At 32.0% G+C, this 118,267-nt stretch overlaps 2 protein-coding genes across 2 annotated transcripts; both read right to left on the bottom strand.

The window, feature by feature from the left end:
• Nucleotides 1-6,515: 6,515 nt before the first annotated feature.
• On the bottom strand, nt 6,516-21,986 carry LOC134725667 (zinc transporter ZIP11-like). Its single transcript, XM_063589680.1, has 10 exons — nt 21,850-21,986; nt 17,912-17,950; nt 17,336-17,503; nt 14,294-14,396; nt 12,829-13,005; nt 11,608-11,677; nt 10,281-10,379; nt 9,296-9,454; nt 7,857-7,961; nt 6,516-6,610 (listed from the first exon to the last, which is right to left on the bottom strand). Exons 1-9 carry the CDS (start codon nt 21,955-21,957, stop codon nt 7,883-7,885), a joined length of 1,002 nt encoding a protein of 333 aa, XP_063445750.1. The 5' UTR covers nt 21,958-21,986; the 3' UTR covers nt 6,516-6,610; nt 7,857-7,882.
• Nucleotides 21,987-24,244: 2,258 nt separating this feature from the next.
• On the bottom strand, nt 24,245-117,359 carry LOC134725666 (DNA-dependent protein kinase catalytic subunit-like). Its single transcript, XM_063589679.1, has 94 exons — nt 117,215-117,359; nt 115,033-115,109; nt 113,933-114,025; nt 113,643-113,717; nt 112,935-113,046; nt 108,525-108,637; nt 107,850-107,949; nt 107,165-107,313; nt 106,314-106,466; nt 106,042-106,137; nt 105,491-105,573; nt 105,022-105,106; nt 104,234-104,402; nt 103,472-103,623; nt 101,750-101,890; nt 100,546-100,661; nt 100,124-100,207; nt 99,334-99,409; nt 97,622-97,726; nt 96,919-97,038; nt 96,500-96,656; nt 95,785-95,897; nt 94,951-95,143; nt 94,357-94,568; nt 93,757-93,864; nt 91,838-91,936; nt 90,256-90,383; nt 89,835-89,929; nt 88,975-89,077; nt 88,473-88,597; nt 87,560-87,629; nt 85,424-85,617; nt 84,935-85,079; nt 84,381-84,459; nt 84,030-84,152; nt 82,121-82,215; nt 79,998-80,166; nt 79,526-79,633; nt 78,697-78,944; nt 78,250-78,385; nt 77,762-77,851; nt 76,804-76,868; nt 76,355-76,457; nt 75,922-76,049; nt 75,312-75,516; nt 74,898-75,079; nt 73,988-74,156; nt 73,738-73,803; nt 73,158-73,346; nt 72,182-72,259; nt 70,441-70,575; nt 69,988-70,104; nt 69,417-69,560; nt 68,604-68,755; nt 67,647-67,766; nt 65,548-65,781; nt 65,022-65,171; nt 64,517-64,690; nt 64,137-64,226; nt 62,631-62,841; nt 62,279-62,438; nt 61,613-61,831; nt 61,105-61,223; nt 60,833-60,964; nt 60,293-60,472; nt 59,728-59,815; nt 58,698-58,821; nt 57,339-57,477; nt 56,530-56,604; nt 55,934-56,035; nt 55,171-55,299; nt 54,690-54,788; nt 53,916-54,024; nt 53,337-53,448; nt 52,028-52,211; nt 51,476-51,611; nt 50,441-50,625; nt 49,132-49,285; nt 48,364-48,530; nt 47,751-47,873; nt 46,789-46,877; nt 46,038-46,122; nt 45,386-45,589; nt 43,065-43,133; nt 42,770-42,932; nt 42,175-42,242; nt 40,024-40,244; nt 32,186-32,278; nt 31,470-31,625; nt 30,398-30,599; nt 29,618-29,806; nt 28,481-28,529; nt 27,543-27,642; nt 24,245-25,753 (listed from the first exon to the last, which is right to left on the bottom strand). Exons 1-94 carry the CDS (start codon nt 117,357-117,359, stop codon nt 25,537-25,539), a joined length of 12,387 nt encoding a protein of 4,128 aa, XP_063445749.1. The 3' UTR covers nt 24,245-25,536.
• Nucleotides 117,360-118,267: the final 908 nt, after the last annotated feature.

Genomic DNA, 118,267 nt, shown 5'->3' with positions numbered 1-118,267 from the left:
TATTGTTTTTAATGCTGCATTTCATATATTTTCAAATAAGGAAATGATTTGTAGTTTAAAGTAAACTACTGATATAATATTAAAATTTTTGAGTTGACATGTTTTCTTAAACTTTTGATATTTAACTTTTAATTATGGATTTCATAACCAGATTTCTGCATATGCTGTCAAAACATCATGTATGTCATAGATACATAAAAAACAAGTAAATGCATTTTTGTTTCAATAGTAGCTTTAGAAATCAGTAACTGTGTCATGTTTATAGTTACTTTTCCAATTATATTTTGTTAATTGTTATAACTTAAAAAGTATTAGATTCTTGGGATCTCATTTATTTGGAAAAAAACTTTCTACACAAATTTCACAAATTAGTGCTAGAATTGTCTCCCCTTATAACTATCTGTGATATTGTTTTTAATATGTGCAGGTATTATACATTTTAGTTTATTGTTACTTCAGGGTTTAAATGTTTTATTCTTGTACAGTGTAAATATCGTGTGAATCTTTTTAATTGCTTTGTATTGTTACTCTGTTGCATGCTATTTTCTGTGAACAGTTCTGTATTGATTGATAAGTCCACTGTCCTTGCTTATACAAGTCTTATCTTAATATCTGGTTATATATATGTAAACAGTTTTGAAAAAAAAAAAACTGAATTAAAAAAAACACCTTGATAAAAGTGTAAATTTCACTTGCTTTCTTTTGTAGTTGAACAGTTTTCCATATGTTTAATTTATTGCAACGCACTAGTTAATGCAATAGGATTCCAGTTTTTTTCCTCTTTAATTTTTAACCAGTAAGTGTACGATAGATTAAACTAATCAGCAAAACATTATCTATTTCTGCAAGTGCTCATGGTGAAACTCACCAACAGTGGCAATTATATTTGTTTCATTCCAGTAATTGTGGTCTAATGTGCACATTGTTTTAAGGTATAAAAAAAAGTATTTTAAACATTCCCTTGATCAGGAAAAAACTATTTTATAAAAGATAATCCATGTGAAAGTACTTGGTGAGGAATAACCTCAGAACAAAGAATCTCTCAACTACAAATGTAGTAGATTTACAAAAATGTCTAATTCAGCATAATGTATAGCATGTCATATACAAATTACAAACTTTCAAACAAGAAGACAAAGTTATTCAATTTCAGTTAATTTGCTTCCTTAACTTTATGCAAAAATTGCATCAAGACTTGAAAAACGTTGTAAACAAGTCTTCTAAAACTGGATGTGGGTGTTTTCTGATGAATTTTTATTAGTTTTTAGATCGTTCAATTTTAGAGCAAAATATTAAATTGTTAATATTTTATTTTGGAGACGCATAAAATCATGCCATCAAGAGCAAAAATTGCAAAATTTATTCATAAAAATTACTCAAAAGCAATATGTTCATTAGAAATTATATATTGTCAGTAGGAACAAAGATGTGTAAGGTTTTTGTCACTGATCTTTCTTTTAACCTAAAATGAGTAATCAAGTGTTAGTAATTCCTATATATAAATAGGAATAATTTCCAGTATTCGCTTTCATTTGATTCTGCTGGCAGCTATAGCTTCAGTTATTCTTCTTGCATTTACATGTATACTTGGGTAGATAACATTTTGCTGAATTGTGTAAAAATGTCTTATGATAAAAGTGCATTAATATTGTTATTGGAAAATTGTGATATTTTAATGTTGAAGTTACTTGGTATGTAGTTAGAAAAAGACTTATTGTTAAATGGTACATTGTGAAGTTCATTTAACCTGTATTGTGTATAAGCCAAGTTTGTGAGTAGTTACTGTTTAGTATATATATCAATCAGGGAATGAAACAAATGTTTTAAAGTTTAGTTGAATATTGTAGTTATTTAGACCATGTAAAAGGACATTTGAATAAGAACTGGAATTGTTCTTATATTGAAAGACACCGGTTTATTTGGGAGTCCATCAGTTTTGGACAATGTTGTATAATTTATACTACGGTAATAATATTTTAGGTACATGCTGAATCTATTATTGTTTTATCAAAGCAAACTTTGTTTTTTGTCCCTTGACTAAGATCACAGTCCTTGAAAAGTTTTAGACTTTCAGAAGAAAAAAAATGGTGTTTCAGATTAGTTTCAAAAATTTACATACATATAGATATATATATTTAATGCTTGAGAATTCTACATTTGTACTTTGATATGAGAATGTCAAGTATTTGATGAAAAAATAATATTTTTACAATCCGTCCCATTAATAATATTGAATTATAACAAGTTGTCATTTTATTTTGTTTGTAAATCAAAGGTGCTTGTTTTATGCTTTAACTCTTGAAGCAGAAATAAATGTTACACTATGAGAGTTATTTAATTCATTAACAAAGTATTGATCTGGAATCTTTATCTTTGAATGAATGAAATCAATACCCACCCTTTGAAAATCATACTGTATGATGCCTACATCATGGATCTTGTATCTATTGTTAAGGTAAAGATTGCAATCAAATTGCTTATGCATCTTACTCACTGGCTTGATAGTTATATTTTCAAAGGCTCATCACTACTTTTGAAAGTTCAAACAACATAATGCAATTAGGTGAACTTTCTATAGATCTCATCTATGGGCATGTCAAGCAATTTATGAATAATATATATTCTTAATATATTCAAGTTTCAAATGTTGTTTAAACTTTCCTGAATTTGTAAAATTTGAAGTAGAAAAAACAACTGCAATACAAACAAAACCTTAACTTGATTGGAATTTTCATGGTTGATGTTTATTTCCCCGATACCATAATCATTTGATCATTTACATTTTGTGTATGGAATGATTGCATGGTGGTCATCTTGTCTGTCAGGGTTCATCTAGCAATAGACAGACTATATTTGGTGTATGGTATGATGGTATTGTTTTAATGTCCTACTGTTTTCGTAGGGTTCATCTCCCCTTGAACTAATTTCATGGATCAAAGATAGTTAAATTTATATAATACTAGAAGAAAAATGTTGCAGGGTTTCAACATATTTTTAACCATTATTAGTAAAACACTTGAAACATTTCAGTGTGTCTTCATGTCTGAGTATTATCTTTAAAACAATAATAGATGTACATATTTGGTTCATCCAAAATTATCAGCAAGACCGACACTTTCTCCATCTAAAATGGTCAGCTGGACAGGTATTGGCTCAAAGTACACATTCAACACAAATAATTAATGCCAAGAGGGTGATTAAGTGTTCAATCTTGCAGGAAACAGCTTAAAAACAGAAACACATTTTACAACAAACTATTGGGCTAGAGAGCAACATCAAAATCTAAACATCAACTTGGATGAAAGAGCACTTAAAACAAATGACAACAAAAATAATTTTCTACATTATTTTCCAAATTGAAGATCTGGTATGATGGCATAATATCATAATACCTAAAACAAATTTAACAACATCCAAACACTATTACAAATGGCATATTGAATGTGTACTGATTAATACTTTAGTCTGGAAGAACATGACTTATTTATTCGTTGTACATGTAATCGGCTTTGTACTAGCTTTCAGTATCTATTCAGGTGTTTTGTGTTTTATTTTAATGTAAGAGGTATTTAATGAGCCTGCAACAAAAGCAGAAAGCTCAATATAGGGATAGTGATCAGGCGTCTGCTTTAGCTAACTTCTTAAAAGCTTAATATTTTAGAAGGTGGAAAACCTGAATGCTTCATACTTTGTATGTAGAGGGGCCTTATTTTACGAAGTTTCCGTCTGTCACATGTGACATGTCCATTATCCTTGACCTCATTTTCGTGGTTCAATGACTGCTTGGAAATTTATTTTTATTTTTCTAATGTTAATTTCTTTCTTATGAGTTAAAGGATAACTTTATTTGGTATATGTGTACCTTGCAAGGTCCTCATGCTGGTCCAACAGTTTTCACTTGACCTCGACCTCAATTCATGGATCAGTGAACAAGGTTAAGTTTTACTGGTCAAGTCCATATCTAATATACTATAAGCAATTAGACTAGTATATTAAGTGTGTGGAAGGACTGTAAGGTGTAGGTGTCATCTGACCTTGACCTCATTTTCAGGGTTCAGTGGTCATAGTAAAATGGGGAATGTGTCAAAGAGACAACAACCCGACCAAATAAAAAAACATCAGCAGAAGGTCACCAACAGGTCTTCAATGTAGCGAGAAATTCCTGCACCCAGAGGCGTCCTTCAGCTGGCCCCTAAACAAATATACACTAGTTCAGTGATAATGAACGCCAAACTAATTTCCAAATTGTACACAAGAAACTAAAATTGAAATAATACAAGACTAACAAAGGCCAGAGGCTCCTGACTTGGGACAGGCGCAAAATGCGCTGGGGTTAAACATGTTTGTGAGATCTCAAACCCCCCCCCCCCCCCCTATACCTCTAACCAATGTAGAAAAGTAAACGCATAACAATACGCACATTAAAATTCAGTTCAAGAGAAGTCCAAGTCGGATGTCAGAAGATGTAACCAAAGAAAATAAACAAAATGACAATAATGCATAAATGACAACAAACTACTAGCAGTTAACTGACATGCCAGCTCCAAACTTCAATTAAACTGACTGAAAGATTATGATTTCATCATATGAACATCAGGCACAATCCTTCCCATTAGGGGTTTAGTATCATAACATATATGAGAAGAACATAACCCGTGTCATGCCAACAACTGTTTTTAGAATAAATGTGTTTAATCCAAAGTTTTGTGTTTTTGTATACTTTTGTCAAAAAAGCGAGACATGGTGATCCTGCATTCTGCCATCAGCAGCATCCACAAATATTCACTCTAGTCAAAGTTTTCAAATATTAATAACTTCTTGAAATATCCTGGATTTGTACCAAACTTGGACAGAAGCTTGTTTATGATCAAAAGCTAGTATCTTGAAGGAAATTAAAAAATGTTGTACCTGTTTAGTCGTAAAATAGACTGTTAAAAATTACATACAGTCTGCAGTTAAAGTTTTTGAAACATTTATTATATTCATAAACTATCCTGGATTTTTACCAAACTTCGACAGAAGCTTATTACATTTAAAAGATAGTTTCAAAAGGATTATTTTAATTAATTTTTTTCCTCATTTTTGTTGAGCCTGCGATAAACAGCAAAAGTAAGACGACACTGGGTTCCGCAGAACCCTTACAATATTTTTTTATGTTGTATGCAATAGGTCTACTATATTTGGTGTATGGAATGATTGTAAGGTGTAAATAAATATAGGAAGATGTGGTACGTGTTCCAATGAGACAACTTTCCATCTAAATAACAATTTATAAGAATAAACCATTATAGGTCAAGGTACGGCCTTCAACACAGTGCCCTTGCACAAGAAACAGCAAGCTATAAAGGGCCCCAAAAATGACTGGTGGAAATATTTTATGATGTACATTTCTTAAACTATAAACCATAGGTAAACTTTATTTGGTATATGGAAGGATAGTAAGCTGTACATGTCTCTATGGAATTGTTCATCTGACCAAGACCTCTTTTTATGGTTCACTGGTCAATGTTTAGTGTTCTTGATTAAGTCTGTTTCTTAGAAATTATGAGCAATAGGTCAACTATATTTAGTGTATTGAATGATTGTAAGGTGTACATGTATTTATTATTTGGTTTATATGACCATCACCTCATTTTCTTGAATCTTGAAGTTTATGTTATAGTTGTAGTAAAGCTTTCTCTTTAGTAATATCAACATAATATCAATGGTTAGTAAAGAAGGCAAGACATTTCAGTGTGTGCACTCTTGTTGAGGTAGCCATTTGTTATCATGTTGTGCTGTTACAAAAAGTTAAGTGATGTTTTAGAGGTCACAAACATGATTAACCCTGTCACATTCTTTATGTGTCTGTCCCAAGTCAGATTAACAGATATTAACCATTTAATACACACATTCTGAACACTAGGGTACTAAACAAATAGATGTAGTCTCATCATGTAGATGAATAACATCAGTATAAACTTAAGCTTTGAAGCTACAGAATTTTGATGTAATAATTTTAAGATTGCTTAACATGCTTCCAAGGGGTCACTAAATAGACCACTTTCGAGTTCATCCGTCACCGGAAAAAACTCGTCAATTATACGCGCCTTTATCACCGTCATCTGTGCGTTTAGGGGCGTCGTCACTTCCTTACAATGTTGAGCGAGTGGTTGGAAAATTATAATTCTATATTGTACGAATTATTCGGCAAATTGAATTCTGAAAATAGACAATCAACACTGCTGTCATTAGGGAATTGTCAGTAAGTACCTACAGAGCAACCATTATTTCTAGTTTATCCTGCACAAAAACGATCACTTAGACGCTTGATGAACGTAAATAGTGCAGGGATACAGGCGAGCCCCTCTATCTGGTAAATGACGTCATAAAGGCGTGCATAATTGACGAGTTTTTGCCGGTGACGGATGAACTCGAAAGTGGTCTATTGGAAGGTAGGTAATTTATAAAAAAATATCCAACACTTATTACTTGGTACAGTTGCCACTTAATATACATGTAAATCATGTAAAATATAAATATTAATATTTTTATTGAGCATAAAATATAAAGTTCTATATCATTATATGAATGGAGTCCATCACCGATCTTCAATGATGTAGCTAAAATTCTGAAAAGAAAGAAGAATGATTAAAAGTTTAAACTAGAAAATAATAATTTATAGATTAATTTGTCATCACAAAGAATTTATATCATCTTCATATTCTGAAATAAACATTTGACACTTTGTACATGTTTAAAAGTGTATACATTATCGTGCAGTAATCTCTGTAAGTAAAAATGCTACACATACATGTATCATATTCTCTATTTCATCAAGTTGTAAATCAATAAAATCTAATTTCATATTTTTTCTTATTAAATTTTCCGAAACTGTCAAATAACATGAAATTTAGGAGATTAGTGTATTGTATTTTAAGCTTGGCCTTCGTAAAACTTAGATTTTACTGTCGTAAATTGAGTTTACCTAGCAACGCAGAGCAGAGATGGGTAAACAGATATTTGCGACAGTAAAATCAAGTTTTATTGTCAACAGACAAACATGAATACTAAACATATCTTTTACTTTTTGTATGCTTCAGAATGGTTTTAATATAGACAAAAAGAAGATTTTGAGGCTAAAAATGTGAATATCTTGTTTAATTTTTGTGAAATTACATATCTCAAAAAAAATCAAAATTCAAAATGGTGGCTTTCTTTGTAATGGACTGGTAGAACGTGGAATCTAACCCCTCAAAATATTTATCAAGGTTCAATGAAAATTATTGTTACAAACTGATTGCATTAGAATTAAACTTTGACAGCTGTAAAAATTTGCAAATAAGGAGATGTGGGGTTAATGTGCAATGAGACATCAACCCAACGATGAAAAGTGCATATATGAAACCCTTCAGTAGTGGTAATTTTTTCTTTCTTTGTCCAACAGGTATTTATATGTAGGCTGTAGACCTTTACTTTTCTCTGTTGAATTCATTTGCAACAATTCAATGGGCACAGCAATTGGAAGTTAAGATGGTATTGATAAGTATCAATCAATCAGGACCTTATGTTAACCTTTTAGGTATCTGTTTGTTATATAAAAAATATAATGAAAGATGTGGTAGGTGAAACTTGGTATAGATATGTCTCAATTGACGCAATTTGATCAAGAGTTACTTCCCTTTTTCACCATGGCACAAATTCAATCATCTATCAGACAAATTTATCTGTTGAACTTTCTTAATTCATTTTGTTGGGCAAGCCTATAGGGGCATAATAATCACAATTTAATCAAATTTATGTTTATGACATGGCATCCCTATGTATTTTAATCAGGTAAATCAATGAGCCATCAATACTTTACCCTTTGAACTTACCAATTAATTTTCCTATGATTACTAAGTTATCCTAGACCAACATCTAAGGACATCATCACAACAAAACCTACAACTGCACCCCAAGAAGCCACTTTTCCATTTCCACTGAAAGTAAATAAATTAAATGCATAACATTTAATTCATAATTTACTTTTAACAGCTATAGGTTAAAAACTGTTGGTATCCTTGTGATTTTGTTCAATCTTTATGGATTATGGAATACTTGCAGTTTTGTGGACACTTGATGTTTTTTGCTCTAACATTCTAAATACACCATTCCAAATAACCATGATTGCTTTGGCATTTTACCATTGGATAAAAATTATAATGTTAACAACCATGAAATCATTTACAATTTATTTATAGCATGGGAGATAATTCACCATAATTCTTTTGAAACTTAACCATTGCAGGACATTAACTATGTAACTAATTATGAAATAATTTACATTTAACCATGGGAGGTAATTCACCATAATTGTTTTGACATTTAACCATTGGATAAAATTATCATGTTAACAACCATGGTATAATTTACACTTTAGCATGGGAGATAACTGACCAGGATTGTTTTCACATTTAAATATTGATAAGGTGATTGGAGAACATTAAACATGTTAATAATTTTGAAATAATTTACACCTAACCATGGGAGATAATTCAACATAATTGTTTTGATGTCATTGAACAAAAAATTATCATGTTCATAATAAAGAAATAATTTACTCTGAACCATGGGAGATAATTCACCATGATCATTTTGACATGATCATGGAAAAGCATACAGCATTATAAAGAGGGTTTCCCCTGGCAGTCACCATTTTCGCAATTTGCGAAAAAAGATAATTGTGGCGATTAAAATTCGTCATTGGCGAAAGAATTTGGCGAAAGAAATATATATAACGATTTATTTCCAGCCATCTTGTTTATTTACTTTTTTCGGGATTCTCTGACTTTAACGATCAGACAATGCTCGGAATTCACCTTGAACTCGTTAAGATTTTGACAGAAAATCAATAATCAGCTGATTGCATTCATAGCTATCGACATCAAAGGACTAATTAATAAAGGTGTTGATTGTATTTTATAGCAAAATGATATGGTTAAATGGCTTCTGTCACATGTCATAAACAGGATTTATTTACCAATTGCTGGAAAAAAGGAAAATTTTAAAAGAAAAATATGTTTGTTACTTGGCCAAAAAATAATAAAGTGGCGAAAAATAAATTGTTTTATAAGAGGTGGCAAAAAAAATAATTGACCCAGGGAAAACCCTGATTATAAAAGTACATAACTGCATGTATTCAAAATAACAAAGGGGTGACTTATTTCAATATGTAACCATAGATACAAGAAGTTGAGGAATATTTATCCCATGGCTTATTATGTATGAGAATTTATAAGATAAAATTGATGACAACAACAAAAAATAAACTGACCATGTTTGTGCTTCTGGGATTATATCATCTACAACCACATATATCATTGCACCTGCTGCAAAAGCTAAAGCATACGGTAATAAAGGCTGTGCTATAACAACAGCTACAGCACCAAATAAACCAGCTATAGGTTCCACCATTCCACTTAGCTGACCATACCTGCAAACATTTGAAAAATGTAAAAAAATCAATTTTCTGTCATTTTTCATATAAAATATACAGTATAGAAATTTCCCTCAATAAACTAAATATAAGCCAATACAACTTGCCTGCAATGATGAGTCAGAGTCCTTGATTTGACTTTGACTTTAAATTATTTTTAAATGTGTTAAAATATGTCACCTTGCAGGAGATAAAACCTTGGCTGGGTCTTAATATTTGCTGCTTATCTGCTAAGCACACAGCTTTAAGGAGTAAGAGCAAAGACTGGTCAACTTATCAGAATAATGTGTCAGGGTAGGGTGACATGTGTTTCTGTGGTCTTAACCATGTGAACTAGCATGTTAAAAATCAGACTCAAAGTGTAGCCTAGTAGAAAGCAGGCTTAATAATCATATCGCAATTCACACATTTTTGTCCTGAATATAAACTTAGGACGTTCGTTAAACAGCCATTCATCAAAATCATCTTCAAGTTGATAATGTTATTTTCTTTTCAGGACACAAAGTGCCCTTCATAAATAAACTCTCATTCAAATCACTTTTTCAAATTCCAGTGTAAAGTATGATAATAATTAATTTGTGAGTTTCAACCTTTCACATAAATTTCATTAAAATCTATAGAGAAATGCAAGCATGGCTAATGTCTTTTGATAGTTTGTGTTATTGTTTTTTTCTTTCTCATTGATGTTCACACATCACTTCTGTTCATACATATAATGTGGTAAAGATAAAAACACAGAAGAACCCTAGAATTGGCATAACCAGTGTTCACAGTACTAAGATGCAAATAAAAATTTATAAGATAACATAACTAAAATATTTACCAAAAACTTTTTAAAGTTGACATACCAGCACCACGTAATGGTAAACTAACTGCTAATCCTTCAGGAAAATTTTGTATACCTATACCTATTGCTAAATTTCTACAGAAAAAAAAATAATCAAGGTCATATCTGTTGAAATTATGAATGTATTATGTTATATCTTCCAATAAAAAAAGTATCAATTCCTCAAGCAATTCCATAACAGCAGGTTTAACAAATTAAGGAGTTGATGACACAATACCATATTCAGGGTAACCTGCCAAATCTGTCAACCAAGTATTCCAACATCCAACATTTTTTTATTTTAGTATCTTGTGTATAATTGGGAGTTTAGTATAACGTCCATTATCACTGTTCTAGTATACATTTTTTTTAGGGGCCAGCTGAAGGACACCTACAGGTGCGGGAGTTCTCTTTCGACTGTTGTTTGCTCTATGGTTGTTGTCTTTTTCCTTTCTCAATTTTATATTACCTTCTATAAGCATTAAGGGCATACGATACAGTTTTGATCCTGTATTTACAAGTTCATGAAAATTTGCATATAGGCTATTTTTTACCTGATTAAATCAAATATGTAATAAAAAATATACCTTCATGTGCTACTTTTTGCGTAAAATGAGGTTGAAATTTTGTATGTTTGCTCGAAATTCAGATTTGTGGCTGTAATTTCTTTTTCGAAAGAAAGACGTAACTTTTTTGTTATAAAAGATAAAAACAAATTGTTTTTTGTTTAATAATCGGTAATTTCTGTATTTTATAAATATCTTTAAAAAATATGCATTTTTTTATTCAGAAATGACTCACATTTATCAAATGTTCATGAATTGAGGAAAAAACGTAATTTTTTACTGCATGTTTATCACAATTAAAAAAAATCCTCTATTTACAGTAGTATAAAATTTGGGTCAAATAATCTCCCTGCAAAATGAAACCAAATGCCGTTTTGAAAAATAGGGGTCCATGAACTCGTTTTCAAATTAAATCAGTTTGAATGATAAAAATCAGTCGAAAAATGCATCTTTTCCCGATATGTCACAGTTTGACGTCGCGAAAATAACAAATTACGTTAGCAACGTCATTACCTTCCCTGTAACTGTATCGTATGCCCTTAAATCGATGAGACATATGTATCCTATGTGGCAAAAATTTTGAACACTCTGATACAAGTTAGTTTACCCATGTGAATATGAGATAAAGAATCTTAACACATGTGACTTGATAATAAATCTACTATTGAATTTTTATTTTTTTTTATATGTTTTGGATATATTTGCCTGCAACAACTCAATCCTTCCCTACCTTTTTTTTTACTGATTTTGAAACGTACCTTGCTTTTTCAAATGTTGCTGCAGGAGTTCTTCCCACTGCACCAAACCCAACACCAACCGCTAAACCCTCTGAAAAATCAAGTATTCATCTATATGACTAATTTAATAGGTCTCTTAAAGGTGAGTCAATATAGATATTAAAATTGTCAACCTTAAATTGTTCAATAGCAAGACTATGTCTCAAAATAGTGATAGATAGACGTATTGTCAAGCAGATAAAACATGTATAGTTTTTTCCCAAGTTAATTTCTCTTTATGATAAAGAACTTCAAACATCAAAGTAATCTTAAACTAAAGGATTATATGAGTTCTCTCTTGTATTAATTGAATATGTTTTGCTTGTTTCCTGTACAATTTTTAAATGTACAAAATGTATGTGACTGTAGTACATGGTTAGGCAGGTACAAACTGTAAAATGTTTTTCTTATTAGAATATTGAAACAAATATATATTCTGCTGTCATTCTGAAATCTCTTGCTAATACTCAGATTTCATGAAGGCTCTGCATTACATTTTGAAGGCAATACATTTCAAACTTAAATTAAACAGTTGCAGCGAAAATGTAAAATCTAGTTTCCTATATAAAAGGGGGAGGACAGGGGGTACCCTTCTCCCTTCTCCCAACCCTCTTCTCCTTTCTCCTACCCCTCTTCTCCTATTTTTTTTTATTTACCAGAAAAAAGAGAGATATTTTATTTTTTCATATTTTATTTTTTCTCCAACTTTTTCTCCTTTCTCCCAGCCTTCCTCTCCTTTCCCCTTTCTCCCAACCCCTTTCTCCCTGTCTCCCTTACCCCTGTCCTCCCCCTCATATAAAATGTTCAAAACATGAGTGTTAAATAATAAATGGAATGTTCTTATGAAAGTTTGCTCTACCTGTAATGTTATGTACTGTTATAGCAATGATAAGTAGTAATACCTGGAATGTTATGTACTGTTATAGCAATGATAAGTAGTAATACCTGGAATGTTATGTACTGTCATAGCAATGATAAGTAGTAATACCTGGAATGTTATGTACTGTTATAGCAATGATACGTAGTAATACCTGGAATGTTATGTACTGTTATAGCAATGATAAGTAGTAATACCTGGAATGTTATGTACTGTTATAGCAATGATAAGTAGTAATACCTGGAATGTTATGTACTGTTATAGCAATGATAAGTAGTAATACCTGGAATGTTATGTACTGTTATAGCAATGATAAGTAGTAATACCTGGAATGTTATGTACTGTTATAGCAATGATAAGTAGTAATATTCTTTTCCATCTTGTGTCTTGAGATGATAATGCGTCATTATTGATAACATTATTTTGGTCCTCGGTAGATATTAATCCTCCTTGTACTGGTTTCCTTCGTTGTGGACCTGTACTATATTCAGATCTAGAATAATCTGCAACAAAATGATCATGTACTATATTCAGATCTAGAATAATCTGCAACAAAATGATCATAAATGAATATCAGGTGAGATTCTTCACATGACCATGTACAGTAAAACTTTTGTGAAAATGATTTAAAATATAAACACTTTTCCAAATTACTAATGGTAAATGAATTACACCAGGTAATGAATGGCAAGAAAATGTATACCCTATAGATTTTTTGACACTAAAAGTTGAAAAATGAAGACCTTAATGATTGACAATCCGGCTCATTTCGACCAAAATAATTGAAATTGGGCAACTTCGTAGTTCACTACATATTCAGGTAAAGCAGCATAGACCCATACTTTTTTCAAATTTCTGTATAACAATCAATTGATTAATTTATTGTACAGATTATATGTGGCATAGGTTCAAATTTACTTCATGTGGAAGATAAATTTGTTCACTGCTTATACATTGTAATCTATAATGAGTCCTGCAATGTGACTCAAAAGTATACAGAATATAAACTGTGAAGTTTGTCTATACAAGTCAATATTCAGAATGAAACAACTAATCTCTGTAAGGATCTGAAAACTCTGATGGGATCTTAGTTCAGGTACCTTAACTTAATGAATAACAGTACTGTAGTTAAAAAGTTGCCACTGTCAATTGTCGATTTGACGTCTCAAATACAGTTTCACTGGTGATGCGCAGCAGAGACAGTAAAACAGACATTTTAGACCGTCAAATCAGAATTGATGGGGGCAACTCTTCAACTATAGTACTGTTAAATATTCCGATTCTAATGCATCACAAAAAGAAATAATAGGTTAGAGCTGAAAAAAATGTATAAATTTTATATACCAAAAAAATCTGCAAATCTTCATGATTTTGGCGCAAAGATGTCATAGCTAAACGTGACGTCATACAAATAAAAACTTACAAACAGGAGGTTTTTACCTTTCCTCTTTGATTTAAATGCAGATAAAATCACATTAAAACGGCAAATTCGAAGTTAGTGTTCTCTTATTTTCCATAGTAATGTAGAAATCGAACATTTGTTGATCCTATCAATTCAAAATGGCAGATGCCTCCTTAGTAACACCTGATCAACTGTGGATTTTATAGTTCTTTTAGTCAATGAAGAAAATTGTTACATAAAAATTGCATTAGAATACATCATTTTTGATCACATTGCATTTTACTGCTAAATAGATATTGAATACATGACTGTTCTTGTTTTGATGCTAATAACTTAAATACATACTATATGACTGTTCTTGTTTTATTGCAAATAACTTAAATACGTACTATATGACTGTTCTTGAGATACAAGATTTATCTGTACATCCTCATCTTTGTGTTGTTTATACTCAGATTCTAATGACATGATTATATTGTTTCCACCACCTCCCTGAAAGATAAAATATTCCATCAACTTACGTACAACAAATGCATATACGTAATACTCTTTAAAATTTAAAATCCCACTTATGTGTTTCATTGTACTGTTTACCTTAATGCATTTTTAAAAACCATTCAATATCAAAATAAAAAGATGTATGATTGTCAATGAGACAACTCTCCACAATAAACCAAATGACATAGAAGTTAACCACTATAGGTCACCCTAAGGCCTTCAACAATGAGCAATCAAAGAGCTGATAGCTCTGAAGTGGAAGAAGGTGAATAAAAAGAAACTTGAATTACCATAAAAGCAGCCGCACTTACCCAGGCTGCTTTGTTCCATTATTGTTAAAATGTATTTTTTTCTTCAAACAAGAAAAGGTCATAAGTACATGGATTTCCCATCCGTACAATCTCTTTCTATGTTCAGTTGACTATGAAAATTAGGTAAAATCTTTAATTTGGCAGTAAAATTAAGAAGATCATATCAAGAGGAACACATGTGTACTAAGTTTCAAGTTGATTGGATTTCAACTTCATCAAAAACTACCTCGACCATAAACTTTATAACCAGAAGCAGGACGGATGGACAGACTAGAAAACATATTGCCCATAAATGGAGCATAAAAATAGTAAGACTTGTTACATACCCGCCAACTTTTGAAAGTTCCCATATGGGTTATTACTGCACAACAACAATTTTAAAGGTTACAATTTTTAGCGACGTATTTTGCAAGATCTGGATTGTCTAGAAAAAGTGTCATATTTGTATGATGAGCTTACATGCCTTTTCCTTAAGTCTGTTTGCATGATTCTAGTTATATATTAAATCGGTAGAAAAAATATACATGAAGCTAGCAGACCAGGGTTTATTTTCCAGATTAAGAATATTAGATGCTTGTTGAAATTTCCAATTTTGAATAATGCACAAAGATGGACCTTTAACAGGTTGGGAACAACACTCCAAATGAGGGTAACCTAACTGGAAGATCATCACAACCCACTGTAAAAAATGAGCACAAAAAAGTCATTTATATTCATATTATTTGATGAAACTTTCCCCCAAGAACTATGCATCTATTAAGTTCTGAATGGTCAAAACATCATGTTTTTTTATCGACATCAATTTTGTCGTAAATGTAACCAAATGATGTAGAAATTGTGTTTTTTCTTCAAATTTCCATCAAATTGTAATGTTTATAGTTCCCTTATTGCCTCTCTATTTGAATAAAATAAAATAATAATAAGAATCTGTTTCTTGTTTTGTTTTGTTTTTGACAAATGATTGTTCACTGCTTGCAAATGAATCATTATATTTATATATCTTATCTGTATATATTTTTGTTCATGTCTCCATCTCCTTATCATTTGTAAATGTTTAGACAAATAAGAAAGAAATAAGCTCCACATGTATATTTGCAACATCGTAAATTAATTAAAAAAAATAACATACACTAACACTAGTACTGCATGGATTTTAAGCATTATGAAAGTCATATTAGTAGAAAGCTTAAAAAGACTTAAAAACCGTGTAAAATGTCTTGCTATTTCTTAGCTTACACAATAAAATCTAATATAAACTAATATTTCCAAATCTAAATTTCATTATTTTACTAGAATTAATCTACCTACTAGACCTTTTATTAGTCTTTAGTTGCACATATTGTATGATGATTTCTAATAAATAAGAAACAAATTTATCATATAAACTTCAATTGAAAGGAGGTCTAGATTGCTAAAATAATTTATAAATTTTGATTTTTTTATTTGTCCAAAATCATTTAAATTCATTTAATTAACATCATTTTATGATTATTTGATTAAAATATTGATCATTTATAGTCTTTTTACAATTTACATTTTTAAAAGCAAAATAACTGAAAACAGGCTAAAACAAAGGGAAGTAACAAAAAAGTATTTCAATATTCCCAATACACATCGTTTTGATAACACAACGGCAGTTAGCCGGAGGTAAACATCGTTGATTACCAGTATGTTTGACACCCAAGCTGTCAAGTGAAGCCATATAATTATACATCTTCTTTGATGTTCAGGTAAAATTTAACACAGGTGTCAATTACACCCGTACAGTAGTAAGAAATGATTAAATTTGGCGTCTGAAAATTTTCATTCATGAAATATTTCATACACGGGAGTTTTTTCTCCTAAACGGGAGGAGACCCCTGGAAACGGGAGTTTTGTTCTCCCGCCGGGAGGTTCACATGTATGTTACGAAGGGCATCTAATTCACATGACACAGGAAAACCATAAATGAAGACAACACTTTATATATCCTTTTTATTTTTATAAAAACAAAATCTTCTTGTCTGCAGGATTGCAAATTTGTAGCTTTAAGGGCGAACTTGTAAACAGGGCGAGTTGTCCCGATACCAAATTCACGCATGCGTAATACAAATATCTACAGTTAAAACATCCTGTTACAAGTAAACAAATAACGTTCATGTGGATGAGATGAAATCTAATAAATTACATAAATAAAAGGGTCATATTTACGATAGTGATTGTTTTACAATCATAATTTACAAATTAAATGATTCAGATGCCTAATCATGTGTAAAAATCGGTGTCAGGAATCTAAGTTGTTTTGAAATTGTAATATACGAAATGAATGCGGCATACAGAGACTCAATGCCAAGGGTCGGCCCCTTAAGTCTTCAGAAGACTTGACGTCTTCTTCCACTAAAAACAAATATATTGTGTACAACATAGTCAGCTACAAAAGGCCCAAAATTTATCATTAACCTTGATGAACTTTTGTAAACCATTAAACATTTCCTTCAAAACTGGTAAAAGTTTAAAGGGACTTAGCATCACTAGTTAGGTGTGTGTGTAACTTCAACATGACACACAAAAACAAGTTAAAATCTTGACTAACTGCTTATATTTACTAATTAAACTCATTTCTCTTTTGTGGGAACTACTTACAATATATGGTATTAATACATCAGCACCATAAACAAAGACTGCTCCCAGAATAAAGCCTACAGCTACTGGTATAAATGCCCACTCTCCATTACTACCATATAACCCGGACAATTCTGCCATTTCTATTGCTGGAGCCAGTAAGGACCAATAAGAGGCTGCTGTCATCACCTATTTATATCATACAATGTAGTTAATTCAAATAATTATTTGTAGCAGTATAAATTTGTAGTAATTTGTAAAACAATAAATTCATAAAAAAAAAGTTCCTGCTGAGGGTTGGAGGTTCTCTCTGAGTACTCAGACTTCCTTCACAAATAAAAGTTGGCTGCCAAGATATAGCCCAGCAGTCATTTGTCCAATATTTGGACATTCATTGATTGACCAAAACAAGATTCAATAATAGTACTGAATGTTGTCATGCCAATCCACCAGACCTCAGGTAAAAAAAGCAATAAAAGCTTTGTTCCTTTATTTTTTGTAAGGTACTCCTTTGTAAGGTGTATGTAGGTATGTTGTGACTATAAATTTATTTCCCAAAGAGTGAACCATAATCTATTTTATGAGAATTTAACTTACCCCAGCTGCAAATCCTAAACTAGCATCCAACACTTTTCTCTGTAAAAAAAAGTTGATATTATTTTTTCTTTATCATATATTTAAATTAGCAGCAGAATAAAGGTGTTTGCCAGATTCATTTTTGTACGTATGTACATTTTTGTAAAACTTATTTATCCTCGTCTCATGGGTTTTCATACTATTAAGAATACATTTTGATTGCATTGTGACATCACAATTTCCATTGAAAAAGCATGCATAGATTTTGCGACCCCTATTGTTAATTTTCCATTTTTAGATGGTGATGTTCCAGCTCCAGCACCATCTTACGATGATTATATTTCACAGCTAGTTCACTACGCTCCTGTCTGTTATGACGTTTTTGATTTTAACGAACACAATCTATGTATTACTTGTAAGTTATCAAACCAGCGATATCGTTACCATAAATTACTTAAAACCTTTACTAAATTTTTCCATAGATGTAAAGATTTGGTTATGAAGTTTGGTTGAACCTGTAGAAAACTTATTTCAAACAGGATAGCACATCCTCATTTTTACGGAAATGTTGTTAACCAAGCCTGGAAATTTAGAAATGATCCTTGTAAACTTATATACATGTATATAATTATGGCTCCTTTAAATAAACTTATTTTAAAAGGTTACCAATTCAACACTGAAATAAGATCATTGAATATTGTTTTTATTGGTATAAATATTGATTTTGTTATCAGTAAATTAAAAGCAAACTAAATATTACCAGTATGTGATATACATGTACACATTCATGTTATCTACAATCAGTCGATACCTGTTACTGGCATGGCACAAGGTCATGTTTTTCTCTGACTGTTTATGATGTCTTTACACTAAATCCATTGGATGTTGGATGTGTACAGTTTGATAGTTAAGTCTTAGATGCATGATTTTTTTATTAGTTGTTGGTGGCTTTGAACTACATGTAGCTGTCAGATAACTGCAAGTACTCTCAGATCTGATCTGGTCCAGTGGATCTAGTGTCATTTGGTACCTGGCCTAGTCCACTTGTGTTTTTGTCCATCTGATGAGCAATGAGTTAAGCCTTTTTCAACTGATTTTTATAGTTCGTTCTTATGCTGTACTGTTATACCATTGCCCCAGGTTAGGATCCCACTAGCATGTTTAACCCAGCCACATTATTAATGTATGTGCCCGTCCCAAGTCAAGAGCCTGTAATTCAGTGATTGTCGTTTGTTTTTGTGTTACATATTTGTTTTTCTTTCATTTTTTTATTCAAGTAAGGCTGTTTGGTTTCTCATTTGAATTGTTTTAGATTGTCATATTGGGGCCTTTCATAGCTGACTATGCGTTATGGGCTTTGCTCATTGTTGAAGGTTGTATGGTGACCTATAGTTGTTAATGTCTGTGTCATTTTGGTCTCTTGTGGACAGTTGTCACAAATCTTCTTTTTTATATAGTTTGAATTCATATGACATACGAAAACATATGATCTGACAATAAATTAAAGATAAACTGAACATATTTTTAGGGGCCAGCTGAAGGACACCTACGGGTGTGGGAATTCTTGCTACATTGAAGACCCATTGGTTGCCTTCGGCTGTTGTCTGCTCTATGGTCGGGTGGTTGTCGCTTTGACATATTCACCATTTCCTTTCTCAATTTTATTATTGAATCAAAAACCCACCAAAAAACAACAAAACAACAAAGGCTTACAAGTCACAGAACACTTAAAAGAAAGAGCCTTAAAAGTTAAAGAAAACCAAAGATCAAGAAAATTGAACAAGAGGCTCTAAAGAGTCTGTGTCGCTCACCTTGGCCTATATGAATATTAAACAAAGGACACAGATGGATTCATGACAAAATGGTGTTTTGGTGGTGGTGATGTGTTTGTACATCTTACTTTACTGAACATTCTTGCTGCTTTAATTATTTCTATCTATGATGAACTTGGCCCAGTAGTTTCAGTCTGAAAAACTTTTCAGAGGAGAAGATTTTTGTAAAAGATAACGAAGATTTATGAAAAATGGTTAAAAATTGATTATAAAGGGCAATAACTCCTAAAGGGGTCAACTGACCATTTTGGTTAGATGACTTATTTGTAAATCTTACTTTGCTGAACATTATTGCTATATACAGTTTATCTCTATCTATAATAGTATTCAAGATAATAACCAAAAATAGCAAAATTTTGTTAAAATTACCAATTCAGGGGCAGCAATCCAACAACAGGTTGTCCGATTCATCTGAAAATTTAAGGGCAGATATATCTTGACCTGATAAACAATTTTACTACGTCAGATTTGCTCTAAATGCTTTGGTTTTTGAGTTATAAGCCAAAAACTGCATTTTATCAGAGGAGAAGATTTTTGTAAAAGCTAACCACGGCGGACACCAAGTGAGGAGAAAAGCTCACAGGTGACCTAAAAAAGGGTGTGATCTTGCTTGATAAGTCTTAGACCTTTGGCATTTCAACAGTGTAGATGTAGATGTAGATCTAAGTTGCTCCAAAAGTGTAAAAAGATCCTGGTCCAAATTAAAGAATAAAAAGTTTTCAATGGTAAGGGGGTCCTAATGGGTGGTTCTGATCCTGGATCTGGCTTACTGTTTTGTAAAATTCCTGTATCCCGCTTACACTTTGTACATAGAACAGGCTATTATTTGAACTTGGAATTATTTTTAATTATGGAATTGGCTTGATTTCTTATTATTGAAATTTTTAATAAATTCCATTTTTATTCTGTACTGAAATGTTCTGTGCTGCGCACAACACTTTCTATTACAAAGAAAATAGTATATTTTCAATAGAATGTCTTGTGCCGTGCACAACACTATCTAACCAAAATACATTGTATGGAAAGTGTTATTAACCACTCAAAAGATTACAATACCAAATAAACATGGAATTTATTAAAAAATTTAAACACAAGAAATTATGCAAATTCCATAATTGAAAATAATTCTTAGTTCAAATAATAGCCTTTTATAAGCAATTCTCATTATTTTGTCATTTCCTGGGTCCCGCCAGACTTGGTTTCAGTTTTCACGACACAATATTTGACATTCACGTGTCACGCTTACATAAATATTGGCAATCCCTCTGGCAATGAAAAATTATTGTATGCAATTATTGACGTAAAAATAATCATCCATCTTCCATGGATTTTAAGGTTCATGTGGACCCTATGGCTAAAATGGCCGTATTTTCACCTCAAAATTTACTCTTGTGTACAGACAAACCTGCGCACCTGTAAAAAAATTCAGGCATAGCATGCCCTAGATAAATGAATTTTAAGTATGTTTTATGTTTTAGAAAAATAAAGACTTACCAGGATTTTGTCGTGCACTTTTTTTCATTCCTCCAGAAGGTGCCAAAATAAACTAAGTTGGGAAACAGGTTTGAGAACTTCCCCACAGGTAAAAATTAAAGTGAGCATTTTAAATTGACATGGACGTCATTAGATGGACAATAGATACCTTACAATAATTGGTTATTTAAACTGTGTACCTGAGTGGACCATATCAAGGTAAACTCAACTGTTTGTTAATTTTATCTTCTGCAGAGACTAAAAAAGTGTACGGCAAAATCCAGTTAAGTTATGAATTTTTTAAATCATACAATGCATTTGAATTCTATTTATCTAGGGCATGCTATGCCTTAAAACTTTTCCAGAAGCACAGGTTTGCCTGTACTCAGAGAAAATTTTGAGGTGAAAATATGGCCATTTTAGCCATAGGGTCCACATAAACCTTAAATGTATGTTTTTCTGGTCAAAGAACTAAGTTGCCCACCAAAGTATGACCTTCTGATAAAGTGTCAAGTGACAAGAAAGTAATATCGCTACTAAGAAACTTTTGATGTTATCTGTTGTTATTTATAAATGATGTGGCAACACCTGTTGTTGTCATATTTTGTTTTGATGTCTGGGTTGTTTTAAGAGATCAAAGTAGAAAAAACTTACCTGACTGCTATTGAAAATAAAAACTAAAGCAGCCCCAAGAGCTGTTAATCCCCATGTAAATAGGGTTCCGAGAAAAGTTTGAAAAATTGCATTTTGTCCAGCAATCATGTTTACATGTATGTTACTTTTAAACCTCTTTCACTTGAAGAGCTTTAAAATGAATTATCTAAATACCAATCAAAATTTTTATTTTACCAGAACACGAAAACGACCCAACGGTATTTTTTTTTTCCTTTTAAACTACTTAAATTTTAGTCATGTTTTTCTAAATTCTATTAAGTACATTGGTTTGAGAGATATTTTTTTAGTATCAAGATGGGTTTATTTATTGTTTTCCTAAGCATAAGTTCAAAATTCTGAAAGCGCTCTCCCCCATCATAAAGCATTGAATTAATTTTGCATTTACCGTTATATTAAGTTTCAAATAAGATACAACTATAAGACTGACAACCAGTGGCAGATCCAGAAATTTTCATAAGTGGGGGCCCACTGACTAACCTAAGAGGGGGCCCTCTCCAGTCACGCTTCAGTGATTCCCTATATAAGCAACCAATTTTTTTTCCCAAAAGGGGGGGGGGGGGGGAGCTTGGCTCCCTCCCCTAAATCCGCCTCTGACAACTGTATTTAGTACTATGAGATTTTGTATTAAAACTGTTGGACAAAATAGATATTAGTTAATGAGACAATTCAGTTATTATTTAATGAGACAATTCAGTTTATAATTTTTTATTATTTCACTGTATGTACATATTGATAGCTAAATCAATATTTGATTGGTTGAAACTATCCCACCTGTCATTGATCAAAAATTCATATTCCCTTCTGAGCATCATATACCCCTCTGTAGATCAGGACCTCACTGTATGACATTACATGTGGTTCATGAACATCCCTCATATAGTTAGTATATTAGTCCCAGATTTATTCCAGCGTAAAAACCAAAAGACTATTAATTTAATTTTGATCCGTACTCTGTATCAATGTTTATTCATGTTTAGTTATTCAAACAAGTACAACTGAGGGAGAGTGGCCATCTCATTAGATTTTAATTTCCAAAATATTTGGTGCAGTAAACAATCAAACTTTTCACCAATTTGCTCAACATGTGTTGGAAATGACGAAGCATACATTTTGTTACGTGGTGATGGAAGACACATGACAGATTTGTCTGAACACCATATCCCATAACTGGCCTATTATATAATTGCTTTATGAACAGCCATGTTCTAATTCCAATAGAACATGGGGTGCATGTGCATAACATCAAAATCATAATTGAAATTTCAATCAATTTTGGGGAGGTGTCTTCTAACATATAAAATAAAATTCAAATACCACTATGACTGGTTTAAACCCATCATAAATTTCAATGTATCAAGTCTATCAGAACTACATATGTGTTTTTTGTCATAGTTTGTGACTTTGTATGTCTTGTTTTTTCTTCTTCACATGAGTCAGGTGGTTGGTGTAGTCTGTAATACTGAGCAATGTTTTTCAGAGTTTATTGTTATCACTTTTTATAACTATTAAATGCAACGATACAGACCCCAGGTGAAAAGTTTTCAAAGTTCCTCTGATTTTGTTGTACTCTATAAGAAAACTGTAGCATTTACAATCCAGAGAATCTAAAGAACATGTGTCACTCACCTAGGTCAATGGGCATCTTCAACAATAGACATTTTCTAACTTTGAAGACTAGAATAGAATTCATGTCAAAAATTCTTTTTTTATTGATTTGTTAATAGATGATAATAAAAATGTTTTTTACAGTTTCTTTCTATCTTCTTTTGTTTTTGTCCAAAAAAAATGTCAACAAATACGTCATTTAATTGTTTACATTCCGATAGTTTGCTAAAAAATAAATCCTTTTCAAGTTATTACCTTCACTGGAAAAGTTTGTCAATTATAAGTTTAACGTAAAAAAACAGATGGAGGGGACAGACATAATCTCTCTGCACTATTTAAGTTCTTCAAGTGTTCTTGATTATCATTATGCAGGGTAAACTAGAAATAATGTTTGTTCTGTAGGTACTCACATTTCATCAATTATAAGAATTTAATTTGCCAAATCACTGGTGCAATAAAAAACAAATTTTTTTTACAGATCGCTCTACATGAAAATGGAAGTTGCAATGCCCCCAAATGCATGACATGATGACACTGTTGAAGGATTTTTGTCTTCATTGGTGTTAAAATATCTCTTAAATATCATCAACCAAAACTACTAAAGTAACTCACAGTTTTTCAAACCTGGAATTAAACATACTCCTAATAGAAAGGTTCATTTGAAATCTAAATGCTAGCACCACATCAGCAATTAATGTATCTTGACAGATATAGCTTATACTAGCTCTCGGAGCTTAAAGTGGTAATGTCTTATATATAACTAACCAGCTGGGAGTTTCAACTATTTTATTAAAATTCTTTATGACAAAACACTACAATCTGTAATATAAACTTTAACAAAAAAACGTGTAAAGCAATTCATTATAGTTGTAAAATTATACAATAGCACTACATAATGACTTTGATCACATTAAAAAAAATCAAATCAAAATTAAAGAGTAATTCTCAGGTCTTTCTTGGTTTAGTGACAAACAGGTATTGCTCATTAACTATGTAAAACATATGGCAAACTTTTAAAGAAACTGTGTGGCACAAAATGTAACTATATAAAAATACATGATTATCTATTTAATCAATACAACAAAAATCTGTCACAACAAAGATAAGTCCTTCCAAAAATTGATAATATAATATGTACCAATCTTTATCATTCTTATTCAGATTAACTATTGAATTTCAATAACACAGTATGAATACCAATGTAAAAGTTAACTATATAATTCAGTTTTAAGTTTAGATAATAATACTTGCTGGCTTTATGCAAAAATACATGATTCTCTTAATTTCTTCCTCATAGAGGTTTTTAAATTATTTTTATGCATAATGAAGAATCCCTCATCTAAATGTTATTTTGTTAAAGCTAAGTAATCATTTATTTAAGATTGGTATCTTCTATTGTTTATTGTTAGATTTTTGTTAAAAAAAACATAGCACAGGAATCAGTGTGAGACTTCACATTTTGACAAATAAAATGTTAACATTTAATGCATAGTTCATTGTCAAAAATATCTCACATGATTGTTTAAATGATCAAATACTACACTTATCAGAAAGAAGTCAATATAATACAATGTATTCATAAAATAGTGTGAACTATCTACAGTATATAGACATTCTATATAAATACATGATTTTACAAAAAATGTAATTCAGAATATGAGGAAAATTCCAAGCTAAAAAAAAAACCAGTATTAACAGTACTAGTCTAGAACAAATGAACTGAAAAAAATATTTATTTTTATAACAAAATAAAGGGTATACACATGTTCTGCTTTAGCTGAATTGATTATGATTGAATACTAGGTTTAAAATCTGCCTTCATGTATTACAAAATTCTAATAATGAAACTGAAACATGAGGTAGGTCAAATGTGTCAGACAGACATGTAGCCTTTCAAGACAGTTGATTTTATTCTTTGCATTTTCTGATGAATGACTATATGATTAATAAAGCAGTCTTTTCATTAAAGGGGGATTTCCCTTATGTCACAACAATAATACATCAAATACAGTTTTATACACAATATAACAATTTCACTAACAAGTTTGAAGGTCAGAACTATCACATCCAAGGTTCCCAGCCAGCGTAAGTTCTACCTAGGATATTTGGATCAGTAGCTTGGTCTATCAGTGCTGCCACCTGTTGTTCTACAGATAATCCCTGATCAGGTAACTGGGATCGGATATTGTCCTTTGGATCACCAAGAGCTACATTCTCAAATGCTTTTAACGCCTTTGAAAAATGCCCATGTCTCTTTTCTCCAAGTTTTAATTCATCTCTGAAAAAATAACAAAATTTTGTTTTAAAGGAAATTAAATCCTTGATAAGTTAAACTAGAGGCTCTAAAGAGCCTGTGTCGCTCACCTTGGTTTATGTGAATATTAAACATTGGACACAGATGGATTCATGCCAAAATTGTGTTTTGGTGATGGTGATGTGCTTGTAGATCTTACTTTACTAAACATTCTTGCTACCTACAATTAACTCTATCTATAACAGTAGTTTCTGTGAAAAATGTTAGTGAAAATCTACAAATGTTATGAAAATTGTTAAAAATTGACTATGAAGGGCAATAACTCCTTAGGGGGTCAATTGACTATTTTGGTCATGGTGACTTATTTTTAGTTCTACCTTTGCTGTACATTATTGCTGTTAACAGTTTATCTCTATCTATAATAATATTCAAGATAATAACCAAAAACAGCAAAAATTTCCTTAAAATTACCAATTCAGGGGCAGCAACCTAACAACGGAATGTCTGATTCATCTGAAAATTTCAGGGCAGATAGATCTTAACCTGATAAACAATTTTACCTCTTGTCAGATTTGCTCTAAATGCTTTGGTTTTTGAGTTATAAGCCACAAAAACTGCATTCTACCCCATATGTTCTATTTTTAGCGGTGGTGGCCATCTTGGTTGGTTGGCCAGGTCACCGGACACAATTTTTAAACTAGATACCCCAATGATGATTGTGGTCAAGTTTGGTTAAATTTGGCCCAGTAGTTTCAGGAGAAGATTTTTGTAAAAGTTAACGCAGGACGACGACGACGACGACGGACGCCAAGTGATGAGAAAAGCTCACTTGGCCCTGTGGGCCAGGTGAGCTAAAAAAGTTCACAATATGATGAATAGTTAAGGTAAGCATCTCATAAGGAACATTCATGCCATGTTTGGTTTCATTCCATTCAGTGGTTCTCTAAAAGAAGACATTTGTATATATTTCGCATAGGGTCCTATGTTAAACTAAGTCCCCCGCTGGCGGCCATCATGGATAATGGATGGGCTACAAAGTAACAACACTTGGTCAGCACCTCATAACGATCATTCATGCCATATTTGGTTTCATTCCATTCAGTGGTTCTCTAAGAGAAGTCATTTGTATGCTTTTTCCATTGGGTCCTATGTTAAACTAAGTCCCCCGCCAGCAGCCATCTTAGATGTTGGATCAGCTACGAAGTAACTATACTTGATCAGCACTCATGAGGAACATTCATGCCATGTTTAGTTTTATTCCATCCAGTGGTTCTCTAAAAGAAGTCATTTGTATGCATTTCCCGTAGGTTCCTATGTTAAACAAAGTCACCCGCTGGCGGCCATCTTGGATGATGGATCGGCTACAAAGTAACAACACTTGGTCAGCACCTCATAAGGAACATTCATGCCATGTTTGGTTTCATTTCATTCAGCGGTTCTCTAGAAGAAGTTTAAAGTGTAAAAAGTTAACAAAGAAGACGACGGACGACAGACGCCAAGTGGTGAGAAAAGCTCACTCGGCCCTTTGGGCCAGGTGAGCTAAAAAGAGTATATACATATCAATCCATTTTTCAATTTGAAATAAGTGTGTTGAATCTGGTGTGTTTTAGAATGAGATTTTCATATAACCACTCAGTTTAAAGCCTAAATATCACACACAACCTTATTTCAATAGGTTGTTATTTTCTCTCATTCAAGACTCTATTTCTGATTGACTAGCTCTGTCTTTTGCTCTTATATTATGTATAAGAATAAATGACCTACTTAGAAGCTCACTCATAAAAAAAGTTATGTTAGGGGAGATAATACAAACCTTGTTATTATTCTTGGGTTATGTCCCTTCATTTTCCGAAGTGCATATTGGACTTTTTGTTTTGGGAACCAAGATGTATCTTCTTCAGTTTCTTCAATAGCTGAAATTTAAAAAAAAATGACAGAAATACAAAAACAGGTTGCCTTTACTGGTCTTACACCAAAGTTAAATAATTAAACATAAAGCAACATCTTTCTACATAACTTGAACAAAAGATGGACCATTATAATAATTAAAGTCTGCAGTCATCATGACCCTTCAAATCTTAAAAATAAGTGCCCAACAAATTAAAAGATGCATGAAATTACAAAATTGACAAATGCAATGAGTTCTTTCAAATTCTACAAACATAAACTGAAAATTTCCACAATCAAAGCAAACCACATTTAATGTATTGGGATGAAATATAGGGGTATCCATTTTGGTGAGCAGTAAAAACAGTTACAATCCAGAAATGTAAATTAAGTTTGTGAATGATACCTCATTCTATAAAAACTTGTAATACAGCTACCCACATGTTTGGTCCAATCCTCAGAGTAGAATCAAATAAGTGATCAAAAACACACCAGAAAAGATATGCTTGTAGTTAGTGTTACAAAATGTGCAAGTGGAGGTACCATGACTATTGATGTACACATATTATTTCTTCATTTACTGTGGATTCGTTTATTTTTGTGGGTATCATTTTTTGTGTATTGAGGAAAATTTTTGTGGTTATTTGATTATTGGGTTTTGCCTCTCACTTCATACAAAGCCTATATAAAATTTGTTATTCGTTGAACATTTGAATTTGTAGTTTACCTATACCTACGAAACCCACCAAAAATTTATATACAATGGATAAGAATGAATTCACAGTATACGCCATTCCTATAAATACCTATTTTCAAGGGTGTATTCAATAATATTGTTCATGCTATGGAAATAAACTGAATTACCTTCAATGGAATCTTCACCCATGGCCTGTTTTTGTTTCTCTGCATTTATCTGTAAAAGTGAAATGAAATTCCAATATGACGTGCTTCTTTCCCATTGTGAATAAATCCATCATCTAAATCCAATAAAATTTGTTTGTACATGCATATATTGACTACTGCAGAATAACAAATTTTATCAAATTGGCATGCATTTAATATATTTCATTAATTCAAAACACTTCCAAACTCTTAAATGATGCTTATGTTTTTACCAATTCATTTATTATAAGTGTAATGTGTTGCATTTCAAAATTGACGTATCTGACCTAGATACGACAACCGTTCACGCTGGCTGTTCAAACTCCTCCCCCTGAAAAATCACAGTGCAAGTCGATTGCTTCTTTACCAAAAAAAAAAAGTAGGTTCATGGAAGAGCCTACACAAACACTATACACTTATACAAATCAGACACAGAAATTAACTTAATTGTCCTAATATGAAATGAAATAAGTGATGCAAGCTATACTTTATTGTAGTTTTAACATGGGTAGGCATTATATTCGTGTTATTTTAGCCCTCACTATCACTGGGGCAAAATTTATCACTAATATAATATATAGTATAGCTTGCATCAATTGTCCTTAACTAAGTTACTGCAGTTTCACATTTATTGTATTTCTATCAAATATATACCAGTTGTATTCCTTTCTAATAAGAGAAACAATAGGGTTTTTTCTAATGCCTAGCTTGCATTACCAGTATTAATACAAATTTTACATTAAAAAATATCAGTAATTAACCTCTAATATTAAGATAATGAATATATTTTTGACTGTGTTTTTGTTTTTTTTGGGTGATACATTATCTTTCTTCTATTTCAATTACTTTCTTGACAATGGATTTCTTCTTCTAATTTTAGGTAAAGGGTATCTAAAAGCTTTAAAAGTGTTCTGTTGTAGTGATATATTTCTGGAATGATTATATGGGATATCACATAGACAAGTTCATACATTATGAATTGAGTTCAATCTAGAAAGGTTTGTACTGCTCAGTATTGAAGTTCTCTGTGTGGGCTTCTGTACATTACGGTTTTAATACCAGTTTCATTTTGTAACCATAAAACATGATTTCTTGAAAAATCATTCACATAACACATACCTGCCAATCAAGTGATGGTTCTTTAATGAATATATCCATAGTATTGAGTAATAGATCATAGTCTTCTCGTAAAGCTCTAAGTGTATGTATCATTGTACTCTCCATAAGTCCTTTCTCTTGTAAAGGCATCATCAGGTTACAGATTTGTCTGGTTAGACGGAATGGCATTAGTTCTGGGATTGGTAGGAACTGAAATATTAAAACATTAATTACAGGTAGGAATTGAAATATAAAGCAGTAATCCCAAACAAATGAATCTTATGATAAATATATATATAATTTAAAAAGTCTAGTATTCCAAAAATAATTTACTTGCATAAAGGCTGTCAGAAATGCTATATATTTTATTAGCTGACTATCTTCAAAATTAAATTAGCCTTGTATGAACAATCTTTATAGATATTATATTGTAAACCAATTTATTTTGTCAGTAGAAAAATAATGCAAACATAAATCGTCTTGAATATGTAAAACTTGACTCTTTCCTTATTAAACTTTATCAAGTAAATTTGCAAATCGCGAAATTAAATAGCCACCAAGTGGTCTAGAAAGAGTAAAGTGCGAAATAAAGTTTCTGCCAAAAATAAGTTGGTTTACAGTATTGTCATGACAAAACAATACACCATATATCAAATCAATATTTTCAAGCAAGAGGAAAAAAGTGTGATAAACTGATTTGCTGGACTAACAAATGGACGGACGGACAGAGTGCAAACCTAATGTCCCCTTTGGCTTTGTCGGTAGGGAACTGAAAAAGCTGTACACAAAAATATTTCTTACCTGTGTAGCAGAACCAAAAGCATGTCCAAAATCAATGCCCACCATCTGTCCAGTACTAAGGTCAATCATACTATTAGACAAGTGACGATCTCCAATGCCTAGGATATACTGACAGATAGACATCACTGCATAAGATACAGCACAATTTACACGTAATACATGGAAGGCTTCTGGAGAAGTGCTCATTTGTCGGAACGATCTCCTGAAATAAGATACCATGTGACATTTAGATACAGCACAATTTACAAGCAATACAGGGATAGCTTCTAGGGAGGTGTTCATTGTTACCTGAGCTTAAGCTATAAAACCAAGTTTAATCCACCTATCTATTAAGCTATAAAACCAAGTTTAATCCACCTATCTATTTCTAAGAAAAGGTCAGTACCAAGTCAGGAATATGATAGTGTTATCCCTTTTTTTGTAATGTTCGAGCTTTTGATTTTGCCATTTGATTACAGACTTTCTGCTTTGAATCTAAATCCTTGAGTTAGGAATTTTTGATATTTTACTTTTTTCTTAAGATTTCAAATCAAAATTTATTTGGAATATTTTACTTGTCTTTTATGTAAAAATGTATAGAAAATAACTAAAAGAAGAATGTATCCATGGTTCACAGATTGCTTGTAAATATACAGTAAGTTCAGCAATTTTTCCATTTTTTAAGGGACATAACTCCAGTCTCTAGAACTGCAAAAGTAATGACATCCATGTTCAGACTTGATTTGTGTTTGGTGATAATAAGATTTGTGTATAAGTTTTATAACATATGGTTGAGGGGAACTAAAATTAGAGAACAGAAACTAATGTTGAAATGTACGGACAGAGCTGTAAAATTTTATGCTCCCTCCGCAGCAGCAAATTCTACCACTTTATTTTATGAGAGCTTATCATTTGAAATTGTATTCTAAATTATATGCATTGCTTATATTTAAATAAGAGTATTTGAAACTAGTAATAGTGTATGTAATAAGGATTCCTTTAATTATTAAATAAAACTACCATCACATATTCCTGACAGGTTCAAATGTTATTTAGCATTATTTTCCTCAGTTATTAAAACAATAATACTAACCTCATAAGATCCCATGGTATTCTACTTTCTTTATTCTTAAATTCTCTAATAGTCTCTGTTTTATTGTATTTTAAGTACATTTGACAATATTGTACTATTTGGTTCTCCTTAGTTAACTTTTTCAACCAGTCTACATGTAAAATCAGGGGACCAGTTCTGAAACAAAATTTACATAAAAACTTATTAATTTACTTCCATTGATTTTGAGACAACTCTATTTTTCCCATCCTGGAGTCAAATCATCTTAATGGAACATCTGCTTAATTGTTTAGGTTACAATCACACGAAACATGACTATGATTGAAATAGAACAGCTAAATCCACATACATATATGAGGTAAATTTTTTATGAAGGACTTCCTATTGTGTTTCTGAATGACAAAAGATATTTTTCTCCAAGTGTATTCTATTTAAACAGCAAATTCAGAAATTATTGGGTACATTTATTATTGTGATGTTTGGAGAATTGACAAAAATGTGAGATTAATTGTGGCAATTTCAGGAAAATCTGCATAAAGATATATGTATAAGATGCAATTCATTACTATTGTGTTAACAGATGAATCAAATTATCTATCTGCCTTATTAATTTGTATGGAGTAACTTGAAGTCAGAATGTTTAAGAAATCATTTTGAAAACATATTCAAACCCCACAAGTATAATAAAACACTTATATAAGTTAAGTACAGCCTCTAGATTACAAAATAAATCATACTTTCTATCATCAATGTTTTCTCTCTCTGTTAGACTTCCACGTAAGAATTCTTTCAGTGGAATTGTATTCTTCACCCATTCTATCAATCCAACCCTGAAATGCAAGGCAATAATAACTTAATTCAGAACACTTGATCATGGGTAGACCTTGGAAGTAAGCTTTCTTAAAATTGATTTGTTATTGCAATTTTTATAGGACATAATTTTGGTATAACTGCACTAAAAAAGCATCCTGAACATTAACAATTTCGACTTGTACTGAAGTGTACAATTTATAACTAGCAGAAATATGTTAGATTCTACTGCATATCTTACTGATTTGTAGTCAAAGAACGAAAGAAAATCAATTAATTCACTATAAACAACACTTGCATTTTTTTACAATCAAAATTATCACCTATTGAACAATACACTGTCTAAAACTGCAAGAGCACCATTCAGCTCCTGAAAGGCCAATTTACTAACTACCGGTACTACAGAATTTCAAAAGCAAGAATCAGATTAGATTATTTTTTTCAAATTATCTGTCTGTTGCTATAAAAAAAGAGATTGTTAGTTGTTGGTGTTTAACATCACTTTCAAGAAGGTTGAATGTACAAAAAATAACTTTCTTAGAGAAAAAAATTAGATATGGACAATTCCTCCCCCTGACATATGCATGAGTCGGCGTTTTTACGTTTCTGCAAATTGGCATAACTTTTCGGGAAAAAAAAGTTTCCGAAAATAAAAATCTTACTTTTCCGGAAAAAAAGTAACTATTCCAGAAAAAAATATTTATTGCTTTTCCGCAAATCATTGAGGAATACCTGATGATTGAAAGCAAAGACATAATATAAAATAAATATTAAGTAAGTCAAAGGTCATCATAACATGCAAGTAAAATTCATCATTTAAATCTATAAAAACGTATGTTCAAAAGTCAGCACTAATCAGAAATATCTTGATATGAGTTCATAAGTCAGTTCTGGCAGAATATTTGTAGCCAACACGCCGTCCAAAGTCCACAGTAGTACATTCACCTTTTACAAGTTTTGTATTTTGACTTTTGCTTCTCTTTTTCTTGTTTGTTTCTCTTGTTTATGTATTTTTTTTTTTAATTTTACTACAATTATATGCTACACAATTCTTGTACATAATACATCTAATTTGTGATTCATCCGCATTCCTGTAAATTACACGGGAATACTTACCTTGATCGCTGATTTGTCACGTGACAAATTCTAACGTATTGATTTTCAAAACACAACCTCTCATTGTAAAATTAATTACTCATGCGTGAAAATGGTAAAACTAACGGTTGTTTTTACATGATGTTAAATTCCATGGTAAGGAAATTTTCATGGCTAACTTCAAACTAATAAAACTGCTTTAAACAAAAAGATCTTAATTCCAATTTGTAAATTTTATCTTATACTCGCAAACCTTAACAGCATGCATAGTGAATTGCACTGCTTAAAACGTGTATGCTTTCTACAAATTTTAAATTGTATAGACATACCTTGTCAATTCAGCGATCAAATAATCAATTAGGCAATCAAATTAAATCGAGATGATCTGACACGGCTGGTATTAACAGTTGTACTGAATTACTACGTATAGATAAAGTTGTACCATTATCCAATCATTTATACATGTGTATATACTCATTCCTCCAAACTACTTGTTAAATCCATGCACATGTGCATACTTTTTCTTTTGCTTAAGACATACAACACATTGTTATTCAATTTTAGTTCCAACATTTTTTTCATATTTTTCACTTTCACTTTTTTCACAAAACAGATGAAATGCTATGGTTTATTAAACTTTGTATATGGCCGCTCTCAGTTTGACCAGTTTCAGCCAGATGTAACATAACTAATTGGGGTAGGAATCGAGTTATATCGTATGAGAGTTCGCCAATATTCACCAGGCAAAAACATCAAACAAAGACTAAATTATATTGATTTTATCTGTATCAACTTATTTCTCACTTGTAAAAGTGTCTCACAGGCACTGTTGTTATCAATTTTAATTTTCACGTTGTCGCATCAACTAGGCGTATGCCTAATACCTTCAGAGATGAAACATGTAGACTCAAATGTACAAAAAACAACAAGTGTAAATGTTAATCTTAGACTATTTATTATTTTATTTTTACTATTTGTTATTCAAATTTTGCTTATCCTAGCAGGAATAGAGGTAAATCCAGGTCCAAGTGACGATATCGATTCTTCTCAAAGTTCAATTAACTCAATTGACATGTCGGATTTCGGTGAACTTTTTTCAAAATCAGTCTCAATTCTTCACTTAAATGTACAAAGCCTAGCCCCGAAAATAGATCTGATTCAAGCTGAATATTCTGATTTCGACATTTTAGCGTTTAGTGAAACATGGTTAAACAATAATCATACCGACGAATCAATTGAAATCCTAAATTACCAGCACCCCTTCCGTCGTGACAGAGGTCCACACAAGGTTGGAGGGGGGATAATTGTTTATGTAAAAAATGATATACATGTTCAACGTCGAATTGACCTCGAAAGCGAAAGCTTGGAAGCAATATGGTTAGAATTTAAATTTAAAGATAAAAAGGCTTTGCTCGGGACCTTTTATGTACCTCCTAATAGTGGATCAGATATCTGGGAAAAAATTGAATATTCTCTTGATATGGCGTCTAATGATAATACTATTAATTACATAATGGCCACAGGCGATTTTAACGATAACCAACTAGCTCCTGTTAATTCAAAAATTACACCTTTGTTAAGCCAATTTAGTCTTACTCAAATGATAGATGAGCCTACTCATTTTACTGAATCGTCGTCATCATTGTTAGATCTTTTTATAACAAACGATGCTCACATAATAAATTACAGTGGAGTCGGGCCACCTTTATTAGACCAAATACGTTTTCACTGTCCTATAATTAGTCTTTTGAACTTTCCAAAATGTCGTCAAACAACTTTTAAGCGTAAAATTTGGCTATATGATCGAGGAGACTATGACAGATATCGTAACATTTTATCTGAAAAAAATTGGGATTCCGTAATTAACTTAAATAACGTTGAACAATTTACAACCGAAATAACAAAAACTATCATAGAAGCTGCTGAAAAATGTATTCCTAATAAAATAATTACTGTTCGTAAAAATGAACCTCCATGGTTAACAAATGATGTTAAAAAAAAGATAAGGAAAAAAAATAGAATCCACAGAAAGGCTAAAAAATATAATAACCCATCGGAGTGGTCAAAATTTAAGAAAATACGAAATGAAGTTACTAGTTTAATAAGAAAATCGAAGGATGATTATAACAACAATTTAATTAAAAAAATCATGAACAGTAACCCGTCCACTACTAACTGGTGGAAAACGGTTAAACAAATATCCGGAATAAAAACGAACGACGCAAGTATACCTCCTTTAATGGTTAATAACAACTTAATATTTGATGAAATCGAAAAGGCAAATGAATTTAATCGATTTTTTTCTTCCCAGTCAAATATTGATGATTCAAGTGCTGTGTTACCTGAAGAACTTCACAATATTAGTGATGATATTAGTTATATAGAACTTACTGTTACTGAAGTTGAAGATATATTGAAAATTGTTAATCCCACAAAAGCTTCTGGCCCTGACCTCATAAGTCCCAAATTGTTAAAAGAAGCATCTTCTGTTTTAAAGTATCCACTATGTAAACTATTTAACTTATCGTTAAGTACGTCTACTTTTCCAGATCAATGGAAAAGAGCAAATGTTACCCCAGTTTATAAAAATAGTAAACCGAATGACGTTAAAAACTATAGACCTATTTCCTTGTTGAGTGTAATATCAAAGTGTATGGAACGATGTGTATACAAACATGTTTACAATCACTTTATGCGCAATAATATTTTAACGAAAAATCAGTCGGGCTTTACACGGGGGGATTCAGCGGTTAATCAATTAATTAACATTTCGAATGATTTTGGGAAGGCTTTAGATAGCGGTAAAGAAATAAGGGTAGTATTCTGTGATATAAGTAAAGCATTTGATCGAGTCTGGCATAAGGGAGTGCTATTTTAACTTCAACAAGCGGGTATATCGGGTTCTTTACTAAGGTGGTTTGAAAATTATCTTACAAATAGAGTCCAGCGGGTGGTTATTAACGGTTCAAGTTCTGGATGGTTACCTGTAAATGCAGGCGTCCCACAAGGGTCCATTCTAGGCCCTCTCCTATTTTTGATATTTATAAACGATATTGTAGAAGATATCCAAGCTCAAATTAAGCTATTCGCAGATGACACATCATTATATATTATGGTTGACAATCCAACAGAAACAGCTAAAATTTTAAATGATGATCTAGATAAGATTTATAATTGGTTTTGTGAATTTTAATGCCCAAAAAACTGAAAGTATGATAATTTCAAAAAAAATAAATAGACCCTTTCATCCTCCATTAAATATGAACACACAAGAGTTACAAACAGTAAGTAAACACAAACATCTAGGTGTCCTCTTTTCTAATAACGGATCCTGGAACGATCATATTGAATATATAGTTTCTAAATCTTACAAAAGAATAAATATTATGAGAAAAATGAAAAATGTCCTTGATAGATTTACACTTGAAAAAATTTATATATCATTTGTTCGCCCAATTCTTGAATATGCCGATGTCGTTTGGGACTCTCAAAATCAGAATTTGATTGCTAAACTTGAAAGTATTCAGCTTGACGCAGCGCGTATCGTCACGGGGGGTACTAAACTTACCAGTATAAACAATTTATATGTTGAAACTCGATGGGAAAAATTATCTGAAAGACGACGCAATCACAGACTAACTCAGTATCACAAAATTTTGAATAATAAAACTCCAGAGTATTTAAGAGACTTATTACCTGATTCAGTAGGCAGTAGGCATGATCATAATACAAGACAGAGAAATAATATTTCACAAGTCAACACAATATATACATTCATATTCTGAATATTTCATCCCTGCAACAACAAAACTATGGAACACTCTTAACTTAAACATAAGAAAATGTGAATCTCTATCATTATTCAAAAAACAAATTAGTACCCAAAATAGTAAGATCCCAGCGTATTATTATATAGGACATCGTTTTGGTCAAATTCTTCATGCTCGCTTAAGAATGGATTCAAGTTCATTGAATTCTCACCTTTTCCTTCGTAACTTAGTAGACTCTCCAAATTGTCGTTGTGGTGATGTAGAAACAAATTCTCACTTCCTGTTATCTTGCCCTTTATATACTAATTTAAGACAAGAACTATTAGATTCTGTTTCAGTTCTTCCTGTCCAAGTTAACACAACAACTTTGCTTTTTGGATCAACGGTACTCTCAGATGAGCAAAATAGTCTTTTATTTAGTTTGGTGCAGAAATATATTATTAAAAGTAAACGTTTTAACCCTTGATGTTAATGCTTCGTCACTCATTAGGAACCAAAGCATTTCACACTGTATACAGTACAATAATTAATGTTTATTTTTATTTATTTTTTATTTTTTTCTCAATAATTTATTTTTTTCTTCTTTCACCTTTTTCATATTCATATATTTATTACAGAGCATGCCAGTTATTTATTTTATGTACTGTTCAATAAGTGTATTATTTTTGTAAAGGAGACAGATTTGTAAAAGCAAATTGCTTGTTTCTGAATCCTGAATATATTTGTATTATATCGTATCATGATGAATTTATCTGAATAAATATTGTTTAAACTAAGAAGGAAGTCCATCTTCTCCTTTTCACATTTCCAAACGAGTGCTTTTACAGTTAGAGTTCTCATTTTTATGTAAGATGTTGTTTGCAGTTTCAATAACACATCGATAAAAACAAAAATGTTAGAATGGCTAGCATAAAACTGCTTGTTCAAGTGGGCATGAAAAGACTCAACACTATTCATGTTTTCGTAACAGCAATATGCATTACACATTCAAAGTCAATATGAACTACCTCGAGCTGGAGAGAAATGTTAGGGTACTGCACACATCAATAAGCCGATCCAACAGTTTCGTGTAACATTCCTTGGATTTAAGTGGAAGTAACGCAAATACAAGACAAATGTAGTTACCATTTTTTTTTTAAAGGTAATTTTAGAAACTGCTTTGGCCTGTCTCTGTATAAGGACATAGCAACATTTTTCAAGTCAATATATATTCAAATATTGATTTATAATTTAACAGGTAAATTTCCGGAAAAAGTAATAAATACAAATTGCGGAAACATATACTTTAAATTTGGGGAAACGTAGCATTGGGACTTTGAAAAATTAGCGGAAATGCAATACGCCCGCATGAGTATACTTCAAATATTTTAGATTTGACAACTTCAAATTGTTTTGCTGTCTGAAGACTCAAATGATGGCCCCCGTCTGACCATAGGAAATTATAAATTTAAACTATGTATGATGATGTAACTGTAGAAGGAGCTAGCCAGACAAACACTGTATCCTAATCTACAACAGGGGTTTTAAATGCAATTGTTTTAATAATCATTGCAATTTAAACATATTAACCAATTTTCATACAGTATGATTCTACAACTACAAGATATATTTCAAATAATAATTTGTGGAAATGACGAACAAGCAGTACATATAAACAGCTCTGCCAATGATGCTACATACAGGATTCATTACACAGAGATTTATCTGGTAGATGCTGGGATAACCTGAATATCTTATCATAAAGCTCTGGATGTATTGACCTGCCATTACTTGACATTATGCTTTAGATCCCTACATCCTGCATTGTTGACAAATTCACTTACCTGGATGTCATAGGGATGACTTGATAGGTCTTGACATGTAGTTTACGATGCCTACATGCAGGATTATTGACAAAGACACTTACCTGGATGTCATAGGGATAACCTGGTATGTCTTGACATGAAGCTTACGATGCCTACATGCAGGATTATTGACAAAGACACTTACCTGGATGTCATAGGGATAACCTGTTATGTCTTGACATGTAGTTTACGATGCCTATATGCAGGTTTGTTTACAAAGACACTTACCTGGATGTCATAGGGATAACCTGGTATGTCTTGACATGTAGTTTACGATGCCTACATGCAGGATTATTGACAAAGACACTTACCTGGATGTTATAGGGATAATCTGTTATGTCTTGACATGTATTTTACGATGCCTACATGCAGGATTGTTTACAAAGACACTTACCTGGATGTCATAGGGATAACCTGGTATGTCTTGACATGTAGTTTACGATGCCTACATGCAGGATTGTTTACAAAGACACTTACCTGGATGTCATAGGGATAATCTGTTATGTCTTGACATGTAGTTTACGATGCCTACATGCAGGATTGTTTACAAAGACACTTACCTGGATGTCATAGGGATAACCTGGTATGTCTTGACATGTAGTTTACGATGCCTACATGCAGGATTGTTTACAAAGACACTTACCTGGATGTCATAGGGATAACCTGGTATGTCTTGACATGTAGTTTACGATGCCTACATGCAGGATTGTTTACAAAGACACTTACCTGGATGTTATGGGGATAACCTGTTATGTCTTGACATGTAGTTTACGATGCCTACATGCAGGATTGTTTACAAAGACACTTACCTAGATGTCATAGGGATAACCTGGTATGTCTTGACATGTATTTTACGATGCCTACATGCAGGATTATTGACAGACACTTACCTGGATGTCATAGGGATAACCTGGTATGTCATGACATGTAGTTTACGATGCCTACATGCAGGATTATTGACAAAGACACTTACCTGGATGTCATAGGGATAATCTGGTATGTCTTGACATGTAGTTTACGATGCCTACATGCAGGATTGTTTGCAAAGACACTTACCTGGATGTCATAGGGATGACTTGATAGGTCTTGACATGAAGCTTACGATGCCTACATGCAGGATTGTTTACAAAGACTTGATTCATTAGATGGAAGAGTTGTTCTATCCTCTGGTCCTGTCTAAGGTCTTCTCCTCCCTTCACAAGATAATTGTAGTCTTTCTCATCATTTCCACGGATAGTTAAACGTTTTGGTTTTCTGATAGATGACATTACAAGAATCTGAAAGCATTACAAAACATAATTTTTTTTTGGAATATGTTAACTCCATGTTCCAACCTATCAGTTTCCATTGAAAACAGTATTACTGTCTGATTTATCAGTGAATATTAACATCTTTCGAAATTTGTTTTCACATTTACAGTTAGAATTCACAATTTTTTTTTTATTTCAATACTCACAAGGACAATAACTCTACTTAAAGTAAACACTATAACAATTTTCTGGCTACGTAGATATCTGCCTTTATAAAACTTTGATTTACAGGTCACCTCTCAGTTCGCAACTAAGTTTCAGGAAATCTAGCTTTTCATAATTCTAGTATACATTGATAAAAAGTAAAATCACAAAAATACTGAACTGTGAAGAAAATTCAAAAAGGAAAGTCCCCAAACCAAATGGCAAAATCAAAAGTTCAAACACATCAAACGAATGGATAACAACTGTCATATTCCCTGTGATAGGGGATTAATAAAGGAACCAATAGAGCAACAAGAGGCTGTCACAACGACAGCAAACCGGATTTTATTAACATTTATTTGTGTCCTGGCAATATCACAAGAACCATTACTGATGAATGGTGAAAGTGAAAATCGTCAATATCAAATTTGACCTCCATTTTGTCATCAGTATCAACATATTAAAATTTGAAAAGCTTAGATTGAATGGTTCATGAGTAAATGCAACAACATGAATGGAAACGCCATTTCACAATCTTTCAAGAACCATAACTCCTGAACGGTAAAAGTCAAAATCGTCATTATTGAACTAGACCTCCATTTTGTCATCAGTATCAACATATTAAAATTTGAAAAGCTTAGATTGAATGGTTCATGAGTAAATGCAACAACATGAATGGAAACGCCATTTCACAATCTTTCAAGAACCATAACTCCTGAACGGTAAAAGTCAAAATCGTCATTATTGAACTTGACCTCTATTTTGTCATCAGTAACAACATATAAAAATTTCAAAAGCTTTGGTTGAATGGTTCATGAGAAAATGCACAGACACGACTGGAAACACCATTTTTCAATCTTTCAAGAACCATAACTCCTGAACGGAAAAAGTCAAAATCGTCATTATTGAACTAGACCTCTATTTTGTCATCAGTAACAACATATTAAAATTTGGGAAGCTTTGGTAGAACAGTTTATGCGTAAATGCACGGACACGACTGGAAACTCCATTTTTCAATCTTTCAAGAACCATAACTCCTGAACGATAAAAGTCAAAATCGTCATTTTTGAACTTGACCTTCATTTAGTCATCAGTAACAACATATTAAAATTTGGGAAGCTTTAGTAGAACAGTTCATGCATAAATGTACGGACACGACTGGAAACTCCATTTTTCAATCTTTCAAGAACCATAACTCCTGAACGGTAAAAGTCAAAATCGCCATTATTGAACTTGACCTTCATTTAGTAGTCAGTAACAACATATTAAAATTTTAAAAGCTATGGTTGAATGGTTCATGAGTTAATAAACGGACAACATTTGATTGCCACCCGCCCGCCGTACATCCCCAATTCAATAACCAACATTTTTGTCACAAAAATCCGGTTAAAAATGATATATAGGTCAATGTGCTTGTTTTCACAATATTAGCCATTGAAATTTTGGCGGGAAAATGTTCTTATTTGATTTTTCATAGCTTTATAATTGACAGAGGATTTCGAAAATCTGACAAAAATTCCAAAACTTGACAAGCAAACATCCTTAAGTGATCCTTTTTGATACTTACCCTTGGATCAAATCCTACAACCTTGACATGATACTCTGGCATAGGTTTACTGAATAACTTACCCTTGGATCAAATCCTACAACCTTGACATGATACTCTGGCATAGGTTTACTCAATAACTTACCCTTGGATCAAATCCTACAACCTTGACATGATACTCTGGCATAGGTTTACTGAATAACTTACCCTTGGATCAAATCCTACAACCTTGACATGATACTCTGGCATAGGTTTACTTTCTCCATTATATTGCCCTTAAAAATGAAATGCAAATCAAAAACTTTTTTAACTGTAAGATAACTCTCAATTCGATCCTCAACTTTTAAGCAACAATTTTTTCCTTGCACAATATGATTTAACTAATTTTAAAACTATTTGCCCTGTTTGTTCTAAAGCACAAAAATAATTAGATTTCCAAATTTGTAACTAAGTTAGAATTTATAGTCCTGAAGAAATTCATATTTTGTTGTTTTAAATGGGCCCTAGGCAACAATTAAGTTTCAAAAAATCAAAAGCTATATCCCAAGAATAAAGTCTCTAACTGTTACATAGACTTTGTCTTTTAGTATCAGTTTTGTGAGATTTGGACATCTGTCAACAACTGTATCCATAATATACATCAACTGATATGGTTAAAGTGTAAATAAGAAGATGTGGTATGAGTGCTAATGAGAAAACTCTCCATCCAAGTATCAATGCATAAAAACTTTAAAATTATAGGTCAAAGTACAGACATGGAGCCTTGGCTCACATCGAAAAGCAAGCTTAAAAGGATTTGTACCTGGAATTTCCAGTCTTCTTCCCTGAGTGCTACCACTAAAGTCAGCCATCCATTCACAATAATCTACCAGAGATCTGGGTGGTATCAACTCTTTTTTCTTGTTAATCCCTTTCACTTCCTCATCCATCTCGGTGTAAAGTTTACTGAAATTTATTTGGAATTCCTGTAAAACAAAATGTGAAAATTGTTATATTGAGTCTTGCATAAAGTTAACTTTGTACTATTGAGTGATTAACAGTATCTTGCCTCCAGTTTCATTGAAAATAATTTGGCAAATATAAGAATCATATCATACCTTTAATGACATTGATCCTATTTTCTGTCCATCCTTTCCAAACACTTTTTCAACATCCTTTTTAAATTTCTAAAAAATAAAGAAAAAACATACTAATGCCATCTTGGAACTTATTCAAATAAAGAAATGATAAACACTAATCCAAAAAGGACTTCAACACATGACTTTAATGATTTCAAATATTAAACCAGATGCTCTGCATGGCAAAACTTTATACGACCGCAGAGGTTAAACCCTGAATGGTACACAGTATGGACACAACATTCAAGCTGAATCCAGCTCTTAATTTGGATTGTGATTAAATAGTTGACACAGCATAGGTTTCTGACACAGAATGAATGTGTTCTAATGAACTTAAAATTTTTGTTTTCTCTTAGAGCAATTCACTATGCTGTTGAATATTAATCCTCTCAAAATAATGTTTGAAGAAATTTCCTTTATACTTAATTTCAAATGAGAAAAATTTAACCCCCCCCCCACCCAATTTTTTTTTCACATCCCCCTTTCCCTTATTCCAAAACTGATCTCAATTAAAATTTCTAATGGAGTTTGCAACAATGACTACTCATTTAAATACATAATAAAATATTAAGATGTAAAAAAACTGCTTGTTATCACTGAATGGTAAAGATTGTTTAAATTTATCAGTTGGTAGTAAAAAGTGAATATACATTGTATATTGTATATAACAAAGATTTAAGTTGATTCTGGACAAAGAAAGATAACTCCAATTAAAAAAATTCTTGCTATTTCACAATATTGTGCAATTAGATATTTCTTGCTAACTTTTCTGGACAAAGAAAGATAACTCTAATAAAAATAAAATTTGCTATTGCACAATATTGTGCAATTAGATATTTCTTGCTTACTATTCTGGACAAAGAAAGATAACTCTAATTAAAAAAAAATTTGCTATTGCACAATATTGTGCAATTAGATATTTCTTGCTATTGTGCAATACTGTGCAATTGAAAAGACTTGCTATTGCACAATACTGTGCAATTGAAGATTTCTTGCTATTGCTCAATACTGTGCAATGGAAAATTTCTTGCTATTGCACAATACTTAATATAATAATTTTAGATCCTGATTTGGACCAACTTGAAAACTGGGCCCATAATCAAAAATCTAAGTACATGTTTGGATTCAGCATATCAAAGAACCACAAGAATTCAATTTTTGTTAAAATTAAACTTAGTTTAATTTTGGACCCTTTGGACTTTAATGTAGACCAATTTGAAAACAGAACCAAAAATTAAGAATCTATATACACAGTTAGATTTGGCATATCAAAGAACCCCATTTATTCAATTTTTGATGAAATCAAACAAAGTTATTTTGGCCCCTAATTCCTGAAATATTGGGATCAAAACTCCCAAAATCAATCCCAACCTTCCTTTTGTGGTCATAAACCTTGTGTTAAAATTTCAGAAAACTAAAAGTATTTGGACGAAGACGATGACCACTACGACAACGCCAACGTGATATACGACGAAAGTTTTTCTCAAATTTTGCGGTCGTATAAAAATAATTAGAGTTAATAAAACTTCAAAAATAACAAATGTTTCCCACTGATGAAAAATCTTATATGTCATTTAACTAAAGTTAAGTTTCTGATATAAACAACCTTTAGCTGATTATAAATTTGGAAGTTATCAGAAATCTTTGACATTAAATTCCAACATTGGTATGAAAAATGCCTACATCCTTCCTAACAAAGTTAATTTTTAAAGCTCTATTTCCCATAGAATTATCTATCAACATGTCTATCTATGTTATCCCTGCCTGAGATTGGTTGTGTATTATCTGCAAGCTTTATTCCAAAATTCAAATTGCCAGACAGAGGTGTAAATAATGCAGTACTACAAGCAAGAAATACATGAAAAGTTGATTCAACATGTTCACTCTTGCCGCAATGTTGTTTTGGACATAAAAGTCATGATCACTCCAATTTCTATCAAAATTTCTGAATCATTTTGAACATTTACCTAATGAATAATTTTGTGTAATCAAATAAATGGAGAACGTGTGACACAGATGATAATCCTGTTGCATATAACTTTATAAAGGGACATAACTTGAGAACTGTAAAAGGGACACTACCCACATTTTGAACTTGATCTGTATTTTATGGACAGATGTAATGACAGGCCTACAGAGAGACAAGGGTAATACTAAATGCCCCCTTGGCAGTGTCATACTAAGGTTATAAAAATCAAGTAAGTATTGAAAATTAAAATACAGCAAAAGCTGTCCTTCTACAGATATTCTGAACACTCACCAACCATACAGTTATATATTTTATAAAACTTTATGCTTACTGCTCCAAACTTCTTGATGTAATTCCCTGTTTCTACCATTGAGGCTTGTGATACTTGACTAAGTCCTTGGCTAGAATCCACAGATTGTCTGGCTGATGATGTCATGCTATGGTCAAATATCAACTTATACATTTTAGCAAACTCAGCTTTTATTTTGTCTTTTTCTTTCTTCTTTATTAATAACTTTATGTCTTCACTCCAGTCCTTAAAAAAAAGGTAAATACTTCATTACTTTTTTGTTTCTTTGAACTAAGAATTTACATTTGTAAAAATTAGAATCCTATGTGATTATCTTTAAATAAACTGATGCCACATAGATATGTCTTGCCTATGTAATTCAATCAAAAACTTTGATGACACAAGAAACAGTTTGCCAAATTCTTGCTTCAGCAATTTTTGTTGTAGGAGAGACAAATACAGACCTTTCTTCTACATCATTTGATTCTGTTGGAGAGGTGTTTTATTGGCAACCATACTACATCTTCTTATTTTTACACTGAAATGGATCTCATTGCATATCAAATGTTCCTAGAACTGTCCAATCATTTTCAGAAAGTTAAAAATCCCTCTATTTATGAGAACAAAAAACCCTACTGTATATGTATATTTGTTCTCAAACCATGTAAGTTTCTGTGACATAATTTCTACTCACCTTAAACAACTGGTCTGGCTGAGAAAATTGTTCCAATGCACTCACAAATTTTGAAACAAGTGAATCATTCAACAAATCTTCTATTCTGTAGGGAAAATAAAAGGAATCAAACAGTATTTGATTCTGGATCTGACTTTGAATAAGTTTTATTTATAGAGGGTTTAGTATCAAGGTCTCCTACTCTCTGAAATATAAAGGGCAGAACTGTGTCCTATTGGACTGTTGAAATAAAAATCTAAAATTTTGTCACACCAATTGGTTGTCTTATGTTACAGTTCTTTTTTTCACAATGTTAATAAATCTGTATTAAAAACTTAGAACAAAAGCTTCTGGGTATAACAAATAGTAGTATTCAAAGTAAAATTTAGCAAAAAATAATTTCCATTCTCAGTATTTTGGAGATAAGTTTGACTTAGTACTATGCTGCAATATTTGATACTGTAAATTCAGAATTTATTGCACACATTTTAATGCGATTTTGTAATTTTAGACTAAACTGCGATTTTTATTATTGCGATATTGAGAAATATCCTGTTAAATTCATATATAAATTTCAAAATGCGAGTTTAAATTATTGCGATTATAACCCTAACCTATGGCATTTTTCACAATAATAAAAACATCGCAATAATTTCTGAATTTATAATATTCAAGTCTTTTAACACTTTTAAAAATGTTTTTGTCAAATGTGAATTCCATTTTTTTTTTCAAGAACTACACAACACAAAAATATATAAAGTTATGTACTTACTTTTGTTTGACAGCCTTATTTTCCTTGTCTTCAGGAGTATTACCAAATGTATAACCTTCTCCACTTAATTTGAATGGGTATGTTACTGCCTGTATGAAAGAAAGTCAAAAGTTTTTTTCAAAGAAATTCATTTTCAAATGAGCATTACTCCTTGGAACCTTATTGGAAACAGTATTAAACCAGCTCAAAAAGTTCCTATTATTTTTTATCATTTGTTGGTACAATAGGCAACTGTTTGTTGCAGTTTGTGCTATCCATCTCAATTCTTGAAAGATACTATTTTATGTAATTTTGAAATAGATTTTTGTTGAACACATTATTTTCAATCTCAAGTGCTTCAACCAATCATATGATGGGTTATATTCATCACTACTGTAATACCATCTATGATTTAAGATTCAATTTTTCATATTCTTGACGACTTTGCAATTAGGAAATAACCTTACCTGGGGATATGTTTTAGCAATATGTATAATTATATTATGTATAGCTTTAGCTTCTGGTTTGTCTAACAAGGCTAAATAATCGTTACCTGTGGATATGTTTTAGCAATATCTATAATTATATTATGTATAGCTTTAGCTTCTGGTTTGTCTAACAAGGCCAAACAAATGTTACCTGTGGATATGTCTTAGCTATATTTATAATTATATTATGTATAGCTTTAGCTTCTGGTTTGTCTAACAAGGCTAAATAATGGTTACCTGTGGATATGTCTTAGCTATATTTATAATTATATTATGTATAGCTTTAGCTTCTGGTTTGTCTAACAAGGCTAAATAATGGTTACCTGTGGATATGTCTTAGCTATATTTATAATTATATTATGTATAGCTTTAGCTTCTGGTTTGTCTAACAAGGCTAAATAATTGTTACCTGTGGATATGTTTTAGCTATTTCTATAATTATATTATGTATAGCTTTAGCTTCTGGTTTGTCTAACAAGTCTAAATAACCGTTACCTGTGGATATGTCTTAGCTATATTTATAATTATATTATGTATAGCTTTAGCTTCTGGTTTGTCTAACAAGGCTACCATCTGTCCAATCCACATTATAAACATCCAACAGGGTAATTCTGCACACTAAAATATTAAATTCAAATTTATGTTCATTATAATAGGTTAAAAAATATTCAATTAGTTGAGACTTTCCCTCATGGCCATCAAAAAATCTTGTTTTACCTTCAATATGCTATTATAATATTCCCCTCATTATGGATTTTCATGATTTATCCAATAATTCACATAAAAATAAAGCTGAAGTATTCTAAACCTACTTTTCATTTGTGTTTAAAATTAGTTTCAACGATGTTTTTGTGCCAAATACCCCAACAATGTTCTGCAGAATTTTGAATCAATAAAATCATAAGAAACATAAGTTAAGATGACACATTTATTGGGTAATAGGAATTTTAATTTTAAGTCACGATAAATCTGTATAAAGTTGTTCTCCGTTAGATTATACTTATTACTTCCACCTGTTGCTTATTTCATTTTATGCTAATGTACATTTGTTACAATCAACACTGTTATAGAATTTAAGTTTTCGTTACACATAAATCTTAAAACTAACCTTTTCTTTGAATTTCTCTACAGTATTAGGATTCATTTCAACTAATTGTAACAATCTAGGGAACCTTTGTCTGGCCTCTTTACAGTCTAACTTCATAGCATTTAATAAACAGACAATCACTGTGGAAGTGAAAGTATCACTGTCTGTTCCTAATAGGCTCATATCATCTGTAAACAGAAAATTAAACAGACATGTGTTCCTGATAGCCTTGTGCTACTAGTAAACAAAACAGAAAAGCTGCATGTCCCTGACCCTGAAGTCTCAAATCACATGCAAACAGAAAACAGACATGTGTCCCTGAAGTCTCATGTCACCTGTAAACAGAAAATAGAACATAACATGTGTTCCTTGGGTCAAATCTCACTTGTAAACTGAAATTAACATGACATGTGTAGTGTACATGATAGCCTCATTCCCCATTTCCATTCTCAATTTCATCTTATCTGCAAACAGAAATGGAACAGATATATGTTCTTGAAGTTCCATCTCATCTGTGAACACAAAATAATACACACATGCTTTCCTGAGGACCAAATCACTTGTAAACAGAAAAAAGAACAGATATGTTTACCTGATAGTCTTTTTTCGTGATTTAACAGAATTTTAAACAAAGAGTTGAAGGCCTGAAAGTGTCACTGTGTAATAAATGCTGTCTTTTCTTTTGTCAAGTTTTGGTATATATCTAAAAAGAGAAGTGTATGATGTGAAGGTACAAAAGGTAGCTCTGTCTCAACACAATCCTTGCCTGACCAATAACAAGATACCTACCATCTTCCTCCAGTCTGAGGAATGTATCACAATATTTGGCCACCATTAAATAGGCCTGATCCATTCCATATCTACAGTCTAATGTAGATGTACCATCAAAACTTAATGACTTCTTTATCTGTTCATATCCATTATGGACTAAAACTTGGGTAATCTGAAATTACAAAATGTTATATGAAAGAACATAAATGATTAAATCAATCACAATACATAATTGACCTGTCAGAGCTGACTATGCAGTATGGGCTTTGTTCATTGTTGAAGGTGACCTATAGTTGTTAATGTCTGTGTCATTTTGGTCTTTTGTGGATAGTTGTCTCATTGGCAATCATACCACATCTTCTTTTTTATACTGTCAGGAAAAATGCTGCCTCTACATTGTTGTTTGAGGCACAGAAACAAATAATTCATACTGATTCAATAAAATCATTTCATGTTCACCACTTATCAGCTTTTGCTGTTTTACAGAAAAGCAAACATGCTACACAGCATATATCTACTACCAAAACATTTTCAAATAAATAACAATTATTTAAACAATGTAATGATTGATTAATTGATTTGTCTCACACAGTTTTCAGGCTATTACTTTGCAGTCATTTTTTTATTGGTGGAGGAAACTGCAGTACCAAGAGAGAGAACCACAACCTTTGGGCAAGAAAACTCTCAATCCTAGTCAACTGATATTGGAGTGGAAAGCATATGCCACATGCTGAATTCAAACTCACAAACTCAGTGTTGACAGACTAGTTATACAATAGCTAGGCTATTTATATCACTCAGCAATTCATCTAATGTTTCAGTTTAGAATAATCTCTTTAGCTACAGTCCTTGGATGGAGTAAACTTCCAACTAACACCATTACACCATACACCTTGTACCATAACACCATACACCTTGTACCATTACACCATACACGTTACACTTTTGCACCATACACCTTACATTTTTGCACCATTCACCTTACACATTACACCATGCACCATTCCCCATTCTATCTTCACGATCCAAAATTACTGATAATGCAATTAAATTTCAAATATAAAGATTATTATTATTGCTTATGTTTACAAATCGAAAAAAATAAAATAAAAAGAACTTCGTTTTCAATCAATGAAATGTTGTACACCATCATTCACACCATTCCCGATTGCATGTTACACAATCACACCATTCCTCAAACACCATTACACCATTCCCCTTACACCATTACACCATATGCCATACAGGTTTTTTTTTGAAAGTTTACACCATCCAAAGGCTGTAATCTTTTTTTTAAACAATTATCAATGATAAATGATTTTATTACCTCTGACGGTTTAGATTTTCCTGTAAGCTCCTTTAGTTTCTGTTGATTTTTATCATTTAGATCCCGAAGGTCTTTTAAGTTGGAGACAGCTGATGCTAATAACTTGTGTGATTGACCAGTCAGGACAAAGTGTCGTCTGCCAAGACCGCCATGTTCTTTCAACAAACCACTCTTTTCATACTTGCCTAAAAAGAAAACCTTAATTATAAATATTTTTATTCAAGTTCTAAGAGATGTATATTAAATATGCTTTGCTCCATATGAAAAGGTTGATATAAATTGAGTCCATTTACAAATTCAACCTTCATTTTTATGAAAATGCAGACGAAAGTATATATTCAACAGGGTCCTATAGAAATTCATGGAGTTATCTCACAAAATCAGAACAAAAATAATAAACTGTGTATACTAAAACATTTGCTTAAAATATTTCCTGAAAGATATATAACTTTTGTGGAGTGTTGCATTGTATCTTTACGAATGGCTTGTATTGTGTAAGTAAAGTTAATTCCTTTCATTGCTATCATTGATATAGTTTGCATAAGAAACAAAAATATACAAATGTTTGGCTTTGTGGGATGTATAAAAGAAGCAGTCAACATTAATTGGGGACAATAGATAGGCTATTTATTATAAGTTATATGATTCACTAATGACCCCCTATAGATCTATAGAGGGAAAGTAAAATTCATAGGGGGTAAGGCCGCAAGCTGTATTTTCTTCAGATTTTATTCACCCTCTATGGTCAGTAAGGGGTAAGCAGTGAACTGTATAAAGAATTTATGCACACAGTACATTTTATGCTGTGTTTTGTGTGACATAACAACATAAATAGATGATGTCACCATTAACAGTAGATGTGGCGTCATGAATATCACAGTGTGATAACTTACCCCCTCCCCCTTTCCATGTGATAAATGGATCACAGTGTACCAGTTTTTTGGATGAAGACCTGGTAAAGTCACTTATGTCAGTCTGAAGAGGTTTTTTTATGAGTCAGTATGTACCAATTTTCACTATGGAAAGTATACCTACCTAACAGATCCCCTGTAGTCAGTATACTGTTGAACACATCATCTGACCATTCTGTGTTCTGTGCTTTTTTCTGATGAGTCATTGTATAAAGATGGCTCCACAATAACATATTTATTCCATCTAGTTCTTTACATTGCTGTAATATCAAAATACAGGTAAATATAATAAATAAACCTGCTTCACAGGTCAATTTTATCAATTAATTATCTGAATATTTTTTTTTTCTAAATCTGATGTAGGTGAAAAGAGTCAATTTTGATGTACACTTTTTTTGTTCCTGAAAAATCAAAGAACTCAATTATGTTCAATTCTAACTTTTAAATGTTTTGAGTAATTTTGTCGAAATTATCCATCTTATCAAACAATGAGGAAAGTTTCACACTCAATCTTTTTATTTTCAGGTGTGATAAAGAGTGATGCACTGATAAGAAATAATCTCAATATGCTCCTCTGATTTCTATGTGGGATTCCACCACATATTTCAATAAGCTTTACAATTTTGACTTTGTTTAGTGAGTTCTTTGAGATTATTATGCAAATTTTTTTATTTACCCTTCTAGTCTCTGCCAAGATATTAAGAGACAGTTTATAGTTGTTTTGTGTTGTAGAACTCTCAGCCATTAACAGTTTCAGTTTGACTTTGGAAGACAGAAACATGTCTCCTTCATCTATCTCCATAGAATCTTCAGTTTTACAAGATATCAGTTTTTGGGATATATGGTCCAAGTATACATTCCTGAAATGAATAATTTTCAATAAATCTAACAATCTAATATGAAAAAGTGAATCAAAGTGCTCGTAAGCACTGAAATGTAAAGATTGTGTTAAATTATCAGCGGGAAGTAAAATTAAATATTGCATTGTATAAAGCATTGGTTGTGTAGTTGATTCAACTACAATTTATGACAATGGGAGATAACTCTATTTTTTTTTTAAAGATGACTTAAACAAAGACATCATTTATATTTTTAGAACAGATATAAGATTCCTGCACCTTGCAAAAGCTATGTATTTTTTTGACAGATGTAACATAATTTTTTACTTGAATGTCTGAGCATATATTAAATTGATACATTTCTGGAAATGTTCATGGATAGGATGGATAGAATGTTATGATCAATGCACTATATTTTGTGTATCAAAAAGGTAGTAATAAACTTTGAAAGATATAGATATCAAGTCAGTAACATAAGGTTTTGATTGAATTTCATGCAATCTTATCCAAAACAAAATTATTATGTGCAGTACTGTTTTACAAGAAATGCTCAATGAAATCACCATTCATAAACTTAATGGTTAAACATTGTGTTATCTTGCCAAGAAAAAGCATATTTTGCATCAAGGCAGCAGAAAGCAACATCAATCAAATGTATAATATTTTTGCTCTATATTATTCAATGGTGTAACATTGCCACAGAGATTTCTCTCAAAGTTCTAAATGCTAATTCTAATAATATTGAATCTACACATTTAATAATAATAGTATAACAAGAATGTGTCCCCAGTACACAGATGCCCCCCTCGCACTATCATTTTCCATGTTCAGTGGACCGTGACATTGGGGTGAAAACTCTAATTTGGCATTAAAATTAGAAAGATCATATCATAGGAAAGATGTGTACCAAGTTTGAAGTCGATTGGACTTCAACTTCATCAAAAACTACTTTGACCAAAAACTTTAACCTGAAGCGGGACAGACGGACGGACGAACAGATGAACGGACAAACAGACGCACAGACCAGAAAACATAATGCCCCCCTACTATCATAGGTGGGGCATGAAAAGCAGTTATATTAAAATGAATATGTGCTGAAACAGAGAGTAAAGCATGAATCCAGACAAACTTTTTATGTCACATTACCTGTTGGTAACTATGTCATCCCAGGTGTCAATAGAATCAAGAATTACATGAGGATTTCTTCTTTCCCATTTGGCTAACAGCTGAGTATATGGAACATTTGAGTTGAAATTACCTAAAATTAAAAAAATAATTCATTACTCAGTTTGATGACTTGAAATATACCTGCCAACTTTTCAAAATCCCCATACCTACAACATTGTATGTAAATAAAAGGATTTCAAAAGTCCTGTCTGATCGTCTCAATTCCATTTTAATGTTATAGCCTTTACTTATTCACACGTAAACATGCTTTCTATATTCTATTTAAAGGGATAAACACAACCATCATGCATACATTCACTAAACATTTCATTCATATTCTTATAGCTAAACATGTAATTCATACTCTCAAAGATACAAATAAATATACAAGGGATACTCTCAAGGGTACATGTAAGCATGTCAAGGAAATTCTTAGAGATACATTAGTTTAGATTATTTTTACCAATAAACGCTACAAATTTCAGCTGACAGCCACTATAAACTATCAAGATACTGTTAGACATACAACTAAATCATTAATTCTTTCATAAACCTTACTTTCTAGAGACATAAATTCCAGAAATTCTTGTAATTCCACCAGAGGCTGTAACACCTGTAGTCTAGAGGCTCTACTTGATACAATAAGTACATCTGTACTACACCATTCCTTCAAGAATATTATATAAATGTATCATCTAAGGAGGGAAATTTGAAATTACAATTAGAGTGAAAATCCACTCACATAAACTTGAAGATCATAATTAGGGATTAGAAAAATGCAATAACGTTTTTGAACATGGGTTGTCCTAAAAATTTCCAAATTTAAACATCACAAACAAATATAAAGAATGTGTCTGAGGACACAAAATGTCCCAGCTCAATATTTGCAATTTTCCAAGTTAAAAAGGGGCATAGCTCTAGAAGTTGAATGCTTCACTGCCAAAATTCAAACTCTGTCTGTGTGTTGTTGGTCTGAACATTGTACATGAGTTTCATAAATTTTACATAAGGCAAACTTAAGTTTGTATGCAGAAAAGAAAATGAGACGGCCGGACAGAAGGATGACCAAGGCTGAAAACATAATGCCCCTGTTGACTGCTAAGGGGCATGAAAACATAGCATTCATTATTATGTAGATTGATTGATAGTTTGTTAATGTTTCACCAGTGCAATACTTTATAGATCCAGTTGCAGTGGATAAAAAGATAGAAAAAATGTTTGAGGTAATCCTGTTTTGCCTGACAAACAAAGGTACCTATGATTCCTAATAGATTGTTTAACAAATACAAGATATATTTCTAGAGGCTAGCTGAACATTTTACTAAGTTTTACCTGCAGAAATTTATCTTGTGCCATTTTGGAATAATGGCGAGCTCTGTCATAATCTTGTTGCCATGCATACATTAATGCTAAGTATTCACAGTATCTACTCTGAAATATTAAATTGATGTATTTCAATAGAATCCTTCCTATATGTTATCACTGATTATAAATCGGAAATATATTTAAATTTGAAAACCTTTTATAAAAAAAATATCTTAAATATTCATGACCCAAAATGTATATATATTTCCTCTTTTTGCATTAAATATAATTAAGCAAATAGGTTTTTATTTACAAATATTATATTTCTATGTTTCTATGTCTGCAGTAACATTGAAATGCCAGTAAAACTTAATTTATATAACTGATTGAAAATTAACCCCAATACTGTATAAACTTTATAAGTTTTTTGCTCATGGTTTGTAATAAAGAAAGGTCTAAGTCATTTTTCCGGATAGTTGATCGGATCTACTAGGGTAAACATAATTACCTCCAAAAGTGACTTTTGTTCAGGATTTCTCATAGCACCATCTACAAAATCTAGTAAAGTTTGTTGGTCTTCATCTCCTTGTAACATCAATTTTACTTTACTTCTCATTATGTATTGCAGATAGTGTTCCTGAAATATGATATAATTGAGATTGGAAATAGGGTATGTGACAAAGAGACAAAACCTGACTAAAGAGCAGAAAACAGCCAAAGGCAACCAATGAGTTTTCAACGCAGCAAAAAAAATCAGCACATGGAGGCACACTTCAGTTAGCCCTGAAACAAAATTATATACTAGTTCAGCTAAAACTTAATATATTTACAATTTTACTACACTAGTGTTCCTGATATATATATGAATATCTTTATAAGGTTTACGTTACTTCTCATTATAAATGTGACGTACTATTCCTTAAATATTATTATTAAGTTCAGCTTTCCTTAACTTTTATTATATGCATGGCAGATTATGTTTCTTCTGAAATATTTAGAAGATTTACTTTACTTCTCATGATGCATGTGATACAATATTATTGACATATTAACATCTTTGCTGTTAAAATACATGGGTTAAACACATAAATATAATTTGGATCAAGGTCATATGGGAAACATATGTGTTTTTTTAGTTTAAATGCATAAAAATACAATGATGAGGCCTGGAATCTGTTTACAATAAATGCTTCAGCTGTCAATGTAATTTTTTTCAGATAAAACAATGACCTTGTTTTCCACCAATAAGACCACTTCTTTAGTTTATTTACCTGATAAAATGTATCATCCCATACTTTGGCTATGTTCCCCTCTTCTACAGCTAGGTCTGTCACATTCTGTAGCTCTTTCCATTGAGTTAAATTATTCAAACACTGCAATTCAAATAGATCTATTACTCTACTTTATAAATTAGAATTAAAACTTACTTTGCTTTAACATTATATGGAATGATTACAGTAGTTCATAATGAATGAAGAATGTCTCCCTGTGACACAGCTGATGTCCCTGCTTTCATTCAACATTACAAAAAGACATAACTAATGAACCATAAGTGATGCCACCGAAATTTGAAATTGATCAGTGATTTGTGGTAATAGGCATTGTGCATAAGTTTCATAACATTTGGTTGAGGCAAACTAGAACAGAAAACAATTTCAGGATGTTATACCAACTGACATGGGTAAGACTTAATGCCCCTCTGGTGATGATGGGGGCATAAAAACTTAAAATCTGTCATAAAGTAAGTCATAACTGAAGACTTCCTACTTCATTTATGGAAAATTTGATTTCAGCAAAAGGAATGATGTATATTTGTCAATTTGGTGTTGGGCTCAATATACAAAAGATAGTACTACACATTTCATACCTTCATTCTACAATCATCCCACAGATCTAATTCAGCATCTAATGGTTTCTCTCCTGACCAATCTTTATCTAATGCCTACAAAATAAATAAACAAAGATCTAATTCAGCATCTAACGGTTTCTCTCCTGACCAGTCTTTATCTAAAGCCTACAAAAAAATATAGAGAGATGTTAGTCAGCATCTAAAGGCTTCTCTCCTGACCAATCTTACTCTAATGCCTACAAAATAAATAAACAGAGAATCTGAGATGTAAACAAAATCAAATATATCAATCTAATTCAGCATCTAATGATTTTTCTCCTGACCAGTCTTTATCTAATGCCTACAAAAAAATAAACAAAGATCTAATTCAGCATCTAATGGTATCTCATCTCCTGACCAATGCCTATGAAAAATAGAAATGTTAAAGGTTCTGATTGTGAAATTGCCAATTGGTGTCTAATGATTACAAAAAATAACCAGGCAGATTTTGTTTATAAAAATGTAAAGAAAGATAGTCTACTTGTTTTAAAAGAAATCTACTTTAGTACAACGTACCTTACAATTGAATATATTTACCAAAAATAATAGGCTTCTTCCCCTTCCCCATATCATTTATTAGCATAAGATTGGTTTTAATTAAGCAATGTAAATTTCATCCTAAAAGTATTTGTTTTCAACAGTCTCGGGACCATACTGCCACCCATTTTTCTTATTTTCAACAGACAGACAGGTTGATGGATCTGGCCATGATTATTTCCCTTTTTTTCACTGATTTATCTAAATATTTATAGGGAGAGGGAGTGGAGCACACTAGCAGACAATCTTACTTCTTCATAATAGGTCCTTGCTTTATGATAATCACACCTGGACTCTGCTTCCACAGCTTTCTTTGTTATTTCTTTTGTACCTAACTTGTTTGTAAATATACCCAGTAATACATCAAACTCATCCACTGACTTGTATAACCTACAAATGATAACTTCACATGTACATTTAACACATTATTTCATTATACTTTTTAGAAGTTATGTGATTCTGGAGTTAAACAATATTTCTAATTGCAGCACGATTTCCATGATTAACAAATCCAACAATAAAATGTGCAAGAGAACATACCACATCTTCTTTTTTATATATACTTCTCAATTACATGGTGTTGGATATGACATGGTTACATAATTCTTTAGATTAAATATGTCAAAAATTATATAAAAGTTTTTTAGGTGCTGCAGGTCCATATTTGTGTGAAAGGCTTTCAATTTTTTTCTTAATAAATGATGTCATTTCTTTGCAATATTTCAAAACCTTTTTTTTGCACAGATACAAAAAGAAACAAATCTTTTGAATGGAAATAATTGCTACAAAGAACCTCAACTCTCGTAAAACCATGTAAAGAGGAGAAAACATATTTTATTCAAGTTGCTACATTGTTTTTTTCTTTTTTTGCCATGGCATTGACGTTTGTTTTCAACTTATGAGTTTGAATATCCTTTGGTATCTTTCTCCTTTTTTACCTAGCAAGTTCTATCCACGTAGCTATATCCCTGAACAATGTTAACCCATCATTACACCTTCTTTTTGTATTACATACCTGGCAAGTTCTATCCACTTAGCTATATCCCTGAACACTGTTAACCCATCATTACACCCTCTCTTTGTATTACATACCTGGCAAGTTCTATCCACGTGACTATATCCCTGGACACTGTTAATCCATCATTACGCCCTCTCTTTGTATTACTGTGGATTCATTATTATTCGTTGGATACCAATTTTCGAGGATTTCGTGGGAACAGTTAAACCACGAAATTAAATGTTCAACGAATGACAAATTTTCAATAGGCTTGTATGTAGACTTAGGCAAAACCACGAAATCAAATATCCACGAACATGTAAGTTTTCCTCAATCCACGAAAATTGGTACCCATGAAAATAAATGAATCCACAGTACATACCTGGCAAGTTCTATCCACGAAGCTATATCCCTGAACACTGTTAACCCATCATTAAGCCCTCTCTTTGTATTACATACCTTGCAAGCTCTATCCACGTGGCTATATCCCTGGACACTGTTAACCCATCATTACGCCCTCTCTTTGTATTACATACCTGGCAAGTTCTATCCACGTGACTATATCCCTGGACACTGTTAATCCATCATTACGCCCTCTCTTCGTATTACATACCTGGCAAGTTCTATCCACGTAGCTATATCCCTGGACACTGTTAACCCATCATTACGCCCTCTCTTTGAGCTTCTTGCCTCATCGCCACCTTGAACAATCAACTGATCTTCCAAAACAACAATACCTGGTAATAGATAACATCATTTTAAATTCACTATTTAAAATACCCATTATTTTTGTCCATATTCAACACTCTATAAGAATGATTAATGCCAGATCTTTACAATAAAGTGAATTTCAACTTAATCACAAGGTCTTATTACTTTTGACAAAAAAATATTGAAATTCTACTCATATCTTATTGATAAAAGATCATGTGATGTTTTCCTAAAATGTTTGCAACATTACTGTATGAAATATCATTTAAGGTACTGTCATTGATATTCAAGTGTTATATGGCATGCTTACAATAGCATAAGAAGATCAAAATCAGGTGAATAGGTCAAATGTTGACTTCTACTTATCTTTAAGAGTGTGTGTTGGTTAGTTGCAAACCCTCCTTAGTGTCATAACTCCTTTCAATGATTGTTGTTATTGTATTTACTGATGACTGCACATGTGTACTTACCTAATGGTTGGATATAACTGATGACTGCACATGTGTACTTACCTAATGGTTGGATATTACTGATGACTGCACATATGTACTTACCTAATGGTTGGATATTACTGATGACTGTACATGTGCACTTACCTAATGTTTGGATATTACTGATGACTGCACATGTGTTCTTATCTAATAGTTGGATATTACTGGTGACTGCACATGTGTACTTACCTAATGGTTGGATATCACTGATGACTGTACATGTGCACTTACCTAATGTTTGGATATTACTGATGACTGCACATGTGTTCTTACCTAATAGTTGGATATTACTGGTGACTGCACATGTGTACTTACCTAATGGTTGGATATTACTGATGACTGCACATGTGTACTTACCTAATGGTTGGATATTACTGATGACTGCACATGTGTACTTACCTAATGATTGGATATTACTAATGACTGCACATGTGTACTTACCTAATGGTTGGATATTACTGATGACTGCACATGAGCTGATATTACTGACATCTACAGTTAATTTATTTCTTAATTCAAACAATATATCCTAAAAAAAATCAAAAATTCTTATGTTTGCATGAACTTTAAATTCATTTCTATTTTAACAAATTCATTTCAATACATTATTCACATTTTCTATAAATGTTTATGATAAAATTAAGAATGGAAATGGGGGATGTGTCAAAGGGACAACAACCCGACCATAGAAAAGACAACAGCAGAAGGTCACCAATAGGTCTTCAACGCAGCAAGAAATTCCCACACCTGGAGGCGTCCTTCAGCTGGCCCCAAAAAATATATATACTAGTTCAGTGATAATGAATGCCATGATATTTTCTTTCTTCTGTCCTAACTTGACTAACAAAAGAGGTGGTTTCGTATGCTTTTCTTCTCACAATATTTTTTATATATAGGAAGATGTGGTGATTTTTTTTAATAGACAATTAATGGGCCTCGTCCACTGAAAAACCTTTCTATACTTAAGTCCTAATGACTGACCCAAAATTCAAATAAATAAACTTACCAGAACGCAGCTAATAAAAGGAGGGAAATAATTAGTAGAACTTGACAGGATGGTATCAATACTACTATTGATCTGTTTAATGCTCTCCTGGATCTCACGTTCTGGTTTTACTTCATCCATCTTGTTAAATATAGCTTTAAAAACCTCACTAAACAATAACTTAGCTACTGTGCTGTCTCTCTGTAATAAAACAAATCTTAATGTTATAAATTGTTCGTCTAATGAAAGTAAACTTTAATATATCATGACAGTGAGTTATAATTTTCAATTGTGTTTTTATATCTACTAGAATATTCAATACCATTAGTTAATCTTAGTTTCTGAGATAATTTTTCATTTAAGTAAATTTATCATGCACTCACTATTAGGTTTGTGCACCATGATCACCACTTTAGATATAATTGAACATTTATGGAATACATTTTCCAACACACTATTAATAAGTATAAGTAGGGTTAAATATAAAGTTGTTTATCCTTTTGAAGCCTTAGATTGTACTATTATTTTTCTATATAATACAGCATATAATTGATAACTTACATGAGCTATAGCTTGTAATGGAGCTATTATGTAAGAGTATTTTATTTGTATATCAGGTAAATCACCAATTCGATACTTTCTATACATAGTAACTTGACTTTCTCGTTTACTTTTTTGTTCTGCTTTCACCATCTGAAAAACAAATAAAGTACCAGTAATGAAAGCAACTATGAGACATCACTGTCTGTTAAATTTAGTTTATATACAATGTTAAGCAAGTTCAAAGAGTTAAAGATGCTTCTTTAAATTTTACTACTCTGACAATCATTTACCTCTCTCATTTGTTGGACCCTGATATTTTTTTTGGCGAAGTATACTCTTGTTTTCTCATCGTCTCTTTTGAATCTCCTCTTTAATCGGAAAAATTCACTTTTATCTGCATCATCTTCCTCTGAAACAGAGAAAAAAAATGAGTACAGTATATTCTATAAGACTATTTTTTGTTGCTTAGCTTATTTTTATACAATGTTGAAGCTGTCACAATTGGAATAATAGGTAACATCCAAGTACTTTATCTGAGAAAAGAAATTCAAGAGTTACACTTCCAAATTGCTAAGTTTCTAGTGAACAAAAAAGGCTTTAAGACATATTTTTAGTGCAAAACATTAGCTAAATGAATTACAGATTTATACAGGATAATAAGACACTGGGAAATCTTACTGCAATTATTAAATATTTTTGTAACACAAATTACTATGAACAAAATAAAGCATGATTGTAAACAAATTTGATACTATCAACTGTCAAACCCATCTTTTTTCAGATTTTATTCTAGCTAACCATTAGCTTTCTCTTGTTTCTTCACTTGAGCTCCTGGTCTTGATTTCCCAAACCCTGATCGTGGTTTTAATGATGGCCGATGAATGGATGCCCTTGCTGCCATATCCGCTGTCCCCACTGTAAACATTAAGGAGCTTGATGTTTCTGTGCCCACACTGCTGAAATCTGTGAATGTATCTAAGCTGCTCTGTGTCAACCAGTTAAATGGTGCACGAGAGGCTGAAATTGAAAATCATGAAGATGACTGACCATACAGAAATGATTTATTAGTCTTAATAGAAGCTAAATTCCAATGGAAATAAAACATTCATATTCAGGACACTTACATGTTATATGAATATTTTATTGCTTTGTATTAGACCAGCATTGTAAGTCATGTTTCCTTTATCATTAAGTGTCCTGGGAGGAAACATGTGCTGATTATCTTGTGCCTCTTTGCCATTCTTATTTTGTTCATATCATACATATCTGTTACCAACAGAAGAAACTAAAATCAGTACTGTTTTTGTCTAAATTAATATACATCTTTCACTTAAATGAAGATAATTTTACATATATCAGTAGTTTTAAATTCAATAATTATTATCAGTATCAAAATATAAAACTAAATGTGAGGGTTTCAGAATATATAACATTTATTAAAGGGTGTATAATAGAAATTCTCACCATCTTGTGTTGCAGTGAACTGAACATCTTGTTGAGTGGCCCTGACATTGACACTCATACTCTCTCCTTCTTCCATGTCAGTCTGTGTTGCTAAGGTTGTAGCAAATAATGGGGTCATTGCAGCATGTCTGTGTCTCCAGGACGACTTCACACTCAAATCCTGAAAAAAAAAAATTGGTTCATGTCACAACTCTTAAGTCTTCTTTAATATGAATAAATCAAACTTCCTTTTGAATTAATAAGCTGAAACTTAATGAATAAGAATGTGTATAAAGAATGAAAATGATGATACATCCAGATCACACAGATGTAAACATTTATGCCTTGTATTCAACCCATGTTTAGAAGTTACCTGGAATTTACAATCTTCTAATGGTAACTCAAATATTTCCCTCTGGTAATCTGGACTTTTGGATGTCATCTCAAGAACAAGGTTAGTGGCATAACTAAGGAAGTACTGTTCTGTACTGGGAGAATACATTGCCTCAAACATGGCAACCAGTCTATCTACTGTATGACCTGGTAACCTGGTCTCAGAACTCCAGAAATTCTGTACCATTAACCTTAAATATAAAATCATAGTATGCTTTTATGTGTATAGTAGTAACACTCCATTACATATAGTAATATAGTGGTTTACATATCTCTACAGGTGAAGTTGATGTAACAGTTTGAGCAATAATTTACACCTGTTTGAATTGATTAGTATATGTATTTTTTTCTGCTCAGTATCTAGATATTGTTACATGGTTGGCCAGTATCTGTAGTTGTTTCTTCACTGATGCAATAGTTGTTACCTGGTTGGTAAGTAAATACATGTAGGTTTCTGCTTTGAGTATCAAGTTGTTGTCACATGGTTGGCTAGCAGCTGGAATGTTTCTGCTCTCAGTTTCCAAAAGTTGTTACCTGATAGCCTAGTAAATGTAGTTTCTGCTCTCAGTTTCCAAAAGTTGTTACCTGATAGCCTAGTAAATGTAGTTTCTGCTCTCAGTTTCCAAAAGTTGTTACCTGATAGCCTAGTAAATGTAGTTTCTGCTCTCAGTTTCCAAAAGTTGTTACCTGATAGCCTAGTAAATGTAGTTTCTGCTCTCAGTTTCCAAAAGTTGTTACCTGATAGCCTAGTAAATGTAGTTTCTGCTCTCAGTTTCCAAAAGTTGTTACCTGATAGCCTAGTAAATGTAGTTTCTGCTCAGTACTCAATAGTTGTTACCTGGTTGGCTAGTAAATGTAGTTTCTGCTCAGTACTCAATAGTTGTTACCTGATAGCCTAGTAAATGTAGTTTCTGCTCAGTACCCAATAGTTGTTACCTGGTTGGCTAGTAAATGTAGTTTCTGCTCAGTACTCAATAGTTGTTACCTGATAGCCTAGTAAATGTAGTTTCTGCTCAGTACTCAATAGTTGTTACCTGATAGCCTAGTAAATATAGTTTCTGCTCAGTACCCAATAGTTGATACCTGGTTGACTAGACAAATGGTAATTGTTTCTGCTCAGTATCATATAGTTGTCAACTGGTTGAATAGTAACAGAAGTACGTTGATACGAAATCTACTTCCATGGCATTGATTATGAGACAATAAAGACAAATAACTTTTCTATCATTAAAAAGATTCAATTCATGGCAGTACTCTTTTATACATTTGATATACAGCTATCATGAGATACAGATCAAGTTTATGTTTGGTTTTCCTCAAAGTGATTTATTTCAGGGAGCACTTTTTAAGATATCTACAAAAGTCTGTCTTCAACTTTGTACATAAATTTAGCCTGGAGCTAAAATTTCCAGAAGGAAATAGTCTAAAACAAGAATGTGAAATTAAGCCTATACAAATATGAAGAAACACTCTTTGTAAATAATACCTGCACTGAAGATCTTCATCACCCAATCCTCTCAGTAAGCCATCTTTTGTCTGACGTAAAATCTCTATAGCATCAACATCATCTTCTTCCCTGAAGTCATAACATATAATATGATAACTTATTCTATATACATTATTTAATATTTTCTTGAATATGGAAATTTAACAAAAGCTCTTCAACAGTTTTGAACTAGCCATTTGATTTTTAAGTGCAGGTCATGGTATGAAACAAACCTTATAGTAACCCTTACTTTAAGACCAATGTGATTACAGTTATATAGTCATTGAAGCTAGAACTTTTCAGTCAGATTTGTCAAGTGCTTGATCATTAACCAGTCTACCACATTCGAAGTAGGGTAAAGCCTTATCTAAATGTTCTACCTGTAATTGTCACAGACCCACATCATGATATCATACATGATATTACGACATGAAGCACTAGGATGTGAAGCGAATGCTGTTATAGCAGGGTATATCTGGTTCATCTCTACAGGTTTTAGCTTGACCATGATGGCTTTAACTATCTTCATGGCTGTCAATTGTGTATTTTCATCTCTGAAATGAAAAATAACAATTGTATAAGTTTCACATGTTTTTATAATGAAAGGCTTAAATAAATACTAACTACTCAATTGCAGTAAATTCAGAATTAATGAAATGTTTGTATTGACTGAGCTCAGATCATATTACTCATTCACAGTTATGCCTTTCTATATGAGAGATGCAATAATATATTAAACATTTCAGTCAACGTTTTTCATCCTAACCAATTCAAAATAATAATTAACCAAAATGGAAAAACTGATCTTGGTTAAATAGACTGGAACTTGTCTAATAATCCATAAATATTTCTTTCCAAGTTTAAACATCTATGGCCCAATTTTACCTGTGTGTAAGGTAAGAAAGGAGTCCCTTGCTTTTCAGTTCTATGAAGACATCTGATATTGTATCAATCCTAGATAGCAGAACATCCAAACATAATGTACGAAATTCTCCTCTTAGGTTTGGCATCATAAACAGTAATCTATTTGTGAATCTGTAAAGATAAATTATAAGAATGTAAGCCTAGAAACAAGCTAGTAAATAATAAATGTACATGGGATATATTTTACTAGTTATTGTTACATAATGTTTCTAGACTGACTGGTGTTATGTCAAACAAAGAATGATAAAACATATATTCTCAGCTTCTTTCTATTATTCTATTGTTCATTTTATAAAAATAAATCCAAATAAAAACGGAAATCCAAAAAAAAGAAAAATATTGCCATCGTCTATAAAAGACAAATATAATTAATAAGCACTACGAGGGAGAACAAAGATGAGAATACCAATTTGATTTCAATCTATAAGGATGATCTCAAGCCATTCCAAGTGGCACCAGTTATGTTGCTCATGACAAGAAGAATTACCTATCAGCTATGGAAACATAATGTTTATGCATCCTGTGTACACAGATGATAAAATTGTCTGGTTTGGCCACCTGGATACTGAGTAAAGTTTTAGTTGCATGATCATGTAGGAATCCTTCAGTCTCTCGTTCTTTCTCTGCCAAGTATTTTAGTATCAACCCAACAACTTCTGCAGCAGCACTGTATACTATCTTGTAATGGTTGGTCATTTGGTGGGTCACAACCCCAAAAAATCTGAAAAGGAATAAACAAGTGAAACTGCGAGCTACTGCTCACTGATGATACCCCCGCCGCAAGTGGATAATATAAATAGTGTAAAAATATGCAAGTGTTCAGTAAACAGGAAGTTGTCGAGTGATGAATCTGAAAATGCATCACACGGTATAGCTGACTTATATAAATCCTGAAACCAAATTTCAGAAATCCTTGTATTGTAGTTCCTGAGAAAAATGTGACGAAAATTTTCAACTTGGCTATCATGTGTAAAATTATACAAGTGTTCAGTAAACAGGCAGTTGTCAAGTGATCAATCTGAAAACGCATCACAAGGTATAGCTGACTTAGATAAACCCTGAAACCAAATTTCAGAAATCCTTGTATTGTAGTTCCTGAGAAAAATGCGACGAAAAATATTCATGGGATGGATGGACTGACAGAAGGACAGACAGAGGTAAAACAGTATACCCCCCCTTTTTTAAAGCGGGGGTATAAAAAAGAAAAGTAAATGTATAATCATATATTCAAGTTTGGATTCAATCCATTATAATGGTGTCGTTATTTGGAAACCCCTTGTGTGCACAATTCCAATACCAAGTATTTAGCTTTTTTCATATTATTCTTGTATAAAAATTTACTAATAAACAGACTGGTAACAAATTGAATACCCTTGCTTCTTCAGTGTTGGATATAATTCAAATACAAAATAAATACAATAAGGACAATATAACTAGCCTTTCTCTGTCAACTGGCGCTGTTGGTCCATAGGGAGGGAGCTGACAAGACAGGACCACGCCTAGAACTTGTATACCTCTGCCATCATTATCATATATCTTTATAGAGTACTAACCTTTCTCTGTCAACTGGTGCTGTTGGTCCATAGGAAGGGAGCTGACAAGACAGGACCACGCCTAGAACTTGTATACCTCTGCCATCATTATCATATATCTTTATAGAGTACTAACCTTTCTCTGTCAACTGGTGCTGTTGGTCCATAGGAAGGGAGCTGACAAGACAGGACCACGCCTAGAACTCGTATACCTCTGCCATCATTATCATATCTTTATACAGTACTAACCTTTCTCTGTCAACTGGCGCTGTTGGTCCATAGGGAGGGAGCTGACAAGAAAGGACCACACCTAAAACTTGTATACCTCTGCCATCATTATCATATATCTTTATAGAGTACTAACCTTTCTCTGTCAACTGGTGCTGTTGGTCCATAGGGAGGGAGCTGACAAGAAAGGACCACACCTAAAACTTGTATACCTCTGCCATCATTATCATATATCTTTATAGAGTACTAACCTTGCTCTGTCAACTGGTGCTGTTGGTCCATAGGGAGGGAGCTGACAAGAAAGGACCACACTTAAAACTTGTATACCTCTGCCATCATTATCATATATCTTTATAGAGTACTAACCTTTCTCTGTCAACTGGTGCTGTTGGTCCATAGGGAGGGAGCTGACAAGAAAGGACCACACCTAGAACTTGTATACCTCTGCCTTCATTATCATATATCTTTATACAGTACTAACCTTTCTCTGTCAACTGGCGCTGTTGGTCCATAGGGAGGGAGCTGACAAGAAAGGACCACACCTAAAACTTGTATACCTCTGCCATCATAATCGTATATCTTTATAGAGTACTAACCTTTCTCTGTCAACTGGTGCTGTTGGTCCATAGGGAGGGAGCTGACAAGAAAGGACCACACCTAAAACTTGTATACCTCTGCCATCATTATCATTTATCTTTATATAGTACTAACCTTTCTCTGTCAACTGGTGCTGTTGGTCCATAGGGAGGGAGCTGACAAGACAGGACCACACCTAGAACTTGTATACCTCTGCCATCATTATCATATATCTTTATAGAGTACTAACCTTTCTCTGTCAACTGGTGCTGTTGGTCCATAGGGAGGGAGCTGACAAGACAGGACCACGCCTAGAACTTGTATACCTCTGCCATCATTATCACCTCCTTTCAGCAATTCATAAACTGAACTGAAAATATATAAAATTACTGTAGACTCATATATTTTTGGGGGTAGATTGTGGATATTATGGATATGAGATTTCATGAATCTCAGCATAAACAGGCTATTGCAAACTTTTAATTCGTTGAATATTTGAATTTGTGGTTCTCCTTCAACCATGAAACCCATGAAAAATTGGTATACATCAAATAATTATGAGTCCACAATGGGATTTTTTTTTGGTGCACTGTAAATTATGTCCCTTCTTTGTAGAAATCAGGCAACTCATAAAAATGCCGAAAAAAAACCTGCTGAACCAACAAACCTATTTCAGTCATTTTCAGTTAGAAATGATAGTTCCTTCTATGTTATGTGTCTAGTAGTTCAAGATATACAGTTGGGTGCAGACCAAGCATTACATATAGTTAACGCAAGTTAACGCGGCGTGCACATATTTCGTTAGTTAACTTTAAATTTCGCGTTAACTTCATTTACGTTAACGCGGTCAAAATGGAAATTTCTAATGTCTACTCGAGTAAACATGCGTGTGCATTTGTACATTAGTTTATGTTGTTAAAATGACTTAATATTTTACTTTTTTGTGTTTGGAACCTTACCATTCAAAAACACTCTTTATCAACGCAGCGTTAATGCTGCCTTAACATGGAGTGCATGCGAGTAAACGCTGCATTAGCTTTTAAGCACGTTTACATGTAATGCTTGGTCTGCACCCAACTGTAGCTGAAATATTTTTAGGAAAGACAGAAAAAGAAAAGGAATGTTAAATTCATGCATCATTATAAGGATTACGTTTTTTACAATAAAGCTTTTAAAGGGGGGGGGGGGTTGATTATTAATCTCTTACTTGTAAGGAATTTCCACTCTATCTTTCCAGCATTGAAGTGTGGTTTTGAGAAGATCTAAATTACTTTTAAACACTTGTTTCGTCTCATGATAGACATTTTTCATCAGGAAATCAACAACTCTAGATGCCATGGCTTTCTCCTCTGGTGTATCCTGCAATAAAATCAATAAGCATTTAATGGTAAAAGTGTTTCCATTGTAATGATTCTCAGCAATATTCTACAAGACCAAATCATTTCATTATTCTTCAGGCAATGTTATTCTCAAGTTTATCTTCATTGCTCTCAAGATCAAACATTATATCAAATTTTAGTGACACTTTATTGACCAGAATGTGATCAAATAAAATAAAAAGTTCCAACTATAAAGGGTTGACTGGAACTTCATTATTATTTTGAATTTATAACGGTCTATTGCATTTTCCATTTCCGAAAAAGTCAAAGAATTAGACAAACTAGTAATTTTAGTAAATCAAATCATCGTTATATAAATGTGAATCTTTATTCAACCTATTTTAGGTTTATTGGTGACTATCATGTCTTTGTAAATTCACTATATAGATATAAGAATATGTGGTATGAGTGCCAATGAGACAACTATCTCATCTAAATCAAAATGTGTAAAAGTAAACCATTAAAGGTCAAAGTCCAGGCTTCAACAAGGATCCTTGGCTCACACCAAACAGCAAGCTATAAAGGGCGCCAAAGATGACTATGGTAGTGTAAAACCAATGTCAACTTACAGGCACGTCATGGCTCACCAATTTACTTTTCCGATAATTAATGATAAAGCAGACTTAGTAGTTAGTAGATACCTGAGGTATAGCTACTTTGTTCCATGACAACATGGTTACCATGACATCCACAAGGAACACATTGATTCCACTGTCTCCATAGGTACCGCCTAGTAACAGCTGACAAAGGGGACGTAACCAATGTCTTGCAAATGGTTTGAATATCTGGAAATTTGAAATGATTAAAAATATCAATAGCATTAAATTATTTATCTAAGCTTGATAAAGAATTTGGAAAATTATATATTTCCAATAAAAGAAAATCATTCAAATTTAACTTAAATGTCACTACAAAATTGTATCTGATACTTGAAACTTATCATTGGTTCGTTTAATATAATGAAGTTTTTCCGATTAAAATAGTGTATATAAGACTTAAAACCTAAAGCATTGTGAAAAGTTATGTTATGATTTTACAATGAAGTCGATACAACTCTTGAAATATTTTTTTTTCTAAGATATTGTTTGTACAAAAAAAATTTGATATAAAACTGAAATTCATCCTTTCAGAATCAGTATTGACCTTACAAGGGCAGTATAGCCAGTCAAGGTCATTAAAAACTTCCATTTGTCAGAATAAGTCTTGACTTACAGAGGAAGTATTAATGATGAGTTTTGTGAGATATAGTTTAACATTCCTGGTAGTTCTTGGATTCTTTAGTTTTTCCATTATATTTTTCATCCACTGTGGCAATTCCGGAACAACTCCCTGTCAAGTATGGAAAATACAAGTGAATAAAATTTAGTAATACTAAAATACAGAACAAAAAAACCAGGAGCACATAACTTACACCATTCCCATAGCTTCAGAACATCAAATTTGAAAATAGTTAAAAACTGATGGAATAATAGCTTGTTCTGGTTGTAAAATTGTTTAATGAAATTTTGATAAAGCTTAAAGACAACTTGATCTGTTGAAAGACACATGAGAAAATGCAAGTATTTTCAAGAATTAAGTGAATGTTCGAGAAGAGCTATATCATCATAAGGATTTGACTATACATATAAAATTGTTACATTAATTAGAGAAGAGCTTCTAATTTACCACTTCAACCTTTGGTATAATACTGGATTGTTGCATATGTTTGAGAAGAGCTATAGATGGAGCCATACACTCGTGCTGATTTAGTTCATCCATATCAAGTTCTACATAGTCTTCCTCAACTATAACTCCTTTGTCCTGAGGAAAGTGTAATAAGGCAAATTATATTACTAGCAGTTTAGTATGTACTTTTTAAGAAAGGAAAATAAATATATAGCTTTTCATATACATATATGAAACTGGTCTGAAGGGTCTAAAACCCAATTTTTATTTTTTCTAAATGAAAATGTTGATTTTGAGTAAAATTTGGGTACAATTACCTTTTTCCTTATTTTATTGAAAATACATACTTGAAATTTCCAACTGAACAGTGGAAAATCCTGATTTAAGGTTGAATTTCTTTTTTGTTTCTGATTATTTCTTTTTCTAAATCTTAAGTTTGATCTTTTCTTGAGTTGATATTCCTGGTGCATTACGTTTTCACGCAGCTTTTGATTACAATTGCGCGCATTTTTTTTGACAGGTAAACTCAGGTAAAATACAGGTAATAATACTTATCTATTTATAATTAGTTCAATTATTTACAAGTATAAGTACTCATTCCATTAGTCTTGGTCCCCTACTCACCAACGATGAGGTGGAAGTGGGATTTCGAGCAAGATAAGTCCGTTTTATCATGCACAAGCACTAAATCCTAGAAATATGTACAGATAGAAATGTTAAATTTTAAAACGCTAAAACATAGCTAATGATAAAGGTAATAGTATTGATAATTTCATTACATGTAGGTACGTGTCGAAACTACATGTTTGTGCCTTGGTGTAACTTTACAAACTAACTTAAACCTTTTCACTCTGAAATATTCGCAATGAAGTTACATGTATTAAGCTATAATACGGAGTTTATAATGATCACTTTATAATTGGTTTTATAATTCAATATGAACAATATATAGTTTGAATTAAGAAATATTTTCAAAATTAATAATTGATAGTCATATTTATTATGAAAATAAAAAATATATAGTCAATCATAATTTAACTTAATTTTTATTTATATGTTTACCTGAGTTTACCTGTAAAATAAATGCTCGCAAATGTAATCAAAAGCTGGGCGCAAACGTAAAACATTATAATCCCCAAATGCGCGCAAACGTAGTGCGCCCAATATTCCATATTTAGCTACTCAAATGAGAAAAAACATTCTCTAATTTTTGTGCTAATTTCACATTTCCTGACCATTCTGAGAAAAATATTTCTCCTCCCTAGTGAAAAATCTGTTTAACTGTCTAGAGGTGAGAAATATTGTCATATACTTGTTGCAGTTGTGGAATCTATTTTTCTCAGTTGAGTAGCTAGAAAAAAGGGTGATAAACAGTAATCAAAAGTCTTTTAACTCAAAGAAGTTCTTAGTAACATCTCATGTCAATGCTTTCCTCCTTTCGAAAAGATTGCAGCCAAGGATATTCTCTCTCATTTTCAAAATAAAAGATACTGTAAATTCAGAAATTATTGCTTGCATTTATTATTGCAATTTTGTCGTAAAAGACTTAAATGCAATTTTTAATTTTTACGATTGTGAGAAAAATCCTGTTTAATTCAAATAAAATATTTCAAAATGCGAGGTTAATTTATTGCGTCTACAACTCCGTCACAATTTTCGCATTATTAAAAACCTCACAATAATTTCTGAATTTACAGTAATCTATCTGATAAGTATAAGAGCAATGGTGTCAATAACTTACTTCCTGGTCATCATCTGGTTCTGTGCTGGATTTCTTGACCAGAGATGGTTTTCTGTTCTTATCTTTGTCTGCTAAAAACTGTAAAATATGTATCATTACATTAATTATAAGGAAAATTGTTTTAATAATCCAATAATTTGTGCAAGTAATTTACATCAAATTAAAAACTAAGGTTTTATCATGGAGAATTTTTTATGAAGAAAATATCTACACAACAAACACTATACATGGAATTATATTGTTTGAAAATTTGTGTGATTTTTTTGTTGCTTTAATATACACATCCCTACTGATTCAGAAATTCAATAGGTCTGACCCATAGTGTAGTTAACTATTGGATGCGACTACCTTGTTTTATACTGTTAAGTCTGTTATATCTACTTTACATGACTCTGCACATATGTATGCCGTCATACTTTGAACCACAAAATTATTTGATGTCTACCTGTGCGAATTTCAAACACGCAATTTTACACCAGTACTGAAAACCCTCCATCCTTTACAGGTAGACTTTACATAGATAAATAAAATCGTATAAGATAAGCAAAATGAGGATGGTAAATTTGATGGATGCCTTTTTGTGCTTCATTGTTACATTTGTTATTCTTATAGTGATTAAGATGATAACACAATGTCAACTGCTGTGCCCCTATTTTTGACATTTTTACTCATTGATTATGTTTGTTTTGTTCACACATTGTTGACAATGTAATGGAATTTGATGCGACTGTCATACAAGTGAGAGGTTTAGCTAGCTATAAAACCAGGTACCAAGTCAGGAATATGACAGTCGTTATCCATTCGATTGATGTGTTTTGGACTTTTGATTTTGCCTTTTGATTTTGGACTTTCCTTTTTGAATTTTCCTCGGAGTTCAGTATTTTTGTTTTTAATTTTCTTAATAACATAAAGGTCCATATCTATTTACTTGAAATTTTTATATATCTACTTAGGTTTTTATCAGTAGAAAGTTTACCTGAGAAGCACCTGAAGCAGAGAAGTCATACTGGTTAATGTCTTCATGTAAGCTACTATCACCAAGATACATAGAAGCCAGATTAAAGGAAGATGAATATTCCATATCTTCTTCATCTCCATCTCTTTCCCTCTTTTCTTTCACTTCATTCCTTATTGATACAAATTTCTTCTTTCTCTCATATGGAGCCTAACAATACAAAGAAGGCAATAAGTACAAGTTTCAACATATTACTGTGAGGATTGTTTAATACTTTAATAGTTACAATCAGGTACCTTCTTATGAGTAAACTTGTAATTCTCTATATCAAATCCAGGCACATTTAAAACCTTTAGAAAGAAAGCCTGCTTGAAAAAAGTATCTTTGATACTATTATCAAAGGCATAAAATATCAAGAATCTTAGGAAGTTAAATGCAACTTGAAGAAGGAAATTAAAGATAAATTAGCCAATCATTAGCTGCGAAACTTTAAATTACATTAGGTAAACAATATTCTAAATTTTTTAACATAACTTAGCTCAAATAACAAAACTGATCATGATCAATCATATCACAATACATATACACTGATTGAACTCACCTTGACCTCTATAGGGAAATTGTATTCCTTTTCTTTGTCTAAAAGGTTGTCATATAAGAACTGTCTCTGAAAGATAAAACAATCAGTATATAGGTATAAGGACTACCTACCATTCTTTTTCTATCTAAAACATAAAAAAAATACATTTCACATATATAAATCTATAATAAATGACTGGTTTGCTTTGTTTGATATTCTGGAAATATTATTTTGGTTTTGTCACCTCAAAAATTTATTAATAATCTCTAACCTTGGCTTCATTTTCTCCAAACAGGAAGACAGCATAAAACTTGGCATCAGTCTGTGTACATGATACCACCGATATGAGGAGATTGTATGCTGCACAGTGGTATTCTCTTCTCAAGTCTAACAGAGTCGCCTCCCCTGTCATATCTTCACTCTTGGCATCATGTGCACACCTGTTAAAAAGAGAAGGCAAGATTAAACTTGATATCAGTCTGTGTATATGTAATTGCAGTATATTGCCAAATTCATTTTTGTCTATTATAATACAAAACTTCATATTGGGAAAATAGATATATAAGAATATGTGGTATGAGTGCCAATGAGAAAACTCTCCATCCAAGTAACAATTTGTAAAAGTAACCCGTTATAGTTCAAAGTATGGAGCCTTGGATCAAACTAAAAAGCAAGCTATACAGGGCCCCTAAAATGACTAGTGTAAAACCATTCAAACAGGAAAACTAACAGTCTAATCTATATAAAAAACGAGAAATGAGAAACACTTGTGAACCACATCGACAAACGACAACCACTGAACATCAGGTTCCTGACTTAGAACCAGTGCAAACAAATGCTGTGGTTCATTATATATTTGAGTAAGTAAGACAAAGAAGGTACACACACACCAGTTACAAATAGAAGACAAGATTAAACTTGGTATCAGTTAGCTTACATATAATTGTAGAAAAATGTTAAAAATTTATTCGGTTGTATCATTATGTAAAACTTCATACTAGGAAAATGTTTTTTACATGGTTTAGTGAACAGGATGGGAAATTGATAACTGTTGTTTATATGAATTAGCTAAAAAATCATTTTTACTCATATTTTGAGCATACAGAATGGTTTAATTGGCACACAATCATCTTTGCTCTTTAAATAAAGTAAAAAACATATCACTATTTATAAGTAAATACCTCATAACAATTTGTGTCATTTCTTTCCCAGTGTCCACTTTGGCATCTCTCACTTGACAGAATGTTCTGTTGATCTCAGAAGTTTTGTTGAACACCTGATCTTTTGACATTCTTGAATACAGAACTTCAAACATTTCAAAACAACAAAGTCTAGAAATCAGCCATCCATCCATGTCTTTACTCTGTTATTGATATTGAAAAAATAAATTGACTATTTGTTTAACTTTAAACCTCATGGTCCTGGAGTTAAATTAGAATACCTATTGGCATGTTTTAATTTCATATTTAGACATTTTCACATGTAAGCATATTAATCTTTCTGAAGTTAAATACTTTTTAACGAAATAATACTTAAAAAAAATTAAGCCATATTACAATCTACATATAATATATATCAATATTATAATACAACACCTTAGGTTTGGCTTCCACAATACTTCTTAGTTTCTCCATATTTGCCACAAAAAACTGACTCAATGTTGATAACTGTACTAATCGTAACATGGTAACTAGAACTTTGTCAACAGTCGCTCGTCTTATTTCTCCAGGGTAACGACCTTCTTCACAGAAAATCTTGTAAGGTACATCTAATGCTGATATCTGTTTATCTCCTGGTAATCTGAAGTAAACAAATTAACAACATGTATAGCTCTTCATTGGTATAAATGATCTGTGGAACAACTGCTTTCTTCACAAGTTTTATTTTTCATTTTTAAAGTTAAATCAGGTAGTATAATATCCATAAAACTTTGATTCTGATTTTTAGAGGGTTTCTTTTTTTCAAGATGATCAAATATGTCTATTAAGTGGTGGAGTAATAAATTTCAAAGGATTGTGAAAAAACTGTCAGTTTGTGTCTGTTTTCCCAGTTTTAGGACTAATAGGTAGGGACTCAATAGAAAGGGACAGGTACTAAATTTCATGGTTTGAGTAAAATGCAAAATGCATTAAAATTGGTACTAAAAAACTTTTGCACTTTCACAATGCTTGCAGTGGACAGGTAAACTGTGTAAGAAAATAATACCTTTTAATAAATTTGCTGAGTGATGCAACAATCTTGTCCTCGTAAACATGAACCTTCTCTCTACAGAATATACTGATTATAACTTCCAATAGCATCAAACTTCCTGATAACTCCAATGCACTCAGTATCTAACAAAATATAACATATATTTACAATTTGAAAATCTAATGTCTAAATCAAAATATACTATCCCCAGCATTTTTATTTAAAGTAGGCCAAATTTTTCATAACATATTTTGTAATTTTCATTTCTGTCCAATAACTGGTCTTTTTGGAGGAAATAAGACTTTTCTTAAATAATTTTAAAATTATCTATATCATCTATTTCATGAATTAAATTTGAATGGTCCAAAATTGTATCATGATAAAGAAACTCTGTGACAATTCCATTGAAATCCATCAAGTGGTTAAGTTACAAAATATTTCTACCAACCCTATCTAATGTTGATGTGTAAGTCTGATATTCAGGACTCTCCTTTTCAAACTCTGTACTTTTCAGAGGGAAATTGTCTGCTATAAGTCTGTCAAGACTAGCCCTGCAAAAATAAATATTACACTGAAGAAAAAATAAGAGATTAATAAATATTACATTAATAACTTATAGCTTTATAACTTTACATTGATACATTTATTTTTATTTTTGAAAGGTACCCCAGCACTTGTTTCTAAACATTTACACAAAAATTATATACAAGCATTTATAACTGAGTGGTAAATCTTTTCCTTGCATGCCTTCAATTAGAATATATATGAATTGTCAAAGTGTTTCAACTAAAATTCAACCTAATTTGTAAGTTATTAAAACTGTTTTTCACAATGCCTATTCATGCTCATCTACTTTCAAGTACATAATATGATATTAAATCTGGAAAACCAACTTACTTCAATTTCTTCTCATGAGGATTTGGTAGCAAAGCAAAGAATGCTAATAACTCTAACACTCGGCACTGAAAATAAATGTTTCAAATACTATACAAGTAACTGTGAATTGAGACACTGAATCTCCAAAGGGAGATAACTCAAATTATAAAACATGCTGCTGAACAATAGAAATTAAAATATTTTGCCAAGAACCATTTTACACATATTTCAAGAACATTTCTAGGGTTCCAAAAACTTCACGATTTTTCCTGGTAGCCTAGGTTGCATGGGAATCTTAAGAACAGGTTTGTAAAGGTTAATTAGATGATAAATGGCTGGCCCGTGTTAAGAGAGAGCCACATCTCTTGCACGTTAAAGACACCCTTGTAGATTTCGAAAAAGAGTAGGCTAATGCCGCTACAAGGCAGCACTCGCACCCGCAAAGTGGAAAGGGATTAATATAAGTTGCAAAACTTGTTTCCCAATCCACTATAAATAAATATGTTTAAACTAAAGGTTAATTCATTTTTCTTTTTAAACAAGTATCTTCTAAGTATCCCATCATATTATATATAATACTATGAAATGTACAGGAAAAAGATAAGTTTCATTATTATATAATTCCATTAGATGTATGTTTCATTATAATACTTTATTCTGATTGGCTAACTGCACGTCACATCTTATTCCTTAAGCAATTGCATTACTCAATAAAACCTATCATTCATGATAACATATGGTCCCACAATAAAGTGCACAGGTGAATTAAATAAAAAAAATATTGTTTTCATGATCATAGCTAAAAAATGTAATTATAAGTATTGATGCTTCTTTTTGTAACTTCATAGGGTTGTAAAAGCGTTGACCGTGCGCCCTTTTTTAGCTTCCACGCTTCATACCAAATGTACTTCGGTCAACACTTTTACACCCCAATGAAGTTACTAAAAGACGCATTCAATTCTTAAATATATGATCTTACTTTGAAATCTAAGTTTGCTTTATTTGTCAATAGAGTTTGATACATCATGAAGACTTGATCAAAGGCCTGGTGTGCTGGGGATGATGCTATCTGTAAAAGAAAGAAAATATATGTTTTCTGTGAAAGTTTTTATTTAAAAAAACTTTAAAAATATGAATCATACATTAATATTTTGTTAATAACCTAGCTTTAAAATGTTACCCTTTCAATAAGAATGTTCTTCGATAATTTATGTTGGTTATTCTGGTAAAGAGTTAAAATAAGTTCTTTCAGGACAAGCATTCTATACCCTGATACTCAGTATTGCTGTTGTTTATGTATGTATTCAAATTATTAATAAACAGTATGATTCTTAACACTTTATGATTTTTCAATTTAAGAGCAAAAATGTTGTCTTATTGCCCATGTTGAATAAGTGTCAAGTCAAAGGTCCTTGTGTAATACTTAACAACAGAACAGGTCCTCCAAATAACTACAATAAATCTTACCTTGCTATCAATCAGGATTAACTTGGATAAAACAAGCAAAGCCATACTCTGAAGATCTAAACTGGCTTTGTCTCCCCACCAACTAGATAGTTTTCCCCACTGCTCAAGGACAGAGTTTACAATGGCAGCACTCTCACTAAAAACATATTATATATACTGTAGCATATATTAGTCAACTGTTGTTTGCAAATTTAAATCAAGGGAAGATCTTAATATTATCAAACAAATTTGCAGTGACATTATTTAAAAAAAAATGGTGTGTTCCAAGTTACACTGATAAATCAGTATCTGCTTGCTTTCATAATATTTTAAGCTGTACAAACAGATTTCTATATTTTAGTGCTAAATCACATTATTGCTCTGATACAATTTTTGAGTTTTTAATAGCCTACATGCATAATCAGGCAATACTTAATAACGGTGCATTATATTTTGGTGAAGTTTTACCTCTTCCGTAACTGTTTATCTCTAGTCACATGATCTATGACACTGACCAATACACTACTGACTCTACGACTATTGGACTCAGCTTTCTGTGCTAGCAGTGGACAAAAATTCTTTGATTCTTTTGCAATTTGAGTACATATAGTTGACTTAAACGTGGAGAAAATCAAGTCACCATAGAAATGCTGAAGAGCTTTATTTGACCCTGACACTAAAGTTGTATCAAGAATGGCATCAGTCAGAATCTGGGTCTTAAAAATACAACAAAAATATCATTAACTAGAGTTTGCAATATCTTAATTATAATGCAAGCCTGTTGAAACAAGCATTAGTTTTTAATTAAAAAAAGAACAAAAATGTACATTATATCAATAGTGTTTTCTAGGACAAACTAACTTGTGATACATTTACAATTGAAACTTACTAAAAAAGAATGCTTAAACATTAAAACACTTCAGCTTCAGCTTGGATCTATACATGGCTGTATTTAAAAACATTTTTAACTCAGGTATACAGGCTTCAATTCAAAGATGTAAAGTAGTTTCTATGACCCTGTACATAGGTTTTGTCTAACATAAATGCAAGACAAGTACACTGTGGTCATGTGTATAGCTGAGATATTATGAAATTATGTCGTTCGAAGTCCTATACTTACCATTTACTGGACACCTGCTATTGTGCTTAAAGAAGGGTTCAAATATTATCTAGCCCTCTTTAATAATCTTGTGTAATAAAAATATAATATTTTCTCCTCAATCCATAGAAGAATCCCCTCTCTTTTATATTATTTATTTACATTATATTATTTTACAATATGCAGAAAACTACTTACTGGTAGACCAAGCAGAAATGATAGTTCTAGCATAATATTACAGGCAGATTTCACGGCTGGGGTCAGACTAACAGCTGATAATATTCCATCTTTTTCTACTGACATTCCCTAAAAATAAAACTCTATTTTTTATATGTGGGATTTTGGATTTAAAAGTTTTCTGAATTTCAGTTGCAAAAGAAAAACTTCTTTAATACCTCAATTTTCATTTTTTGAGAAACCTATCATTGCAAAAATATAAACATTGCAAACAATTCTGATTTAACAGTATCCATTAGTTTATGACATTTGACATATCTGATATATTTTCAACATAGTTTCTCCAAAATAAAAATCATAGCGAGTCAAAAGTTGAAGTTGCAGAATGTTGTTGTAACAGACAACAGAAAATATAGACAGACAAATGACAAAAGGTTTTATTAATTCCAAAACAAAACTTCAAAATAGAGATATACATCAGATATTACCATACCTTATAAACATTGCTGAAGAGTTGTTTAGCCATACTGACTGGACTGGAAGAACTATCAGGTAACATGTTTGTTTTAAATAGTTGTCCATATCCTCTCAGAAGTTGTTCAAAGTTAAACAGGTCTATATCTGGACTAGTTAAAGAGACTGGTAAAACACTTAATAAATCTCTGTAAAATAAAAACTTAGGATTAAAGATTAATAGAAAATATATAACATATCAAAACTTGCTTTCTATGTGCTATAAAATTAGACTCTTTGAAATTGAATAGTATACTTTATCGCTATTATGTGCATTTTTCCATCGATCATTTTTTGTGATATTTTTCATATCATGCTACTCGCTTGAGATGGAAAATTATCTCTTGAAACTAAGCAGGCACGTGGCATTGCTAACGCAATTGACATGAAATTGACAATGTCTTCATAGGTAAACTAGCGATAAACAGATTATGATTGATCATCTCAACTTGATTGCCTGTCTCTCTTTCACCGTCCCAGCTCAAGCGAGAAAATCAATCTCGTTGAGATGATCAACGATAATCTATAAGTGAATTCAGAAATTATTGTGAGATTTTTATCAATGTGAATAATGCAATTATTGGGTGAGTATTGTAATAATAAGAACTCTCTGTTGGGTGAGTATTGTAATAATAAGAACTCTCTGTTGGGTGAGTATTGTAATAATAAGAACTCTCTGTTGGGTGAGTATTGTAATAATAAGAACTCTCTGTTCGGTGAGTATTGTAATAATAAGATTTCTCTGTCTGATATCTGATGTATATATCGGTACACAGATTTTCTCAAAATCTCAAAAATTAATCTCACATTGTTGTCCTCTCTTCGAAGATTGTAATAAATAAAAAAAAAATTGTGGATAATATATTTTATTGCACTCTCTTGCTGCTAACAATTTACTTTAAAACTTTAAATAATTTCTGAATTTACAGTAGTCTTTTTTTAACAGACAACATAACTGATTTCTCTAACTGCTATCAATTTCAACAATCTATGTACTGACTCTCTACAAAGGCAAAATGTAAATGTATATTTCTTTTCAGAAATATAAACCTTTAACACAATTACACAATAAACTCTGTGTGGTGAACCAACGCCTTACGAATCGTTTTGGTTGAGTCCCTGAGGTGGATACCTTGGTATGCCGGGTTGTCAAATCATGCACAAGACTGCAATCTTAGATAATAAACTTCAAAATTGACAACAACACTTCAATTGGACTGCAATTTTATTATCTAATGTCTACATGTTTCGCCTGCCAAGCAGGCGTCTTCAGGACAATTTTTATACAATTTATTTTGCCTGAGGTACTCAAAGTGGTGCATATAAAGTGACGTTATAGTTAACAATGGTAGGTATAAGTAACGTAATGGTGGATATAATTAGGGTTCCTAAGTTTGCCAATTTTTTGTTGCATTTTGTGCAATTAATTCCTACTGATCCTTCTTTATTCTTCGCTCTGTGTTATTTTGGTTTTTGCCATATTTATTTAACGTCTCCTATTCAATCCCCAGAAATCCTACCACCAACAGACGTACCACCATTATGAAAGCTGGGATCAGTATAAAACGAACAATTATGATTACTTAGACACAACTTCAAAGAAAAGCCAGAATTCCCTGATAGACTTAACAAAAGATGAGAGCATTATAGACCTATGCACCAGTGACACCACCATATGCTAACCAGAAACAGAACATTTTAAGATCAATCTATTTATAACTAGAACACTTTCGTTTTTAAATCTATTTTTAATCATTCTATTTTTATTTTGTACAATTATATCCACCATTACGTTACTAATACCTACCATTGTTAACTATAACGTCACTTTATATGCACCACTCTGAGTACCTCAGGCAGAATAAATTGTATAAAAATTGTCCTGAAGACGCCTGCCAAGCAGGCGAAACATGTAGACATTAGATAATAAAATTGCAGTCCAATTGAAGTTTTGTTGTCAATTTTGAAGTTTACAATTACACAATGTCAAATTAAAATATGAAAAAAAATTTGAAGTACCATAACTGAGCTCTTATCAATTTTGATGAAAACAAATACTGCAAATCTAGTTTAACAATGAACAAAAAATGTATATATGCATACTTGTCTCCATGTAGGACCTGTTTAAATCCTTTCTGTATATTGGTTATGACATCTTTAGGTAGAAATCTTGACATGACAACCAACAGCTGTTCTGTCTAATATAAAGTAAAAGATTAATAGTTTTTTTCTACTTTTATAGGTTCATTATTTTTTAAGTTTGAAAACATTGTTGTGAAATTCAGTTTTTAATTGAATAAGTAAAAATTGCAGGACCTGATAAAATGGACAAAATATTAAAACCTTTGTAATTCACCTAAACGCTATTTGTCTGCTATCACCAAGTTTTCATAATTTTTTAAAGTCATGATAGAAAATATCTGATGCCACAATGGAAAAGTAATTGTTGTACAGTCGATTCCACTTAATTGCATACCGCTTAATAGCATAATTCGGTTAATTGCATACTTTTCTCCTGCACAAAACCATTTCCCATTCACCTAATGTTAAATTGTCCGGTTATATGCATAGCCTTACAAGTGGCATTTCGGTTTATTGCATAGAAAATAATCGCCAGCTAGATATGCTCAGTTAAAACTGACGAGATTTTTGACCGGAAACGGCAATTTGGTAAGTATATTTTTCTTGAATGCATCATAATTTTCATTATTATTTCACATTTACTTGTGTGTTATTCAAATAAAATTTTAAAACAGTATCTTTCGTGTTTATATGATTATAGAAAAGGCCTCGATGTGTACACAGGTAAAGTTTCCCATATTCTATTTTAAGCCTCGAGGTCATAAAAATGTCAATCAGGTGATTGTTGTAAAAACACAACCATTCGCCAAATCTTCTATCTCAAAAGGTGTTAATTATTGATTGGATTTTAAACATTGTTCATAGATTATATTTTGGGTGAATTTTTAAAACATTAACGCCTGCTAATTATCGATCAATATCCAATGTGTAATTTCGTAATTCAGCTTGGGTGATCTACGTTTATGTTAAATATTACAGGGCATTTATATATGGTTGAAGAATTTTATACATCAATCTTTCCTTTTTAATATTTTTTTTAAAGAAAATTAACTTCTGATTATTATATTTTCTCACTTTCAACACTCGTGTCCAGCAAATAACCCGTGCAGGGCCCCATCACCTTTGCATAGAAACTAACGATGTTAAAGTAACAGCGTTACATCACTGTGTAATCAGTAAATACTGAATATCAAAGGCAGTTCATTGCACAATTATTGTTTACAATGATTATAAACAGTGTAGTATCGTTAAACAGTTTATTTTAAACAAAGCGTAACAATTTAATTTGTACATCCGGGTCATAGAAACAAATCTATTTTTAGAACAATTTTATTTTCGTATCTCAGGTAAAGGAAAAGTCGGTACATAAATAAACTAAAACAAAATGTGTTTATAAACTTTATTGAAAGAATACACAATGAAATAAAATGTATGACAGAAGACAAATAACTTTATTAGAATAAATAAGCATTCAATATGTTGTAAGTGGACTGTGGACGTTCATCTTTCTTGTTTGCTGATCTGCACTATCGATGTTATTTGACTCCGTAATTTGGCATTTCGGATATAAGCATACTCCGCTTTATTGCATAATTTCGTCTGACAAATAGGCTATGCAAATAACCGGAATGTACTGTATAACATTAATAGTTCAACAGATGCAGATTCTCAGGTCAAGTGGCACAGATTTCTAAGTAGCGATAAGGTCTATACCCCATCTATGCAGACTTTATATAGAGACTTCGACCTCAAACTGGTCTAGAAGGACTCATGGTAGCATGCTTGTCATCAGTGTGGCATTTTGCCACATAATATTAAAAAACTAAATTTTACTTTAAATAATTAGTAAGTAAGCACTTTTATAGAACTGTAATGAGCATAAATTTATTGACCACCATTATATTTCTACCTTCAAAATTGTAAAACATACCTCGCTTGGTAGATTTTTCATAATCTCCACATCTCCCAGGTTAAATCCTACTCCTGATGGTTGTACTACACAGGTACATATCATTGTCCACAGGCTGTTGGACCATAATTCTTTGGGAGCTACCTGTAAAAGTTTGTATTACATGTACTATTGTTGATTTTTTCTTTTATTTAATTTTAGGGAAAGCAAAGAAAAATGAACAGGTATTTGTTAATTACTTTCTAAAAATACAACCTAAATAGTAAGCAAATACTACTTTTAAATCCCTGTAATAGCATTGAAAAACTTAATTCATTGTATAGAATGTAAATTTGATGAAAGTGATAATCTAGAACATGACATTAACCTTACCTTGAATGTTTCTTTCTGAAAGTTAGCTATCATTACTGTTAGCAAGTTCAATATCCTTACTAGAACTGTACACTTAGATCTGAAATCATTGCAGAAATAATATCATGGCTCAAATGAAATTTTCATTGGCATTAAAAAAAAAAACTACATACAAATTTAGAACCAGGCTACATTATATAACATGGAACTTTAAGAATTGGCTAATAATTTGGTATTTAAAGAAGGATGGTCTCATATAGCAGGTTTGGCATAATATCATTGACATTTTTTGGTAGAAATTTCCCTATTTCAAAGTTGTTGTTTGGTTTTTTTTTTACAAAACTCAGGTTTAAATGTAAACATTTTTTTATTATAAAAATACAGTCAAACCAAACAAATTATGAAAAGATGCAACATTTAACCATTCTCATCTTTCATATTTCTTTCTCTAAGTTACCAAGTAAGCAGAAAAAAAGAAAAACAAGAAAAGAAATTCATACACATATACACATACACAGATTGAGTACCACCACTTATCTCTAATAAACATACAAAAAATACATTGTTTCATTTACCTATTGAATACATCAATTTCCTTTGGTGTGTAGAACTCTTCAAATATATCGAATTGTCTTGAAAGGTCTATAATATCTGTCAAAGCAATGTTCTCCACAAAATACTGAATGGTTTTCAACACTTTAGACATGGCAATCCCATCACCTGTAATTAAAATTCATACCATGCTCTTTTGAACAAACTGCATATATAACAAGATTATCATTGCCCTGTGGGACATCACAATACAACTGCAAATATTACACATCAATGTTATCTGTTATAAATTTGAGGTAAAATCTTCTTCTAAACTATAAAAAATATTCTCAAAAGTTTTTTTATGAACGAGTTATACTGTTGACACAAGATCAATCAGTATGAACAACAATATCGAACAATCAGTTCTTACTGTCACATGATACCAGCATTGTGACATAGGAAATGTACAGATTTAAAAGTCATTTATCATAATTAGGTTCAACATAGTCCTTCATTAATGTACTACTTACCTGAAAATATCTCTGTTGGTGTGAGAAGTTTTTCTCCAAATAACCAAACATAACAATCTAATGGAGCCAGGAAGATATCAAACCATTGTACTGCATTATCTACTGAGAACTTGGTATCATAGTCTAACATGGTGGGGGACTGTAACAAACATAACTGTGTTCTCTTTGGGTCTGGGTTACCTCCCCCTTCAAACCTTAAATGAAATACAATACATTCTCTTCAAATGCACAAATATATTCATGCCATTAATTTTTTGAAACTCTCTGTTTTTCTCCAACTTTTTTTTGTTCCTTTACAAACTAGAATTTAGCATAAATAATCTATTGACACAGGGATAAGTCTTGCTTAAGATATTGGTTGAAAGCTGTAGGATAAGTTGTTTCACAAATTAGGATCTACTTTTTATCAACCTCCCGCCCATCTGCCTGCCTGACATGACCATCATATCAGCAGGTTTAGGACTTTGCCACCCAGCCCAAATTTTCAAATTATCTTCAACGGTTATAAAAAGTATCAACTTTGATATCAATATACATCTTGTACCAAATTTAATTCAATTATTTACACAAGCATAAGATGCTGATGAAATACTTATCTACTGCGTAAATTTAATATTTTTCCTTTTCAATTTTTAATTTACAAAGGAACTTTATGGCAAAAGTATCTCTAAAGTGGTGTAGATGTTCAACCTCTCTTTTCTTATTTTAATGGCAAATAACATGTCAAAAGTTGGCAAAATATGAATAAAATGGAGATTAAAATTTTGGCAAGTCATAAAACAATATTATTTGATTTATGAAATTTCTTAAACTCAGAATTGTGCACCAGCTTATAATCACTTAGATCCAGAACGGCTAGACAAAAAAAATATTTAACATCAACAACTAGAGGCCCTCAAGAGCCTGTGTCGCTCACCTTGGTTTATGTGCATATTAAACAAAGGAAACAGATGGATTCATCAAAAAATTGTGTTTTGGTGATGGTGATGTGTTTGTAGATTCTTGCTACTTACAATGTTCTCTATCTGTAATGAACTTGGCCCTCTAGTTACAGAGGAAAACAGTTTGTAAAAACTTACCAAAATTTACCAAATTAATGAAAATTGTTAAAAAAAAATGACTATAAAGGGCAATAACTCCTTGAGGGGTCAACTGACCATTTTGGTAATGTTGACATATTTGTAGATCTTAATTTGCTGAACATTATTGCCGTTTACAATTTATCTCTGTCTATATAGTATTCAAGATAACAACCAAAAACGGCTAAATTTCTTTAAAAATTACCAATTGGGGGGGCAGCAACCCCAAAACCAGTTGTCCAATTCATCTGAAAATTTCAGGGCAGATAATTATTTACTAGATAAACAAGTTAACCCTGCAAGATTTGCTTTAAATGCTTTGGTTACAGAGTTATAAGTCAAAATCTACATTTTAACCCTATGTTCTAATTTTAGCCATGGCGGCCATCTTAGTTGGTTGGCAGGGTCACCGCACACAGTTTTTAAACTAGATAACCTAATAATGATTTTGGCTAAGTTTGGTTAAATTTGGTCCAATAGTTTCAGATAAGAAGATTTTTATAAAAGATAACAAAAATTTATGAAAAAATGGTAAAAAATGACTATTAAGGGCAATAACTCCTTAAGGGGTCAACTGACCATTTTGATCATGTGGACTTATTTGTAGATCTTACTTTGCTGAACATAATTGCTGTGTACAGTTTATCTCTTATCTGAAATTATTTTCAAGATAATAACTGAAAACGGACAAAATTTCCTTAAAATTACCAATTCAGGGGCAGCAACCCAACAACCCATTGTCTGATTCATCTGAAAATTTCAAGGCAGATAGATCTTGACCAAATAAACAATTTTCCCCTAGTCAGATTTGCTCTAAACGCTTTGGTTTCAGAGTTATAAGCCAAAATATACATTTTACCCCTATGTACTATTTTTAGCCATGGCGGCAGGTCACCGGACACAATTTTTAAACTAGATACCCCAATGATGATTGCGGCCAAGCTTGGATTAAATTTGGCCCAGTAGTTTTAGAGGAGAAGATTTTGTAAAAGTTAACGACAACGGACGACAACAGACGCCAAGTGATGAGAAAACATAAAGCTTTTTACAATCTTACATGTTTATAAAGTACACTTGTTTTTTATGCTTCAGGAAAGTCTGGAAGTAATGTACTGGTGTCTTTATTCCTGAAATAAAATAGTTAAAATATTATCTATTACTGAAATCATTTTTCATTGTTTTATCTTTAAATTAAGATGTGTCCATTTTTAATTTGTAGAAATCAAAATTTAATTTGCAAACAAATATATAAAAGACTGTTTAGTATGGTTGTTTTTATATATTTGATGCATTCCCTGTATCCATTCTCAATTGGGGGTCTCATTGGGGGATTCTGATCCCGGAGCCCGCTTACACTATGTTTGTAAGCAATTCTCATTTTTTTGTAATTTCCTGTGTCCTGCTTGACTTCATTTCCCATCTTCACGGCACAATAATTTGACTTTCACATGTCAAACTTACAAAAAATCGGCAATCCTGCGTCACGCTTAGACCCCAATGAGACCCAATCAATTCTGTATACCACTATTATCATTTGAACAACAATAAGATGCCACATGAATTTTGAAAATCAATATAGCAGTATGGCATTACCTCAAAAGTGATATAAACAGAAAACATATCTTTTTTATTCAGGGTGATCTAACAATTCAACTGTAGAAAGTATTTACTTTTTTCAACTTTTGCATTAAATTTGTGTCAATTCTAATCCAATTTATACAAGTAATACTACAGACTACAGTATTCTTTTAAGGCATACACTTTTTACATTCCCCCATATTTTCAAAAAATAAATCTGAAAGAGTTTTATTATCCTTATAAAATTGAAGTACACTAAAAACACAAACATTTTTTGCACTAGCTTCCTGAAAAATTACTCAAGTACCGAGGTGATTGAGTAATAATTGTATTAAATAATAAAGTGATAAAACAAACTGATCATTAATAGTTCTATTAGTGATCTAATTTACCTTCTACCAGTGGACATAACTTATGAACAAGTTTCATACACATGTGTCTACACTCTGTATGAGGAGCTCCACATCTTCTTAATAACCATCGTACACCAATGTCTAATTTTGGTGTTGACCAGGCTCTGGAGATTGAAATTAACATCTAATTACATCTATTAAACAATAACTCTTCAAAAAATTTAATACTGATTATCCTTTATATGCATTATGAAAAATGTACAGTATTTGTCAGGAAAATTTAAACACTTGTGAATAGAAGTGTAATTTGTCCATGGGACACATATAGCCCCTGCAATAATAAAGTATGTGGTAGCGGGGCACATAAAGCCCCCGCATTAATAATGTATGTAGTAGCAGTATCAGTTTTTTTCTGAAGACTTGAGTTGATTAGAAGGCGTAGGCAGAAACTCTTAAGGGTTTAATTTCAAATCAATGTTCAAATCTATAACTCGTATAAAAAAGTTCAGATGTTTGATAAAAGCTACAAGAAAATACACACTTAGGCTCCTTTCTTTTAGGGTTTTCTTTTCTCAGTATATCAGCTTTCACTATGATAATCCTCTCTAGATGTTCTAATGTTTTCTTACACTGTTCCTGGGTGCCTAAAACAGAAACAAGGACTTTAATAAACAAGATTTGGGGTGTGGCCAAATAGTCTCCGTGGAAAAGAAGTCTTACAAATGCTAATATAGAATAAGAATAAAGCATAAAAGATTTATTTAAAGTCGGTTATACATATAACAATACAACATAAGCTCTGTAGAGCTTTTATCCGACATACAAATAAGACAAGCACAATACATAAAACACATCAAAGATGCAAAATAAATAATGTTATCAAGCACAGCAATTAATAAGCACAATTAAAGCATATTAGCAAACATAAAATGCAGATAAACTAAAATTCATGCAATAGCTATTATAAAGCACTAAAATTTCAAGCATTAAGAACACAAAATAAAAAAATATGCCAATAATTTAAAAGCCAGAGTATACATGATAAATAAATAAACTGATCTACAGCTCATCGAGATCTACAGGAGGAACACTGACACAAACTGCCCTCCCAATAACAAACTTTTAAACTGACCATTGAATTAACATAAGTGGTTCACCATAAACTGACCTTATCAAAAACTAATACATGTTAAGTAAGCAAGTTTCAAAGTCAATGGACCATGACTGAGGGGTGGGCCATTTTCTCCCAGAAAATTAGAAGTGGTTATACTTATACAACTGCATACAGTTTTTATGTTAAAGGAACAATTTTATAAAACTAATCAACAGACGATGGTGGTCAGGTGACAAAATGTTCACTCTGGCTCATTATTTAGCAGAACAAATTAAGAAATTGCTTACCTAGTGATTTATCATCAGTGTGAGCTATAGCCAAACTCTCAACAAAATGTACCAAAATATCAAATGCAAATAAATCTACCAAAGAGGCCTCTTCCCTGAAAATACATTCAGAAAATAAATTAACACTTATTGCAGAATTTATTTAGAATTTAGAATAACGTTATTGATTAAATGAATAATACGTCCATAGCTGCAAATGCCAAATCTTAAAAGTTTCAAAATTAAGGGGCATTTTATTGCCCAAAAGGATGACAATTTCAAAATTTTATACAATTGCTGTGAGAATTTATATTCTATACATTTTACATAAAAAGTTGAAACAAGATAATTCATGGTTGACTTAACAATTTTCATATTATATAAAAAATTCATGTAGTTATAGAAAATGTATATGAGATTTTTAAATTCCCTAAAGACCTACCTGAATATAGTATAGATGCTGTTAAATGCCAGAGAGGCCCCTAGTCTCTTGAAGGCTCCTGGATGAAGTGAATAACTGTACAGTCTCTTTAACACAGATTTGATATTCAAAGGACTCTTTTCCAACACCTGTATGTATATATTTCATGTCAATTGGAATATCATAAAAAAAGAAATTTAATTACTTAAAAACATTAAAATTAAGAAACAAGTATTTTTTAGTAGTAAAAAATTTTGACAATACATGTTATAATTAAATATTAAAGTACCTGATACATATTTCAGACATAGTAAAGATGTCACAGAGACCTAAAAATTTACAAATTAATATACAAATATATCATGCTTACAAGGGGTATTTGCCAAAAATACGGGTTGAGAGGTTCAAATTTCCAGAGCCGATAGGCGAGGGAAATTTGATTACCTAGAAACCGGTATTTTTGTCAAATACCCCTTGTAAGCATGATATAATTGTTTAATTCCACTGAATGATCCACCCTAGTAAGTTTATTATAATCAGGTATCATATGTAAGTTCTACTAAAATGTATAATTTTTGTAAACACTGCCGCTGTGCTATTTGCACAGTCAAATTGCATTGACCATATAAAATTGAGAATGGAAATGGGTAATGTGTCAAAGAGACAACAACCTGACCAAATAAAAAAACAACAGCAGAAGGTCACCAACAGGTCTTCAATGTAGCGAGAAATTCCCTCACCCGGAGGCGTCCTTCAGCTGGCCCATCAACAAATATATACTAGGTCAGTGATAATGAACTTATTTCCAAATTGTACACAAGAAACTAAAATTAAAATAATACAAGACTAACAAAGGCCAGAGGCTCCTGACTTGGGACAGGCGCAAAAATGCGGCGGGGTTAAACATGTTTGTGAGATCTCAACCCTCACCCTATACCTCTAACCAATGTAGAAAAGTAAACGCATAACTATTCCTAAAGTAATGAACTAGAGCAGTTATAAACATTTCTAATCATTTTTTTTTATGTACAGTCACTAGCTGACCTTTTTGTGATAATTTGCTAATTCTCGGCTGACTACTACACTTTGTTCATCAGTTTCAGTGAGGCATAATACAAGTGGATTCCAGTTTTATGTGACCAGTTGATAATTCATTTCCGTTGAATTTTATTTATGACGTCATTAAAAATACAGGTTCACGGAATTTTTACGTCATTCAATAATGATGCTTTTTATCCTTAATATTTCATCTGGAACCTTTTATTTGAAATGACTGAATTTATCATATTAGAATAGAAATAATTCATTGAGTTATTTTTAGACATGGTATTCCCCATCTGCCATGGTATTTGCTAGGGTATTCCCACTCTACCATGGTATTTGCTAGGGTAAACCAGCACATGGAATTCCTGAATGACAAATACCCCGGTAGAGAAAAGAAAATCTCAATACATAGAAATTTGTAAAAAATACCATGCCTCTCATCCAATCAAAATACAGCATTAATACACAAGGTGGAATTATATGCATTATTCATCTTTTAAATGTTTTTAATAATTAACTCCCAAACACACATTGGATTCAGAACAATACAAATATTTACCTTAGGTGGTGTCTGTTTTATGGACCATTTGACAAACTCTTTGAGACAAACAGCACAGAAATCCCTCAGTGATGTATCTGTTGACTGGATAATTCCATCCTATAAAATAACAATTTCTGTTTAATGTTACTGGGCCTAATATCTGATACCAAATGAGAACTTATGGTCCTAGACTCTAATAATGGCTTATATTTATCAACAAGATAACTAGATACCATTGAGATGGGAGCCATCTCTGTGGGCCACGCTGTCAATAACGTGGGGTAAATAAGTTGTGTGGATAATCTGATATGAAGCATTATTTGAAGTTATTACATAGTCTCATGTGTGATTTTATTCTAAGATTTTGAGTTAAAACTGATAAATATTCTCAACTTACTTTCATAGTATAATAGTGATATGACTGCATGATGTGAACTCATTGTTGACTACTCTAAGGTGACTTCTGGATATATGGATTGATGTTTGAACAATATGTTTAAAGGTGCTGCCAAATTGATATTTGTCACACATTTTTAGCATTATGCCTTCAATATATTATGCCCCACCAAGTATAAAGTATGAAATATTAACGGTTCTCGAGAGGTAGAGCGGACACAATTTGTTAAGAACAACGAACGGATGGACAGACTGACGGACTGACCTTTGACCTAGGATGCAAACATTATGACACATTCTCTGGTGTTGGTTAATATATATGTTAAGTTGAAAATGTTTGTCAGGTATAAAGTATGAAATAGTAACAGCTGTCCTCTCAAAATACAGTGTGGATCAAATTTGTTAGCAATGGACAGACCAACAGACAGACAGACCTTTGACCTAGGAAGTTGTACATACATCATGACACACCCTCTGGTGTTGGTTAAAATGGATGTCAAGTATAATATTTGAAATCATAACGGTTCTCAAGATATAGAATAGACACGATCTTCACCACAGGACACGGGGTTGTCAACTGAAACCAAAGTTTTTTTGACCTTGACCTTTGACCTAGGAAGTTGTACATATATCATGACACACCCTCTGGTGGTGGTTAAAATCATTGTCAAGTATAAACTTTGAAATCATAATTGTTATCTAGATATGGAGCGGACACAATCTTCACCACAGGACTCGGGGTTGTCAACTGAAACCAAAGTTTTTGACCTTGACCTTTGACCTAGGAAGTTGTACATACATCATGACACGCCCTCTGGTGGTGGTTAATAAACATGTAAAGTATAAAGTATGAAATCATAACGGTTCTCAAGATATAGAGCGGACACGATCTTCACCACAGGACACAGGGTTGTCAACTGAAACCAAAGTTTTTTTACCTTGACCTTTGACCTAGGAAGTTGTACATACATCATGACATGCCCTCTGGTGGTGGTTAATAAGCATGTAAAGTATAAAGTATGAAATCATAATGGTTATCTAGATATAAAGCGGACACAAAGTTAAAGTGTTACGGACAGACGGACGGACGGACAGACTGATCACTATAGGGCCCTAATTAATATAAAAGAAGTATTTAACAAAGTGATGTAAATCTCAGAAATTCTCAATCTGACACACATTCACAAAACATCTTATTAAACCAAGAAATAAAAACTGCTAAATTTATGTTATACCAAATCAGTGATGTAAACACAGTTTCTATTAACTGTAACTATATTGGTTTTCCTGTTTGAATGGTTTTACACTAGTCTTTTTTAAGGCCATCTATAGCTTGCTGTTCAGCATGAGACAAGGCTTGTGTTGAAGACCATACTTTGACCTATAATAGTTTTTTTTACAAATTGTGACTTGGATGGAGAGTTGCCTCATTGGCACTCGTGCCAAATGCCTTATATCTATATATAGTTGTTCTAGTGGTCATTTATTTTATTTTTTATATTATAACTATGATTATCAAAAGGTTGTTGTTTCTGACTTACATAAATAGAATCCAGTAATGTCATGGTTTCTTCACTTTCTGCCTTCTTGTTGTTTGTGAACCAATGAATTATTTGCATGATCAGAGGTTCAAATAGCTGCTTAGCAACCTACAACATAAATATAAATTGTTTAATATTTCCATTTTTCTTCTTTCATTGATACATACATAATCATAAAATAATAATACATGTAAATGTGAAATTCAAATGTTTTCAGCTCTTTGGTGTCAAATAAACTTTACTAAATTTGATAAGAAGGATTTTGCTTCATATACATGATCAAATATACTATGCTTGTGAAAAGTTTCACTGACATCCATTAAATAATACTGGAGAATACAAAGTACACAGACAAAACATTACACATAGAATGACTCCTGTGTACCTCAACGGAACTCCTTAAATGACTCCTTTGTACCTCAACAGAACACATAAAATGACTCCTTTGTACCTCAACGGAACACATAAAATGACTCCTTTGTACCTCAACACATAAAATGACTCCTTTGTACCTCAACGGAACACATAAAATGACTCCTTTGTACCTCAACACATAAAATGACTCCTTTGTAAGATATAGAACATCAATGAAACATGTACCTGCTCAACATCACAAGCTAATTGTAAGAGTGAAGGAAACATCTTTTTGTAGAGAGGAGCCATCGAAAATCTCTCCTGACCACGCCCTAACTGTGATGCCCCTCTCCCTAAACAGAACAAGACGAGGGAGTGTAGTAATTCACAGGCTGCTACTTTGGTTTGTCTGTCACTTGATGTTGTAGCAAGCTCTACAATCCTTGGTAAAAAGGAATCTGAAATAAAATAACAAATAGTGTAACAAATTATAGAACATTATGGACAGAACTTCAATTGTTCAAGACCAGGAGTATGAGTTGCTGACTGCAAAAAAATGGATCATATCATAGGTCATATATGCTAAACAGAAATTTCATAACAGCCAACTTAATGATGATGGAATTTGACGAGATTACTTCAACTCTACTATTGTGAAAAGTTCAGCAGCTTTTTCTTGAACAACTGACAATAAATATTGTTTTTCAAACTTTTTGAAACTGCTTTTGAGTTTCTATTACAAATACAAAGTATTCTTATCAATAATGTGTAACACAAATATAGTCTAAAATCTAAAATTCTAAATATCTATTTCACAAAATAAATTAACCTCAACCTTACCTAGATATATTGTAGGTTTCATATCCATGAAAGGCATATCAAACTTGAGATGTTTATGTGTGTCCCATGAGATAGCTTGTTCAGTAATATCCTCCTGAGCTGTGGCCAATAGATTGTAGTTCACACAGCCACCAAGGCTGCCAAGATACTTTATAATACGGTATTTAACTTGAGATAATCCTGACTGATAACTCTGTAAACATACAAAACAACACATGCATAAATAAAGGCAACAGTAGTATACCACTGTTCAAAACTCATAAATCCATGGACAAAAAACAAAATTGGGGTAACAAACTAAAACCGAGGGAAACACATTAAATATAAGAGGAGCATAAAACCATCATGGTAATACCAAGGTATTAAACAACATTGACTCTTCTTTAGCTTTATTTGGTTATCTGTAATGATAGTGGCATCTGTTGTATTGCTCATGACAAGTATTCATTTATGCATACAGATAAGTCATAATCTGAACAATAAAAGTCATGACAGAGAAAAGGTTGACAACGTTATGGCTAAGTAAGACAGTTGGAACATCAAAGACATGACACAGTCTGTAAACATTTCCAACAGTCAAAATCAACTTGACCATTTAGAGTGAGTAGCAGATCTATATTAATGAACTCTGATGGGAAAACAAAATCATATCAACAGTGATACATGCAGATATAACTTTGACTGCTTCAAGTTCTAATATACAGAAATTGCCCTAATGCAGTTCGACAAAATTCTTTTCAGGAACTATTTCATTAAAGATTGTATAGATTTTTAATGTGCTATGTATATTGCTACAGTGATTTAAGAAAATAAATTGGTATTAAAACTCACTACCTCTTCGTTAGATTTCCTTTGTGTAACCAGTCTGACTGTCATTTTCTTTCTCTTACTGTTGGGTTTCTTTGCTGTCAGGTTCAATACACTGTCTGCTGATCCTTGATCTGATCCTAAAACAAAAAACATTTATTTCTCAACATCATGGTAAGTGTGCTTGGAAAAAAGAAAATTTGTTTAAATAAGACGGAAGAAACTTTAAATTACTATAAATTTGTATAAGGGCATATCATATGGCATATCTATTTTTTGCTAAAAATGATTTAAATCTTTTTCTGCAAACAGGAAGACAAACATTGAAGGAACTGGAATCAATGGATCAAGCTTAGTGCTATCTATCAATGTTTTCTGCTCTTTGGTAGGATTGTTTTCTCTTTGACACATTCCCCATTTCCATTTTCAATTTAAGTATCTTCGAAGAGAAATATGTAACAGATATACATTACAGACAGACTGACAGACAGACAGACAGACAGACTGACAGACTGACAGACAGACAGAACAGAGGTAAACAGGAATATAATTAAACAAATAAGATACACTTTAGAAATAACCTGAAAATGAATATATTTATGTTAGCAACTTTAAAATAAATTGCCTTTGATGATTCAGCATTCTTAAAGGATTAGTAAAACATAAGTCTTTAGAATATATTTTAAGTACTTGCCTTTTGTAATTTCTTCACTTCTAAGACAAATATTTCATTCATATTTACCTTGATCAGCAGTTCTCAGATAGCTATCTAAGTATGGCAATATTTTGTGGTAATGTGGAGACAGTATACTGGGTGGTAATGTGGCTGACCAATACTCTAAAGCATCTAATGCCACCATAGATAAGGGGAGGTAACTTAAACCTATTGTTAATGTAGCCTGAAAAAAAAATGTTTCCTATGTTTAAAACTTTTACAGAACAATGTAAAGCTCAATTTCAATTTGAAGAATAGAAATTTTATTTAATACATGACAGTTTATTGTTTTGTTTAAGATTTAAAGTGAATGTACTTGTGGCTTTTTTTTGTATAACAGCAGTACAAAGATACAGAAAATAGCTGTTTGTAAGATCAAAGAAAACATACAACTTGGCCAAAACAGAAATATAAATGCTTCACAACATTAAACTATATTTTCACACCTGTATTGCTGGGACAACTTCAGACATTTCCTCTGTAATAATTTCTTTAGGCAATGCCAGAATCATGGTCAAACAAGAAGCTAGTAAATCATCTCTATATTGTTTCATCCTCACTAACACCTGAAATTTACAACATAAAGATTAGGCTTACATGTACATCAGAAATAAATGTAGAAGGATGTAAAAATGCTCAGCTCGCTTCACTCCCCTTAAATCATCATGTTTATTGATTATTCAATATAAAAACAATAAAACAAATCTTACTGGGGTGCTTTCCTTAGTTTTCTAACTGCTTTTATTTCATTATAAAGGAACATGTCTTATAAATTGGCATCCAGCACTAAAGTAACTAACAATTTAAATCTTGTTTCTACATCCGATTTCACTAACAAATTTACATCTAGTAGCGAATATTACAATAATCTTCAGGGTGACATAATTTCAATGTAATATGAATGTTCACTGCTTTGAACAGATCATATTTTATTGTATAAGCTCTAAAGTTATATAAGTCCCCAAGAAGACATTTCAACCTTAAGATACATTATTCTGACAGGATGGCCTATTTAAGAACCTTACAAAGCATGTTCTTTGAAAGATAGTATGAATAATCTATTTTTAGCCTACTATTGGTGTCAATTTTCATAGTCTATTTTACCTAGACACTATATGTAAATGCTTTAATAGTTAAATCAATTCTTACCTCTTTAGAAAACTTTGATACTAAAAGAAAACAAGGATGTGTCTGCTGTGATGTCACTATTCCCTCATCAACTTCCATGGAATTATCTGGGTCCTTCACTATATTCTGTAAGAAAAGCAGTGATTCAGGATATTATTATTCTGTTCCAACAGGTTAATTTATTCTCTGGTTTTCATTTACACAATTAATACTACTAAAATTTGATTGGAAAACATCTTTTGATCAATGTAAAGTAAGATAATGCAGGTTTGTTTAATCAAATTCAATCTAGTTAATAGTAATAAAGGCTTAGGTTAGATGAGTTTTACTAGATAATATTGGTTTCATGGAAGTGGTTCTTTGAAATATAAAAATTCTCTGGTGTTTAAACCTGCAAAGTCATAACAAATAAATTAAAGACCTATTTTAAACATGATTTTGATGGTTCATGTATTAGAAAACGTTCAACTGTAGTGTTTTTATTTGTATGATGTCATGCTTTGAAATGACTTAAATGCGTCAAAAACTTTAAAAGACTTTGCGGAATTTTATTTTATTTTTATTTTATTAATTTCTCCAAGCTCTTGTGCATTACTTCTTTTTATTATGCATCCAAATGAAATAAGAATAAAAGTTATTTTGTCTTTTTTTAACTGCAATTTTTAAAACAATAAAATCGGCAAATGGTTTGCAAATAGGTTCCAATACATGTGGATTTACGTGGGAAGTTTATTGTAACAGCCATTATTATGTATATCTCTTAGTCTGCGCTAAGTATAGATATATGAAGAATTTTATCACAGTGTTGTTTACAAAGCAAAAGAAGCACATCATATTAGAATCCATTATAAAAATCACAAATAAATGTATTAGGTTGAAATTACCTACTTTTTGCACTGTAGAAATTCTTAATTTCAAATTATCCTAGATATAAGACCACATTCCAGGAGACCAACATATAGTTACATCAATGTTAAGATCTTGAAAGACTTCTTATTTACCATGTATTCATATTGGTCATTAATACTTAAATCTCAAGTACAACTCTCCTGCCAATTTCTCCACTTCATATATTTGCCATTAAGGGGGTTCGCGGGTCTAAATCATTTATATAGGATTTCTCTATATTTTTCTATAAATGAACTTTATCTTACAGTTAATAGAAAAATAAAATAAAAAAGTGGGGTCACCGTTCATTTGCGCTCACAATCTGCCTTCGAAAGAGGCATATATTTTTGTAAAAGTGTTTTTTTTCTGTTGAAGTAATAGGAGAAATAGAGTTAATATCGAAATAAAAAAAGAAATTTATTACAGAAATCGCTCAAATTTTACAATAATTTAGTTTAAGTACAGCTTATATGGAAATTATATTAAAAAATATAGGTCACCGATGAGTTGAAAAAGATATTTCAATTTTAAAGCCAAAAAATGGCATTTTTCCACCAAAGGGAGATAATTTGGAACTTTTTCAATGATGTATACATTTTAAAAGTCATCTGGGGTCAACACGAATTGATTGTTTTGAATGATTTTTGTACCATATGATAAAGTAACAACTACAAAAGGTAGCAAATAAAATTTGTAATGAAAAACAAATGTTTAATTTTTTTCTGAAATTTTTATACCCTCGAGCCTCCTTAACTAGAAAACAACTTAATTTAAGGCAGGAACCAATTGTTCTATTTATAAACTACACATTATCAGTCATATAAATAATCTGTATACAGCTTTACCTCAAAAAACTTAATTTTGTTGGCAATTTTCATGGCTACTGCAATTAACTTGTAAAATCCACTGACTAAAGAATTCCTGGAAAGAATCAATCATTCTTATTTAAGAAATTACATCAATATCTCCAGTAAATTTGTGCAACACAAGATATAAAGTGATCACTAAAAACTTTTCAAACTTTAGGCAATTACTGGCCTATTTAATAATAAGAGAACAAGTCACTGATAATATAAAAGAAGTGATTTTTTTCACTATGGTATATAAATTGAAGTGAAGTATTTGTACTGACATGGGTGTAAAAACTGTGAAGCAAGTATGATTTCCTGCAATCTGGCTTCAGCTTTATGCTGCTTTTGGTGATGTCTTCCAATTCTGTTTTCATGTTTTCTAAATTTATCACATCATACAGTGGTAAATTTTATTTTTCAGAGGATTAAATGGCTTAGGAATTTAATTCTCTCAAAATTATATTTTGTATAATCCTGCCCAAAAACAAGTTTGTTTTGGCTAATAGCCAAATATGTCTTTTATCACTACTAACCTTACATGTTGGTCTCTTGTGGACAGTTGTATCATTGGCACACCTTCTTTTTTATATTAGCAGATATAAATTATACAAACTTTACAAGTTTTATTAAAGTTATAAAATTACTTGTTCACAGATTGACATTTTCTAAATGCAGATCCAAATATCTTTCCACAAAAGACTAAACAAAATCCATAGTAAATATCACAATCTTTGATAATATAGATCATAATCTTTGAGTGTAGCGAGTCTAAAGTAGAACTTACTCTGTTGATTTGAGTACAATGGTATGGCAGAAAGTAAACATCCATTTCTCAAACAAATTATAGTTGTACTGTGGTAATAATTCTCTGAAAAAGAAGTACTATAATTTATGCTGAAATAAGAAAACATATCAAGTAAATTCTTCAAAGCTAATTACAGTTAAAAGTGATATGAGCATTTAAACTTTATAGGTTCAAAGTACAAACAGAGCTACAGGTAAAAAAAGTGCTGACAAAATAATAATTAAGACTGTTGACTCGAGAATCATTTATAATCTAACCTATAAAAATCTACCCTATTGAGTATTTGGAAATCTTTAAGTCTGTTAACCTAGGATATTAGACCTACCTACAGAAATCTAACAAGTTGATTAGTATTTGGAAATCTTTAGGTCTGTTGGCTTAACCTAGGATATAAGACCTACCTACAGAAATCCACCAAGTTGATTAGTATTTGGAAATCTTTAGGTCTGTTGGCTTGTACACCATGTACAGGGTCTGCACTGGCTTCATCAGTATCATCATCATCACTGTTTCCTGTCTGTAAATAAACAGATGAGGGTTTTTATCCTCCACATACATCATTAACTTCTTAGACAGATTCTTTAACTCCAACTATATTAAGGGATGTCAGATTGTCTAGAAGTAAAAGTTTTTTGCTATGTTGCTGTTGGAATTTGTTTATTCCCATGATTTTGTTCCTTGTATATTGTGCAAAACTTTTATAAAAAGAAACAGATAAGAGAATTGAGTTGAATTTGAAATATATAAATTATTATTCAGATTTCTGAAAATCTTTTCCAGACAAAACTCTATGTATTAACCAGAAGAGAATAATATTCTAATATTTTCTTTTGTGAACATACACCTTCATTTCTTATAAGTGGTCAAGAGCCTATAAATAATAATAAACAATTATGGCCCGTTGAAAAGGTGAATATTCAAAATTGTCAACACGAGAATGTATTTCAATGAGGACACAGCCTGAAGTGAAATAACTTTTAAGGGTTGACAATTTTGGACATTCATCAATTCTAAGGGGCCACATTTGTTTTATTATACCAAACTAACAGTGGAAAGGCCTTTTGAACACTCACTATATTCTTTAGACTTTACATAACAAAGACAAGCTGACGGTTAAAAATGCATTTGTGTTCTAGGTGTTCTAGAATTTCTAGAATGTACATTAAAGGTAGAAATTTTTTTGTAAAATATTGATGCCTGAAAAGGACCGTTTTAAAGAGATATCATCAGCTGCTGGCACTCTATTCATGATGTCCAAAGCCTTATTTCCACGTTTCTGGGTGGGCTTCCAGTGTAACGTGAACGCTGCCATTTTGTTTATTCACATCTGTAAAATCATAATCATGGGAAATAACTCAAGTACAAATCAACAAACTCAAAAGGTAATTCACCGGTGGTGTAAATTTTTTAGGGTTATTCGTCCTTCCTCGCAATTGAATGAATAACATCTGAATTATTCCATGCCACATGATAACATTTCACCCAATAAAATTGTTTAAAATATATGTAAGGTATAATAAGTTTACTTAACATTCCAAGAGAACAGTAAAAGAGGTTAATTTATAACGACTGCTTTATTTGTAAAAGTAAACAATACCAACATACCAAGGCAGATATCTGAGTAGATGTGTTGGAAGTCAAATCCAGCTTGTCAATTATTTTAAGTATGGCCTGAATAAGTTCATCATATAGAATCTCTGTCAATCTGTGTCTCTGGTCTATACTGATGTCTGCCTGGGCAAAGTCCTATCATAAAGAAAGTAAATAGTTAACAACTGCTGCAACAATACTACATAATAAAGTTGACATTGTGTCTTAAGTGATAATGATATAAACACTATACTAAATATCATAATAGGGGGGTAAGGACCTTTGTCAGGACTTTTATAAGCTCAGGATTTCGGGATTGACCTTTTCAGGAGCTTGGAATTCTTTTTTTGAATTTCGGGACCTCAGGATTTTATTTTTTAAGGCCGGGATTTCGGGATATCGTGTTTTTAAGCCCAGAATTTCGGGATCAGGGCCCCTCCTATCCCCCTTAATAATTAAGAAATAATTCATGGGGGCTTGAATATATCGTGATTTTACCACGGGTTGGCTCTTTATGACAAATATTTTACCCTGGGCTTTAGTGAGGAGTAAAATATCGGCATAAAGAAACAACCTGTGGTCAAATCTAGATATATTCAAGCCTCCATGAATTATTTCGATTCTAAGAGGACAAATACGGCAATTCTTTTGGATCAAAGCGCTCTAGGTGGGGGCAAATATTTGCCGTTCTCATAAATAAACGCACTATTAAATTGATGTAATAGAACGGAGCAAACTGAATTAGTGACATGTTTTAACTATTTAAAATAACGTATTAAGATAGTTTTGGATGAATTTAAATGATAATTTACTTATATGTCATACATGTATGCATAAAAAAATTGCTTATACCACATTTTAACATCGTTTGTTTAAGTTTCCTTGTTGTGATGATTTTCGGATTCACAAGTGTGAATTTTCCCGTAAAATGTTTATATTCTTAGGTCATCTTTCTATGACGTCGGGTAAAAAATTCATTAAAAACATATGACATGGGGGTACAATGGGAACAGCCCATGAAATATATTCATATTTTACCACGGGTGTGTACTCAAAGCGTTTGAAGGACGTCATGTTAGAATACTCCATATACATGTATACTCAAGTAGATATGCCTACACATCAACTGATTTTTGTATGTAAGAAATCTAAAAGATTAGCATGGACCCTCATATCTTTTATCACAGTGGGTATCATTGTTTGTGGATTGAGCAAAGACAGTTAGTTCATGAATACTTAATTTCATGGCTTTGCATAAGTCTGCATTAAAGCCTTAAGATTATTTTTACATAATATCTACATTTGGATTTTACCTAAACCCATGAAATCCATCAAAAATTGGTATGTGAAGTATAACATTGAATCCACATTAAGAGGATTTGATCTTGCCATTCACCAGATATTACATTTTACAAGTGTTTAAATGGATAATCTGCTCTGATAAAAATAAAGCTTCTTTTTTCCCTATAATTTATTAACCCTTTCCTCCATAATGACGCTTTTTGACGCCACCCCCTTTACTCCATAATGACGCCTTTTGACGCCTATGTAAGACCTCAGTTGAAACGCTTTGACTACAAAATGTCTGCATCAGACTTACAAATAGTAAAGTATTAATATTTTAAACTTGATGATTTTGTTTTTATTGAAAAAATCCTATGCAAATCAAGTATGCAAGAAAAAAAATTCCATGGAGGAAGAAAGGGTATATTTTGCTATCGAACAAGTACAGCTTGCCTTGATTTTGGGACTACTGAACAGTCCAGTCCATATTTCTATGTAGTCCTTATATGTTATGGACCTGACTCCTGTTTCTGGTTTGTCCTCATCAGATTGCTCCAGGTCAACAATGGGTGGATGGGAACATGTTCTTATCAGTCCCTGAAATACTGTTAAAGAAAACAAATATGAACTACGCAATTCCCTATGAATTAATGTAAGTTTTTCAAGAGTTTGTAGCCACCATTTAATGGTCTACATGTTTAAGATTTTTTTATTTCCTTAGTAGTAATGTAAAAAGAAGCATTAAAGCAAAATTTATATAAATTTTGAACATATTAAAGGATTTTCAATGGTTTATCAACTAGGTACTAGTATACAGGATAACAAAAATATGACAGTCTTCAAACTACTGTTACTTGCAACACAATATTCTAATATTGGAACTGTCCTTAAATGAAGCAATATCTATAATTCAATACACCATATCGCTATTTGTCCGCCATTACTGGATATCACACAGGTTCCCGTAAAATATTGACCTCACAATACAAATTATCTGAGGCCACAATGAAAAGTGATTGTTTTATGTGTCAAAAGTTCAAGCGGCCAGTTCAGCTTGGATTAGCGATAAGGTGTATGGCCAGTTTAAAACTTTTCAGTATTTATTATTTTAATGAGAGTAAATACATTTAAAAGCATACATTTGTACTGTAATAAACAAATTTTCAAAAGTTGACTTGAATTCTACATTAGTAATTTTAGCATTGATTGACCTACCAACAGTGGAAGATATTTTCTGAAATGTAGCTCCTTTTGACATGACAGATAATAATAACCAAAGCATTGACCTAATGGCAATAAATCTCATTGTATGGTGTACAACTGGGACATTTTCCATCATTACAATCATAAGTCGCTCAAGCAAGGTGGCATAGGTTTCTGTAATCTAAAATAATACCAAAAAAAATAATATTGCCCCACTTGTAAATATGCATAAAGTCAACTTCCACATACAGATGCAGGATTCATGTAATTTAGACCATTACTGATTATAAGCATTGAATATGAGTTTCATAGCATTTGTTTGACACAAACTAAAGTTTGAAAACCAAAACGACAGTTTTAACAATTTTTCCATTTTTGAAAAGGCAAAACTCAAGAACGGTAAAATAAACGGCACCCTATTTTAAAGTAGATCTGTGTTTTGTGGTAATTAGCATAGTGTTTAAGTTTTATAACAACTAGTTGAGGCAAACTAAAGTTAGAAAACGGAAACAGAAAATTCTGCAATTTTTATGTTCATAAAGGGGATGTATCTTATGAACCATAAAGTGACTCCACCCAATCTTGCTCTTGATCTATGTTTTCTGGTAATAAGCATTGTGTATAAATTTTATAACTTTTCGTAGTGGAAATTCAAAGTAAGAGAAGGGAAACCTATTTTTTGGATGTACAGACGTGACTGACAGGACGCACAGATGTGACAGACATGACTGACAGACAGGAAGACAAGTCAATAGTGACATGTTATGCCCTCTCCACTATGGCAGACTTAAATTACTTACATCATCTAACTGGAATATAATGTTTGCTAGAGATTCTAGATAACTTGGTAGATTATACAACTTGTCTTCTATCTCTGTGTTAATTCTAAAACATGGAAATATTTCATGTATAAAACAAGCAGAAAATATTCATGTGTTCTTGAAATTCAACTTGTATGAAATTTGTTCGAGTTTATATCAACCTACTGACTTCCATTCCTAAATTTCATTTAAAACTCCAAAATGAATAAAGGTTAGACTGGCCAAATTTGAAAACTGTTTCAAGGTTAGAATATTTTCCTAAGTTTAAAGGTTTTTTTTGTAATAGAATATGTAGGTAAATCAAAAACTGTGTCTAATTGGTAAGGCATACAATTTATTTTCTTTAAAGCAAATATTTTTAAAATGAATGAAAACTGTGTAAAATCTAATTTAATTCACAAATTTTAAAGAAATAGGAATAAAGTATATGTTTAGATATTTCACTTACACTAAATACTGTTGTTGACTTTTGGTGATCATTTCACTAAACATAAACTGTACATCTGCTGGCTTCAGAAAAGTTCTGCATGGCTAAAACAAACATTTATGTTGGATGATAAATTTGTTCAAATATTTAGAAAATTGGAAATATCTAAAATTTCCTTTGAAGGAAAGTCTCAAATCATCATAGATGTGATAAAACAAAAAACACACAATCTTCTTTTTTCCCATCTTATTCAAAGGAGTTGCAAATACAAAATTCAGAAGAACATCATGCCCTCCATGCATCCTGTCCACACTTTCACATTTACAATTTCCATGAACCTGAAATCTGGGTAAGAACCCTTATTCAGCATTAGTATTTAACAGTTCTATTTGTATTAAGTGTTAAGTTGATGTGACCTAAATCAGACTTTAACCAAAAAATTTAACCTGATGCAGGACAGGCAGACAAACACACAGACCAGAAAACAAAGAGAAGCAAATAATGTACTAAGGACTAATTAATGTGGCTTGACAACCATATCTTTGAAATTCAGTATAGTTCATGATACTTACTGCTGCTAGTAGACCATATCCTCTGACTGCCAGGGATAGTTCCTTAGCTGTAGCTGAACTATCATTCATGATACCTCTAAACTGCTGGATGAAGTACTGCAATAAATAAATACAACAATTAAATAACAGAGGAATATATTATAAACTGCATCTCATTTTGTCCTTAAATTTACAGGAGTCAATCAAATAATTCTCATTTACAGGATTGCAATCTTAGGCTTATAACTGTGCAAAAAGACATGACAACAAAATTCAAAAACTATTTTGTTTACCTTAAAAACACCCCCTTCCTTCTTTCCCTGTTTCGCCTTCTCTACCAATGATTCTGATATCTGTTTGAGGAAAGATTCAACAGCAGCCATCCCTTCATGTAACATTTCTCTGTTGTGATGTTTACTCCAAAATCTCAACTTCTCATACATTTCCTAAAAATATATAATGTTTGTTGAATGAAAAGGATATTGAGAGTCATCACCTAAATGATAACTTTAGTCTAAAATCACTATCAAATTGAATTGTCTCCCCTTTTATACTTTTGTATCTTTTGTCTCTCCTTTAATGAATAAGTTATATCCAAATCATTGATAGCCTTTTTATTATCATATAACAATTAATTATCATCACATAACCATTAAACAATGGAAAAAAAAAAGATTAGTCCATCCATATTACAGAACTACAAAAGTTCTCTCAACATTACTGAACTGCCTTGATGGTCTCGTGGAAGCAACTTTGCCTAAGTGCAGAGGTCCAGAGTTTGAACTCCAGACAGGTCAAACCAAAGACTTTGAAATTGATGCTGCTCTACTAAGCACATTGCATTAAAAAGTAAGAGCAGACTAGTCAACTTGTAGTCAGATTAATGCATCTCGGTACAGTAACATGTCTTCCTGCACTTTTATCCTGTGAACTAGCACTTTAAAAATCGGGCTCAGCATGTTGTTCTTGTACAAAGCAGAGTTAGTTTCAATATTAGATTAATATGTTCTCTTTCTGAATACACATTCATTTTACAACGGGACATTTAACAGTCATCCATCAACATCACTGTGACTGATAATGTTAAAATACACATATACAATATTGTTTGTCCACATTGGAAGGAGACATAATTACAATTTACCTGATAATCATCAAACAGATACATGTTAAACTGTGCTGCATGTTTAGCTATCATTCTCAGTCCAGCTTTGGGAACATCATAACGAGCTATCTCAGTATTACTGATGGCCATTCTTGTGTACTTAAAAATGTCATAGGAATACTTAGACCCTGCAGGAAAATTTATCACATTTCATTAATAAGCAAAAAATAGTTTCCATAAACTACAAATCTAGGGTCCATGACATTACTTAAAACATTTATCAACATGAAGAACACAATAACCTTATCTGCTGAACCAGGTTGAAGCATTTGAAATCTACAGAACAACTAGTTTGTAACACGATAATAAATGTTAATATATTTTTTTTACCAATAGACATAAGTCTTTGTTGAATTAATTGCACATACAGATTTCTTTGTTTGATCTGTAAGTACTATTAGTATGTCAGACGCATGTTGCCCCTAATGATGTTTCCTGTTTAAAAAATAAGAGGAAATGATGGACTTTTATGTAAAGCTTGCGAATCAGTGATCCGAAATCAATAACCTTTTAAAACATACACATTTTCTTATTCTTTTCTTTATTTGCAGATATATAAGAATTGTAATAGAATATAACATTTTACATTTTACTCTGTTATGAGCAGGCATTTATTCATGAACTTGAAGACAAACTCCTATTTAGACGATAAACAAAATATTACCTTCGTCAGCTGATTGTGTAAAGTTAACTAAACAGGCTCTTAGCCCTTCTAAACATCCAGATATGATGGTCAGTTCAGCTTTCTTTGTCTTGCTTGTCATCTGAAAAACATATTTACATATAGATAATATCTAATCAAAATGAGCTTCTAACTGAAAATTAAATAAAATAGTTCTTGCTTAACCTTTTCCTACATAAGAATTTTATAATTGTTCATACCTGCCAACATTTCAAAATGTCAGCCTGCATGTAAATCTTGTTAAATAATCTATTCTTTAAAGTCAGCAATACACTATCTATTCAGTCAATCCTGTCATGTGTTTAATGCAATCTTACCTGTTCCTTAAGGGCAGCAACACACTGTCCAGTCAATCTATCCTGTCATGTGTTTAATGCAATCTTACCTGTTCCTTAAGGGCAGCAACACACTGTCCAGTAAATCTATCCTGTCATGTGTTTAATGCAATCTTACCTGTTCCTTAAGGGCAGCAACACACTGTCCAGTCAATCTATCCTGTCATGTGTTTACAGCAATCTTACCTGTTCCTTAAGGGCAGCAACACACTGTCCAGTCAATCTATCCTGTCATGTGTTTACAGCAATCTTACCTGTTCCTTAAGGGCAGCAACACACTGTCCAGTCAATCTATCCTGTCATGTGTTTACAGCAATCTTACCTGTTCCTTAAGGGCAGCCACACACTGTCCAGTCAATCTATCAGCATACTCAGTCATGTATTCTGGATAGATTTCAGCCATCACTCCTAACACTATATATAGCTTCTCCTTCACTACAAAACATATAATTTCTATCTGTCACTTTTATTTCTCATTTATTAATTTGTTGAACACAGTGCAAACAAATTTTCAAATGTTGACATTATTTTTTTATCAATCATTTGAACACCATTTGCTAATGAAAACCCCAAAAAATAAAATGGTAGGTGCAAATTCACTCAACAGTTGTTTTTTTTCTGATACTCACAAGTAACATGTGGATAATGGTTAAGCAAATTCACTCGTCAGTTACAGGTGGATAATGGTTAAGCAAATGTACTCACCAATAACAGGTCGATAATGGTTAAGCAAATTCACTCCTTAATAACAGGTGGATAGTGGTTAGAAAAATGTACTCACCAGTAACAGGTGGATTATGGTTAGGCAAATGAACTCATAAATAACAGGGGGATAATGGTTAGGCAAATTTACCCGACAGTTACAGGTGGATAATAGTTAAGCAAATGTTATCACCAATAACAGGTGGAAAATGGTTAGGCAAATTCACTCACCAGTAGTTTTTCTGATACTCACCAGTAACAGGTGGATAATGGTTTGTCAAATTCATTCACCAGTAACAAGTGGATAATGGTTAGGCAAATGAATTCATAAATAACAGGTGGATAATGGTTAGGCAAATGTACTCATTTTGTTTATTTTCTTTGGTTACATCTTCTGACATCAGACTCGAACTTCTCTTGAACTGAATTTTAATGTGCGTATTGTTATGAGTTTACTTTTCTACATTGGTTAGAGGTATAGGGGGAGGGTTGAGATCTCACAAACATGTTTAACCCGCTGCATTTTTGCACCTGTCCCAAGTCAGGAGCCTCTGGCCTTTGTTAGTCTTGTATTATTTAAATTTTAGTTTCTTGTGTACAATTTGGAAATTAGTATGGCGTTCATTATCACTGAACTAGTATATATTTGTTTAGGGGCCAGCTGAAGGATGCCTCTGGGTGCTGGAATTTCTAGCTACATTGAAGACCTGTTGGTAACCTTCTGCTGTTGTTTTTTTATTTGGTCGGGTTGTTGTCTCTTTGACACATTCCCCATTTCCATTCTCAATTTTATCATCAATAACAGGTGGAAAATGGTTAGGCAAATTCACTCACCAATAACAGGTGGATAGTGGTTTGGTAAATTCACTCACCAGTAACAGGTGGATAATGGTTAAGCAAATTCACTCGACAGTTACAGGTGGATAATGGTTAAGCAAATTCACTCGACAGTTACAGGTGGATAATGGTTAAGCAAATGTACTCACCAATAATAGGTGGATAATAGTAAGGCAAATTCATTCACCAATAACAGGTGGATAATGGTTAGGCAAATGTACTCACCAGTAACAAGTGGATAATGGTTAGGCAAATGAACTCATAAATAACAGGTGGATAATGGTTAGGCAAATGTACTCACCAGTAACAAGTGGATAATGGTTAGGCAAATGAACTCATAAATAACAGGTGGATAATGGTTAGGCAAATTCACTCACCAATAACAGGTGGATAGTGGTTTGGCAATTCACTCACCAGTAACAAGTGGATAATGGTTAGGCAAATGAACTCATAAATAACAGATGGATAATGGTTAGGCAAATGAAATCATCAATAACAGGTGGAAAATGGTTAGGCAAATTCACTCACCAATAACAGGTGGATAGTAGTTTGGCAAATTCATTTACCAGTAGTTTTTCTGATACTCAGTAACAGATGGATAATGGTTAAGCAAATTCACTCGACAGTTACAGGTCGATAATGGTAAAGCAAATGTACTCACCAAGGCCTAAAATAAAATTTCATTTGTTTGGCATTGCCGCCCGACCCACCGAAAATCTTGCCGCCCGAATAATTTTATTGGTGTTTCAAAATTCTTATTTTTTTTATTTAAAAAAATCAGAAAATTCCCAGAATTTTGATCATATCCGCGGAGTTTGTTTCCAGGCTTTACTTATTTCAAATCATGATCTTTAAAGTGCTTGATGTACACTGTATTCAAAGCAAGCGCTTGAATGACGTAGATGAGAAAAAAATCTGCCAAAAATGTCAAAAAGACAGGCAGTGGATAGCATCCCCTAATGCTCCATTCAAGGGGGAGGGGTGTTTTATTAAAACATAGGATTTTCACCTAATCTTTACATGGAACATGAATTGATGTTCTGAAAGGCCTTGTCATTGCTTGTAGAGAACTCAAATGTCGTCTTTGGTAAAGCAGACAGTGACACTATATATGACTATTGTTGGTGTCTGCTTTGCATCCTCACTTCATGGGATAGAAGCTTTTCACCAAGACATGACAGAACAAACATCTGTAGCTTTAACCTTTGAAAGATCTCTTGAATATGTGAAATCTATCATTTTTCTTGAACCAGATAACAAAGCATGTTGCCATGTAAATTCCAAAACAATGCATTCTTCGACCTATACATTATTTACTTTTACAAATTGTGACTTGGATGGAGAGTTGTCTCGTTGGCACTCATACCACATCTTATATCTATTCAGAATGATGCCTTGGCTTGATGGCTGAAAGGTGTACCTGCATGGACAGTCGTCTGAAGATTTCATAATTATAGCTAACAAAATAGGGGAAATAAAATATTTTTACTTAGTATTAATTATTATGTAGAATACTTTGTACTAAAAATATTCCATTTCCCCCATTTTTTTGCTCTAATTATGAAATCTTCAGGTGACTGCTGCATGAAAGCACCAAAGCTAAAAGACCAATACATGTATGGTCCCAGAGTTAACAGGTTTATAGTAGTTTTGTACCTGTTGAGGTTAGCCTGGTACAAAACATACATATTTTAAAGACTAGCCTCTTGTGTGTATCACAAACTTAAAACCCAACCCCTCTTTTCTTAACATGAATAAGATAATTCTTAAAACAGAAAAGATATCTGACAGCAACATATTTATAAATATTGTCTGGCATTCATGTCTGTTCTTGTGCCAACCTTCTAAATTTGTAATATTTTGCTATCCTCAAAAGCTGATCAGGGGCTGCAGTGGCTTTGATTGTTTTCTAGTTCAACAACATTTACATGTATCAATGCTAGTCTATCTGGCACCTTGGTATAAGTTTGCAACCACAAAATTAAGGTTAGATTGTTAAGACATTTATGATAAGGTTCCTCTGTGCACTACACTTTCATCCACTAATAAACTGATTGTCATGAACTTGCCCATATGGTGTAGAAAGTTAATTTTATATCCCATCAAAGCAAACAATGAATCAAAGCTTCAATCTGACATCTATTTGTACAGGGAGCTGTAGTGGTTGAACTGATTAAGATATGACAAGTTTACCAAACTGAAGGCACCTTCAAGATGTGACATTAAGCCTCTTTCAATAGACAGTCCCACAATTAAGATTCAATTTTCATGTCTAACATGTTATATGGTTAATGTCAGTTCCCTACATAAGATCTGTTTCTGCTGGGTACTTTGGTTTACTCCTCAAAAAACACTGAACGTCTAACATGAAATTACCCATATGAGGTAGAATGTGACATTAACCCCTATCAAAGAAACCATCAGTTTGTGCACACAACTGCAAAATGCTGCACTGCTTTTGGCTGTGATCTAGAGTCAAAATGGTTATGGTTGCAATATATATATATACTTTTTAAATTTAAAAAAAAAAAAAATCCCTACCTACCTACCCAACTGCTGATGGTGTGAGTCGGCAATGCCAAACAAACAATTTTTTAAGGGTGGCCCAATAACAGGTGAATAGTGGTTAGGAAAATGTACTCACCAGTAACAAGTGGATAATAGTTTAACAAATTCACTCACCAGTAACAAGTGGATAATGGTTAGGCAAATGAACTCATAAATAACAGGTGGATAATGGTTAGGCAAATGTACTCATCAATAACAGGTGGAAAATGGTTAGGCAAATTCACTCACCAATAACAGGTGGATAGTGGTTTGGCAAATTCACTCACCAGTAACAAGTGGATTATGGTTAGGCAAATTTAGTAACAAGTGGATAATGGTAAGGCAAATGTACTCACCAATAACACATGGATAGTGATTAGACAAATTCACTCACCAGTAACATGTGGATAATGGTGAGGCAAATGTATTCACCAATAACAGGTGGATAGTGGATAGGCAAATGTACTCACCAATAACAGGTAGATAGTGGTAAGGCAAATGTACTTACCAGTTACAGGTGTTTTAGATACTCACAAGTTACAGGTGTTTTAGATACTCACAAGTTACAGGTGTTTTGAATAATTATTTGGCAAAATTACTCACCTGTAGAATGTGTTTTGGATAATGGTTTTGCAAATTTACTCACCAGTAGCAGGTGTTTTGGATAATGGTTTTGCAAATTCCATAAATATTTTCTCTGCCATCTTTTTTACTTCAAAATCTTTCCCTACTGAAGTTCCAGCTGTTAGTTCTAGTAACTGTAAAATTAAGTTACATTACCATAGAACTTGTTTTTAAATTATTGATAGTTCAAACAATTAAATAAAAGATGGCATAATATTATGAAACTCTTTAAACTCCACATTTTTTTCACAACTCATGGTAAGAGTTATTTAGACATGTTCTTAAGTCATGATCAAAATGCTGTTTACATTATCAACAAGTCCTACCAGAAATTGTAAAAGAATTGAATACTTCTGATGACAGTTGCATTAAAACATTAACCTCAGCAACACTGCATATTTTGTGAAAACTGTGTTCTGTTTTTTACTTTAATAACTCTTTAAATGTACAGTTATACAAACAGACTACACTTCAAAACTATTCTGTCATAATAACTCAACTATTTTCTGTTATATTTGATGTACAGACATACTATAGAAACAAAGAACATATGAACTGTTACTTAGATTGACTTTTTATGTTAAGAAGGATATCAAAACTTAATTTCTATATTATATTAGGATTGTCTTTACACCAATCAGCATTGCAATCGTTCAATGAATACAGTTCATAAATTTAATATTACAACTGTGTTATATAAAGGGATACACAGTTTACAGTGTGTGTTTACCTTGACTAAAACAGATATTGCTGCACTCCTAATCTTAGCTCCCTTTTCTCTCATGAAGAGTGACATACAAACATCCTGAAAATAAATTTTAGTGTACTCAACATTTCTCCTTTTTCTAATAATTTGAAACATTTTTACTTTTTTTTCATTCTTAATTATAAAGATAATAAGAGTTTTTTAAAATTCTTTTTATGTTTTCTCAATTTCTATTATTTTTTGTTTACAAACAGATTATAAACATGTACATTCCACCTATATTGCAAAATTTTAAATTGACCAAAAATACTTACTTTAATCTCCAAGGCATAATGTGATATCTTTTTCTCAACCTTCTGAATAAACTCAGATAAAAATTCCAAAATTTTCTGTTTACTTGTTTGGAACTGAAAAGAAAAACGATAATATTAAATTAATCTATAAAAACATTTACATTTGTACAAGGCCATTACAATCTATAGTGTTGTTCATTTGAAGCAAGGAGGGTACTATTATTTGATCTATTGATGCATCAAGCAAGAGTCTTTAAAGGGCCTGTGTGATGTTACTAGTTTAATTCATTCAACAATCCATTTCACTTAAATGAAGATCTTGTTTTACTAATAATTTTTGGTTATATAAGTTTCTAAATATCTATCAAAATCTTTAAGGCAAAGCACAAAAATATGGAAAAAAATCATAATTTAAAAAGCAACAAAACCAATAAGGAGTCATTGGACAATTTCTTTCATATTGACGTTATAGTAGCTCTTGTCTTGCTGATCATTTTTGCTAATTTGAGATTCCATCTATCTATGATCATTTTAAAAATACATGTATGAGGCAAAAACACACTAAACTTGTGCCCAAAAAGTATGTGTTGAATGTTTCTTGATCGCCCCTTATTTTGAGCAACAAACATGCCAAAGGTGAACTGATAGAAAACATGATGAAATTTCATAAATTGTTCATTCATGTCATTGCAAAATTGCAAATGACAGGACTTATGGCAAAGGGTATAATATTGGAAACACTCCCAGTGAAAACAAAATATTTTTAAGGTGTTCAACAGAAAAAAATACAACCCTATCAGCTATGTATAACTTTTATAAAGGAAACCCTAAACACACATATTTTCTTTAAAGACTTTTCATCAGATTGGAAATACAATCTTAATAGTTGTCAAGGCGTAATCATAGAGCTACAAAAATAAACTTCTTCAATCTTCTTTATTTCATACAATATTAGTTATATAAATTTCATTAGGGAACTGAAAATTATTCATTCATAAATAAATTATATCTTCATTGTATCTTTTTATATTGGATAATTGTTATAATAAGCAGTGTTACACTTGAATATAAAAGTGTGACTGTTACAGTTTTCATTTCTATTTTATTCTTTTTAATTTTACCTCATCCTTTCCAATTAGTTTTTTCAGGTAAATAATAACACCTGTATCTATGTCAAATAACACTGAACAGTACAAGTCTGAAAATATAAAAAAAATGCTTATAATAATGAAAATATGCATCTAAATATAACAAATTTGTCTATTGATGAAATCCTTATTTTGCCTAAAAGTTGTGTAATAATCAAATACAGTATAACATAGACTATTGGCATCACTTTGGTAATCATATAAAACCAATAAGATAAAATCGTCTGAACAATTTCATGACATACTTTTTATAATTCAATAATTACATTAGATGTATGTTTCATTACAATACTTTATTTTGATTGGCTGAATGCACATCACATGTTATTCCGTAGGCAATTGCACCACTCAATAAAACTTTTCGTTCATGATAACACTTGGTCCCACAATAAAGTGCACAGGTGAATAAAATACAAAAATTATAAAATTATAAAATTCGTATTGTTATGATCATAGCTAAATGTATTTTCCCGCGTTTCGTAGTATAGCGGGAAAATGTTGTCTAAAAGGAACGTTTTATAAGAACGGTATATATTTTTTGGCGGGTTTTGTTATGTGTAGTTGTACACGTGGATACGTGGACCAATCATTTGGATTGTGTCAATACGTATTATTATGTTAATGAGGTGAAAGCGGGTTTTAAATGTTCTTGGGTTTGAAAATCATTCTAGCCGCAGACGTTCAACACTAAACTTCAATGTTTCATAATATTTGATATTGTATATTATTTTGCTGTTTTTTCTTGATGGAGTTTGGCATCAATGTCCCGAGGCGTGCCTTGCACTTGCTCCGAACACAGGTTTCCAAATCAATTTTCTTTAATAAAGTTTTTTGATGGTTTTTCCTGGGCGGCGAGGTTACGTTAAAGACGGATATATATACATACATACATACATAGAGATATGGGCTCTTATTGATACAGAGTAAACTTGTTTCAGATGTTTATTCTTTCTGTGTACCTCATTTGGAATGTATTTGTACTTCATATATGTCATGATTTATAATATAAAATATACATTAAACGCCGGCTCTGTTAGTCTGCACGGCTAAATGCATTGCTTTGTGTTTGTTATTATTGTAGTGTAGTTAAGACAAAATGTTATTATAAGTATTGAATGCTTCTTTTTGTAACTTTGTAGGGTTGTAAAAGCGTTGACCGTGCACACATTTTTAGTATGAAGCGCTTCTGCGCTTCATACAAAATGTACTTCGGTCAACGCTTTTACACCCCAATAAATTTACAAAAAGAAGCATTCAATTCTTAAATAAATCTTCTTTATGTAAGGTTGCCTAAAATACAATGTATAGTGTACATACAAGTTCCTGTTTTTAACTAATTTTTAGTTATATCCTATTCTAACTCAGTTACTATTATTTTAAATTTTAACTAGTAGATAAGATTTTATATAACGCAATTTTAAAAATAAACAAAAAAAATTTAAATGCGGTGACCCTGCAGATAGGGTGGGCTTCCTGAAGAAGAAGAAGAAGAAGAAGAAGAAGCTGCAGCCATAAAATTTATATAATGTGTGTCAAAAATTAGGCACCTTCTGCTGGAACCCAAAAAAAATGCCAATCAAAATCGTAAAAAGATTCTATCTTTCAAAAACACACAATGCATATAGCTTTTATATATCTAGTGGTTATGGCCTTAAAACTTTTCAAACTGGACAGGTAAGTCTGTAATCAGAGTAGTTTTTGAGGTGTGAATACAACAATATTTGTCCATTAGTTATGCAGGTTGTGATGAACCTAGTCCTATAATATATGCCTTCGCATTATATATTCACTATTTAACGTTTTCATGCTGATATTTTCATTTTTTATTTTTCGCCTCGGGTGGCACATTGATAGTAAAAAATCTGCAAATAGAAATAGTGAATAATGCCCCAGAGGTCATATGTTATAGGACTATGATATGAACCTAAAGTTGTTGTTTTTTTTGTTTTTTTTAAGACTCAATGCTATGTAATTTTACAAATATACGTCCTGTTACCCTTTCAAATATTAGTAATTGTAAACCATTTTGTCTGTGCAAAGTATAGGTACGAAATATTCGGTTTGTAAATAGGTAAACACATAGGACTGTCAGGAGTCACAGTGTAAACATCATATTTACTGAGTGTTTTTATGTATTTCACAATGTGTCATTTACCAAATTCATATTCTTTGGCTTCATAAACACATATTTGTCTTATGTCAGATATGCAACTATCCGATTGCTCCTTTGCAAAGTTGTCTTGAGATGTAAGAGAATCATGCAAACTCCGCAAATTTTCTTGAAGCAGACTTGCCGCCATCTCGGTGACTAATACCCGGAGCGTTGACGGTTTGGTGTATATTTTCCGGTAAAAAAAAATACGATCAGATAAGTTTAGGACCCAATAGACCTAGGCAATATTTTATGTCCCAGATAAGACGTATAACACAATTTTAAAAACTCTTTTGAGCGATTATGAATGATATTATAACATTTGACATTTGATGTAAAGACATCTGCTTTCAACTAAATTAAAATCACCAAGGATTCCTTGAAATCACTAAGTTTACACTGACTGAACTGATAATCAGGAAAACTTTATTAGAATCACGGGTAGCAAGAGCCTGAGGTATATAGAATTGCTGATAAACAATGTCCACTGTATCTTCATAATCTTATAGAATATAGAGAATAGAGAGAATAGAGAAGAATGAACCAAAAAAAATAAAGTATAGAGAATAATGACTGAGCGGAGCTAAAATATAAAGAATAGAGAATAATGGGCAAAAGAAACTTGAGATGAAATACAAAAAAAAAAACACTTGAATTAATTGAAGCATACAGAAATACAGAAATGAAGGACCCCAATCCAGAAACTCATACTCTGTAATTTATATTTGTGTTGCATTTCTTTAAAAAAAAATTGTAGATGATTTAAATTTCTTAGTGATTAATCATTACTTGCATATATATTATAAGAAAATGTGGTATGATTGTGCCTGTGCCTGGCAATGAGACAACTCTCCACCTAAGTCACAATATGTAAAAGTAGACCATTATAGGTCAAAGTGTGGCTCAACAACATTGGCTCACATCGAACAGCAAGCTATAAAAGGTCCAAACTAATAAATTACTATGATCTACTATGAAACTACGGATATATTTTGTAAAATATTATATGGTGAAAGGATAAGAAAAGGAAATTCATGATTGGATATATTTGTGTCC

The sequence above is a fragment of the Mytilus trossulus genome, chromosome 7, assembly GCF_036588685.1.
Source record: "Mytilus trossulus isolate FHL-02 chromosome 7, PNRI_Mtr1.1.1.hap1, whole genome shotgun sequence".
In the NCBI taxonomy this organism is placed as follows: Eukaryota; Metazoa; Mollusca; class Bivalvia; order Mytilida; family Mytilidae; genus Mytilus; species Mytilus trossulus.
The sequence above is the reverse complement of the archived record's forward strand: the minus strand, read 5'-3'. Positions and strand labels throughout refer to the sequence as shown.

Bases quoted from the DNA above. Each gene is read 5' to 3' on its own strand.
- LOC134725667 (XM_063589680.1), bottom strand. From the start codon at position 21,957: ATGATTGCTGGACAAAATGCAATTTTTCAAACTTTTCTCGGAACCCTA. The intron at 17,951-21,849 runs GTAAGTTTTTTC...TTTTTTTTACAG, and splicing joins TTATTTTCAATAGCAGTCAG to AGAAAAGTGTTGGATGCTAG. The intron at 11,678-12,828 runs GTATTACTACTT...TTGATTTTTCAG, and splicing joins AACAGTACATAACATTCCAG to AGGGTTTAGCGGTTGGTGTT.
- LOC134725666 (XM_063589679.1), bottom strand. From the start codon at position 117,359: ATGGCGGCAAGTCTGCTTCAAGAAAATTTGCGGAGTTTGCATGATTCT. The intron at 82,216-84,029 runs GTATGTTTTACA...ACTTTATATTAG, and splicing joins TGAAAAATCTACCAAGCGAG to ACAGAACAGCTGTTGGTTGT. The intron at 47,874-48,363 runs GTTAGTTTTAAG...TTAATATTTTAG, and splicing joins TAGAGAAATTCAAAGAAAAG to TGTGCAGAATTACCCTGTTG.